A 142318-nucleotide genomic window follows, 5' to 3' on the forward strand; every position below is an offset into this window, starting at 1 on the left:
ATCATAGTTTGGAGATATAAAACACCTTTCTTTCAGAAATGGACAGATCCAATAGGCAGAAACCAGTAACTAAAAGATCCTTGGAAAAATTCCCCAATATTTGGGAACTAAATAATACACTTCTAAATAACCCATGGATCAAAGAGAAATCAAGAGGAAAATTTTTTAAATCTTAGAATTTGTGGTATACTGCAAAAGCAGTATTTAGGAGGAAATACCTATATTAGGAAAGAAGAAAGATCTCAATTCGATGAGCTTAGCTTCCACATTAAGCAACTAGAAAAAGAGGAGCAAATTAAACCCAAAGTAAGCAGAAGGAAGAAATTTGTAAAGATCAAAGGAGAACTCAAAGAAACAGAAAACTGAAAAATTAGGAAAAAAACCAATGAAATCAAAAGTTGTTTTTTTGAGATCAATAAACTTGATAAACCTCTAGATAGACTGAGAAAAAAAAGGCACCACTTACCAAAATCAGGAATGAAAGAGGTGACATGACTACAGATTCTACAGATATTAATAAAGATAATTATGGAATATTATGAATCATTTTATGGCAATAACTTTGACAACATGGGTGAAATGGGTTAATTCCTCGAAAGACATAAACTACCAAGGCTCACTCCAGAAGATAACCTGAGTAGCCTTAAAGAAATCGAAACTGTAGTTAAAATGTTTCTATAGAAAAATGAAAATCTCCAGGCCATGACTTTACCGGTGAATCGACTAAATATTAAGGAAGAAATAACGATTTTACACAAACTCTTCCAAAAAATTGAAGAGGTGGCAATACCTCCCAACTCATCCTATCAGGTCAGCATTATCTTCATTCCAAAATCAGACAATGACATTACCAGAAAAGAAAACTACACACTAATATCCCTCAGTAATATAGACACAAAATTTGTAAACAAAATTTTGGCAAATAAAATTCCATAATATGTTAAAATTCTATTACATTGTGGCCAAGTGGGATTTAGCCCAGGAATGGAGAATTGGTTTAACACTTGAAAAGCAATTAATGTGATTCAAAATTACCACAATGACAAAGTAGAAAAGAAAACCATAATCATCTAAATAGATGCAGAAAAACATTTCACAAAATCTGATACTTATTTTGATAAAAACTCGAATAAAATTAGGATAACAGGAAACTTTATAGGGTATCTGGGAAAAGGAAAGGAAAGGGAAAGAAAGGAGCAGAGCTTCTGAAGGCCACAGCACTGGCTAAGCAGGGTAATTGCAGGCCACCAGGACTGCTAAAACATCTGTCAGTGCCTCTGAAATGAAACCAGCCTTCATCCTGGATTCTTGGAGATATTTAATTTATTGTAATCCTGTCAGAATCCTTGAACTTGGATCATACATCAAGTTCTGCCAAGGGACAAAGATCTTTGCTTTGATATTTTATTAATATCGGCAGTGATGATAGTGATAATAGGAATAGCTAACAATTACTGCACAGTCACTATGCACCAGGCACTTGATATAGTTTGATATAGATTAGTTCACAGAGTTTTACAACAATTCTATCACGGAAGTACTTTTTAAAAATATATTAAAGATAAGGAAACCGAGACATAGAGAAAGGAAATAATTCATCCAAGGTCACACTGTTACATACCAGGACATGGAGATACTCACACACTCCAATTAGGCAAAAGATCAACTCCTAAGGCATTCTGGGTAACTTCAGAATTGATTTTCTCATACCACATGATGTGACACAACATTTTTATGGGCGGCACAAAAACTATGAGGAATTTTTATATACACGTGTGTGCTAAATAGTTTCAGTCATGTCTGACGTTTTGCAATCCTATGGGTTGTAGCCCTCCAGGCTCCTTGGTCCACAGGATTTCCCAGGTAAGGGTAATGGAATGGGTAGCCTTTCCCTTCTCCAGGGGATCTTCCCCACCCAGGGATCGAACCTGAGTCTCCTGCATTGCAGGTGGATTCTTTAGTCTGCGACACCAGGGAAGCCACCCCCTTTTATATATACAAATGATTAAATATAATACATATGTCAAGAATGATATAGCAAAGACCACATGTTGGTCATTTATGCAGAAATAATGAAAATTTATTTGGAGCATATTTATCTGAAATCTAATTTACAATGATTTTACAAATTGAATAAAAATTTATTGAATAACTGTGAGGTAAACCTACAGATATTAAACTCTTTTTTTTAACCCTTGATGGGCCTGTGGATCAGCGTACATGTGTTTGGAATAAATATGCTAACCTTGAGAATGTTGTTTTACCAAATGTGTTTCTGATCAAAACCAAAAGCAGACATTTCAGGACCACTTCCTTTGGGGAAATTGCTTTTTGTTTGTTAAATTAATTGATTAAAATAAAAAAAATAATTGCTGACCATATTGAATTGCAGTCCTTACTGAGGGAGCTACCATGGAGAATCAGAGGTATGTGTCACTGTTCATGGCACCTCAAAGATGGCTCCACTGATCAGTTTGTAGATTTATATTGATCCCTTTGCTCAACTATTAAATATTTTCATATTTGAGTTTTGCTTTATTTCTGAGAAATAAACATACCCACCAAAGGATTTCCTTATCAGAGTAAACTTAAATTACAGGGCTGTTATTTGGTTTATTATTTTTTTACCAAGCTTTATTGAGAAATAATTGATCTTTTTAAAACTCATCTGATCCTTGGGTTTGGAAATTGAAATTATATAAAACTGCATGTTTGATTTTACAAAAGCACAGAAGTATATATATATATATAAGGAGCTTTAAAAAATTTTAAGAACCCTCTCTGTTGGTTTAATAGTGTGGTTTCCATCAATTTGGTTCACAGAGATACCAAATTAAAATTACCACCCATTGCATTTTAATAAGGGATATTAATGTTACCAGTAGCATTTCGGTTCACTTGTAAATTTCCCACACCTCTGACCCCGAGGTTGTACATTAAAAAAATCTCTTCAAGGAATATTCAGAAGTGGAAATTTCCATACTCTGCTGTAGATGGAACAACTACAATTGCATTGGCACTCATTTAAAAGCAACATTAAATTGCTGGTTGGTAGCAAGTCTCAGTCCAGCACCACCTCCTATTGGTTGGGACCGCCCAAAACCCACCTCCTATGCCTAACTACTGGTCTGTCAGTGGCTCCTAGGTCTGGATGGCTCTCTCTTTTCACTCCTAAACGCTGGCGGTGAGGTAGGGCCTATCAATGGCCCCTGGCATCCCAAAGCCCGCCCTCCACCCCATTGTCATTAGTTGATCTCGCTGCCTGTCGGAGGCTTGGAGCTCAAAGTGACTTCCTTCAGAAGAGCCAACAGTTGAGGGCGCTGAGTCAGGGCTTTGGGACCCCTAGCAAAGTCTTGAACTGTCGCTCAGCAAAATGTGTATGCAGTCACATGTGAGGTACATGACTGAAGTCGTGTTAGTTTGGGATGGGTTTTGAGTGAGCCTATGACTCTTTGGAGAGAAAGGATTACCCTTGAGTGAGCCTCACCTCCCCTCCCACCCCCCCACAGCACCTGTGCAGTGACCTTACCCTGGAATTTTGTTCATCTTTTTGTAAACGTTGAGCAACAGAGTCAGAAATCTGTGTTCAAATACTGCCTAGAAAGTAAAGTTTTTAAACAAATTAAATAATATTTAGATGAACTGAAATTTAAAATACACTCTCCCCATCCATGAAATTATTCTTTCTTCTGGTAAGCATTTTGGAGCCCTTCACTGAGCTCCAACTGAAGTTGTTTCTGACCCTATGTGGTGCTGAGGTTGCCACCAGGGCTCCTGCACTGGGAAGTGGGGTACCTGGTCCAGGTATTCAATTTCAGAATAGAGAATTAAAAAAAATCCTGTAACCAATTAGAATTTATAAGAAATCAAACGTTTAGAATTATGTTTGAAGCCATTTTTTTGCCATGAATTTTTAAAAATCAAGGTATATTTTACATACAACAAAATATACCCATTTTCAGGGAATTCCCTGGTGGTCCAGTGGTTAAGAATCCCTCTTCCAATGCAGGAGATGTGGGTTCTGTCCCTGGTCAGGGAACTAAGATGCCACATGTGAGGGTCAATGAAGCCCACATGGCCACAACTACTGAGCCTGCAAGCCACAACTAGGGACCCTGTGCGTCTCAACTACTGAGCCTGCATGCCCCAACAAAGTTCCCATGTGCAGCAACTAAGACCTGATGAAGCCAAAAATAAAACTAAAATATAATAAATAAACATGCCCATTTTCAGTACAGATTTCAATGAGTTTTGACAAATGCATACTGAACAGCCCAATCACCTCCAAAAGCTCCTTCATGCTCATTCCAATAATTCTTCCCCAAGACAACAACGATTTAGATTTCCTTCACTACAGATTACTTTTCCTGGCTTAGAATTTCATACAAATGGAATAATAACAGCATTTCTCTTTTGTCTGTGGCTTCTTTCACTCAACCTTATGTTTATGAGCTTCATAGACATATGAAGTAGTTTGTCTCTTTCATTTGGTAAATAGTATTCTATGATCCCCTTGTTGTGTTTGTCAGTTCTTTAGTTGTTGGACTTCTGAGATGTTTCCAGTTTTTCGCTATCATGAAGAAAGCTAATGTGGGATTTCCCTGATGGTCCAATGGCAAAGACTACACTCCCAATGCATGGGGCTGGGGTTCCATCCCTGGCTGGGTGGGGAACTAGATCCCACATGCCACAACTGAGAGTCCAAACACTGCAACTAAAGATCTCGCCTGCCACAACGAAGATAGAAGAACTCACGTGCTGCAACTAAGACCTGGCACAAAACGAAGATAGAAGAACTCACGTGCTGCAACTAAGACTTGGCACAATCAAATAAATATATAAATTTTTTTAAAAAAGAAAGCCAATATGAACATTTGAGCACAAGTTTTTTTGTGCGTGAACATATTGCGGTAGTATGCTGTGGCTGGCTCACCAGAATCAATTTTGCCAATCTCTTCTCAACTCTGGTTCTGTGATGTCATATTAGTACACAGTTTGAAATAAGCCACGATGGGAGTATTTATACCATAGTTGGCAATTGCTACAAATTAGAGCTTTATTCCCCTGGGGAGCTGGTTGGTAAACATTTACCAGCACACCATTGGACATATTTGTTTTCATTGTTTTTTTCCTTTTTTAGAGTAAATACCTAGGAGTGAAATTGCTGGACTGCATGATGTATCTATGTTTGACTTTATATGAAGCTGCCAAACTGTTTTCAAAGTGGTGTAACATTTTATACTCTCAAAAGCAACATATGAAAGTTCCAGTTGCTCCACATTCTCATCAGTGCGTGGCATTGTCAGTCTTAATTTTAGCCATTGAATGAAGATCTGAATAGAAGAGGGGTGATGGGAAATGGAAGTTATATGGCAGCCCAGTAAGCCATACATTTGTTTTCTCTCCTTACAAATGGAGAAAGCCCTCAAATACAAGTAGAAGCATGTTGAGATCCCCTCACATAACACCCTTTCTCTGATGTTCCCATTTCACTGCAGAGGAATGTTGATGCTACCAAGGAGAGAAAGCAGTCACTTCAAACATAACAGGCCATGTTCATGATGTTGGGGAATAATTAAAAATAAAATCTCGTGCCAACTCAATGAATTCTCAACACAAATGTAGAAAAGAATGAACTGGTTTTATTATCGAGTAAGCATTAAAACAGACAGTGAAGTGTATCACAAACAATTCACTAAAGTGATTTAGGAGAAAGTAACCTCATCCTTTTATATAACCAGGCAGATAGAACCCATTTCATACGTGTTCTTAGGACATGATAACTTGCCTTCAAGAGAACTTGACAGCACTATTTGCTACACACAGTTCATCTCAAATTTACCTGGTAATTGGTGTAGCCATCTGCCTTTAGGCAAAGGAAAAACAAAGCACATATCTCTCTGACAAACAGCGACTTGGAGCCAGCCACCTAGGTCAAATTCCTAGAGACCAGAAGATAGGGCGCTATCTTCGCTGACATTTACATTTCAAAGAGATGGCTCCCAGGGCCTCAAGAACAACATTCCTGAGTTGTAAAACTGGCAGGAGGCCTATTTAGCTTTTATTAAAAGGAGTTACATACATATTGAAGGGAGGGAGAAAAAATTTACAATTGAAAGTTTTCTAAGGGAACTACACTATGAAAAGGGAAGATGGAAAGTCTCATTTGTTGACACCAATTCGACTTTTAAAACCTTTGTGTTTACCCTACAATACCTCCACACGCTTCCCAGCGTTATGCACCATTCCAGGTCCACAATTCCCCTACACGTCTAGGATTAGTCTTTCAAAACCCTTATCAACTCCATTCCTAAAGGAAGGAAGCCTCCTCTAACAGCAGACCGCCACTCCTAGGGTAAGACCTCCAGTCCCAGCCGCACTAGAGACTCGCTGTTTTCAAAAGTTATGACTACAGGCTCTCAGAATTGGAAAACGTTGCAAATGTTTGGTCTGATTCCAACCCATTTCAAAGACGGTAAAACTGAGACACAGGAATGGTACTTAGGGCGCTGGGTCACTGGAGCAAAAAGAGCGCTTAAGGATCCCCCACCCAGTTTCGGGAACCCCTAAAGTCAGCCCCAAGTGACCAAAAAAATAAAAGCCCTGCCTTATTCCATTATGGCAAGATTGGGGTTAAAACCCTTGGCACGCAGGTCTTTTCCCGACTGCGCCTGCGCGAATCCGGACGAGCGAATTTGCCCTAGACCCTGACGTTTCAGGCAGCCTCTCCTAATCCGGAACACGACCCACATTCCGACGGCCCCTGCTTTGACAGGCGTGTACCTAACCCAATAAGGATGGAGGGCTGAGTCCTCCGGAGCCAATGGCCAAAGTCCGAGAGGCGGTGGAGGCGGACTCTGTAAGGAAACAAGAAGACAGGCCCAAGATGGAGGCGGCGGCGGCTGTAGCGGCGTGACAGGTGAGGGCGGGCCCGGTAGGGTTAGGTTTCTGGAGTTACTGTCGGGCACGGGTAGGGAGCCGGGAACGAAAGCTCAGCTCCAGGATGACTGCGCCTGGGCCCTAACGCCCCCCCACCCGGAACCGGAGGAGTGGTTTGACCCGGGGCGAAACCATTGTCGACAGCGCGGGGGGGGGTGCGGAATTGGAATGGGTGCAAGGCTGCGGGGGATGGTTTAGCCCGTCGCGTGTGGCAGCGCGCCTGCGCAAAGCTGGAAGGCCCTCGGTGGGCGGAGCCGGGCCGAATGTGGCTTGGATTGTGGTATCTCATCTTGTGGAGTCCTTCTTAACCTCTTTAAGGTATCTGATGCCCCTTCCTTACCAACAACGGGGAATGCGTGAAGACACGGATCATTCCTCGCTTTCCTTATTCTAGATCAATGTCTAACCCAATAGGAGAATGTTTGAGGATTCTCACATTCCTCCTCTTTAACCCTCTCCAGCCTCCATCCATTATCACTAGTAATATGTCTGCGACCCTTTCATTAGCTGTCGAGGAGAATTTTGGAGCACCCTCTGCCTCATCTACGCTTTACCCCTACTTATCTCGCCTCAGCCACATCTGGTGATGCTCCATAACCCTCATTTCCCCCATTACAATGTCTGGTGATACCCATTGTCCACTCTTCTTCCCATTACAGTCTCAGTTCAGTTCAGTCGCTCAGTCGTGTCCAACTCTTTGCGACCCTATGGACTGCAGCACGCCAGGCCTCCCTGTCCATCACCAACTCCCGGAGTTTACCCAAACTCATGTCCATTTTGTCGGTGATGCCATCCAACCATCTCATACTCTGTCGTCCCCTTCTCCACCTGCCTTAAATCTTTCCCAGCATCAGGGTCTTTTCAAATGAGTCAGCTCTTTGCATCAGGTGGCCAAAGTATTGGAGTTTCAGCTTCAACATCAGTCCTTCCAATGAACACTCAGGACTGATTTCCTTTGGAATGGACTGGTTGGATTTCCTTGCAGTCCAAGGGACTCCTTACAGACTCCTTACAGTCTCTAGTGACGACTATTACATCTCCCCTCAGCATAGTGTTTCTGAGCCTTTATGAACTCCCCATCACAGTCTGGTGACTCCTATTAGGCACCTAGCACAGTACCCGTGAACCTACTGTCATTACAGTCCAGGGCTTCAGGGTGCCCACAATGCCCTTACAAACACTGGTGCAATTCCCATTTCCCCCAAGCTAAGGGCAGTGTCTGATGATCCTCAGTTAGTTCCCCATCACCCCGTCTGTGACTCCTCCCACACCACAGTATCTGGTAACCCCCTTCTCCATTCGAAAGCCAGGACAGCCTGTTCATGTCCATTATGTACTTGACACGCCCCAGTGTAGTGCGTGCTGACTTCCCTGTTAGTCCCCAGCACAGAGACTTATGTACTTCTATGCCCTGCGGGACAGTGTGTGCTGCCTCTCACTATGTCCTACCCCCACCCCACCCCACCCCGCCCTGTGCAGTGAATCTGAGACCTTGGCACTTAAGCGTGAGACAAACAACTGGAGGGGCTGAGCAGAGGAGGAACTGGATCCCTTGAGCAGTGTGGAAATTAGGCTACAGGGGGTGACGTGAAGTCTGGAGATTGAATTTTTTGTCCTCTGCAACTTTACTTCCATACTATCATTATAAGACCTCTGAATTCTTCCTCTGTCTTTTAGGAGCCCCATGGCACCTGCCCAGCCCCACCTTAGCCCATCTTGACAAAGTCCTAGGCTCCATGGAGCCACCACGGGGCCCCCCTGCCAACGGGGCCGAGCCATCCCGGTCAGTGGGCACTGTCAAAGTGTACCTGCCCAACAAGCAGCGCACGGTGGTGAGTCTGATGGGAGCAAAACTGGCTGGGGGTGGGCATGGATCTAGTTGTAAATCTGGGATCAGAAAAGTGACAAGGGCTGGGAGAGTCCACTGCGGACCCCTCTGGGTGCTGACTCCTTACATGTGTGCACACACACACAGGTGACTGTCCGGGATGGCATGAGTGTCTATGACTCTCTAGACAAGGCCCTCAAGGTGCGGGGTCTCAATCAAGATTGCTGTGTGGTTTACCGGCTCATCAAGGGGTAAGTGTGGCTCTCCCACCCCCAACTGGGTGCCCAGCCTTCCACCCCCTTCTCAGAGTCATCCAACTCCTCCACTCTGCTGTGCAGTCTCTGTTAGTCTTCGCTTCACTTAGTGAATCCAGCTTTTGTCTTATTGCTTCACTAGTTCATTGACCTATAAAGTCAGTAATTCATTTTCTTCTTAGATCTGGAGTCCTCACCGTGCTCCATCGTCTCCTCCCGGAATTCATCTGTTTCATTCTTTCACTGTTGTATCAACTTCTCAACTCCCTCCTTCTTCTGTCTCCTTATTCTCTGTCTGCTGTGTGGGCCTTGCTGACCTTCAATTTATTCCTCTGTTTTAGAGTTCCTTAACTCTTGTATTCAGTTCACACATTGCTTTTTTTTTTTTCACGCATTGCTTTTTATTTGTTATTTCAGTGCCTCGCCAGCTGCTTTGTCAGGGGCTTGCTTAGCACCTCTGAGATTTAGTTGTTTCTTCACTGTCTCATTTCCTCCTCCTCTTGTAGCTAAGAACATGGGCTCTTCACACTGTCCTTCCACTCATAGTCCCTTGTGGCTCTGGGCAAGTCATTTCATCCCTCTTTGCCTCAGTTTCCCCATACATAAACAGGGGTAAGGACAGTACTAGTTCCTAGAGTTGCCATACTAAAAATGCAACATATCATCTTTTATTTCATGGAAGGCAGGCTTGGAAGGACTTTTGGTGGGTTCCCTTCCTCCTTGTGGCCCCTGGCCACCCTCCTGCTCACTCCCTTCCATGCCTTTTGCAGGCGAAAGACAGTCACCGCCTGGGACACAGCCATTGCCCCCCTGGATGGCGAGGAGCTCATTGTGGAGGTCCTTGAAGATGTCCCCCTGACCATGCACAATTTTGTGAGTGGAGAGTGGGGGCAGACCGTGGGCATGGCGGGAGGGTCCATGACCAGGCTTCAACCTTTTCTACTCTGTGGCAGCAGGTACGGAAGACGTTCTTCAGCCTGGCCTTTTGTGACTTCTGCCTTAAGTTTCTGTTCCATGGCTTCCGCTGCCAAACCTGTGGATACAAGTTCCACCAGCATTGTTCCTCCAAGGTCCCCACAGTCTGTGTCGACATGAGTACCAACCGCCGACAGTGAGCCTGGCCTGGGGTGGGTGGGGAGATGGGGAGGACAGAGGCCCAGCCACAAGGCTTTTACAGACAGCTGACCCATGTTCCCTTGCTTTATACCCCAAATGCCCTCAAGGTTCTACCACAGTGTCCAGGATTTGTCCGGAAGCTCCAGACAGCACGAAGTTCCCTCAAACCGCCCCCTGAATGAGCCACTCACCCCTCAGAGTCCCAGGTAGGGGATGCCTTAGCTAAAGGGCTACTGTCAGAAGAAAAATATCTGGAGGCCTCGGTAGAGATCAAGCCATACTTAATTCTTTTGTCTACTCAATGGACATTTAGTGAGCACCTACAAGTGTAAGTAAGGGCATGGAGCTGTGGGGCCTCAGGCAAGTTCCCTAGTCTCTCTGGACCTTAGTTTTCTTATTTGTAAGGAAAGGATAATGATACTTTTACCACATAGGGTTCTGGTGTGGATTAAGTGAGTTACGGTGGGTCCAATGTTTAGAACATGATCCAGCACAGGATAAGTTCTTCTTATTAATTATAATATATATCTATGTATATATTATCTAACTACTTTGTTAATTCTTCCAGTATAACCATGCTCAAGCCTTTCCACTTTGGAATACATATTATTTTCTCATAAATTCACTTTTACTTCTCCTTTAAGTATAATAATACTATATTTCAATATTGAAATGTATTATCACTGTAATATATCATGTTTATATGATATGCATTTTGTATGTATATGTATTTTATAATGTCAATATTTATATGATTTTATGCTATTGTATAATGGTTATATTGATAATATTTTCATACAATGTAGAATATTAAATATTTTTATGTAATATATAAAATAGTAAAGTTAGGGCATTATGTTATTTTTAATTATGGGCACATGTGAATTACCTATGAATTGCATTTCAGGATAGTGAAGGAAACATTAAGAAATATTTTTATAACATAATATATTTAATATATATCATGTATAACACATGTATATTTGTAACATTAACATTATATGTACATGTAAAGCATTGCCATTTTAATATAGATAACATTGTATATTACATAATGCATAATATATTTGAGTACTGCATATAGTTATACAATATTACATATTGCTCTTCCCCCACTATCTGTGTGGCTTTGCTGTCCTTCCTTTAAGTCTTTGCTCAAATGTCGCTTGCTCAGAGAAGCCTTTCCTGACAAGATCAGGGACACTTCTTGTCTTCTTACGTTGCTTTATTTTTTGCTTTACTGCTTCTATCACCATTGAACGTATGAAATATTCTGTTTTTTATTTCTCTCTCTCCCTACTACAGTTAGTCCCATGAAGGCAAGAACCTTTGTTTTTCATTTATTTTTTTTAATTTAAAAATTTTAGTACAGTTCAAATCTGCATGTGTGTAGAACCTTTATTTGTTTTGTCCACAGTTTTATTTCCACTGTCTAGAACGGTATCTGGCACACAGCAAGCAGTTAGTCAGTGTTTCTTAAACAAATGCATAATAGTAATGACAGTGGACATTTACTCTATGTGAGCTAAACACATACCTAGAAAGGGGCAGTGGGTTGGGGGGATGTTCTGCTGGTTCTCTCATTCACTCAACAGTGATTTCACAGCCTTTCCCCTACCAGCTCCTGCACCCAGCACTGCGACCCCGAGCACTTCTCCTTCCCTGCCCAGGCCAACACCCCTCTCCAGCGCATCCGCTCCACATCCACCCCCAATGTCCACATGGTCAGCACCACAGCCCCCATGGACTCCGGCCTCATCCAGGTTGGTGTTGAGGCAGGCGGTCACCAGGGAGCATGAGGCAGAGGGGAGGGCCATTCCTGTTGTCCTACATGTCCTCTCTCTGACTCCCAGCCCTCTTCTTCCAGCTCACTGGCCAGAATTTCAACACTGATGGTGAGCCCCCCGCTGCCTGTGCCCTGAGCCCCCCATCCCACCCCACCCAGCTCCACTCACACCCTCTCTGTAACTGCAGCTGCTGGGAATAGAGGTGGTGGTGATGGAGCCCCCCGGGGGAGCCCCAACCCAGCCAGCGTGTCCTCGGGAAGGAAGTCCCCACATTCCAAGTCCCCATCAGAGCAGCGGGAACGGAAGTCCTTGGCTGATGACAAGAAGAAAGTGGTGAGCTCCAGGGGACACCTTTGGTGGGGGCACCACAGGCTGAGTGATGAGGGGTGTGGACAGGCCCCTGAGATGCCGCCCGTGTGGCCCACAGAAGAATTTGGGGTACCGGGACTCGGGCTATTACTGGGAGGTGCCACCCAGTGAGGTGCAGTTGCTGAAGAGGATCGGGACGGGCTCGTTTGGCACCGTGTTTCGCGGGCGGTGGCATGGTGATGTGGCCGTGAAGGTGCTCAAGGTGGCCCAACCCACAGCTGAGCAGGCCCAGGCCTTCAAGAACGAGATGCAGGTGCTCAGGTGAGATTGCTCGTGTGTGTGGATGGGGCGGGGGCGGCAGACATGGCCTCTGTGCCTCTCTGGGGAAAGGCCCTGCTAAGGGTGCTTCCTCACATCCCCCATATTTATGTTGTGTTATAACCATAATAGTAAGTTGTTTGTTTATCAGAGAAGTGCCTTTCCCCTCTGGGAAATGGGTATGTTTAAAGGATCTCTGATGAGGCTGTTGTTTGTGTAAATATTGATATTAATTAATGGCCCTGCCTCCAAAATGTGACTCTTTTTGCTTGCTTGTTGTGAAATGAGTATCACTGCAGTGTTATTGTATTTACTGACATCAATAGCATAATGTTAGTTAGCTGCATCGCCCGGTAGGCTGGTTGCCTTTCTTCACTGCTTGTTCTGCACCATTAGTATGTATTTACTGTGTTACATTCTTGTTATTAATTACAATAATACCATTCTTTAAAGAACAGTATTAAAACTATAATCAGAAGCATAATTTAATCATTGTTCGGTTAATGATTGTGATTGCTCTACTTAATATATCATCCTACTATATTAATTCATTCACACTGAGAAACCCTGGTGCTCCCTTTTGTCACCCTAGTTACTACCACTCTTGGGGTTGCTGGTGTGGGCTTTCCCCTCATGACAAGTGGGCACAATTATGTTGCAGAGTTGACGTTTTCAGTCTCTGCTCCTCTCTGTCAAATGACAGTGATTTGAACAGGCTGTGAATTTGTATTGTGTTTGTACTGAAACCATAACCTAACTGCTATGAAGAACTCATGTGCTGTTATCCACTCTGATGTGTGCAAAACTGTGGACTGTCATTGATGTTCTTTGCATGTATGTTATCCTTCTATAAGGAATGAAAGTTTTCTTCTAAATGAGGGTGCCTGTTCATACAGGACAGAGTTTCTATAAGGTAGATCCAGGTACCCAGTAGTGATGACAGCAGGGACAGTGGTATTTTTAGGGTGCTTGCTTGTGTTTGGCCATTCAGAGCACCTTACAGGTTATTATGTAGTCCTTCCAACACCCATGCCAGGTATCTCATAGAATAATCACAGTTTTTCAGTTAAGGAAAATGAGGCACAGAGAGCTTAAGTGTCCTCCCTGAGATTGCACAGTGAGTACCTGAGGAAGCCCGGATTAGAACATAATTTTAGTCCATACCCCAAACTCTTTACCTCTAAGCCTCTCATGGTTAACAGGACATAGTCATACATCACTGATGTTTTTACCCAGCAGTTATCAATGTTATGTTGATATATCACTGATGAAGGTTGGCATTCCACTTTCTCATCTCATCTCAAATGGTCACAGGCTCAGGTCATGGTCATGGTCAGAGGTGTGGCAAGTCTGATGATTAAGATGCTCCTGGTCAGTAGGGAGAGAAGGGTTATCCGTCCCTCCTGCTTTTGTTGGGAGATTTGGATCAGGAAGTTCAGGACATAAGTGCTCAGCCCAGTAAACATATCTCACAAATTCACTGAATCTGGCCATAGTCTGGTCCTGAGCCTCCTGAAAGACAGGGTGGAAATGATGGCAGAAGGCAGCAGTGAATAGCACCCTTCCAAAGGCTCAGAAAGTTGCTGTTTGCCCTCCCTGCCCTGATACCGCCTGCCCCACCTGCAGGAAGACACGTCACGTCAACATCTTGCTGTTCATGGGCTTCATGACCCGGCCAGGATTTGCCATCATCACACAGTGGTGTGAGGGCTCCAGTCTCTACCACCACCTTCATGTGGCTGACACACGCTTCGACATGGTCCAGCTCATTGATGTGGCCCGCCAGACTGCTCAGGGCATGGAGTGAGTGTTCTGGCTCAGGGACTAGGGGGTTGGGGGTAGGGAGATGAGGTAGCCCCCCAGACAGTCTGACACCTGCTTGTACCCCTACAGCTACCTCCATGCCAAGAACATCATTCACCGAGATCTGAAGTCTAACAGTATCTACCTATCCCTCTCGGGCTGGGCTGGGACAGGCAGCATCAAACAGGATGAGGACTTAGAGGAATGGCTTTTGTGGGGGGCCCTTCTGGGGGCAAACAAGGAGGGGCACCTGTTGCATTTCCCTTTGCTAGGTGCCAGAGTTGTGGCTAGTTCAGGTGGTGTTCTTTGGGACTCTGGTCAGGGTCTGAGGAGTGACAGTGGTGGAAGGCATTATGGGGGTTCCTGATCAGTGTCATAGGCATGGTGAGTGTGGGTACCATGAGAGGAGCTTCCTAGTCAGAATTCACAGGGGAGCCAAGTATAGGGAGTGTTAATTAGAGCTCCCCTCCAAGTCAAGATTGTACCTAGTTTGTGTGACACTGGGGGGCTTCCGGTCAGGGTTAGAGGCAATGACTGGTGTGGAGGCGTCGATGAGAGCCTCCCAGTCAGGGCAAGAAGCATGGCTATTGGGAGACCCTGTAGTGGCCCTTAACCCTGGCGGACATCTTCCTGCACGAGGGGCTCACGGTGAAGATTGGGGACTTCGGCCTGGCCACAGTAAAGACGCGCTGGAGTGGGGCCCAGCCCTTGGAGCAACCCTCAGGCTCTGTGCTATGGATGGTGAGTTGGACCAGGCTAGACTGGGGGTGTATAGGGACATGGGCTGCTGGGCTAAGATGTGGAAGGAGGAGTGGGGTCGGGGTTTCCTGCACCAGGTGTGGGTGTCTGGACCACTTAACGCTTCACCTCGTGGGGGCGGCTCTGAAGTCACTTGCTGACCTGCACATTCCTCCTGCCCGGTCCCGTCTGCTGAAGGCAGCTGAAGTGATCCGTATGCAGGACCCGAACCCCTACAGCTTCCAGTCAGATGTCTACGCCTATGGGGTTGTGCTCTATGAGCTCATGACCGGCTCACTGCCTTACAGCCACATTGGCAGCCGAGACCAGGTGAGCCCCATACCTTACCCGCCTTATCTCAGGCCAAGGGATCCCCTTAGACTCCAAACCTCAGATCTTCTCCTTTGCACAGACCATGAACACCACTCTGCCCCCAGGAACCCCAAATTTTCAGAGCTGAGGACTCCCAGACTCCTCTGGGTCTTCTGTACCCAGAATTCTTTCCTTCACTCATATCCACTTCTCTGGGTCCTCAAAGTCCAGAATCTCCTGAGTCCCCTATACCCAGAATCCCCCAGGTCCCCAAAAGTCCCCCTAGACACATACAGTCCTCTGACCTGGGTACTCAAAACTCCCCAAAGCCCAGAATCCCATTTCTCCCAGAAACAATCCCTTTGTGCTTCTGGAATCCCCACAGATGCCCACAACCACTCAGGCCTTGGGTATCTGTCAAGCTCCAGGACCCTTGAATCCACAATACTCTAGGCCCCAGACTCTCACATTTCTCCAGGTTCAAAGACTAGAATCTCCCAGGCCCTCAGAAACCCAAGATCCTCTAGGCTCCAGGTACCAATAGTCTTTGGGTCTTAAGCACTCACTGTCCTACAGGCCACTTGGACCCATAGTCCTCTCAGCCCTAGACTGCTACAGAAATACAAGTTCCTGAGGACTACCAGCCTTTAACTCCCTCCAGACCCAGAAATTCATGTTTCCCCCAGACTCAGTTCTTTCCAGGCCCCTAAGCCCCCTAGAAACCTGTGGACGCATAATCCTTTGGGCCCCAGACACTTAACCATTTTTGATTCCCCCAAGCTTAAATCCTTCTGTACCATTAAGCAGAGAATCCTTCCAAGTTTTCAGGGACCCAGAATCTCTAGATCCACCAGATACCCACAGTCCTCTGGGCCCCAATACCCAGAATACCCCAGTTCTCCCAAAAGGAGTCCCTGAGGTCCCTCAAGACCCAGAATTCCCTGTGCTTCCCAGCCCAGATCATCCCATTCTTGTCCCCTCTCCCAGATTATCTTTATGGTGGGCCGTGGCTATCTGTCCCCGGACCTCAGCAAAATCTCCAGCAATTGCCCCAAGGCCATGAGGCGCCTGCTGTCTGACTGCCTGAAGTTCCAGCGAGAGGAGCGGCCCCTTTTTCCCCAGGTGGGCTGAGGAGGAGGGCTGGACACCCTGGGGAGGGAGCCTCTGAGGAGGAAGACTCTGAGGTGCGAATGTGAACTGTGTGTGTTCAAGGCTCCGAAGTGTACAATGTGTGTGAGTGTGTGTTTCCCCTTTAGGCTGGGGTTTGGGGGTGTTTGGATGCCCACACGGCTCTGGACATCCCCTCCTCACCCGCCCCTGCCCCCAGATCCTGGCCACGATTGAGCTGCTGCAGCGGTCACTCCCCAAGATTGAGCGGAGTGCCTCCGAACCCTCCTTGCACCGTACCCAGGCTGATGAGTTGCCTGCCTGCCTACTCAGCGCAGCCCGCCTTGTGCCTTAGGCCCCAGCCCCAGCCACCAGGGAGCCAATCTCAGCCTCCCACGCCAAGGAGCCCTTCCCACCAATCAATGTTCTGTCTCTGCCCTGATACTGCCTCAGGATCCCCCATCCCTGCCCTGGGAGATGAGGGGGTACCCATGTACTTTTCCAGTTCCTCTGGAACTGGGGGACCCTTGAAGACCGAGACCCCCATAATTTGGTTTCCTCTTGGCTTTGGGGATACTTTTAAATTCGGGAGCTCCTCCATCTCCAATGGCTGGGATTTGTGGCAGGAATTCCACTCAGCACCTCTCTGTAATTTGTGCCTGATGTGCCTGATGTAATTTGTGATGATGTGCCTTCCACTGGATTTTGGGGTCCCAGCACCCCATGTGGATTTGGGGGTCCCATCTGTCTCTTTTCCACCATTCAAGGACTCCCCTCTTTCTTCACCAAGAAGCACAGAATTCTGCTGGGCCTTTGCTTGTTTATTTTGCTTCCCGACTCTTCTCATGGGGTTCAGAGCCGCTGAGGGGTGAGGGTGAGTCCAGGCAAGGGGTGGAGTTTGGGGGGAGGTGCGGATCACACAAACAGTGCCACTGCACGCATCACCACAGGCGGCACGATGAACGAGGACCACATATGCCAAGCACAGGCACGAGAGGAGGCCACGTCAGTCACAGACACAGACATCACGGCAAAGGTGGGGAAGTGGGAGACCACTGGCCTTCTGTGTGCACAGGATTCTGGGAGGATGGGTGGAGTTTGCATATTTAAAGACAGCTGTCAGAGGCAGGAAAGTGAGGCAGGGGTCCCTGGGGAAATGAGGGGTCCTAGCAGTGGGAGGAGCTCTCAAGTGTGTTGAGTGGGGTTGGTGGGGGGAGGACTGAAGGGAAAACCTTGGGGGGCTGGGTGGGGACAGGTGAACAGGTGGATCCCCAGAGATGGGAAATCCAAAGAAAGGGTATCAAAGGGAGGGGTTTCTTAAGGATTGGGTAAATTTTGCTGGGGAACAAGGTGCACTGGAGAGATCTGGGGCCAGGAAGGCGTTTTCCAGGAATTTAAGGGCTCCAGGAGTGGTTGCCTGGTGTTTGGGAGCTTCCAGGAAGGAAAATGCACTCAGAGGGCACCATGGGTTGAGGTCTTCAGGGATCTGGAGGTTCTAAAACTGAGAAGTAGTTCTTGAGATGACTGAGAGTGGGTTTTTCAAAGGATGTGGGAATTCCAAACATGAGGACTGGATTTAGGACCAGGAGTGAGGTTTCCCCAGGGACTTGAGCATTCTGAGGAGTGAGAAGAGGGATCTTGACGATCCAGGAGAGGACTTCTCAAGGGATGAGATTTCCAAAAGTGAGAAATAGATTCAAGGCCCAGACAGGGGTTGCCCAGGGATTTGGGGGTTCTCAGGGTAGGGTGTCAGTCGGAGAAGAGGCTCGCGAAAGACTTCCTCAGGCTGCGGATGGTCTCAGCTTTCACCTCGTCCTGGCTAAGGCTGGGCCTGGGCGGGGCTGGCTCTGGAAGGTTGAAGGCATTGGTCAGAGACTGGGATTTGCTAGAGAGAAACAAGGTGGAGGCGTGGGAGGAAGGGGGAAGAGGAAGGGAGGAGGGGGAGAGAAACACAACGTTACCCCAGGCCCGGCCCCAGCCCTGCCCCTCTGGTCCTGGGGCTGTGCCTGTTACCCTCCCACCCAGCAGCACAGGCCTGGACTCTGAGGGATTCTCAGGAGGAGTGGGGAGTCCTGGGCTGGGTGGGAGGATTTGGATCCAAGGTGAGGAGGCCTGGGATGGATGGGAAGAGCTCTGGGCTGAATCTTCTCAGAATTCTAGACCAGATTGGGAGGAGTTTGATATAAGGTGATGATGGGCAGGAAGGTTTCTTTCTAGTCCAAGGGTGAGGAGTCCAGAAAAGGGGTGGGGTAGGGCTTGGACCAAGGACAGGCTGGAAGGGGAAGATCTAAGGGGGGAGCACTTGGGTGGGGCAGGGAGGGCTTTTGAGGTAGTGAAGGAGGTCTGGAATGGACCAGAAGAGGCAGAGAGGATAGTGTGATAGTGAGAGGAGACTCAGATGGACCAGAAGGGAGCCTAGACTCTGGAGAAAGTAGGAGGATGACTGGAAAGTGAAGTAACTTAGGATTGTGGATTGGGCTGGGAGGAGTTTGGGGGTTCGGTTGCAGGGAGTCAGGTTGGGCAGGAGGAGAATGAGTTGGGCAGGGAAGTACTGAAGAAGGGTTAGCAAGGCGCCTGGGGTAGGCCAAGAGGAGCTGGGCTGGGGGGCTTTCCCAGGGCCTACAGGGAGGATTCTGAACTGAAAGGGGGGATTCTCTGGAATGGAGGGTAGAAGCCTCTGTGAACCGGGAAGGGTCTGGCTCAGACTGGAACCGGAGAGAGAGCTGTTAGGACCCCGTGCAGGACTGGGGTCTGAGGAGCCAGGGAGCCCAGGGCTGCCCTCCACGTGCAGGAGCCCATTTTGTGAGCAGCAAGGTGAGGGCTGCTGTGGGGTCCTCTTACTTGAGCTGGGGGTGTGGGGGTCCCCCGGCAGCAGCAGTGGCAGGTGGTGGCACATCCTGGCTGGGTTTCTGGGCCAGTTGTGGCTTGGTGGGACGTCCAGCGGGGCCCGGGCCACTGGGTCGCGGCTGCTGCGTAGTGGGTGGCCCAGTGCGCGGCATGGGACCCGCCTGGCTGGCCTGGCGTGTGGGGCCAGCAGGGCCTGGGGGTTTCTGGGGTGGGCCCTGGCGCTGCTGACCACCCGGTGGAACCCCTGAGGCCTTTGGCGGAGCCTGACCAGAGACTGATGTCTGACGAGTAGCCTGTGGGGGGCCCGCCTGGCGCTGGGGAGATGGGGAGGCAGGTGGGCGGGCGGCTGGAGGTGCCCCAGGTCCTCCAGCCACTGGCCGGGATTGGCGGCCTTGACCCTGGGTCAGCGGTGTGGCCTGGGATGCAGGCTGCTGGGGCACTGATGTGGGACTTGGTAGACGCTGGGGCAGGGGGCTGCCAGCTGGGGGTCCAAGGCCCGAAAGGTGCTGCTGGCCCTGTGGGGTCGGGCGCTGCTGCAACGGGGGTCCCTGGCGTTGGGGGCCCGGGCCCGGCTGTGGAGGGCCGCCTGAGGGACAGAGAGAAAGTGCACATGTGAGAGTGAGCCAGTGAGAGGTAGGAGGCTGCCAGGCAGAGTTGGGGCCCAGGAAGCTGGCCCCTCACTTACCCTGTGGCGGGGGTCGTTGCTGAGCTGGGGGCCCCGCGGGCTGCTGGGAGATCTGGCGGCCCAAGGGCAGGGCCCCTGGGGACGGAGTCTGCGGCAGAGGAGTGGAGCAGGAGAGGTTAAAAATAGTTACCAGCCAGTGGGGCATCAGCCAATCAGAATGTCACGGGTTCCCTGTATGCTGGGTGTTGCCGCATTTGTGGCTGAGCTGAGGGAAGGCAGGTTGTGGGGTAGGGGGGGATTTATTCCCAGGGGAGGGGTCAGGAGGTACTCAGAGAAGTCAGGGTAGCAACTATTTATCAATTTTTAAAATATTGGACAATTTTTAAAAGTTGGTCATTGCCGTGACACATGTGTGTCCCTGTGTTACTCTTAGCCTGCTGGTTATTAGCTCTATGACACAGCATGACCAAGGGCTAGCCTGCCCGCCACTAGCCCCTGAGAGCCAGAGCCAGGGGCCTGACCTGGCTGTGGGAGCCCCTGCCGGGGGAGGCATCCCGCTGCCGCTGCCGGGGCAGGGCCTGGGCCATCTTGTTGACCACAAGCTCTACGATGAGCTGCTTGTCTTCATCCTGGTGGTCACCAATGAGCGGCATGGAGGAGCCCACCACCTGGGGGAGGAGAGGGGATCCGGTGAGGAGAGAAGCAGGAAGTGCATGGGAGGGCAAGGATGACAAAGTGCTTGAAAAATTGGAAAAGGGCATGACTGGCAGCTGCCCAGGAAACAAACTTTGGTTTGACATGCACCGATTACCCAGTGTGGGAAGGCTTGTCTTTTAAGAGATAGCTTACAGCTTAGGACATTCGAACAGGGGTGAACAAATGAGGGCTTACCTACCAGCCAAATCTGGCCCAGCACCTGTTTCTGTACAGTCCCCTCCGCCTCCCTGCCTCCTGAGCTAAGGGTGGGTTTTATATTTTTTAATGGTTGAGGAAAAAAAAAAAAACAAAAGATTTCATGTCCTGAGAAAACTACATGAAATTTAAATTTTGGTGTCCATAAACCAAGTTTCATGGGAACACAACCCTCTTTACTTTCTTGCTATATTGTCTGTGGCTGCTCTTGTAGAATTGAGGAGCTGCAACAGACATTATATGACCCACAAAGCCAAAAATACACACTGTCTGGCCTTGATAGAAAAAGTTTGCCAATCCCTGCTTTATAGTTTGCTAGGTGCTTTGTCCTTTACAAAGAACTTTGTGGTTTATGTCGTACTTTACAGTATACAAAGCTCCTTGCCCTTTACAAAGGACTGTTGCATATATGGTGTGTTTAGGCTTTAGAAAGTACTTTGCAAAGGGCACCACTGTTTACAAGATGCTTACCATTTATAAAGCGCTACCATTTATCGTGCATGCTGAATTTTCAAGGTATTTTACAGTTTACGAATTGCTTTACTGTTTACTGGGGACACTGCTGCTTACAAAGAGCTTTAGAATTTTGAAAGCACTTTGCTTCAAGAATGAGGACTTCCAGTTTACAGAGCTCCTTTTTTATTTTCAGAGCTCCTTTAAAACTAATTTTATAAAGCACTTTGCTATTCATGAAGCAGTACCTTCTTAAGGTACTTTACAGTTTACAGAATGCTTTAGTATCAGCCACCACTCTCTGTGAAGTTCTTTGTAGCTTACAAAGTTCTTTGCTGTCAGCCAAGTACAAGTTCACAGAATACTTTAAAGATTACTAAGTTCTTGGTCATTCACCATGGTGTCTCAGTTCACAGAGAACATTATAATTGAACAAGTGTTTTGCTATTCACTAAAGATGTCCAAGTTTCACAGAGCAGTTTAGAATTTACTAAGAATTTTGCCACTTGCCAGGGAAATCCCAGTTCGCAAGGCACTTTACAGTTTTACATATTGCCATTCATTCAGGGCTTTCTGGACCCTGGCATGTTTCACAGAGTGTTGCTGCCTGCACCTGCTAGTGTGTCTGTGCCATCACCAAATTCTGGGGTGCTCCCACCTCAATGATGTGATCTCGTCCATCCTTGCCATGCAGCGCTTCCACTGCACAAATGTCCAGTCCCCCAAAAATCTCTGAGCACGTGTCCACCCACAGCTTGTACCTGCCAAAATGCAAGGCAAGGAAGTCTGTCAGTACCTGGTATGGGCAGCCACGCTTCCACTCTTCCCCCCATCAGCCCCCACCAAGGTCAGGCCACCCACCTGTCAGACATAGCAATCTGCTCAAGCATCGCAGAGCCAGTGTTGGTCTTCCAGTTTCCTGACACTGATGTCCTCCTGGAGAACAAAAGGAGACAGGAGAGAGGCTCAGGGGGCCTGGGCTGCACAAGGCAGGGCAGGGGGACCCCTCCCCAGGCCTTGGTCTTTCCACTCACATATAGGCCTTGTAGTTCTGCCCAATCTTCTGGATGCGTACATCGTATTTAGCATCAATGAAGGGCTCAGTGGTGGCATATGTCTTGGTCAGTGCCACGACACTCGCGATGTCCTGGAAGTCATGCTGGTTGTCCACCTTGACCTGTGGGAGTGGGGTGGGAGTCAGGGCCCAGTTAGGATGGGGCGGTAGTGGGCAGTGGGGGTGCCTTGGGGCAAATGACACAGGTGAGATGAGTGCACAGAAATCAGTGGACACCCCCAAGGCACTCAAGCATGTATTAATTCTGGGCCTCCTGGTTTTTACATGTGCATGTAGATACCTCATGGGGTGTGAGTACATACAACCCGAGTTTTAGACTCGTTTACTCTAAATGGGTCAGTTTATAGTATGTGCATTATATCTCAATAAAGCTGTGAGAAAATTGTGTGTATATACAGTATATGCATATGGGCACCCAGACACAAAATCCATTGTATATACAATATATAAACAGAGAAGCATGGACACAAACATAGAGAAGCGTGGACACAAACATTGCAAATTACAAGTCTGCTTTCTATGGACACACAGACAAAATCAGATGGGTGGACAGCACACAGGACCCCGAGACCCTTGAATATAAGAGATGACATAGTATGTGTTCAACAAAGAGGCCTGCCTACATACAAACACAGTGCTGGAAACACTAACAAATAACAGGACACACAAAACTGGCTGAGTGCAGGATAGAAAATTGGGCCAACAAATGTAAGCATATGTGGAAAAATACAAATAGATAAAAGGACACACATACAGAATTATTTTATTCACTGAATACACAATATACTTCTACAGGCATACCTTCTTGGAGATACTGTGGATTTAGTTTTAGACCACCGCGATAAAGCGAAGGTCACAATAAAGCAAGTCACAAATTTTTTTGGTTTCCCAGTGCATATAAAAGTTGTCTTTAGACTGTATTCTGTTAAGTGCAATACATATCTAAAAAAACAATGTACATACCTTAACTTTAAAATACTTTATTGCTAAAAGATGCTAGCCATCATCTGACAATGCAGGGTTGCCAGGAATCTTCAATTTGTAAAAAAAAAAAAAAAAAAAGAAGAAAAAAGGTATCTGTGAAGTGCAATAAAGGGAAGTGCAATAGAACGAGGTATGCCTGTACTTACACCTGCACAGTGCCAGGAACATGCATCATTTACAAGCACACAGGTCCAAACCCCACCTGGGGACTTACCTTGCCCATCCCAGAGTGTGCGTGCCCCATCTTCACAACCACAGGGTATGTTGTGCTGCTCAGCTGGTAGGGTGGAAAGGCAGAGTGTGGTCAGTGGTCAGGGCAGGAGGGCTGACAGCTTGGGGCAGGGGTGAGGGGAGCCCATCCAGTGGGAGCCACACTGAGAGCCATTTTCCCACAAGAGGTGGGTCAGAGATAGCCAGCTAGCAGCTGGGGGTCACACAGCACTTGGGAGCTCAGAATCCAACCCAGAGCCCTGCCTGCCTGTCCCTCCCTCCACCACCCCCGTCCCAGACTTCCCGCCTCTGCTTTCCCGGGCAGAGGCATGGGTAAGGGGTGGGGGACTTTTCCGGAAAAGGGAAAGTTTATTTTTACAGTGAATGGATGGATGATAGAGAAGTGAGTGTGTGCATGTGTGTGTGTAGGGGTGTGGTGGTGAGCATGTAGCAACTGGACCCCTCAGCTAGGCCTTGTGTGTGCATCTCCTCCACACACATATACAACTCAGAGACACACAAAGCCTCAGATCTACACTGCCACACCCAGAGGTTCCCACACATGCTGAGACCGAAGCAATGGAAAGACCCACCGCCAACACAAGCTCCTGAACACGCCTTGTTCTCTGGCCACACAGCCAGCCAGCCAGCCAGCCCAGCAGTATACACTCAACACTTGTAGACATGCAGTCCATACTTTTGGGCACAGACATACACCCAGCCCTCCTCTCACCCAAAGCCATGTAACAGAGGGACACACAACACGAAGATTACCTGTGCAACACTGAGACACAACCCTCAGAGGCACACGCAAGTGTGACAGGCACATACAACAGAACTGGGTACATATTCAACACTCACATACACATGCAATATTCCTAGGCATATGCACACCAAACAGAAAGACCCACTCTACATCCAGAGGTGCACACACTTCTGGGTATTCACAGAAGCACTGAGACCCACAACACAGAGACACACCACCCTCCTGGACACATATAAAGTGTATCTAGGGACACACACATACAAAACATGCCTTGCCATATATGCAAACAGGCATGTACACAACCAGGGACACCCACAACCTCTTAAGTACATGAACAACACTCTGGGGTGTGTATGTGCACACACACACACACACATTCAGGTGTGGGGATACCTCAAGTTTCCCCCAACCCTGGGCAGGGTAGAGGGAACTGAGTTGGCTGACCCCAGCCTCACCACACATGGATGCACGCGCAGGGTTGTGCCCTCCCTCTGCCTTGTCGAAGGGCCACAGGGTAGAGAGCAGCATTCCCGGAGGGGCTGCTGGGGTGGTGGCGGTTCTCAGTTCCCGACACAGGCACAGGAAGCCCGCAAGGTCAGGATGACCGATTGACCTTCAGGCCTCACCCTCCCTCCACCACCCCCCACCTTCCTCATTTCCCAAATGAGTGGTGTTACGATGGGGTGCTGAGAAGCACCAAGTCGTTACCTTGTTGCCAGGATGCTTTAGATAGCGTTCCAGGCAAACCAGGCAGAAATGGCAGGTGATGTAACACAGGCGCACACCCAGCTTACAGAGGTGACAGCACACCCTTAATTCCATGCGCAACCCAGACCTGCCTTACAGAGGCAGATACAAATCCAGGAGTAGTAGGCTATCCAAAACATTCAGGTACACACCGCACACACACCACACACATACTACACACCACACAGAGGAGCACACACCACCTAAAGCCACACACATAACCCTCAGAGGCAGAGACACAACAGGATGCTGTGTGTAAGCGCACATGCACACTCTTCCCTGCAGTCTTTAGGCCCCTTTTATAAGCCACCTTTTGTTTTCTCTGAACCTGAGCCTGAACACAACACTGTGTGTATATGTGTGTGTGCCCACACATGCTGTGCCTGTAAGGATCTCTGAACACTGGGATCCCCGAGCCAGCCCTAGGTTTGAATCTTGGCCTCTCCTCTTCCTAAGGCCATGTTTAAGCCCAAGCAGGTCACTTAACCCCCTCCAGGCCTCAGTTTCCTGATCTGTACATAGGGCACAATCAGGCCCAAGCACTCGGTGTGTGGGAGGACTATCAGGTGTCTGCACACCCAACTGAACCCCACACCCCCCACACCCACCTCACCAGGTGGCCACACCAGCTGGACTACCCCTCCAGGAAACCCCACCAGTTTCGAGATCTGTACAACAACCCGCATCCACACAACCCCTCATGTGTAGACAGTGGGCAAAACTCTGTGCTGACTCAGGTTTCAGACTCACAGAGCTGGCGTCAGAAGCAGGGTCAGCAAGGGGCTGCAGCAGGACTTTCCCTGCCCTCACTTCTCCCTTTGCCCCACCACCGACTTACTCAGCCCCCCTCTCATTCACTCTCACTCCCCACTTTCACAATCAGCTTCTCCAAATTCCTGGTTTATGTCTCTTCCCCCTTATCTAGTACCCCCCCCCAACCACCACCCCCGCCCCAACCCAGAGAGTCATTTCTTCACTCTCATTCCTGGGCAGATCACTCGACCCCTTTGTCTGTTTCCTCATCAGGATAATGAGAACATGAACAGTCTCTAACTCACAGATTTTGTGAGGAATGCAACAACTATTTCAGACAAAACATTTAGCACTGGCATGCTAAAGCCTGTGCTGGCTTTAGTATCTGGCACACAGGAAACCTCCATCCTCAAAAAGTGTCGAGCACTATTATTATTATTGGTTTTAACATCCCTAGGTTAGTCAATATTAATTGACAAGGAGGTAATCAGGATTGATGACAGAGTAGTTACAAAGATTTTCAGAGCAGTGTTTGATGTGTAGTAATAGTAAGAACTCCGTAGTGCTGGCAGTAGTTTCTGTTGTGGTGGTATTGGTGATGGTGATGGTTGTGCTAACCTTGCTGAGTTAATCAAGCTTAATTAGCAAGGAGGTAACAGAGATCTGATGACAGAATTACACGAAGGCTTCAGGGCACAGTATATAGTAAGTGCTCCGGAAGAGGCTGCTATCATCACTACCATTATCATCATTATTATTGGCCTGTCCTCCCTGAACTAACCAAGGATGTTAATTGGCCCTCAGAGCCCTTTCCCAGGACCCCAGGGAAGATCCAGGCAGCATGTGGAAGCCGGTGGACAGATTGTCTCACCCCACCCCCCACCAGGGGCATGGGAAGGTTGGTGAGGAAGGGGGAGGGCAGGATGGGAGGGGATTTGTTTTCTACTGACTCACTGGCCTCTTTCGCCACCTTTCAGCTCCCCCCACCCCAATGCTCATTCATTCACTGGCAGCTTCCCTGCTTGCCAGAACTGTGCCCAGCCTAGGTTAAGATCCTGGCACCAGTTAGCCTAGGTTCAAATCCCAGCCATGCCCTGTGGTCCTGGGAAAGTTCTTCAGTTCCTCTGTGCCTCCTCTGGGAAATAGGAATAACATCAATAACCATCTCAGAGGCTTACCATGAGCTTGAAGTGGTTGTGTTAGTTGCTCAGTTGTGTCTGATTCTTTGTGGCCCCATGGACTGTAGCCTGCCAGGCTCCTCTGTCCATGGGATTCTCCAGGCAAGAATATTGGAGTGGGTTGCCATTTCCTTCTCCATGAAGTGAGCTGGTGCTATATAAATGCTGATTGTTTGCCTGTTTTTGTTTTTGTTTTTTTTCTGAGAGGGGTGAAGACCCAGGCTTTGGCTCTACGACCTGAGTTCAAATCCCATTTCTGCCACTTATTAACTGTGAGCTTGAATAAATCATTTAACTGCTCTGTGCCTCAGTTTCCCCACTGTATCCTTCCTCCATTCACCCGCCCTATCTCCCTCCACTGTTTCTACTTGTTTGCTCTCTGCCTCCTCCCACGGTAGGTGCACACCAAAGTGTTTATTGAAGGAAGGAACCATTTGGGCTTCACCCATGAGGGGTTGGGGGAGATGTGGGTGATCAGTTAGAGACTTTAGGGAATTGCATTGGGCGGAATCCTGCCTGTAACCCTCCGCTGAGACCGCCTGGAGGGATGGTGCCTGACGTGGAGACGGGGGAGGGGGGTGGTCAGGGCGAGGCTCTGGGGGAGGGAGAGGAGAAGGATGCATCGCCTTTTCGGCAGCCCAGGGACCGCCCCTTGGCCTCCGCGGATGGTGGGCGGATGAGTAATGCATCCAGGAAGCCTGGAGGCCTGTGGTTTCCTACCGCTGCTGCTACCCCGCCCTCGCGTGGATATTTATCCTCCGCGGCTCCGGCCCTGCCGCCATCGCCGCGGACCCAGCGCCCAGAGAGGCTACACCAGAGGTAGGCAGGGGCTTGGGCGGCCCGCGGGGCCTGGAACTGGGCTGGAGCTTTCCTGCCTGATACTCGGCTGCTCAGCCCGGCCTGCTGGTACCAGGACCCTGGGCTGGAGCAGGGGAAAAGGGTGGGGGCGGGGGAGGGGGGCTGGAATCGCTTTTTCAATCCCAACACTCCCAACTCCTTTGAACCCCTGACATCCATCCCCAGCTCCCCGAAGCCATGAGCCCCTAAAGCCACAGCTGCCTCCCAAGCTGCCAACTCCCCTAAATTCCCTCTTTGTCCCCCAGCAACCCTAACCCCGAAGCTCCCTCAGCCCCCACAATCCCCAGCCTCCCAAATTCCCAACTCCCTAAACTCAGAGCTTTCTCTGCACCCTAATTCCTCAGGCACCCCACCCCCTTAAGCCCTCAAACTCTGTCAACTCCTTAAATCCCCAGGCTCCTCCAAATTCCTCAACTTCTTTCAACTGCCCCACCTCCTCTACCACTCAATATGCACAACCCCCAAACTCCCAACCTCCCCGCAAACTCCTCCAGCTCCCCAACCCCAAATTCTTCAACCCCAACTCTTCAACCTTCTCACCACTTTAACACCCTGAAATTCTCCAACTCCCCCAGCCCCCTAAACACTGCAGCCCCATAACTCGCCCACTTACCTAGTGCTCAAAGTTTAAATTGCTCAAACTCCATGACTCCTAAACTCTCCTCACTCCCTATCCCCCTAAACTCTCCAGGGTTCTCAAATCCCCAAGCCCCTTAAAAATTCCGTGTGTGTGTGTGTGTGTGTGTGTTTGTGTGTGTAGGGGTGTGGTGTAGAGTGGAGTGGGAAGTGTGTGTGTGTGTGTGTAGGGGTGTGGTGTAGAGTGGAGTGGGAAGCCTTCCCAGGTACGTGGATCAGCTGGGCTGGGGGCCCTCTGAACCCTCCTCCCCACCCCCTACAGAACGCACCATGGCCCCCTTTGCACCCATGGCCTCTGGCATCCTGTTGCTGCTGTGGCTCACGGCCCCCAGCCGAGCCTGTACCTGCGTCCCACCCCACCCACAGACGGCCTTCTGCAACTCCGAAGTCGGTGAGTGTGCCTACCTCGCCCACACACTCCTGGCTTTGGTTTCCCTCTCAGTCCAGTGGGGTGCACGAGGGTGCCTACCTCTAGAACAATTCCACTCAGCACACTGACTCTGCTTTAGCTGCTCTGCATCCTCACACTTTCTTGATTACTCAAGGCCCAGACCAACCTCAGAGCCCTGGTACTGGCTGCTGCTTCTGCCTGGTATACCCATCCCCCCAGGTATCCACATAAGTGGCTGCCTTAAATGTCACCTTTTCAGGATGACCTTCCCTGACCACCCTATTCAAAACTTGAACCCCTGATCCCCCTCACCCAGCTCTGAAGTTCCCTATCATACTTACTACCTTCTAACTTCCCATATACTTATTTCGCGTGTGTTTAGTTGCTCTTCTCCTAGCTAGACTGTGAGCTCCACAAAGGGAGAGATTACTGTGTTTTGTTCCCTGCTGTGTCCCTGACACCCAGAACAGTGCCTGGCACTGAGCAGATGCTCTAAAATATTTGTTGTGTGAACGAACAGGATGAATATAGGAAAAAAGCTTGAAGCAGTGCTTGGCCAAGAATAGGCATTCAACATACAGATGAAACAATTAACAAATGTATAAATCTCTAGGGTGCTGTCTGGCATCCAGCAATCCCTATTTAAGTATGTGCTTTGCTAGTATTATTGTGATTATTTGTATTGACCCCTTGCAGTCCCTTTGACTTGTTTTTATTTCCCCTCTTCTTTTGCAGTCATCAGGGCCAAGTTCGTGGGGACAGCAGAAGTCAACGAGACTGCCTTATACCAGCGTTATGAGATCAAGATGACTAAGGTAACCCTTCAGTTCTTGCCCCAGCAGTTCCTAACATCTTCGTCCTCATCAGAATAAAAGCCTCTGGCCACCGGTTTGGCGGGAAAGTTAGCTGTGATCTCAGGATGCTATCTGACTTCAGGGAAGAATGTGGAGTGGGAGGACTGTGTCAGTAAAAGACTCTTCCCCTCATCCACTGACAGATGTTCAAAGGGTTCAGTGCCTTGAGGGATGCCCCTGACATCCGGTTCATCTACACCCCCGCCATGGAGAGCGTCTGTGGATACTTCCACAGGTCCCAGAACCGCAGTGAGGAGTTTCTCATAGCTGGTAAGGTCCCACCCTATCGCCCTGTGCCACGCCAACCCTCCGCTGCTGCCTGGCAACTGTGCAAGTGCAAGGGAAGGGAGGCTCTAAAAGAATGGTCCCCGTTGAAATGAGGAATGCCCCAAATTTCAGCCTATCAGAAGGCTGGGGCTTTGCCCAGCGGGTGTTGGTAGTCCTGGGACACCAATCTGGTGCCACTCTGTCCCTGGCTCAGCCAATCAGAAGCTGCCTGTTGACCACCCCTCCCCCCCACCCCACCCCGGCCACAGGACAATTGTCAAATGGGCACCTGCACATCACCGCCTGCAGTTTTGTGGCTCCCTGGAACAGTATGAGTTCTGCTCAGCGCCGGGGATTCACCAAGACCTATGCTGCTGGTTGTGAGGAATGCACAGTGAGTGCCTGGAGCCTGCCCCACCTCCTGGAGAGCAGGCCTTTGGCTTGTCCCCAAACCATGGCTTGTTTCTTGCTCCCTCTAGCTATTCCTTGTCCCCATGGCTGCTCCCCAAACCCTAGGGATATTCCTGATCTCTCTTGCTGTTCTCTCAAATCTGAGACTGTTCCTCCAGGCATTCTGCTTGTTCCTTTACCTTGTGTCTGATACCTGGGGATTCACAGTTCCCTAGACTATCTGCCTGCTTTCTGTCCCTGTCACTCCCCCTGTGACTGCTCTGCCACTCTGAGGGTTCCAGGATTGCTCCCTGATGGCCCTGGAAGTCCTCTGACCCCAGTAACTGTTTCTGAGCCCCATGTCTCTTTCTTAGGCTTAAGTTGCCTGCCTGCCAGTTGTTCCCTGCTACTGCCAGCTATTCCCCGTCCAATGGGACGGGTACCCCCCAGGTGACCTGCCTGACTGCTCCCCCACCACCATTCCAGGAAACTGATCCTTCACATGGATTGCTGTCATCTCACCAAGCCCAATGACTGTTCCCCACAATGGGAGGGACTGTTTTTGAGTCTGTACCCATGTGGGGTGACACCAGGTCTCCCTAGCAGCTCTATGTTAACAGCTGAGGAGTGGAAAGTTCTCTGGAGGGGCAGTAGGGGCAGGAGGAGAAGCCCTCAGAGCTGTTCCTCCCTCCCCTCCTCCAGGTGTTTCCCTGCTCATCCATCCCCTGCAAACTGCTGAGCGACACTCATTGCTTGTGGACGGACCAGTTGCTCACAGGCTCTGACAAGGGCTTCCAGAGCCGCCACCTGGCCTGCCTGCCCCGGGAGCCAGGGATGTGCACCTGGCAGTCCTTGCGGCCCCGGATGGCCTGAATCCTGCCCCCAGCAGAAGCTGAAGCCTGCACAGTGTTCACCCCTGTTTCCATTCCCACCTTTCTTTCTTTAAGAGGATGAAATAAAGAACTACCACCCAGCAGGCAGTCTCCTTGTGTAGTGTCTGGGAGCAAACCCATGTCACTTGATGACCTGGTGGGGGTACCCTGGGACCAATGCTGAGGGAGTGAGGGGTGTCCAGTGCTTTTTATATTTATATACAGTTTGAGGTATTGGTATTATTGGTATTGGTATTATTCTCTACATTGGCATTAGCACTGCTGTCATGTAACCTGCTTTACCAACCATGACTTACTGGATCATCTCTCTATCAGACTAATTTGTAGTTCCTACTGCATTGAGCTTTCTAGTTCAGAAATTATCCTACTGCTGCCACATGGCGGGGGCTTCCCAGGTGGTGCTAGTGGTAGAGAACCTGCCTGCTAATGCAGGAGATGTAAGAGACGCAGGTTCCATCCCTGGGTCGGGAAGATCCCCTGGAAGAGGAAATGGCAACCCACTCCAGTATTCTTGCTGGAGAATCCCATGGACAGAGGAGCCTGGCGGGCTACAGTCCATAGGGTCATGGAGTTGGGCATGACTGAAGTGACTTGGCACGCATGCATGCATACCAAATGGTGACCTCACTGGCAAATTCCCCTATTCACAAATCCCTCCAGTGGACCAGCTCATTGACAAATGCCCTGTCAATCATTTGTAAACAGCTCTCCTAGTTTCAGGCGCTGTCCTGATGTCATCCAGAGAGGACGTTTTACCCCATCCAAACCTGTGGGTGTCACTGTTGCAACCTTAGGTTTTGTACTGTGAGTCTGACTTGAGTGAACAGGGAGACTTCCAGTAGGCCCAGAGGTCTCCCCCATCAACATAGCCCAGCCAGGGACTCTGGAAGAAAGGGCATCCCTGGCCCCCCACCCACGGCCTATGGGAGATTCCTTGGAAGTGTTCATTTGGGGACAAGGAGGGAAGGGGAGAATGTGTGATCTGAAAAACCCCAAGTTCTGCCCTTCTGCCCTCCCCTTTACTTCTGCTCCCCTCACTCTTTTGATCAACTGAAGCAGTGAAGTGCAGCTAGGGTTCAAAATCAGGACCAACCAGGTGCATCAGCCCACCTCCACCTCCACCTTCCCCTACACAGCTGTCCATTCACCAAAACTTAGGCCTCTAGACTCAAGCCTCACCTTTCTGGTTCATCTTCCTCCCAAAAACCTGAGTGAGAGACCTTCCAAACACTCCCTTCCTCATGACTTCTTGCTCACACAGCTCGACCCAGGCCCTTCTGGGCCCTTCCCAGTCCCTAGAACTTGCCCCTTATACTCCAAAGATCCAACTGAAGTGAGGCCCCTGGGAACTGGGCTTTCAGACTAGCGCAGACATTCAGTAGAACACTCAAATGTTCTGTTGACTGGAATCTGCTTTACATAGAACTTTGTTGAAGGAAGGGCTTCCCAGGTGGCTCAGTGGTAAAGAATCTGCCTGCAATGCAGGAGACCCAGGTTCAATCCCTGAGTCGTGAAGATCCCCTGGAGGAGGAAATGGCAATCCACTCCAGTATTCTTGCCTGTAGAATCCCATGGACAGAGGACCCTGACAGGCTGTATAGTCCATGGGGTTGCAAAGTTGGACACAACTAAGTGACTAACACTTTTACTTTGTCGAAGGAAAAGACTTCCAAATTCCCTCCTATCAGACTACCTACTGGTGCTACCAGTAAGAACCCAGGTCTCCTTCAGGACATTCTGGGTCATCAAGTATGGCCCCCTTGGTCCATGTATGGACCCCTTGGTCCAAGTATGGATCCTTTTGGTCCATGTCCTTTTGTACTCCTGGAAGGTTCTGCCAGGGCTCAAGGTATGTCCCAGGGATGGGTGGATTTTGAGCACCCAATGGGTACCTGTGCAGATATGTCCAGCAACAATCTGTGTCTTAATATTTACATGTTGGTTATGCCCTGGGAGGATTGAACCCTGTCCACCAAAAGGGGCAAATGGCAGCCTCTGCTGATGGGTACAAAGAAAGGACCTGGGCTCTGGTGGCTTTTCTCTATTGACTCAGCTGCCTGCAAGAGTCTGGCAGCTTCTGACAGTTCATCAAACCCTAGTACCAGCTCCCTGCACTCTTACACTGTTTCCTGACCCCAGGACCTGTTCTCTGCATGTGTGCATGTGTTTTCAGTCGTGTCCAACTCTTCGCAACCCCATGGACTACCGCCTGCCAGGCTCCTCTGTCCATAGGATTATCCAGGCAAGAATACTGCAGTGGGTAGCCATGTCCTTCTCCCAGGATCTTCCCGACCCAGGGATCAAACCCACATCTCCTGCATTGGCAGGCAGATTCTTTACCGAGACACACCTGGGAAGTGTCTTGAGCTCTCTATTATTTTACCCCTGGGAGGAAGGTGAAATAGAAAGTGGCAGTAGAAGGATGGAGCCTATTGTGGAAATGGTTCTCCTGCCAACCTGCCCACCTACAGGTAGTGCCCTGGATCAGGACTCAGTACTTCATGGGATAACCACCAGACCCTACTGAAGCCCTTTTCACAGAGGCTTAGCATACAAGATCACCTTCCCCAGACCCCAGCAGGAGCTCCAGGCAAGATACGTGTAGTCCTGGGGTCATTACACATTCCATCACTCTTCTAGAAAATCAACTAAAGGACTTCTCTGGTGGTCCAGTGGTTAAGACTCCACATTCCCCATGCAGGGGCCCACAGGTTCAATCTCTGGTTGGGGAACTAAGAACCCACATGCTGCACTGCAGCCAAAAAAGAAAATCCACTAAAGTGAGTAAACTGAGTTGCCCTTCACCCCTAGCATTCCACATGTCTGTGTGTGAATCTCTGATTGGAAGAGACTCTGATGGCTGAGAAGAAGCAAGTGGGGGGTGGCAGTCCTGTGAGGTGTGCAGCATGGGGTCCAGCACCATGGGTAGCCTGGGGGCTGGCCCTTCTCACCCAAGCCTCAGTTGTTGTTGTTCAATCGCCCAGTTGTGTCCAACTCTTTGCAACCCCATGGACTGCAGCATCTGTTCCTCACCATCTCCGGAAGTTTGCCCAAGTTCATGTCCATTGCATTGGTGATATCATCCAACCATCTCATCCTCTGATGCCCTCTTCTCCTTCTGCCCTCAACCTTTCCCAGCATCTCCCTGAAAGATGGGCCTTGCAGTCCCTACCCAGAATCCTTCTGAAGTCTGTGCTAGCATTGGAGGATGATTAATGGGTGCATTCACATTCACCCACTGGGTATTTTGGGGGTGTCAAAACACATGAAACTCTTAATAACAATGACTTCCTGTATAATGTTACAGTAATTTAAATTTCTAGACCGGTAGTGTAGTGTAGTGATTAAGAACCTAAACACTCAAGCCAGGTCATTTGCATTCAAATCCTGCCGTTCCATGTACTAGCTCTGTTACCTTGGTGAAATTACATTACCTCTTTATACCTCAGTTTCCACCTCTGTAAGATTGGTATAAAATGAATGCCTAACTCATAGGCATGTAACTTTACGTGTAAAGTGCCTGGAACCGTGCTAGGTACATAGCACTTGTAAGTATTAATTAGGAGTAGTATGATAAATGCAATTTAACATTTAATAGTGATCATCTGTATCACTAATGATTATTTACAATATTGAAAATCATGTTTAATGTCGGGAATGATAATGTACAATATTAGAAATAATGTATAATATCAGTAGTAATAATTGAATGCACCCTAGAAATCTTAGTTTAACTCATCATCCTGATAACCTTCTCCAGAGATGTAACAAATATTTAATATGCTCATGTGTTATTTTTTCTTATTATATGAGACTTTTACACTGCTTCCCAGTGTGCAAATCACCCCACTTAAAAATACTGACATTTTCAAAGACTTCTGAGGACAAGTCCTCCCCTCAGTGATAACGTTCCCCACTATAAAGTCCTCACTGTGGACAAATCATCACATTTATAAATCTCTAAACAGGTGACAAATCTCTAAGCCCTTGGCATATCTTTCCTTTGAAATGTTCCCTCTCTTCACTGCACAAATTCCCTTTTCCACAAATATCCCAGTAACAAATACCTCTGTTGAGCTACCTTCTTTATTCATAAACATCTGATTGACTTATCTCCATTGATGACCTCCCACTGACAAATCTCCCCATTCACAAATACCCAGGAGCAATCTATCATCAACTGATGGACTCTAGTAACAAATATCTCTCTTGATGATTACCCAATCCGTTGGCATATATCCTATGACCACTCAGTTGACACATCTCTCTATTCATGAATACCTTTCTATGACATAATTCTCATTCACAACCTCTATCAACAAATCTTCCCAAGAGTACATTCTATTGGCATATCTCCCCATTCAGGCATGCCTATCAAAATGCTCTCATTGTCAAATCTTACCATTCAGAACCATTCAGAAATACCCACCATTGATATCTACCTCATTGCTAAACTCTTTCCATTCATAAAACCTCATCCATCCATATAGCCCCTACTGATTGGCCACCCTTCCCCACTGACACATTTCCCCATCCTTAGATATCTCTAGTTGGAAAATCTCCCTGCTGGAACAGCTCTCAATATATTACCCTATATGTTGAAACATCTCTCCATACTCCCAATGACAGATGAAGAGGTAGAACAATTCTTCCTTTTCATCAATACTGACTGACACTTAAGTCTCATTGTCTAGCCTGGGACACCTCCTATGCCAGTAGTGATGAAATCTGAGGACCAACCCCAGTTATACCATAGAGCACCCACCAAAGGAAATGATTAGGGCACACATTCTCTCTGGATGTAGAGGTGAAGGTGGAGCTTGAAAAAAGAGCTTAGCTGAAAGTCTGCATAAGAAGTTGTTAGAACCCCAGACACTCCCCAAATACCAGTCCCCACTGCAATAAAAGGCTGAGGATATGAGCTCTTAAAAAAGCAAAATAGAGAGTTCATGTGGGCAGGAACACCCAGGCTGCACCTCTTTGTCGTTAACTATTTATCCACCACTGAGCCTGGGCCTCCTGCTGAACCTTTGTGAAGAGTTACAGCTCTGATGGGTGGAGGTGGGGCCACTGGTACCAGAGGGCAAGTCTCAGTGTCCTTTCCCTCCATCACATCACGAGGGCCTCCTCTGACTCCAGGCCCCTGGAAAGCAGTAGTATTAATTAAATGTTCCCTGAATCCTCTCCTGATTGAGAGTGAGCTGGGCCAGGAAAAGCTCATGCTTCAACTCCGCTCACCCTCACTGTGTCTCCAGGTCCCTGCCATGAGTCCCAGCTTCCTTCTGGTCCCCCCTTTGTTCCTGGCTCTGTCCCTGACCAGCCTCAGGCTGGCCCTCAGGTGCTACCAACCACACCCCCACACTATTTATTGTAACTCAGATGTGGGTAAGTCTGGGCAGACCTCAGGAAGGCCTCTAATGCAGGGACTCACAGTGAGGTTCCAGAAGAGTGGATAAAGCCCTGTGAGGTGGTTGAACCTAAACGGCAGTTGCTCTGCAAACTTTTTTTTTTCCCCCAAGAGTCTTGGGACAGGGAAAATCTTTAATGTTTGAAACCCAAGGGATCCCTTGACACATTTCTCCCACCGTTAATCCCTGTGGCTTAATTCCTGGGTCTTCTTACTGAGACCATGAAGCATTATGAGTTCAAAACATCAAGGTACCCTGCCCACCTCCTTCCCCATATCCATCTCCTCACCAAAATACAAGCCCCTGACCTTGCTCTGGCTGAGGGAATAGGGTGGCTCTTTGAGGCCCCAAAACTAGGGATGTGATACTAAGACCCAGCCCCTCAGCCATTAAATATTCTTCAATCCCAGGGTCCCTCTCCCCTTTCCCCTCCTCACAGACAATCAATGTTCTAAAAAACCCAGAATCAACGTTTCTGGTCATGAAAGTACTCAAATATAAAGAGCAATGTGGTTATATCTATCTATCTACACACCACAGCGGTGGTGACATCCCTGGGGAGAAGTTTTCTTCTAGGAATTCCTTATCTCAGGCCAGCCTGCATGTCCCTACCCTGCATGGATACCTCATCTTCAGGCCTCTCTCTGTCCCAGCCCTAGAACAAAGTGTCCCCTCCCTGGAGCATTTTCCACCAAGTACTCCTAATCCCAGCATGTTTTGCTCCTGATTTCAGCCATCCACAGCAAATTCTGTCCCCAACCCATAGTGTTCTGGATCTTTGGGACTGAGCACTTGGGGATCACAATCTGTCCCAGCCAAGGGACATCTGGTCACACTTTACTGACCATCGGGAATAGCATTCACCCCCTTTAGGCTCTTTGATGGATGAGAATGTGCACTGACTTGTGTAGTCTTGAAAGGGGCTCAGGGAGGAGTATATATCAGGGAGGGGTCCTGATTATCTACAGGTATGCCTGCAGGAATTCCAGCAGAGCTATTTAAAATTCTAAAAGGTTATGCTATTAAAGTGCTGCACTCAATATGTCAGCAAATTTGGAAAACTCAGCAGTGGCCACAGGACTGGAAAAGGTCAATCCTCATCCAAATTCCCAAGAAGGGCAGTACTAAAGAATGTTTAAACCACCGGACAATTGTACTCATCTCCATGCTAGTAAGGTTATGCTCAAAATCCTTCAAGCTAGGCTTCAGCATTATGTGAACTGAAAACTTCCAGATGCTTAAGCTGGGTTTAGGAAAGGCAGAGTAACCAGAGATCAAATTGCCAACATTCGGTGGATCACAGAGAAAGCAAGGGGATTCCAGAAAAAACATCTACCTCTGTTTCATTGACTACGCTAAAGCCTTTGGCTGTGTGGATCATAACAATCTGTGGAAAACTCTTAAAGAGATGGGAATACCAGACCATCTTACCTGTCTCCTGAGAAACCTGTATGCAGGTCAAGAAGCAACAGTTAAGAACCTCGTATGGAATAACTGATTGGTGCAGGATTGGGAAAGGGGTACAATAAGACTGTTTATTGTCACCCTGTTTATTTAACTCATATGCAGAGTACATCATTAGAAGTGTTGAGTTGGATGAGTTACAAGCTAGAATCAAGATTCTGGGACAAAAAAAAAGATTCTGCGACAAATATCAACAACCTCAGATATGCAGATGATACCACTCTAATGGCAGAAAGCGAAGAGGGACTAAAGAACCTCTTGACGAGGGTGAAGGAGGAGAGTGAAAAAGCCAGCTTAAAACTCAATATTAAAAAAACTAAGATCATGGCATTGGGTCCCATCACTTCATGGCAAATAGAAGGGGAAAAGGTGGAAGCAGTGACAGATTTCCTCTTCTTGGGCTCTAAAATCACCGTGGATGGTGACTGCAGTCATGAAATTAGAAGATTGCTTCTTGGCAGGAAAGTCATGACAAACTTAGACAATATGTTAAAAAGCAAAGACATTACTTTGCCGACAAAGGTATGTATAGTCAAGGCTATGGTTTTTCCAGTAGTCATGTACAGATGTGAGAGCACTGTACATAAAGAAGGCAGAGCATAAAATAATTGATACTTTTGAACTGTGGTGCTGGAGAAGACTCTTGAGAGTCCCTGGGACAACAAGGACATCAAACCAGTCAATCTTAAAGGAAATTAACCCTGAATATTCATTGGAAGGACTGATACTGAAGATGAAGCTCCAATACTTTGGCCACCTGATGGGAAGAGCTAACTCATTAGAAAAGACTGATGCTGAGAAAGATTGAAGGCAGAAGGAGAAGAGGGTGATAGAGGATGAGATGGTTGGATGGCATCACCAATTAAGTGGACATGAACTTGGGCAAACTCTGGGAAACAGTGAGGGGCAGGGAAGCCTGGGGTGCTGCAGTCCATGAGGTCACAGAGAGTCAGACATGACTTGGCGACTGAGCCACAAAATGCCTGCAGACACAGATCCAGCTCTTCCCTGTTCTTTCTGTTCCTTGCTCTTGTTTGCTGGTCCCTTCTTCCTCTCCTGATCCCCTGCTCCTTCTCCATGTTCTATCCTTTTTTTCACTCCTCCACCTTCTCCTCACTCTCTTCCTTCCTTCCTGATCCACACTCCTCCTTGTTTCACTGCTGTTTGCTATTTCCTTTCAGAGGTCCCTGGCTTCCGGGCCCATCCTTCATCCTTGTGGCCATTCTCTTCCAAAAGCAGAAGCTATGTAGAGAAGCACATGGAGCAGTGTTCTGCCCAGTCACCCCCAGGTGCCTCCCTGCCACCCCTGCAAAGGCACATACCTGAGTATCAGCTTTGCACAATCCCTGTGGAGGAACCCTGAGTGCAAGAATATGAAGGCATAAACTTTGCTGTCTTCCTTGGTGACCTGATATCTGCTATTGAATCTTCATGTACAATAGCCTCTGGCCTTGGACCCAGACTTCTACTCAGCCACCGTGGGCTGGGGATGCTTCACCTTCTTCAACATCATAAACCAATCTAAGCCCTTCAACCTCCCATCACCACCTCCTCAAGCCTCCAAAAGACTCCCAGCTTCTAACTGTGCTGGGGATCTACCTGGTTCACGTTCTGTTTCTTGATCTGGATGCAGAAGAGAGGACTATGTTCACTGTGTGAAAATTCAGTGAAAATTCACTTATGATATGTTCCCTTTTCTGAACTTGTTACACTTCAATGAAATTGGCCCCTCAAAAGAAAACCCCGTAAACTACAAGGATATACTGTGCAGCACAGAGAATATAGCCATATTTTATTATTACTATAAATGGAATATAATCAAGAAAAATTGTGAATCACTATGCTGTACACCTATAACTAATACAATACTGTAAATAACTTATACTTCAATTTAAAAAAAAGTTAAAAGAAAGGGAATAAATGAAGTGCCCCACCCTCTTAATATATCTTCCATGCTTTTTCCTTCAATTGCTCCCTCACTCCTGCACTCTCTCTTTCACACAATCCCAAAGTCACTTACCCTGTTGATTCTCACCCTCTCTTTCCTTATAGCACAGGGACCATGAATCCTGGGCCCAGAGAAGGGACTGGATCCAGAGAGGCCTTGGGGTTGGTCTATGCCTGTCACATCATGAACCCTCTACAAACATTTGCTGAGCCATAAATCACCTGGAGTGCAGGTAGCAAGGCAAGAGAAGTCCCTATTCCCATAGCAACCCACCCTCTAGGTCTACATAACCAAGTCGATGCAAGTAGATCACCAGGCTAGGGAAGTTGGGGTGAAGTGAAGTCAAACTGTACCCCACACTTGACTGGCAAATATTTAGACGCACTGAGCTGAGCATACTAGAGGATTCCTGGTGGTCTGCCAACTGGATAGGAGTAGATAGGGTAGTGGGGCCAGAGTCCTGATGTGTCTGCCATCTCAGCTTCCAAGTATGGGGTTGGGCAAGGCTGCTCCCACAAATCCAGGGCTACCTTTTACCCCTCCATGTTGTACAGTGTTGGTGAGGACAAAAGAGGAAATAGGGGAGGCAAGCTGGCTGGCAAAAAGTCTAATGCTTCTGCCATCACCTGCCACCATTACCCACCATTAACTGTCTTCCTCTGAAGGCCCGTTCTTTCTGTCCCTGACAAAAATAGCCTTTGAATAGCTACAAAACAGCCCGGAGGTACTATCAGGAATTAATGAGAAAATATAGCTATTAAGATAGCACTGAATTGGAACAGGTATAAAGAAAGTGACCAGTGGACTAGAACAGAGTCCTGAACTTGCCCATACATACATAGGAATTTAGGATATGATGGAGGTGGCATACCAGATCAGTGGGGAAAAAAGGGTTATCTATAAAGGAAAAGATGAAACTGGGTCCCTACCTATCTCATACTGTATTTGAAAATAAATTTTAAAGAACACATGTAATAAATATGTTTGGAAGACTGCTAGGATTGCTATATTGAGAACAGCATTATGTAAGTGAATGGATGCAACAGCCATTCTGTAATGCACGTAGAGAAGTGTTAAAGAAATGTAATAAAGATGTTTGTAAGAATGCTAAAAAGAGAAAGGAAATCAGTTTAAGATGGATGAAGAATTTAAATGTCAAAAACAAAGCTTGCTACTTGTATCATCTACTAAATCTCCATTGTACATGGGTCTAAATCTGGACTTTGAATTTTTCTTCCTTTAGTCTGTTAGTCTGTCTATCCATGTGTGTCATATTTTTAAATTAGAAAAGCTTCATAAAATGTTTGCTTGCAAAAGCATTAAACTCCTTGTAGACTGGAAAGGCTAGTCCTCCCTCAAACCTCTTTTTCAGGATTTTCCTGGTTATTCTTGCATGTTTGCTTTTTCATATGAACTTTACAATCAACTTATCCAGCTCCAGATAACGGCTTATTAGGTTATCTGGGGAGATCATATTATATTTATAATTTAAAAATAGAAACCTAAGAAGGGAAACTGATATCTTTATGATCTTAATTTATCCTATCCACAAATAAGGAATGCCTTCCCTCCCATTTGTGTAAGTCTACCTTTGAGTCTTTCAGGAGTGTTTTAAATTTTTCCTCATATGAGTTTGCACATCTCTTGTTAAACTTATTCTGAAGCATTTTATCTTTTTTGTTGTTACCTTAAATGGGGTTTTCTCTTCTGTCTGGTTAGTTGTATATATGGAAACTACTGATTTATGTATGCTGATTTTATATTCTGCTGTTACTATTATTGTTTGAATTTGTTATTGAATCTCTGGGGAATTTCTAGGTATACTATCATGCAATCTATAAATAGAGATATTTTTACATCCCCTTTACCCATTTTTACATCTGTAATTGTTTTCCTAGTCTAATTGCATTGGTCTAATACCTCTAAATGCAAAAAGGCAAAATGGTTGTCTGAGGAGGCCTTACAAATAGCTGAGAAAAGAAGAGAAGCTAAAGGCAAAGGAGAAAAGGAAAGATATACCCATCTGAATGGAGAGTTCCAAAGAATAGGAAGGAGAGATAAGAAAGCCTTCCTAAGTGATCAATGCAAAGAAATAGAGGAAAAGAATAGAATGGGAAAGATGAGAGATCTCTTAAAGAAAATTAGAGATACCAAGGGAACATTTCCTGGGAAGATGGGCACAATAAAGGACTGAAATGGTATGGACCTAACTGAAGCAGAAGATATTAAGAAGAGGTGGCAAGAATACACAGAAAAACTATACAAAAAAGATCTTCATGACCCAGATAACCATGATGGTGTGATCACTCACCTAGAGCCAGACATCCTGGAAAGTGAAGTCAAGCGGGCCATAGAAAGCATTACTACAAACAAAGCTAGGGGAGGTGATGGGATTCCAACTGACCTATTTCAAATCCTTAAAGATGATGCTGTTAAAGTGCTGCACTCAATATGCCAGCAAATTTGGAAAACTCAGCAGTGGCCACAGGACTGGAAAAGGTCAGTTTTCATTCCAATCCCAAAGAATGTTCAAACTACTGCACAATGGTACTAATTTCACACGCTAGCAAAGCAATGCTCAAAATTCTCCAAGCTAGGCTTCAACAGTATGTAAGCCAAGAAATTCCAGATGTTCAAGCTGGATTTAGGAAAGGCAGAAGAACCAGAGATCAAATTGCCAACATCTGTTGGATCACAGAAAAAGCAAGAGTTCCAGAGAAACATCTACTTCTGCTTCATTGACTACACTAAAGCCTTTGACTGTGTGGATCACAACAAACTGTGGAAAATTCTTAAAGTGATGGGGATATCAGACCACCTTACCTGCCTCCTGAGAAACCTCTATGCAAGACAAGAAGCAACAGTTAGAACCAGACATGGAACAATGGATTGGTTCCAAATTGGGAAAAGAGTATGTCAAAGCTGTATATTGTCACCCTGCTTATTTAACTTATATGCAGAGTACATCATGCGAAATGCCAGGCTGGATGAAACACAAGCTGGAGTCAAGATTGCCAGGGGAAATATCAATAATCTCAGATATGCAGATGACACCACCTTTATGGCAGAAAGCGAAGAGGAACTAAAGAGCCTCTTGATGAAGGTGAAAGAGGAGAGTGAAAAAGCTGGATTAAAACTCAATATTCAGAAAACAAAGATCATGGCATCTGGTCCCATCACTTCATGGCAAATAGATAGGGAAATAATGGAAACAGTGACAGACTTTATTTTCTTGAGCTCCAAAATCACTGCAGATGGTGACTGTAGCCATGAAATTAAAAGACGCTTGCTCCTTGGAAGAATAGCTATGACCAACCTAGACAGCATATTAAAAAGCAGAGCCATTAGTTTACTGACAAAGGTCCATATAGTCAAAGCAATGGTTTTTCCAGTAGTCATGTATGGATGTGAGAGTTGAACCATAAAGAAGGCTGAGTGCCAAAGAATTGATGCTTTCGAACTGTGGTGCTGGAGAAGACTCTTGAGAGTCCCTTGGACTACAAAGAGATCAAACCAGTCAATTCTAATGGATATCAATCCTGAATATTCATTGGAAGGACTGATGCTGAAGCTGGAGCTCCAATACTTTGGCTACTTGATGCGAAGAGCCCACTCATTAGTAAAGACCCTGATGCTGGGAAAGATTGAAGGCAGGAGGAGATGGGGACGACAGAGGATGAGATGGTTGGATGGTATCATTGACTCCATGGATATGAATTTCAGCAAGTTCCAGGAGATGGTGAAGGACAGGGAAGCCTGGCATTCTGGAGTCCAGTCCATGAGGTCGCAAAGAGTTGGACATGACTGAGTGACTGAACAACAATACCTCTAAACACAGTATTGAAAAGGAGTGGAAAGAGTGGGCACCTTGCTTTGTTCCTCACCTTAATGGAAATGCTTTCAATGTTGTCCTATTAAGTTGACAGTAACTTTTGGATTGAGGTATACAAATTTGATCATGTTAAGAAGGCATGAGGTGATTTCTATTTTTGAATGATTCTATCAGAATGGGTGCTAAACTCTGTTAAAGGCTTCAAAAATACCTATGGAAGTGATCATATAACTTTCTCCTCAGATCAATTAATACATTGCATTATATTGGGTTGGCCAAAAAGTTCATTCTGGGTTTTCCGTAAGATGGTACAGAAAAACCCAAATGATCTTTTTGGCCAGCCCAGTGTATTATCTATAACAAACCATTCTTTCATTCCAAGGGGGGAACTTACTACACAGTTATATTATATTATTTTCTTAATATAGTTTTGGATTTGTTTTCTAATATTTTCTTTAGGATTTTTGCATTGATATTCATGACTGAAAATTGCCTGTGCATTTCTTTTTTCTGTTGTCAAAGTTATAACTGCTTTAGAAAAGTAATGTGGAAATTTCTCTTCATTTTATGTTCTTTGGAATAATTTATGTGGCATTGGGATTAACTGGTCTCTAACAGTTTGGTAGAATTCCCCTTTGAAATCACTTGGGCCTGATGCTTTTTTAGGAGGTAGTTTCTTAGTAACTTTCTTCATTACTTCTATGGAAATTGGTGTGTTAAGCTCAAACGGGGTAAATTTCGTTAAACTGTGTTCCCCTAGAAAATTATCCATTTCCTGTAGGTTTAAATTTTTATCTGGGAATGCCTTTTTATATTTTGACTTTTGGAATCATGCTAACATATTACATTTAAATACATAAAATTAAGTCAGTATAGATAGTAAAAAACCCAAAATTTAATATAAAGGGAAACAAACTATATTTGAAATAAAATGAGTAACACAACTGTTTTGAATGACAAAATGAACTAAACCATGTAGCATTTGAATATAGTACTTTGTATATTCTCATCTAAAGACATAAAAAGGGCAAACAAATCTCAAGTTATACCTTACTGTGGTTGTTTTTCACAGTGGTAAGGATGTTGAAATTCTAAAAATATTTTCTGTGTATTGTAGGATTGAGCAAATGAGTAAATATGTTGATGATGTTGGAAGCTAGGGCTCTCAATGTTAGAGAGGAGAAATATAAATATGGAATGGGGAAAGGCTAGAAGGAACCTTATATTGTGTTGGATTAGAATTTAAAGTATCAGTGGAATTCCCTGGTGGTACAGTGGTTAGGACTTGGCACTTTCACTGTTGGGGGTCTGAGCTCGGTCTCTGGTTGGGGAACTAAGATCCCACAAGCTGTGTGGCATGGCAAAAAAAAGTATCAGTATGAGCACACTACATATGATTTTATACATGTGCATATATAAAATTTCATATGTATATATGTCATAAACCACTCTAATAATCTTGCCAGGAAAATCCCATGGACAGAGGAACCTGGTAGACTACAGTCCATGGGGTCACAAAGAGTTGGACACAATTGAGCAGCTAAACAGCAACAAAAATATATTTCCTAGCTCTGCACAATGAGACAATCTAGAAGCAAGGATGTTCCAGTAGCAACGATCTAGCTCCCAGATCCTGACTTTGAAATACCATTATCCTAGGGCAGGGAAAGAACAAGATATACCTGGAGGAGAAGTCAGCAGAAGTGCCAGAGTAAATGCCTATAAATGTCTTCTCTGTAAAAGCAATGAGAATACTGGCAAAAGTGGTCACAATGAACTTTGTCAGAACTCTGAAAATTGAGCATAGGTTTACAATAATTCAAGAAGTATTTATTCAAGAAAAAGGCTGAATCTCACTAAGAACAGTTAAGTTTTGTGACATTTGAACTTTTTCTGTTCTTATTCTCTTCTTTCCACCTCCCCAACAGATTTGAAAATCAACAGCCTTGCAATTCTGATGAAAACTAGCAGGCTAGCAGCCAATGGAAGAAGCAGAACAGGGTTGGAGTCCTCCAAAGCCCCATTCCCAAAGAACTACCTTTATTTGACCTGTCTGGGACTTCCCTAGAAAACTTCACACACAAGACTTGTCTATTTCACCTGATGTGAGGAGTTTTTTGGAGGGATGCTTTTCAAAAATAATCAGCAGCAATTATTTAACATAGCAGCTGCTTGAGGCAACAATTGCAGTTAAGACAAACAACAAGCTGACCAAAAGACTTAACAGAAAAATCTGAGGAATAAGACATCCATAGGAGTCTTTGAAAAGTTCTGACATATTCCTAGGAATCTAAAAAGCCATAAATATGTATAAGGCTGTGTGCATGAATAGGATCTCTGGCTGACCCTGAGGCTCTGCAGAGGCAGGAAGTGAAGGCTAAGCAAAGTTGTAAAAACGTGAAGAAATGAGCACCTGTAACAGTATGAATGCATACTGTCATGTCTTTTTTTTTGTTTCTGACACTTTCCCCCACCTATCTGATTTAAAACACAACTGCATCAAGCAATAATTCATAAGTCTATATTCATGGGCATATGATGTGTAAAGATGTAATTTGTATGACAACAATAGCACAACAATAGCACAAGAGTGAGTGAATAAAGCTATAAAGAGGCAAATTTTTTTTAATACTATTGAAATTAAACTGGCTTTAATTAAAATGAGAGTGGTATAAATTAAAATGTTAATTGTAATCCCCAGGGAAACTACAAAGAAAATATTTTTTAAAAAATATGGAAAAGAAATATCAAGAGAATTATAATGGCACACTGGAAAATATCTATTTAACACGAAGGTATGCATTAACAGAGAAATACAGGAACAAAAAAAGGCACAAGAAATATAGAAAACAAATAGCAAAATTATAAACATAAATTTTACCTTATTGGTAATTACATTAAATGTAAATTAATTAAACACTCCAATTAAAGGGCAGAGATAGGCAAAACAGATGAAAAACATGACCCAATATATGCTATCTACAGGAGATACACTTTAGAAACAAGTTGAACTACACTTTCAAATAAGTTGAAAGTAAATGAGTGGAAAAAGATTTACCATACAAACAGTAACCAAAAGAGGACTGGCATGGCTATACTAACATCAGATAAAATAGACTTTAGAACAAAAATTGTTACTAGAGATTAAAAAGGACATTTTATATTGATAAAAGAGTCAATCTATCAAGATTTAACAATTATAAACATATATGCATCTAACAACAGAGTCATATTGAAACAAAAAACCAGACAGAACTGAAAGGGAGAAATGGACAATTCAGCAATAATTGCTGGAGATTTTAATACCTCACATTAAATAATGCGTAAAACAACTAGACAGAGGATAAACAAGGAAAGAGAAGACCAGAACAGCATTATAAACCAACCAGACCTAACAGACGTCTATAGAACACTCCATCCTACAACAGTGGCATACATATTCTTCTCAAGTGTACATAGAACATTCTCTAAGACAAGCTATATGTTAAGCCACAAAACAAATTTCAATAATGTAAAAGGACTGAACCATACAAAATATGTTCTCTGACTACAACTGAATGAAATTAGAAACAAATAACAGAAAGAAATTTGGGAAATTCATAAATATGTGGAAAGTAAGCAACATACTCTCAAAAAAACAATGGGTCAAAGAAGTCATCATGAAAATTAGAAGATACTTTGAGATGAAAGAAAATGAAGACAACGCACAAAAATTGCTTATAGGGAAATTCATAGTTGTAAACTTCTATTTTTAAAAAGAAGAAAAAAAATAAAAAGAAGAAAAATATCAAATCAATAGCCAATAATCTTCCTAAGAAATTAGACAAAAACAAAAACAAACACCAGAGCAAGCAGAAGAAGAGAAGAAATAAAGATTAGGGTGGAAATAAATGAAGTTGAAAATAGAAGAAAAAAATAGAGAAAATTGGTGAAACCAAAATTGATTCTCTGAAAAGATCAACAAAATAGACAAACCTTTAGACTAAGATTTTAAAAAAGAGAAAACTAGCTACTAAAATTAGGAATGAAAGAGACATAATTACTAACCTTACGGAAATAAAAAGGATTATAAGTGAATACTATGAACAATTCTATGCTAATAAACTAGAAAACCTAGCTGAAATAGACAAATTCCTAGAAAGACACAAACTTCCGATACTAACTCAAGAAGAAATGAAAAATCTGAATAGACCTACAATAAATGAAGAGATTGAATTAGAAAATGAAAAAAAAAACCTTCTTCACTGGTGAAGTATACCAAAAATTTAAAATAAAATTAGTACCAATCTTTCATTAACTCTTCCTAAAAATAGAAGATGAGGGAACACTGTCTATTTCATTGTATGAGGTTATTATAAGCCTAATACCAAAACCAGACAAAGACATCGTAAGAAAACTACAGATCAAAAAAAAAAAAAAAAAAAACTACAGATCAATGGCCCTTATGATTACTGACAGCATCATTTTCAACAAAATACTAACAAACTGAATCCCACAGCATATAAAAAGGATTATATGCCAGATCAAGTGGGATCTGATCCAGGAATGCAAGTGTGGCTTAATTCAGATAAAAATGAATTAATGTAATACACCATATTCATAGAATAAAGGCCAGGAGCCATATCATATCAATAAACACAGAAAAAACATTTGACAGAGTTCGACATCCTTCCATGATAAAAACACTTCATATTCAGAAGGGACAACAAACAAGTGTTCATCAACACTTAGGTAGCAGTTAGTATATATGCCAAATGCACTGTTCTAACCACTTTATGTTTGTTAAATAATTTAATTCTCACATTAATTCTATGAGGCAGAAACTATTATTACCCACATTTTACAGATGGGAAGACTGAGGCACAGAGCATTTGACTAATGTTTCTTATGTTCAGAAGTTAGTAAGTTGTGGAGCTAGGATTACAACACAGAAATTCTGACATCAGGGTCCATGTTCTTAACCATAGTTTTTCAGTGAATATAAGATAATAATAATGATGAACAAATTTGGTTTCAAAGTAATGATTTGATTTTCATCTACAAGTAAGCTTAATTCATAACACTGCTGATTTGTATCAGTGACCATAATTAGTAATACTTGTAAGAATTTTTACTACTTTAATCAATGTTTATTTAAGTTGATAAAGCTGGGTCAATACTGATATTTTATTGTAATTTAATTCATAAAACTGGTGATGATAACTTACACAAGTAAACACAACTTATAAAATCATAAAAAACTTGTAAAATTAGTTATAAAATTTGATGGCACTAGGCACAGTGACTCAATTTCTATTTGGAACTAAAATTTGATTAATAACTGTTGTACTCATAACATATTAGTAATCATAACTTTAATCTTAGTAACTATTTATGATATCAGTAGGATTATTAACCATATTAATAGTGATTTCTATTAGTAACTGTAGGATAGCTTAAAATATAGATATTCATAATTTATATTAGTAATCTTAATTTATAACATTGGCAATAAATTGTAACAGTATGTTACAATGTTTGTACTAATAGCTTAATTTCTTTTAGTAATTATACCTTAATTAACAAAATAGGTTCTAATCACTTATATTGATAACCTTAATTTATAGCACTGGTAATAAATTGTAATTTAGTTATAATATTTGATGATATTAGTAATGATAATATAATTTTTATTACTAAGTATGATATAATTCAAAACAGGGACTTATAATTTGTATTAGAGCATAATTTATATATTGATAATAATTTAAATAATAGTTATAATCTTCAGTGGTACTAGAAACGATTACTCAACTTCTATTTGGAACTATAATTTATAACACTTGTACTCATAATTTACATCAATAAGAATAGTTTGAAAGAATGGGTATAATTTATAATGTTAGTGATTATATTTGTGATAATAGTAGCCAACAGTCAAATTTTCTATTTACATACAATTTAATTTATAACATTGCTACTGATAATCTTTACTGGCAATCCTAATTTGAAACACTGTTAACATTTCTATCAGGAGGAATATTTGATAATGTTAGTAACAATGCCTTGATTTGTATATGTAACGTAACCTGAATCATTACATTAATTCTGTTTACATTGGAAATCAGTTTCTTAATCCTGGTGAGAATAGATATTATAGCAGGATCAATGATTTAAATCATACTTGTAACTGCATACATAAATTTATGGTATTAACAAACCCTATCACAAAGCAACATCGCCCTCCATGTGCATGTGTCAGCTGTACTCTCTTGATGGCATTCCACCAGCAACACATCCATTGGCAATATTATTGCAATAGGCATGATGCTTTTCCCTCCTGCCCACTCCCTTCCCCTAGACTCACCATCTCTTTGTGATTGGGGTAGAAGGTCTGATCGATTAGAGGGAATTCCTCTGTCCCCAGTTTCTTGTGCAGTCGAACCATCTGGGCAAACTATGAGAGCCAGGAGAGACAGGTCAGCAAGTCCCTTCACCTAGAGGGAGTCTGTAAGCTGGGACTTCAAGGTTCTAAGCTTCCTCTGATCCCCCAAATCACAGTGCGTTCAAGCTCCCGCATGCATGTATGAGCTATTCCCTCTGCCAGTAGCACCCTTCCTGTCACTTACCACCCAGGGTTTGTCACAGAAGTTGTAGACAGAATGCAAAGAGTTAATGCTGGGGATTCCAGCATACTGCAGCCCAATAACCAAACTGCGGTAGTCTCCGTTCCGTGCCATGCTGAAGGCATGCTGGCGGATCAGCACGAAGTCTGGCTTCAGGGACCTGGGGTGGCAAGGGTAAGAGTGTTGAGGGTCCCCCCAGAAGCTCCCCACCACCTTTAGAATAAAAGTCAAGTTTTGAAATCTCCACGGCTCCTAGAAACGGCATAGTGGTTTCTTACCTCAGCCACATACACAAGCTATTCCCTCCACCACCTGCGCCCTTCCTAACCTCTCCTCATCTGGTGACTCCCTTTTAAGCCTTTCCTGCCTGTTCTTTTCCTCACCAAGGTAAGCTTGCAGCTTGCCTACTCAGCTCTCACAGTTTCCCCATCACAATCTCTCAGACTACCACTTTACACAAAGGATGCTGCCCAGAATAAATTCCAGCCTCAGAGCTCTACATGGGTTATTCCCTCAGCCTGAAATGTAGCCTCCCTAGATTTCTGCATGCACCACTCTTCCACCTCCTTCAGGTCTTTCCTAAAATATCTCTCACTCTTTTGGTCTACAGCAACCAAACTGCAGACTCTTCACCATCCAACAATCACTACAGCCCTTTGCTGATATGCATATATATATTTTTAGCACTGTGACATTTTCTTCTTTGTTTATTATGTGTATGCCACAGTAGGATGTAAGCTTCATGAGAGCAGAGATTTTTTTTTGGGTCTTTTTGGGATCTGTTTTGTTCACTTCCAGGACCTCAGCATGAAGAACAGCTCCTGGCACACACCAGATACTCAGTAAATACTTGTTGAATGTGAAATGCTGAGAGCAGCACCTGGTATGCAGTAGATGCTCAAGAAATGCTTGCTGAATTAGTCACTGAAAAATTCGGCTTGTTGACTTCTGAGATCCTTGGCTCTTCAGAAGAGAAGCTATCTCCTTTCATTCTGCTCCTGCTGCTGCTGCTAAGTCGCTTCAGTCATGTTCGACTCTGTGCGACCCCATAGACGGCAGTCCACCAGGCTCCCCTGTCCCTGGGATTTTCCAGGCAGGAACACTGGAGTGGGTTGCCATTTCCTCCTCCAATGCATGAAAGTGAAAAGTGAAAGTGAAGTCGCTCAGTCGTGACCGACTCCCCATGGACTGCAGCCTACCAGGCTCCTCCGTCCATGGGATTTTCCAGGCAAGAGTACTGGAGTGGGGTGCCATTGCCTTCTCTGCATTCTGTTCCTAAGTTCTTTTAAAAAACTGGAATATAATTGACATGTTATATGTCAATTATTATATAAGTGTAAGGTGTATTGTTGTTGTTTAGTTGCTAGGTTGTGTCCAACTCTTTTGCAACCCTTTTGTAGCCAGCCAGGCTCCTCTGTCCATGGGATTTCCCAGGCAAGAATACTGGAGTGGGTAGCCAATCCCTTCTCCAGAGGATCTTCTCGACCCAGGGATGGAACCCAGGTCTCCTGCATTGCAGGCAGGTTCTTTACCACTGAGCCACCAAGGAAGGTGTATAACATGTTATTTGATACATTTATATTAATATATTATAATATGATTGCCATTGTAGCATTAGTTAGTACCCTTACCATGTCACATAATTATCATTTCTTTTCTTCATGGTAGGAATAATTAAGATCTAGTCTTTTATAATAGGAGCTTTGCTGATTATGATACAGTATTATTGTTTATATCATGCATACTGAATTAGACCTCTAGGACTTATTTATCTACCAGTTGCAAACTTGTACTCTTAAACATCTCTCCTATTCTTACACATCCTCCCCCAGCCTCTGGCAATCACCTTTCTAGAAAGGTGATTTCTATTAGTTTGGGTCTTTTAGAATCCACATATAAGTGATAGCATACAGTATTTCTCTTTCTCTGTCTGATTTATCTCACTTAGCATAATGGCCTCAAGATCCATCCATGTTGTCACAAATGGCAGGATTTCTTTCCTTCTCATGGCTGAATAATATCCCTGTGTGTGTGTGTGTGTATGTGTACCACTTCTTCTTTATCCATTCATCCATTGATGGATACTTAGGTTGTCTCTATATCTTAGCTACTGTAATGTGCCTAAGTCTTGTTCACAGAAAGATAGGAGAGGAGGTGGGAACTCTCCCTCAGCTCTAAGGGAGCCCTTATGTCTCTCCCACAATACCAAGGTGACCTTTTTACACTCACCGCACAACCTTCACCCCATTCCGAAGAACTTCCATGTCCACAGAGAATCCACCATTGGCATGAGCCACGAGGTTGAGATCAGAGAATTCAGCCTGGGAAGAAAAAAAAAATCAGGGATTCACTCACATCACACACAAAAGACCACTCAGTTTTCAGTATGGACAGTTGACCCCACAGGTCCACCTGCCCCAACTAACCTGTTCTACTTTAATGTCAATTTCTCCATGGATCTTTTTCCCTTTGAAGTATTTCGCCCTGGAGAGGAAAAGCAGAGTACATTTATCAATGCTCAAATCTCAGGAAGACAAAACCCAGGCCGGTCCTTTGACCCCTTTGCTCCTTCAGTGCCACTACAGAAACTATAAAATGACTTATGATGGTTGAAATATTTTGAAAAAAAACCTAACAGTTGTTTGTGAACAATGAAGTCTGTTATAATCCTTGTGGAGGTATGTAAATGTCAAGGTACTAAATTGCTCAGTCGTGTCCGACTCTTTGCGATCCCATGGACTATATAGTCCATGGAATTCTCCAGGCCAGAATACTGGAGTGGGTAGCCTTTTCCTTCTCTAGGGGATCTTCCCAACCCAGGGATCGAATCCAGGTCTCCCACATTGCAGGCGAATTCTTTACCAGCTAAGCCACAAGGGAAGCCCTATAAATGTCAAAGGACACTGCAAATTATAAGTTCTTAAAACAGAGTGCAGGCATTTCCCAAAGTATGGTTTGCTTGTCACACTGCTATTTGAAAAACTTCTCAAAACAAGGAGTGCTTTGTATACTGTAACATACTTTGATATGGCATGGAGGTTTGTAAAATGGCAAAGATTCTTAGAGGACATATCTATATCTGTGTGTGTGTGTGTGTGTGTGTGTGTGTGTGTGTGTATGCACACACTCAGTCGTGTCCAACTCTTTTGCGACCCAATGGACTACAGCCCACCAGGCTCCTCTGTCCATGGGATTCTCCAGGCAAGAATACTGGAGTGGGTTGTCATTTCCTTCTCCAGAGGATCTTCCTAACCCAGGGACTGAACCTGCATCTCTTGCATCTCTGCATTGGCAGGCAGGTTCTTGACCAGCTGAGCCACCATATATATATATGTTCATATATATATATATACACACACACACGTATATATATATACATATGTATATATATACACATGTATGTGTATACATATATATGTGTGTGTATGTATGTGTGTGTGTGTATATATATGGAGTATGTCCAAGTATGTGTCAGTGCCTGTCTGTGTGAGCTGCAGCATCTCTTTGCTTGGGTCCTTTCCCAAGGAGGAACACATTTACCATATGTCGTTGTGCACCAAGAGGAACACAGCAGCCATGAGTGGGCAGCTGCATCAGAAAAGGAAGAGGAGACTAAGGGCCTCAGGCTAGTGAGGGATCAATAGAAGCTGGAGTCAACCATGATGAGGTTGGAGGAAAATGCCACTGAGGATAAGGGGAAACTACAGGAGGGAAGAGGGGTAGGAATGGCAGTAGGCATATCACTAATTGCTAAGTCACTGTCCCTGGGCCCATCCCCAGCTAGACTCCTCCACCAGGCCCAGGATTCCTATCCGACAGGCTTGTCCACAAACAGAAGTTCATCACCAATCAGGTTTTTCATAGACAGGGGTTGAGGGGAGGAGCCACTCCTGGGATTGCCTACATGCACACCATCAGGGTCTCTGATATACATGCAGCACAACTGGACTCTGGTGATGTCACTGACATACCCCAAAGACCACAAGCTATTTTCTTCTCTCTTTCATTCTTCCCTCCTACCTCCCACTTCATCTCTGACACTGTCCCCTCACAGATGTTGGAAGAGAGTCTCTTAGACCTGTGCATTTTTCATTTAGAAAATGATGAGTGTAAACTATATCACTACTTTCTTTTTCAAACTTTTTTGACCATAAATGTAGTGGATACTATGGTGCTCTGCTCAGGTCTCCTCTTCAGGGCCAATGCACCCTGAGTATCAGCTGTTGACAGATAGCAGTTGTGTCACTGGGGGAATTATCTTCTATCACAGAGAAATTTCCTGCCCAAGGTTATACCTATTTTGGACAGCCCATGGATTATATCTGGTCTGTGAGTGAGTATGAAGGCCAGCTTCTTCCCCTCAATTATAGCCTGACTCTGAAGGACCACCCTAGGATCTCCCTAGAAGCTCTCTAGGATCAGCCGAGGCCTCAGATGCAACTGCACTGGGGACCCACTTCTCCAACTGCTCAACTTTGCCTTCCTTACAGCTGTTGATCCCAATGCATGTGTGCTAAGTTGCTTTAGTTGTATCTGACTCTTTGCAAGCCCATGCACTATAGCCCACCAGGCTCCTCTGTCCATGGGATTTCCCAGGTAAGAATACTGGAGTGGGTTGCCATGCCCTCCTCCAGGGGATCTTCCTGATCCAGGGATCGAACCAGCATCTTACATTTCCTGCATTGGCAGGTGGGTTCTTTACCACTAGCACCATTTGTTGATCCCAAAGGCACTCCAAAATAAGCCTGTGCATGCAATTCTCTGCCTGAAAAATCTGTTTCAGAGATCCCAACCTAAAACAGAGGGTCAGAGAAGTCAAATTACAAAGAAAACCCTACTGCCTTTCTGGAGCTGGGCCACCCAGCAGCCCGAAGGCAAAAAGGAGCCATCATTTGTGCAGGTGGAGCATAGATGAGGGCTTCCCTGGTGGCTGAGTGGTAAAGAATCCGCCTGCAATGCAGGAGTCTCAGTAGACATGGGTTCGATCCCTGGGTTGGAAAGATCCCCTGGAGAACAGCATGGCAACCCACTCCAGTGTTCTTGCCTGGAGAATCCCATGGACAGAGGAGTCTGGTGGGCTACAGTCCATGGGGTCACAAAGAGTCGGACACGACTGAAGCGACTTAGCATGCACGCATGCAGCATAGATAGCTTCTGACATGCTGTAGTAACACAAAGTGCCCTGTGGCATGTCTGGGCTGTGGTACAAGCAGGATGCCACTTGCACCATAAGATGTAGCAAACCCTATGATACTGGAGATGTCTTTAGGGAGAAAAGATGCAGCATGGAGTGGATTCTCCTGAGTGGGAGAATTATAGTGCAGGACCATGGGGTTTGGAAGCAGCAGTAACTTAACTGATGGTGGACTGTAATGAGATACTAGTGGAAGGGAATGCACCAGCTGGTGAAATATTGCTGGTACTTGACAGGTGTGAGGAAAATGATAACCAGACTTGGGTGACTAAACACCACTGATTAGCTGAAGAAATATATGACATGCTCAGGGTGAATAATCACTAATTCAAAGCAAAATGTAGAGACTTCCCTGTGGTCTGGTGGCTAAGGGTCTGTGCTTCCAAGACAGGGGGCCCAGGTTCAAACTGTGCTCAGGGAACTAGATCCTACATGATGCAACTAAAGATCCTATGTGTTGCAACTAAAACCCGACACAGCCAAATAAATAAATAATTAAAAAAAAAAAAAAAGCAAAATGTAAAAGACAAAAGACCTCCTGGGGTGTATTTAGTTCAGTCCAGTCGCTCAGTCATGTCCGACTCTTCGAGACCCCATGCACTGCAGCACACCAGGCTTCCTTGTCCATCACCAACTCCTGGAGTTTACTAAAACTCATGGTCATTGAGTTGGTGATGCCATCCAACCATCTCATCCTCTGTTGTCCCCTTCTCCTCCCGCCTTCAACCTTTCCCAGCATCAGAGTCTTTTCAAATGAGTCAGCTCTTCGAATCAGGTGGCCGAAGTATCAGAGTTTCTGCTTCAACATCAGTCCTTCCAATGAATATTCAGGACTGATTTCCCTTAGGATGGACTGGTTGGATCTCCTTGCAGGCCAAGGGACTCTCAAGAGTCTTCTCCAACACCACAATTCAAAAGTGTCAATTCTTTGGCACTCAGCTTTCTTTATAGTCCAACTCTCACATCCATACATGACTACTAGAAAAACCTTAACTAGACGGGCCTTTGTTGGTAATGTCATTGCTTTTTAATATGATGTCTACGTTGGTCATAACTTTTCTTCCAAGGAGCAAGTGTCTTTTAATTTCATGGCTGCAGTCACCAACTGCAGTGATTTTGGAGCCCAAAAAATAAAGTCTGCCACTGTTTCCCCATCTATTTGCCATGAAGTGATGGGACTGGATGCCATGATCTTAGTTTTCTGAATGTTGAGGTTTAAGGCAACTTTTTCACTCTCCTCTTTCACTTTCATCAAGAGGCTCTTTAGTTCTTCTTCACTTTCTGCCATAAGGGTGGTATCATCTGCATATCTGAGGTTATTGATATTTCTCCCGGCAATCTTGATTCCAGCTTGTGCTTCTTCTAGCCCAGCGTTTCTCATGATGTACTCTGCATATAAGTTAAATAAGCATGGTGACAATATACAGCCTTGACGTCCTCCTTTTTCTATTTGGAACCAGTCTGTTGTTCCATGTCCAGTTCTAACTGTTGCTTCCTGACCCGCATACAGATTTCTCAAGAGGCAGGTCAGGTGGTCTGGTATTCCCATCTCTTTCAGAATTTTCTACAGTTTATTGTGATCCACATAGTCAAAGGCTTTAGCATAGTCAATAAAGCAGAAATAGATGTTTTTTCTGGAACTCTCTTGCTTCTTTGATGATCCAGCGGATGTTGGCAATTTGATCTCTGGTTTCTCTGCCTTTTCTAAAACCAGCTTGAATATCTGAAAGTTCACGGTTCATGTACTGTTGAAGCCTGGCTTGGAGAACTTTTAGCATTACTTTACTAGTGTGTGAGATGAGTGCAATTGTCTGGTAGTTTGAGCATTGTTTGGCATTATCTTTCTTTGGGATTGGAATAAAAACTGACCTTTTCCAGGTCATGGTGGAGAGTTCTGACAAAATGTGGTCCACTGGAGAAGGGAATGTCAAACCACTTCAGTATTCTTGCCTTGAGAACCCCATGAACAGTATGAAAAGGCAAAGAGATAGGACACTGAAAGATGAACTCCCCAGGTTGGTAGGTGCCCAATATGCTACTGGAGATCAGTGGAGAAATAACTCTAGAAAGAATGAAGACACGGAGCCAAAGCAAAAACAACACCCAGTTGTGGATGTGATTGGTGATGGAAGCAAGGTCTGATGCTGTAAAGAGCAATACTGCATAGGAACCTGGAATGTTAGGTCTATGAATCAAGGCAAATTGGAAGTGGTCAAACAGGAGATGGCAAGAGTGAACGTTGGCATTCTAGGAATCAGCGAACTAAAATGGACTGGAATGGGTGAATTTAACTCAGATGATCATTATATCTACACTGTGGGCAAGAATCACTTAGAAGTAGCCATCATAGTCAACAAAAGAGTTCGAAATGCAGTACTTGGATGCAATCTCAAAAATGACAGAATGATTTCTGTTCGTTTCCAAGGCAAACCATTCAATATCACAGTAATCCAAGTCTATGCCCTGACCAGTAACGCTGAAGAAGCTGAAGTTGAATGGTTCTATGAAGACCTACAAGACCTTCTAGAACTAACACCCAAAAAAGATGTCCTTTTCATTATATGGGACTGGAATGCAAAAGTAGGAAGTCAAGAATCACCTGGAGTAACAGGGAAATTTGGCCTTGGAGTACAGAATGAAGGAGGGCAAAGGCTGATAGAATTTTGCCAAGAGAATGCACTGGTCATAGCAAACACCCTCTTCCAACAACACAAGAGAAGACTCTACACATGGACATCACCAGATGGTCAACACTGAAATCAGATTGATTATATTCTTTGCAGCCAAAGATGGAGAAGCTCTATAAAGTCAGCAAAAACAAGACTGGGAGCTGACTGTGGCTCAGATCATGAACTCCTATTTGCCAAATTCAGACGTAAATTGAAGAAAGTAGGGAAAACCACTAGACCATTCAGGTATGACCTAAATCAAATCCCTAACGATTATACAGTGGAAGTGAGAAATAGATTTAAGGGACTAGATCTGATAGACAGAGTGCCTGATGAATTATGGACGGAGGTTCGTGACATTGTACAGGAGGCAGTGATCAAGACCATCCTCAAGAAAAAGAAATGCAAAAAAGCAAAATGGCTGTCTAAGGAGGACTTACAAATAGCTGAGAAAAGAAGAGAAGCAAAAAGCAAAGGAGAAAAGGAAAGATATACCCATTTGAATGCAGAGTTCCAAAGAATAGCCAGGAGAGATAAGAAAGCCTTCCTCAGTGCTCAATGCAAAGAAATAGAGGAAAACAATAGAATGGGAAAGACTAGAGATGTCTTCAAGAAAATTAGAGATACCAAGGGAACATTTCATGCAAAGATGGGCTCAATAAAGGACAGAAATGGTATGGACCTAACAGAAGCAGAAGATATTAAGAAGAGGTGGTGAGAATACACAGAAGAACTGTACAAAAAAGGTCTTCATGACCCAGATAATCACGATGGTGTGATCACTCACCTAGAGCCAGACATCCTGTAATGTGAAGTCAAGTGGGCCTTCAGAAGCATCACTATGAACAAAGCTAGTGGAGGTGATGGAATTCCAGTTGAGCTATTTCAAATCCTAAAAGATGATACTCTGAAAGTGCCGCACTCAATATGCCAGCAAATTTGGGTGTATTTAAGGAAACCTCAATCTTCTGTGACCAGAGGGCAGACTGAGGAGAAGATTAGACTTACGACTTAACTGTAAGGGTAGCAGAACTTCAGAGAAGGTTGAATTCTCAGGCCCAGTACATCCCCCATTCCATGCTCAGTGCCCTAATAGGACATGAGTGGAGCCCTGAGATTGGGATGGGGATATCTGGGAAGATGCATTTAACACCCTGACCTTACAGATTCACCTGAACCCACCGGGTCTGCAGAAGTAGCCCACTTCTCCTTGTTGGAATATAGATCTTCCCTTTGCTCGAAGATGATGCACAGGCCTTGATAAAGCATGTGCCTTATAAAACAATTCTTCCTCTCAGAATCAACTTCCCTTCCCCTCCTGGCAACCAGATCAATAAATAGGGTCAAATCCTAGCACATCCTGACTGGAGAGGTTCTCAGCTTGCAAAGGAAGGAAAGGAATGATATGTGGAAGCTGAAGAATCTGACTAACATGTATCGGCAGGAGTTGGGAAAGCATGTCTGAGACTGGATGCTGAGGACAATGGATCAAGGGAATGAAGCATAAACTTGGAGCACTCTCCCAGGATACGGAACTTAAAACCATGGTAAGGACTCTAGGAAATGTTTCTGATACAATATTTGGGTGACTTCTGGAAGCCTGGCAAGAACAGTGGCCCACACCAAGTGAAGTAGAAACACCAGACTTCAATGGCAGATTGTGGAGGAAAGGATCAAAGGGCTCAGAGGAGCTGATGTGTTAGATAAGATACACTGCTCCAGTCTGGAATACCAACTAGCTGACTATATTCTATGGGAGGGCCCAGAGCATATACCCAAATTACAAATGAGGAATACGTTGGTGAGAGTAGCACCAGACATGTTGAGAAGCACAGTAGAGGTAAGGTCATAAATGAAATCCCAGCCCAGGTCCTGCTCACAGTGGGTACACTGGGTCCACAGATCCACCTAGTGATCACTTTCCCAGCTCACAAACACCTAATTGGAATGGACATATCTGTAGTTTTCAGAACCCCAGCATGAGTTCCTTGGCCTGTGGGGGAAGAGCTATGGTAGTTGGGAAGTCCAAATGGATGCCTCAGAAACTATTCCTGCCTTCCCTGAGCAAACCTGTAAATCAAAGACAATACTGTATCTATCCTAAGGGTGATGGTAGAAATTAGTGTCCCTCTGAAAGATCCAAAGGATGCAGGGGTGTTAGTCCCATCATGTATATGTGCTTAGTCGCTCAGTCATGTCTGATTCTTTGTGACCCCATGGACTATAGCCCACCACGCTCCTCTGTCCATGGGGATTCTCCAGGCAAGAATACTGGAGTGGGTTTCCATGCCCTCCTCCAAGGGATCTTCCCAACCCAGGGATCAAACCCAGGTCTCCTGCATTGCAGGTGGATTCTTTACTATCAGAGCCACCAGGGAAGCCCAAGAATACTGGAGTGGGTAGCCTATCCCTTCTCCAAGGGAACTTCCTGATCCAGAAATCAAACAGGGGTGTCCTGCATTGCAGGCAGATTCTCCACCAGTTGAGCTACCCGGGAAACTCAGTCCCATCATATCTCTGCTGAATTAACCAATTTGGGCCCTGAGGAGGCTGGGTGGATCCTTGAGAATGTAGACTACTGCAAGCTCAACCAAATGGTAGCACTGATTGAAGCTGCAGTACTAGTCATGCTGACATTGCTGGAGCAAATGAAGAGATCTCAGGTATGGCAGGTGGCCACTGATGTAGTGAATGCCTTTTCTATTTTGATCAGAAGATCAGAGACATTTCACTTTCATCTGGGACTGGCCACAATATATATTGATGGTCTTGCCATAGGGCTAAGTTATCTTTCTCACCCTATGTTATCATATAATCGAAGGAGAAATGGACTATCTGGACATCCCAGGGACTATCACATTGGACTACTATATCAATTACATCATATTGATTAGGCAACGTGAACAAGAGTTGGTTAGCACACAGCCTTGATAAGACACATGCACTCCAGAGGGTGGGAGGTAAACCCTAAAAACACTCAGGGTCCTGCCATATTAGTACAGTTTCTAGGGATTTGGGGGTCCAAGGTATGCCAGAACAGCCCCTCCAAATCATAGGGCAAAGCATCGCATCACACGCCTCCCACTATGATGAATAAAAACACAACAGATGGGAAGAGTCCTCAGGTTCTGGAGGCAGCATATTCCACACCTGGAAATACTGTTCTGATCCATATTTCAGGTGACATCTAAGGCTGCTAGCCCTGAACAGGTCCAGGCTGTGGTGCAAGCAGTCCTGCCACTCAGGGTATATGATCCAGCAGATCCTATGATACTGCATAGTGGGGGAAAATGCAATGTGGAGCTTACAGGATGCCTGAGTGGGAGGCCCCTGGGGTTCTGGACCAAGGCCACGCCATCTGCAGCAGAGAATTACACAGCTTTTGAGAAACAAATCCTGGTACAGTACTGGACCCTGAGTGAGACAGAATGCTTGACCACAGGTACCAAGGAACCACGTATCCTGGTGCCTGTTATGAGCTACGTCATGCCAGGCCCACCAAGTAATGAAGTCAGATAAGCCCAGCAGCCAGGATTGATCCCAGACAGGACCAAGCAAGCTGTCTGAGCAAGTAACCCGGATGCCTGTGTCATCCACACTGTTGTGTTAGTGCCTCCCTCAGCTCACTAAGAGAACTCCTTAGAACCAGCAGATGAAGGGAGAAAAATCTTAAGCTTGGTTCACAAATGGGTTGGCTTGCTATGTGGCTGGAATGGACAAAAATGAACAGGGGTGATCCTATAGTCCCATTCAGAGTGACCTTGAAAAACAGTGGTAAAACTCCCAAGGGGCAGAGCTTTGAGCTATGCACCTGGTCATCTATTTTGTTGGGAAATAGAAGCAACCCAAGATTCGAATACATATTCACTGTTGGGCAGTGGTAAATGGCTTGGCTGATTAGGCAGAGGCCTTGAAGGAACAATATTGGAAGATCAGGAAAAGGAGGTCTGGGACAGCGAAATGTGGGTGGACAAATGGGATTGGAGATGAAACAGAGTGAAGATCTTTGTATTGTGTGTTAACACCCACCAGATAGCATCCACCCTGAAAGTGACACTAAGCAACCAGGTAGAATGACTCAGCCAAATGATGTCAGCCAGTTTCTAGAATCAGCCGCCCCAGTGCTGGCAGATGGGCACACATATGAAGTGGCAAGGGTAACAGAGATGGAGGCTGAGTGTGGGGCCTATAGCATCATTGCTGAATGTCCAACCTGTCAGCATCAGAGACCAATATTGGGTCCCCAACGCAGCACCATCCCTTAGGAAGGCAACCAGCCATTCTGTGGTGAGCTGACTACACTGGGCTCCTTCTACTCTGGAAAAAGTAATGATTCATTTTGACTGGAATATTCTATATATGAGTTTGCTTTTCCTGACTACAGGACCTTAGCCAGCATCACTGTCCAAGGGCTTACATAATATTTGATCCACCAGTATGGCATCCCACATAACAGTGAAATAAACTGAAGGACACACTTTACAGCAAAGGAGGTGTAAAGGTAAGCCCACAACCCTGAAATCAACTCACATTTTATACAGATGACATTCTATACCACACCATGCAGAAGCTGCTAGTCAGACAGAGTGATGGAACGAATTGGCATAGCCACAGCTAAGATTTCAGTTTGGAGGTGATACTGTGCAAGAATGGGGTACCATCCTCCAAAACACAGTATACACCCTAAATCAATGAACAGTGTTTGGGCTGTGTTCCTTACAGGTAGAATACACTGGTTTGGGAACTCAGAGGTGAAAGTAAGAGTGGCCTAGCTTACCATCAATCCCCCGGACCCACTTTTGGAATGTATGTTTCCTGTTCCCTCAGGGCTCTGCCAGGTTAAAGGTCCTGGTTTTCCAAGGGGGAACACTGCTACCAGGGGACACAGCAAGAACCCTATTACATTCTAAGCTTTAACTGTTACATGGACACTTCAGGTTTCACAAGGCAATGGGTAAGAAGATGAGTCTGTCTCAGCAGGGGCATGGACCCTGATCATCAGGAGGATATAGTTGCTGTTGTCTAGTTGCTAAGTCGTGCCTGACACTTTGCGACCCCATGGACTGTAGCCCGCCAGGTTCCTCTGTCCATGGGATTTCCCAGGCAAGAATACTGGTGTGGGTTGCCATTTCCTTCTCCAGGGGATCTTCCTGACCCAGGGATTGAACCTAAGTCTCCTGCATTAGCGGGTGGATTCTTTACCATTGAGCCACCAGGGAAGCCCAGGAGTAGATAGGGCTGCCATTAAACAATGGGGGCAAGGAGGAATATATTTGGCCCCAAGGCTATCTGCTTTGACATCTTGTTGGCATTTCTTGTTCAACATTGAAGGCAAATGGATAAGTACAGCAGTCATAGCCTGAGCAGATGGGGACCAGGAGTTCAGGGATCCCTTAAGGATAAGGGAATGGATCACTCACCAGGTAAGCCACTGTGACCAAGAGAGGTGCTAGCTGAGGGTGAGGGGAATCTAGATTGTATAGTACAGGAAGGAAACAATGTATCATTTATTTATGCCACATTTATCAAACTACAGTGGAGGCTGTAGTTTGTCCCACTAACTGGGCTCTTTCAAGTGCCCCCCAGAAAACAAGACCAATTAGAATCCTAGAAACGCTGTTCCCAGATGGAATGAACTTCTGAAAAGCAAGTCAATCTGAGAAGTCCTGGGGGTTGCCTATGTGCTCTACTCAGATCTTCAAGCCCCTCCTTCTGGTCATAACTGTCCTCCAGCTTCTGGGAATATCTGCTGCTGAGGGCTCACAGTGCTGTCCATCACTGGGAACTGCCCCCTACAGCAGGGACTCACCTTCTGCAAAATTATGCCTCCTCCCAGAGGGCAACTTGCAGTCACTGACTGACTAATGCAAGACTAGAAAAGCCTGGCCACCCCATCTCAATTGGGACAACTCTGAAGGGTCATCCCAGCTCCAGAGCTCCCCAGGTGATTGGCTGGAGCAATTGCTGCACAGCATCACAGCTGCTCAACCTTTCCATCTGCCAAGTCCTGCTTCCCCCACTACTCCTCTGCAACACACATTGTTCCCAAGAGCTCTCCCTGATCAATCTGCACACAAATCTCAGAGTCTGCATCCAGGGAAGTCTAAGAAAAGAAGCCACAATAAGAACGTTCTATATGTGCTCTTGCCTGGAAAATCCCATGGACGGAGGAGCCTGGTAGGCTGCGGTCCATGGGGTTGCTAAAAGTTGGACACGACTGAGTGACTTCACTTTCACTTTTCACTTTCATGCATTGGAGAAGGAAATGGCAACCCACTCCAGTGTTCTTGCCTGGAGAACCCCAGGGACGGGGAAGCCTGGTGGGCTGCTGTCTATGGGGTCACACAGAGTCGGATACGACTGAAGTGACTTAGCAGATATATTTAATATATATTATATAAGACACACATACAGAAAATTTAATATAGGATGTCTTATATAACATATTGCATGTTATGTATTATGTGTTGCAGTATCTAGAATGTATATAAATATGCATATAGTAGAATGAAAGTTTCAGTAAATAATTACCTTTAATATGTACAATGGGGTCATATTTCCTATTCTATTTCATTTCATGAAAAGAAACATATACATATATATGTATGTGATACTATAAACCCACTGTATAACAAATATATTACAGAATACATGTAATATGTATGGTACACATTAATGATTATATTTCTTATTGGAGTAACAGTTTCACTAAATAATAATTCCACTTACTATGTGCAATGTACTCTCATTTTTTATTTTCATGTATCAATATTATCATTTATCATAGTTTTATTTTCATTTCATGGAGAAAATGAAACACTGGTCACAAGCCAAGAGGTGACCTACAGCTGGAAAAACACTGGACTAAATGATCTGTAAAAAGAGGTGATGAGTCTCAACTCTGAGTTTGCAGCTTCAAAGCACACAGGACTCAAGACCCAGGAAAGAATGAGAGTGGTGAGGTTTGGTGGGGAAGGCACCAGACTGTACTTAGGTGTACAACCCCATTACAGAGTTTGCACGATTCCTTTTATTCCAGGCTGAGATCCCTAAGCTTGTGTGGTTCTGAATGTCTGCAAGTTGGTGATGCAGTCTCTGTTCCTCACACTAAACCTGATGTACACAGGCTCCCTCCCTTTGCCCATCCCACCCCATCTATACCAGACACTAAATAAATAGTTGCTAGGTTGACTGGAAGAAAAGACTGAAGCGACTGCTGGGATAAAGGAAGGTTTTCGGGATACAGAAGTGGGAGGGAAGAATAGTTCACAGAATTCAGCAGGTGCTCAGTAAGTGCTTGCTAGACAAATTAGAAGAAACAGTGTAAAATACAGGAGTTGTGATTATGGTAGGGGAAGGGTCTTGACAGTGGTCTGTAGATAATTAATAAATGCTTAATGGAATGAAGGAAAAGGCAGCAGCAAAGGACCTGCCTGGAGGGTTGGAGTGAAGAAGGGTAAGTCGAAAGGAGGGGGGTTACTAAAATATTCCAGTGGATCTTTCCAAACCAGGGATCAGAACCACATCTCTTGCGTCTCCTGCATTGGCTGCAGATTCTTTACCACTAGCGCCACCTGGGAAGCCCCCAAGGTACAGCAAGGACTTCAATAAGGTTTGTTGACTTCAATAGAGCAAATTTAGCCAGGAAGATGGCATCTGTGTGAGTGGGTGTTGGTGAAGGAATTAAAACACGTGTTCAATAAATGCTTTATGGATTGAAGGAGAAGAGAGTGGAGGAGTCTGCTGCAGGGATGGGAATGTTGTTGTTTGAACAGAACACAGCAAGAGAGTGATAAATCCTTTTTGGATTAATTGGGGGGAAAGAGCAGTGGGGAAGATGGCTACTATGTGGGAGAGGGTTCCTAGCCAGAATGCAGTAGGTACACATCGTGAGTTTTTGAGATTGTGTCATGTGAAAGGCAGGATGGAGATTGTTGAAGGAGGAATTAGGGCTACAGGAGGGGGAGAAAAGGCACTGACTATGGGTTCTCAGTAGTATAAAATAAGTGCTCATTAAAAGATTGTTGGGGTTGAGTGGAGGAGAAGGTATGAAAAACCCAAGGTGGTTGGGATTAGAAGGAAAAGGAACTGAAGGAGGCTTCTTCCTAGTGTATTGTAGTGCATAATAAATGCCTCCCATAGTTTAACACATGGAAAGTATGCAACAACTATCTGTAGAATGAATAAATGGCTCTGAATAGAGAGAAAGCCTGCTGGGTAAGGGCTCCTGGCAGAGGAGAGGTAATTAACCAGTAAAGAGCTGGTAATCAATATATTTAGGCTGAAGGGGACCCCTGGAGAGAGAGCTCTTGAGACAAGGGCAGGAACTTCCAAGCTTGGAAAGGGGAAGTTGAGAATGGCTCTTAAGTAGTAACTGCTCAGTTAAGTGTTTATTGGCTTAAATAGAAAAAAAATCCTTTTGGGGTCTTAAGATTGGGAGAGGGAATCCTAGGGAGACTGAAGAGAGTGAGAAAAGGTAACCCTTCTAAATTTGGTTCTAGATTTATCGAAGGAAAGGACTCTGTGGAGATGTTGTATGACTGGCATAGGTTATCCTAACAGTAAAGAAGGGGAATCTACTTCCTACACACAACAGGTACTGCAAATGTGCTCATGCACCCACTGGAAGAAAAGCACTTTGGGGAGGAGGTGTGAATATAGAGCACACAGGAAGCACTACACAAATGCTCACAGGAGCCGCTGGAGGAAAATGCCTTTGGGGGAAGGTGATCTAGAATCGAGCACCTGGCAGACAATGACCAAATGCTCACTTCATCTGTTAAAAGAAAAGGTCTTTGGGGAGGATGGGAGGGGGGAGGCTATGGAAGAGCATATCACCACTGGATCCACTGGAGGAAAAGTCTTTGGGGGAAGGGAAATGGGGATACAGTAACTTGATTTATGTAAGCTTGATTCTCCATCCTTGGGAAGAAAGGCTTTTATGAAGAAGGCACAGAATCAGCACACAGTGGGTACTCCACAAATGCTCCAAGAGTGATTTTTTAAAGAGGTATTTGGAAAGACAGATTGAGATGCTCCACACAGTAAGTGCAGATATATGATCACTGTATTAATTGGAGGCAAAGGTCTTTATGGACAAGATCTGAGGTTGAGTCATGCAGATGGTGCTCAATATATACAGACTGAAGCCACTGGAGGAAAAGGTCTGGGGTGACATAAACAGTGGGCACTCAATAAATGCTTGCTGAATACACTGAAGGAAAGAGCCTTTAGAGAAGGCTCACACCTTTAGATCAGGCAGTTGATAAAGACTAGCTGGGTCCACCAAAGGAAAGATCGTTGAAGAAGTAGTTGAGAATAGGCGGTAAGGGAGGCACTCAAATGAATGCCTTCTAGATCCGTCTGCTGTAGGAAAAGGATTTAGAGCAGAGTGTGAAGATAAGCCTCACACAGTAGGTTTAAAAATGCTCATAGAACTCATTTAAGGAAAATATGTTTGAGGAAAGGGCTTGGGGATGGGGCATACACCAGGCACTTAATAAATGCTTCTTAGATCCTTTGGAGAAATAAGCCCTTAGGGGGACTGAATTGGGGCACACAGAAGGCATTCAATAAAAACTCACAGGATCCATTAAAGGCAACGCTATTGGCAAGAAGCTGGGGTGGGATACACAGCAGGCATTCAATCAATGTTCAGTGAATAGTTTAAAAGGTTTTTGAGGTGAGGGCTGGGGTGGGGCACATAGTGCACTCTGGATACATGCTCACGAGATCAGAGAAGGCCTTAGGGCAAGGACTGAGGAGGACAAAACACATATCAAGCTCCCAACGAATGTTCACAAAATTCATGTAAGCCAAACGCCTTGAGGAAGGATTCCCCACTGAGGCACACTGCCGGTACTTGATAAATGCTCACAAGATCCATTAGAGGACAAGACCTTTGGGGCACGGGTTGCGGGGTGCAGGGCACATCAGACTCTTGAATGCTCACAGGATATACTGAAGTCAGGCTTGTGGGATGGAGGCAGACAGCAGGCGCCCCATAACTGCTCCCTGTATGGATCAAGAAGGCTTGGGTGAGGGCAGCGGGGAGGCAAGCGCGGGGCACACAGGAAGCACTTCGCATAATAATTTAAAGGAAGAGGGTTTGGGTGAGGCGGGCAGACAGAGGGCAAACAAGCGGCGCTCAATAATTGCTCATCATGGGATGATCTGGGGACCCAGAACCGCGGGGGTACGTCCGCAGCAGTGGCTTACCAGTCGGTGTGGGGCTCGTCGATTACCAGCAGCACCCTGGCGGCAGCGCCCCCACGGCCTGCGCCCCCAGAGCCGCCGCCCACCTGCTCGCTGAAGGTGGCGGCCGCCGCCGCCGTGGTCTGCTTGACCGCATTGGACAGCGATGAGAAGAAGCCACCGCCCCCCGAGGACCCGGGGCTAGGGGCAGCCGGAGAGGCCACGGGGGCGGCCGAAGAGGCCCTCTCGGCAGTGGCGGTCGCAGGACCGGTCGTGGCCCCGGGACTGGGGGCAGCGGGCGGCGGTGGGGGCGGCTGCGGGCGCTGCAGGTCTGTCATGTACCCATTTGGCAGATTGGCCATGAAGTTGCTGTCCGACAGGCGGCGCCGCAGGTAGTTCATGGCTGCGGCGCGGGGCAGGGGGTCTTAGGAGCAGTCTGGTCAGGAGCCGCGGGGGCGGACCGCGAGGGGCCCAGGAGCACCGCTGCGCTCTCAGGCACGACACGACTCTTCCGCTGCCCGCTGCAGACTGAGGCAGCGCTGAGTCGCCGCCGCCGCCGCAGCGCGGTTGGTCGCGCCCGTGACCCCCTATTTCGCGCCCCGTGTGGTGCAGCCCGGCTGGGCCGGCGGCGGCGCGGACGCGACCAAGGCGACTGCGAAGGGGAGTTTGCGGAGGAGCGGCGAGTGACGTCAGCGCGCCTTCAGTGCTGGGGCGGCGGTGGCGCGCGCCGGCAGGCGGGGGCGAAGGAGCTGTCCGCGGTGCTGAAGGCATAAGTGCGCAAGCGCCACGCCGCATCCTGTCTCCCCTCCCCCGCCTCCAATTGGGGGTGCGCAATTTGGGGATGGGGGCGGGGTGGGAGCCTGTCCGGAGGGTCGGGTGGGTGCATCAGGCAAACCTCCCACCCTGTCTGATCCTGGTCTTCACATGCACTCGCACCCACACCTAGGACCCTCTGCAGATACTAGGTTTCCAGTGTTGATATTCACCACAGGAGGCATTTGGGGGGTGGGAATGGAGTTATACTCGGAGACTCAAAAGTAGAGAAATAACCCCTTCACAGCGAGAGTTGAGGGTCACACGCAGTACTCTGCAAGATCAGTTTCCCACATCCACATAGGCTTAGCTAGGCAGAGAGATGGATGAGGGGGTGGTGTAGACAGCATCAGACAGGCGGAGGTGGACACTTGGGCAGAATGTACACCCTTGCCCAGGGTTGGGGGGCGTCCTGGAGGCACACTGGGAATGACACGTACGTGGAGATACATATAGAAATACACAAAAGTAGGGAAACATACGGAGGCATGTACAGAGGACACACCGATCTAAGTATCTATACTGACACAAACAAGCCCAGGGTAATACTCATGGGCATACATGCACATGAATATGCCTACACACACACACAGAAGCACCACACGGACACACAGAGACCTAGGCAGATTTGGAGTCTTTTCTGCCTGAAGGACTTTCAAATGAATCATCCACTTATTCATTTCTACATTCTCCATTTATTAAATCTTTGGCGTGTTCAAACAAGGTCATGGTGTGAGGTCTGGAGTCAGAGTGCCTGGGTTCAAACTGGGCCTCCACTATACTCTTGGGAAAGTGACTTAACATCTCTGAAACTCAGCTTCCTCACCTATAAAAACAATTACCTGACCAACTCTAAAAGATAGGGGTGGGGGAGTGCTGTGACTTCTGCCAGAAGTGTCCTTTCTTTCTCTCAAGGATCACTTTTGGCCAAGGTCTCCAGGAAGTCCCCTCTCCCCTTAGGCTCCTACTGTCCATCGTCTCTGCTCCCTCCTCCATACCAGCCGGCTTTAGTCCACCTGCAGGCTTTTGCTTTGGCCATTCCTTCTCTCTCTCTCTCATGGATGCCCTTTGGCATCCCACATTCCAGTGTTCCCCAGATGGGGAACTGCACACAAATTGGGTATTTCCCAACATTGCGAAGTATGTGCTCCCCAGTTTTTGCTCAGTAATGGAAGCAAACAAGTTCTGCTGGGTCTGTGGCGCCCTCTCTGAGGGACAGGAGCAGCTGCAGGTCTACAGACCTTTTTGGCTACTCTAGGAGTAAAAAGTCAGGCTCCTTAGGAGCCTGTATCTAGACTGCCCCTTCCCAGTGGCCCCGTTGCCAGGTTTATAGTACCATGCCCCTCAGTGTCATCCCCTTTCTCCAGGTGGCTCATTTCCCAGAAATTAATTTTTTGTAGAAGAATGAAGAGTTTCCCACCCCCACCCCCAAGGAGTATCTCAACTCCCTGTGCAGAGGTCTCAACTCCTTCTCTGCACTAGCTTCATCTTCTCCAGTAGGAAGGAACATACAGAAGGGGCTCCAAGAATGTTTTTCTTTGTTGTGCATTGGTGAGCAATGACTCTGAAACACACACCCTTGACATATGTTCGTAATCAGTATTGTACCCATGTTTATGGGCTTCCCAGGTGGTTCAGTGGTAAACAATCTGCCTGCCAATGCAGGAGCTGCAGGAGACACGGGTTTGGTCCCTGGGTCAGGAAGATCCCCTGGAGGAGGAAATGGCAACCCACTCCAGTATTCTTGCCAGGATAATCCCATGGACAGAAGAGCCTGGCGGGCAATAGTCCAAGGGGTCCCAAAGAGTCAGACACAACTGAGCACACATGCACCCATGTTTATAACTCACAATACATATCCATGCCACCTGTGTATGTGTGTATGAGTATGTGCACACATATACCCCCACACCCATATAACTCACACATTGTTATGGTGCACACAGTTGTAACTTCACATGCACTCCACACACACTCAATACATCCTTAATTCTTGCACAGACCCTATAGGTCTTCCTATCACACATACACAAAGATATGTGCCTCATAATATACACATACAGCCAAATTTCCACTTTCTTATAGACCTATAACTTTCTCATACCCTGCAGTAGCAACCAGACTCCCTCACTTAGGCTCATTCCTCTTAGGATAACTAATATGCATTGATTTCATCTTTACCCCTACCCATCAATTGATCCATTTTACACAAGAGAAAATTGACCCAGAGAAGTGAGCAGCCTGACAGACTCTTGAGTGTCACAAATCTCCCATCTAAAGCCTCCCACACAGAGGCGCCCCTCCACTCACAGGACAAACTCCTAAACTCTGCTCCTGGCATGGTGTTTCCCAAATGTCTAGCCCATTACCTTTCTATGCCTGTTCCCTCCTGGGTAAAATGCAGATAATAATATTGACCTCATATGTTCATTGTGGGTTAAATGAATTCATGCTATGGAAAGTCTTAAAACACTATCAGGCACACATCCTTCCTCCCTTCACTGGGGAAATACGTATCGCTCTGACTCTTCTACCCCATTTCCCATGATATCCAATGCTATTGTTAGTATTCAGTAAGCGTTGATAAATGTTAAATAAATGTTCGAATGAAAGGATCTCCCATTCTGGTCTGTTCCCTCACTCAGATGTCCTCTCTACCAGCCTTCCTTCACCCGAAGCCCAGACTTAGCTCTAGTATACAGTAGATGCTAATAAGTGTTGAATAAACGAACGAACGCTAAAGAAATGTGTCTGAGTATCTTGGGGGCTCCTCCTGGCAGATGCTGACTATAGCTTCTCTTTGCTCCTGTCCCAGTTACTTCCTCGGTCCCCCCCCCCCCCGCCCCCCGCCTCGCGGAACTATTTGTCGTCGTTAATTGTGGTGTTGGAGCTGGGCTGTTGGGAGTGGGTGAGTGCAGATGTTCGCTCTGCGGGGGCCCCAACCCCAGCCACGCCTCTTCGCCGGATTGACGTGGAATCTGACAGCTGAGGGAGCTTTAGGAGGAGAAGAAAAACAAGCACGCCAGCCAGTCAGAAAGTGCCTGCCAGGGCATATAGCCAATCGGAAAGCTCGTAATCAGAGCTCTGCAGAGGGACGTGCTGGGTGCCCTGGGGCACTGACAGAGAAGGGGACAGACATCGAGGCTACAGCAGGGATGGGTACTCGGATATGCGCCTTCACTTCTGTCACACCGTGGCCACAGTGGAAAATACTGTTTTCCACCACAGGCCACTGCGACTTTGCCTGTGCTGCGCTCTTTGGCCTAGAAGATGCTATGGTCCCACTCCTCGGGAAGAGGCTGGTTTATTGAAGTCTGAGAAGTCAGGGGGTCAGAGTGGAAGAGAGAGACGTAAGAATTCTCATCCTCAGGGTTCTTTGCAGGGAGGCACGTGTAGACATGGCCGTTTCTCCTCCACCATCATCTTCTGCCCCTGCAGCACATCGCACTGTACAAACGGTTTCCCCCAGAAGGTCACATTCTTCTCACCCTGACCTTCGACCATGGTAACGGTGGGCCTGGTGTGTTAGTGGGGGTGGGGATGAAGAGGGAAAGCTCAGGGAAGGCAAGAATACATTCAAAAAACTCTTACTGAGTGGATACTATATTTTTTTTTAGCTGGGAGATACTGGGCAATTTAGCTCCTCTGTGCCTCAGTTTTCCTCATCTGAAGAATGGGAATAATAATACTCCCCTCACTGGGCTGAGTGAGGATAAATGAGTTGATTCAGGTAAAGTGCTCAGAGTTATGTCTGGTACACAGTAAGTGCTCAATAAATGTTGGTAATTATCGATATGAGCTACCATCTCGTACCTTTAAAACCTTTTCTTTCTTTCCCCACTGCCCACTGGAAAGAACCCAAATGCCTTGCCTTGGCATTCAAAGCCTTGTTGTTGGGCCCAAATCTCTGCCCCCAGGTCAATCTCTAGTTCTTTCTTCCACTTTATTTAGACTAAGCCCCATGTTCAAAATGGTCTTTGCCTGGGTTATTTCTTCCACTAGGCAAACCCTCCATTCACTCCCATCCCAATTCTCTCAATCAGTCCTTTCTCCATTCATTCCCTCCCTCTGTCAAGTCCTTCATGCCTCCATTCAACACCCTAACTCTTCTTCCAGACCCACTCTAAACCCCACACCTGGTGCCCAGGTGGCAGACCTTCCACGAGTTGGGAAGAGGTCACTTAACCTAGTAGTTTGATGTTTGTGGAAATAAGGAAAGGATAAGTGTTTTAACCCTCTCCAACACCTGGGCCACCCTGGCCATCTGGAAACATTTCAGGCAGCTGATTACCTGTGTCCAGGACTCTGCTCACACAGTTTTGATGGTGGGAAAGTGTTTCCCAACCCCTTCCTGCCAGGGGAGGCCCAATCAGCTTCCTGGACCCAGACCCAACATGCCAACCATTCTCCAGATGTCTTCTGTCAGGGTGGAGTGGGCCTGGATCCCTTAGGGGAACCTATGGGACCTGGGTTCTGTGTGTTTGCAACTGTTGCCAAAAAGGCCTTAGAACGTCTTGGGGCACAGGTGACAGAGGGAATGAGAGGGTGAATGGAGGCATGAGTGACTGAATGGGCAAATCAAAGCTTGGGTAACTGAGGGAGCAGAGAATATGGACACAGGAAGGACAGAGTGAATGGGAGAATGGCTGAGTAACTGAAGCAGCGACTGAAGGGCACAGATGTTACTGATTCTCCCCTCAACATCCTCTTTCTCAGCTTCTTTAGTTTCTTCCCTCTTCCTACAACTGGGAGATGGCACTCAGCCAGGCAGGCACCTTGGACCCAGTGACAGAAGCCTGTTTATGGGCGACCAACCCTCCTGCCTTATCTGCTGACATATCACTATCATAACCCCCTCCAAGGCACAATGCCCCCTCACTCACGAGAACTTGGGGAGAGGGGCCTGGCAGAGGCGCTGGCGGGTGCGGATGGGGTTGGGTCCACATGGGGGTATGCACAGCCCCCAGGTACTCCACTCCGACCAGGAGCCTTTCCCTGCAAAGAGGGGAGAGGTTCCTGAGGTAGAATTAGAGGTCTTGGTTTGGGGGGGGGGGTTGTGAGAGAGAGGCTGCAGGGACATGGGGTCCGCAGCAGAGAGTCAGAAAGCCCCTGTCCCTGCACGGGCTGCCCCACCCTCGAAGCATGGTCCCTGGAGGCACTCACAGGGGCAGCGCTGGATGTTGTAGCAGTGCCGGATATCCTGCAGTTTCCCAACACATCGCTGTCCGTCAAATTTGCGGCCCTTGCAGACCCTGGAGCGTGTCTGCTGGCCTGGGATCTCCTGGCAGCTGATGTGTTTAATGTTTGGGCGGATGCAGTTGCTCCACTCCCCCCAGAGCCCCCACTGTCCATTCACTGCAGAGACAGGGGCAGCTGGGCTTGCACCAAAGAAGGGAGTCAGTGAGAGGGTTCAGAGGAAGGAATGGGGCTGAGGAAGAGAGTGGGAAGGATTGGATGTGGGAAAGGGGGATCAGACATGGAATCAAGGCGCTGGGGCCAGGAATGGAGGGATTAGAGGCAGGAACAAGGCATTAACAGCAGGAATTGGGCAGCAGAGGCAGGGGGGCCTTAGGCATGGAAATGGGGCATCTTGGGGTGCTGACCAGGGCAGTGCACGGCCGTGATGCAGACATGCGTCCGGGTGGCATCACCGACACAGAAGGGGCCCCCATGCTGGGGCAGAGGGTGATCACATGTCCGTTTTTCCTGGATCTGACCCAGGCCACAGGTCACAGGGCAGGGGCTCACAGCACCCCATGGCCCCCAACCACCAGCCACTGTTGGGAGGACAGAAGTGAGAAGAAAGGCCACCTCAATCTCCCTGACTCAGCCCCTAGACCCATGAGGCAGACTGCTCCCAAATGAAAAGCTCCATGGTCACATGGTCTCAGATCTCTGTCCCTTGAAATGTCAGAGCAATCTCCATCTAAGTTAAGAGCAGAGGTCTCATACCCCAATACCTGGGCAAGGTGGCAGGCCGGTGCAGGCCCGCTGCTCATAGGCTGACCCTGGGCAGGGATTCCCAGGAGGCTGTGTGGAGGGCTCAGGTGCAGAGCATGTGCGGCTTCGTCTCTCCACAGCTGCACTGGGTCCACTGTGGCAGGTGCCTGAGCACGGGCCCCAGGGGCCCCAAGCAGCCCAGGCCCCGTGTGCTGTGATGGGGTGGGGGTGAGGAGATACCAAGTGTGGTCATGCATGTTGAAGTCTTCACACCATGGAAGTTCCCTGCTGTAACCCCCAGACCCACCCTGGGTGCCTGCATCATTGCCCAGTGGTTGCCCTCACTCACTGGGGCAGACTTGTTTGGTGTCACAGGCCTCTGACTCCTGTGCCTCTCCTATGCAGTGGCCCCCACACTTGGGGGTGGGGCGATTACATGCTCGACGACGAATCTGGGCCCCTCTAGAGCAGGTGACAGAGCAAGCTGCCCAGGGTCCCCAATCGGACCAGCCACCCATCTCTGTGGAAGAGAAAAGAAGGGATAAGATGGAGGTGGTGGTATTATTCAGGGGTCCAGGCTTGCTCATGTACCCCACATCAGCTTATCCTATCCCCAGTTTCTGCCATACCTGGCCTACCATCATTGCTCATCTGGACTACTGCAGTAGCCTTCACACTGGTCCCTTTGCTTTGCTACTCAGCACATACAGTTTGTCTTCCTGACAGCAAAAGGGATCTGTCACAACCCAAATTAGATCACGTTTTTCTGCCGTCACTGCATCACTCAGAATAAAAGCTGACATCCTCACCATGACCTACAGGGGTCAGTCCCCCTCTGACCTCATCTCTCATCACTCTACTCCAACCACACTGGCCGCCTCCTTGACACCTCACAAATATCAAGCACAGTCCCACCCTCAGGGCTTTTGCCCTGACTGTTCCCAGTGCCAGGTAACTGACAGTGCTCGCCCGCCTTGCTGATCCTCCTCACCAGGACAGCATGGCTTGTCCTCACAGGCCTGTAGCTGCCACTGGAGAGTTCCAGGCTCCACCTTCTCGGGGGAGCATTGCTCACCCCAGCCTATGCAGTGCCGGTGCCGCAGCTGGGAGCCCTCAGTGCAGGTCACTGAGCAGGGGGACCATGCGGACCACGGTGACCATTGTGGCAGCCTGTAGGGAGAAGCACACATCCCACCCTGGCACACTCGGGCAAGGATGGTATATGGGACCACAGAGTGTGTGTAGGCACAGGCAGGAGTGTGGGATAAATGTATGCAGAACAGAATGATGGGAGTACCTACCTCTTAGTGATGTTGGGGGATTGAACGGGAAGAGGTGAACACACAGTAAACACTTATCATTTACCTTCATGATCAGGAATCTGGAGTTACCCTTTGAAGTCTCCCAAGGACAGTGCCAGGCACGCAGTAAACAAGGATAAGGACTAGGGGCCCAGAACTGCTGTCAAAAGCCCACCAGGCCACAACTATGCATGGTAGCAGGCAAACAGGAAGTGCTTAATAAATAGGAGCCATCATCCCAATGAGCTCAGAACCCCACCTCCACTATGGCATAATGCTAAACAGATAAGACCTGTTGACAACAGGGGGCCGAGAGCTGCCTTCAAAAATCCCCAAGCTACACACCCCTGTAGCTGTGTGTATTTGGTGTATACACAGTGTATCTGGGATATATAGTAAGCAGTTAGAAAATATGTCTGACATACAGAAAGGGCTCAATATATGTCAGCGGACATTACGATTAAGAGACTAGAGCTACCCTCAAAAATCCTCTAGCTACCCCCAACATCTGCAATGAATTGGGATGCTGGAAGTACTCAATGAATGTGAAGTGTCATTATAATTTGGGGTCTGGAGTTGCCCTCAAAATTGCCCAAACACTCCCCGTCCTGCAATGTGTCTATACAGTATAAACACTCCATATGAGATGTCATCACCATTTGAGGGCTTGAGCTACCCTCAGAAATAGTCAAGCAGCAACCCACCCACAATGCTTCTGGTATGCAAGAAGTGCTCAACATGTGTAAGCCATCTTGGTTCTCAACCAGGGGTGACTTTCACCTGTCTGGAGACATTTGAGTTGCTGCAGATTGCTACTGATAACTAGTGGGAGGCCAGTGATGTGATAACACATTCTGCCCTGCACAGGTCAGCCCCCCACAACAAATAATTTTCTGGCCCCTAAGTGTCAACAGAGCTGAGGCTGAGAGACCTGGAGCTACAGTTGTGATCAGGGCCTTGGAACCATGCTGGAGAATCTCAGAGAAGGCAAGAGCCCAAGTTCTGTGTTGCCCTGCGTACAGTCCTTTTTGCCTCCCGCAAACCCCAGGCTCCCTCTGACCTGCATGCCATACAGAGCTTGCTGCCAGGCTTCTGGAAGGCATAGGCAGCATTGAGACAGCAGTCTTCCACTCTGACCCCTCCCCCAAGGAAGTCCTTGCACTTGCCCGTAGATTCCTCATACTGGGCGAAGCACTGTACAGAGTCTGAGCCTGTAACAGAGTGGGGGAGCATGGTCAGGGTTGTGAGGGGCCCAGGCACCCCTGGGGGCCAACCAGGCCCCCACCCACTCACCTGTGGCTGGCAAGGTGAGCAGCAGCAGTGGCAGCAGCAGCAGTAGGGCCTGCGATTGGGCGGGCATGTTGAGCACTGTACCTCTGCAGCCCTGCCAGGGAGGAGGCCTGGCTTTATGTGGGCTGACCTGCTCCCAGAGTTAGTGGAAAAGAGGAACCAGGGCCAGGAGGAACTAGGAGGGCGAAGGGCAGTGTGGGAGGGGAGGCGTGGGGGGAGGAGAGGGTATTGTGCTGGTCTCTTCAGCTCCAAACTCTCCTGGCCACCTCTGGCCCTGAGCTTCCTCCTCTCCTCTCCCCTCCCTACTTCCTGCCTCACGCTTGTGAGGTCCTGTTGTGTTTGTCACCATATCCCCCAGCACCCCAGGCCCCGCCCAGCAACCCATGGGCACTCAATCAGTGCACCTTGGACAAGTTCTTACTGAGGGAGAAATTGAGCCTGGAAGTTGGAAGATAGAACTTCCTGTGTGACCTTGAGCAAGTCACTTGAACCCCTCTGAGCCTGCTTCCCCACCTATAAAAAGCATGCCCTCTACCACAATGACAGGGCCAACCCCATGGGGGTGCTGAACATTAGTAAAGTGAGTGCAGCATGCTCAGCGTGCCCTGCCTCATGGGGTGGAGCGGACATCGAGGTAATTGCTTCATCCTCCATCCTGCCTTCACCACCAACCTCCTCTTTCCTGAAAGTGAAGTTCTTCGTGGTCAGCAATGTGGAGGGGAGGTCAGCACAAAGGAAGTGAGAAGGGGAAGTGGCAAGAGTGCGGGGAGAATTCAGGACTGAATCGGTGCTATCCACTGCCCCAGAGGGCAGCTGGGGGTACCTTCAGGTCCCAAGGAGGGGGTGGGTGGCTTGGCCATGTTCCATTGACTATCTTGGATGGGTAATAAGTGCCCCCCTCCCCACCCCATACACAGCCTACATAATAGGGCATTTTGAGCAGATCTGGATCAACTAAAGTAATACCATTTAAGGTATTTAAAAGTCCTTAGCCTAGTGCCTGGCATACAGCAGGTAAGGTTTGTTAAATACATTGATTCGACATGTATTGAGCAACTACTGGGTGCCAAGTGCTGTTCTGGGCATTGGATGGAGCAGACAATAAGAAGCCCCAAATGCTAGCCCTTAAGGGACTTTTGTTCTAAGAGAGGCAGACAAGGTCACCTCCCTCACAGAAGGGTATCTGTCTCTCTCTAGCCCAGAGGCTCTCAAATCTAACTGGCATCAGAATCATCTGGAAGGTTGGTTAAATCCAGATTGCCAGGCCCCACCCTAGTTTCTGATCCTATAGGTTTGAGGTGGGGCTCAAGAAGGTGAATTTCTAATAAGCCCCAGCTGACACTGATGTTGCTGTTCGGGGGCCACACTTTAATTAAGAGTCATCATTCTAGTTCCTGACCCTTTTCTCCGTGGGTCTCATGTAGGAAAACTGTTCTTTGTAGCCCTTATTTTACTGTTAATAATTAATTCCAATTCAGCCTAAGCTCCACAGAGCCTTTTTTTTTTTTTAAATAAGCCTAATGAGTGAAACTCCAGAGCTTACTTTAAAAACAGATATCTTTTTAATTAACAAAAAGGAGTCTAAGAAAATTAGGAAGGCAATGTCTCATTTCTCCTGCATCCATGCAGGAGCACTATTCTGCAAATTAAAACAAGGTTGAAGGATTTGATTCAGTCAGGTGTGTTAAAACAAGAGCTTTCTCAAGAATATTGGTCTTACTTTACAGGTGATAAGGCATGTTGACAATTCATATCTGTTACAGATGTACTGTTTTCTGATAACATAAGCCTGTCTTTGAACAAAGCGGTCTTGTTAAGCTTCCAGGACTTCAATGCTATTATCCTATGAAAACAAACTCAAGAAACCTGTAATTCTGGTTGGTTGCTTTATCTAATCATCTGTTGCCCTGGTAATGATGTTATAATCGATACTTCATTTATTCCTAAACTCTGTACCTACTTGCTGGTTCCCCTGGGAAGAGGATTGTCGGAACTTTCATCTTCTCCCACACGTTTAGGCAATAAAATGACTGCAGATTTCTTATTTAAACAAAGACTGAGAGTCTTATCTCATGTAATCATTGCAACACCGCCACGACGCATTTGTTTCTTGTCTGTTGTCCCCACTACAATGCCAGCTCCATAAAGGCAGGGATTTGTGTCTGGTTTGTTAACCGCTGTGTCTGCAGGGCCTGGATGGGCACCAGCAAACAGTAGGTGCTCAATCAACATCTGCAGAATGAGTAAGTAAATGCAATAAACAGTGTTTTCAAGATTCTGAAATGCGCTTAGAGGAATAATCTGGATTGGAGGTAAAAATGTGATCATCATGGCGGGGAGAAGCAGTGTTTCAAGTGCTGGAACTGGACCAGATAATCTGGAGAGGGCTTGGCTTTGGAGAAGAGGGAAGGGAAGCCCAGGCTAAGCCCTGGGAAATTCCAGCATTTCACCTTTTGGAGAACTGGAGAGGCCAACCCAAGGGCCCGAGGAGGAAAAAGACAGACAGAAGAGAGCTTTCCCCTAAGCCTGGCACAATCCATCCACCAGCTCTCACCCACTAATTCAGTTTCAGTCATTCTCTCTCGAGATCTCTTTTCTCTTTTACATATTTACACACACACTTCAGAATTTACAGCTTCTACCATAGCCACATACAAACAAGATCACATACATACTCGAACACACAGCCTCTCTCAGCCACTCTTTGAGGGAGTCATTTGCTGTCATTGACATCAGCCTTACTGTGGTCTTTAAAGAACAGTTTCCCACACAGTCACGTCATCTAGCCTGTATCCTTCAGCCAAGGCCACAATGACTCTCACCAGTCAGTTTTGCACATACACACAGTCATGCCTTTTGATGTTTCAACTGCTCATTCGGGCCATCATTTTCTCATATACACAAATGTTTGGTGATTTATAGCCACCGCTAGTCCCTCCAGAAGTTCCTTGCACACACATGATCCCTCTCTCTCCCACCTCTCCATACTCATGCCCATTTCACACATCTAGAGTCCCTGACTATGCTGAATTTCACTCATGCACAATCAGTGTCTCAGATACTGTCTTAGTCACCTAGTCTCACATTTCTTTGCAAGCAGCTTCCAACATGCCCAGTCTTTGTTCTACAGTCTTTAAAGTCTCTTTTAGAGTTTTACACAGACCCTCAGCCTCTCAGACATTTTGTCACAGGTACAGTGTCACAGTCACTTGCCCTCATTCACCCTCTGACATCCTGTAGTCACTAATTCATAACTGCTACTAGGCTCTCTACAAGTCTCACAGTCTCTCACAGCTCATCTTAGTTGTTTACACCATCCAGCCAGAGTATCCTGTACACTCAAACACAAGTACAGCCTCCCCGGTTTCTTGCACAAACTGATCACATAGTCTCTCAGTGTCTCGTTTGCTCAGTTTCATCTTCTCAGTTTTTCACCATATGTAATCTCTGGTTTACTGTTTCTCATGAAATGCTTCACTCTCACACACTGCTCAGTCATCAGTTTTCTCTCATGTGGCGCTGACTTCCTTCTTTTTACTCTTCGCTTCTCACTCACAGTGAAGTGGTCTCTAGCACACTTCCACTCTTCCACTCACTCTGTCTCACCATCATCTTCTCTTATACTTTCACGGTCCCTGAACCTGTTGGCTAGATTGGAGTAGTAACTGCATCCATCTGCCACTAGGCTCAGGAACACGCGTGCGCACACTCACACACACACACGTGCGCACACACACACACACACACACATTACAGCTTCTCATGCTCTCCCAGCTGCAGCCACTTTTTCTGTTTCTCATGCAGTCTTTGCTAGTTTAATCTCACAGAAAGTTTTCATACATACAATCGTGCATTCTGGTATCTTAAATCTCAGGCACCCATCTGGCCTCACAGCCATTTTCTCTCATACAATCAACCTCTCAAACATACGCTGTCATTACTTTAGTTGATCCAACAGCCTTGCATGAATGGTTTCACACACAAGCCATCTCCTAAACACTGAGTCACCTGCTTACTTAAAATGAAGTTTCTCACCTATGCACTGTCCCTGACAATCTCCACTGCACTTTCATGCCCATACAGGCTCTCACATGTTGTTTTGGTTACTCTCCCTTGCTCACCGTCAGCTTGTCCAACAGTGACTGATGTGTAGTCCCCACTTCCTTCTCATAAACATTGTTGCACAAAAAGCACCAGTTTCTGGCATAGTATCTTACTCACTCATTCAGTCTTATTGTGTTTTTTTTGCCACCCAGCCGCAATCTCTCACATAGATACAATGTCAAGTTTGTGGTTAGGACTTCCACTCTCTCAATACATAGCTTCACAAATGTACATGTGCAATCACAGCTTGCCAGAGTTTTCTCTTTTTCACACACCAGGTTACCAATCTGCAGTCTTTACTGTTTCTGACACACACCATCATGCTCTCTCTCCCATGATCAATCTCACACCCTTATGGCCTTTCACACAGAGTCATGCCTTTGCACACAGTTATTCCCAACAGCTTCAGGGAAAAAAATGCTACCAGCCTCCAGCATCACCTTTAAAAATATATATTTACAGGAACAATTCCCCATTCTCTGGGACTCTTAGAAAAAAAATCCATTTGGGGGGGAAGTAAGATGAACAGTGGAGACAGGTGTAGCACCGTCCCCCAAATCACCAAGACCCAGGTCCCTAGGCCCGGGCTGGGACGGTGCTGATGGGAGGTGAACCCAGGAGTCCTCTGAACCCACACTTCTCCAGGAATTCAGACTGAGCAGGCTTTATGTCCCTCATTCCTCCCTCCCAACTCCAGGGACACATAAAGGGTCCTTTGTACCCGCCCGCAGGAAAATTGGGGGGCTGGGAGGGAGTTGAAAATACACATTTGGTATCAAAAATAAACACTTGGGGGTGGCAGGGAGATCCCCCAAATCCCTTCCTTCCCACCCACCCCATCTCAGATATAGGAAGAGATACCTCCCTCTCCCTTATTGAAAAGCCCTGTTTAAAAATAGATTATACTATCAAAATGGCAGGGGGTGGGGGACAGGGAGACCTGGAGTACTGGCTGGAGGGGCCCCCCAGACGGGGACCACTCCCCAAAAATCCCTCCATTGGGAGGTAACAGGCAGGACCCCAGGCATTTGGCAGACACAGGAATGGCTTCTCAGGGGGAGAACAAAAGGGGCATTCCTCCCTGGCCGAAAAGGTGGTTGAGAAAGGACAACCTGTCTGAGAGAAAGGCTGGGGAGGTGGAAATTCCCATCTCCAAGGGTGTGAGTCTTCCTTGGCCAAGACTCCCAAACCATTAAATGGCACAAATTCTTCCTGGACCCTTGGGGAGGGCCAGGAATAATAAACTACAACAAGCTAGCTCTTCTACCCATACCCCAAAGTGAAGACAGGGCTCCCTCAGCTCCCCAAGGGCAGGCTGAGAAATAAATAAAGAAAGGCCTGTCTCAAGCCAGACCCCGATTGTCTCATCTTGGGGAAAAAATGTGGAACATGGGGGAGATGCCCTTGCCACCCCCTCCAAAAGAGTTGGGCCAGGCTCCTCCCAGTGGCCTTCAAAAAATAAATAAATAAACCGTCCCCACCACTGCAGTAGGAGACGTATAAGAGCGGCCACTGGGGGACTGATCAAGAAGAGAGAAGTTGTATGTTTTTTTGTGGAAGGGTTATTGAGAGATCCTTCCTCCTAAGAATCCCTACCCAACCACAACTGGAGCACGAGTCTGTCAGCTGAACTATGTTTCTCCTTGAGACAGCTGGCTGGAGAGAAGTTCAGGGCATGGAAGGAGTAACCCCAGAAAGGGGTGGTGGTGGTTGTGGTGGTGGTGGTGATAGTCATGGCTTCTGGGGCCCTGGGGAGAGCACCACGGGGGTTGAGAGGCCATCCACGCTGATGGAAGGGATGTGCACCTGGGCGCTGCCACTGGATGGAAACTGAGGACAGAAATAGGGAGAGGTCATGGATGGGGACCGTGCTAGGGTCACTCACCCTTTCTGCGATGGGGGGAGCTGATCCTACCTGGAAGGAGAGCTTGGCCGGGCTACGGGGTGCAATGGGACTCAGGGTGCTCCAGAAGTGAATGCTGGGGGGCAGCGAGCTGGGCGTCAGCAGCACCGGGGTCTGTGGGGAAGGGGTGGTCAGAGCACAAGTGAGCAAGAGGGCAGCTGTGGGAAAACCAAAGGAACTTGGTTCTGGCCCCAACTGATTTCCCACTCATACTTCCAAAATCACTCCTCAAAAGTGCACAGGCCTAGACCATAACCACTGAGACCATGTCTGTGACAGCTCTCTGACTTCACACAGACAACTCCTCGTAACTCCGGAGGGCCCACCCCAGCCTCACTAGGGAAGACTACCTCCAAGAACCCACCGACATGCTGTTTTCAAAGCTTACCATCCCAGTAGCTCAGGATCAACTTCCAACTCTTATCCCCTACCTGCATACCTCACAGGAAACCCACTGAGAAAATCCCAGACCCAAGAGCCCCACTCAGGTTCCTCAAGCCATGCCTCAACCCAGAAACAGTTCCTGCAGAAAGCCTCTCAGCCCCTGCCCACAAAACTCCCCAGAACTGCCCTTCTTTGGGCACCTGATCCTTGGCATTGCAGACTCCTCCATCCAGTAGCAATCAAGCCTGTCCCTCCACGCAGCCAATCCCACTCGAAGGCTCCACCCTCCCACTCTTTCAGAGGTAATCGCATTGGCAGTAAGTCTATTTCTTCCCTCCCCTACCCCGCCCTAATCCCATTTGTTCCAGGTGCCAGTCCCGCCCCTTTGAAAGTTCTCACCAATGTGTGCGTAGGTAGCAGGGAAGGCGTCAGCGCTGGACCTGGCGCCTGTAGACCCGAACCAGTTCCCGATCCTGGAGTCCGTTCGGGTCCTGGTCCACCCAGCAGGCTCGGGCTGAGTGGAAGCTCCAGGTCCCGGGGCTTCCGGCCCTTCTGAGGCTGGGCGATCTCCGTGCTGGGTGTTGTGGAAGCCGTGAGGCCGCCCACCTGCGCCGCAGTTTCCATTACGACGGCGGACAGCCGGGCTGGCACGCCCTCTGCTGGAGGGACTTCTGGGTCGACTTTGGGCTCAAAGGGCTCGGCCTTGACGGCTTCCAGCACAAACCCCGCCTCCCCACTGGCTGCAGCTTCTAACTCTTCCTTGGGCTCTTCCACTTTGACTTCTGGGGGCAGTGGCCGGCCCAACCCAGGCTCCATATTTGGCTCTTCGGATTTAAGGTTTGGGGCCTCGGGTGGGGTCAGGATGACCTGGGAGAGGTACGAGTGCAGAGGGGATGCCTGAGGATTGCTGGGGTAGTGAAGCCAGTTAATTCCCATGGAAAGTGGGACCTGAGAGTAGGGGCAGGTCCTTTAACAAGATGTGGTACTTTGCCAAGAAAATGGGGCTTCTTCTGGTCGTCCTATCTGGAATGCCTTCAGGGGTGGGACTCCAGGAGATACTGCCCCCATTTATAAAAGCAGTGTTTCTCAAAAATTTGCTTTACGGACCAGCAGCATACACCTCATCTGGAAACTTGTTAAAAAATTAGACTCTTGGGCCCATCCCCAGACTCACATAAAGAAAAACTCTGGGGGTGTCCCCCAGCACCTCTGGCTTAAAAAGCCCTCCAAGTGCTTTCTGATGAGTGCTAAAAGTGTGAGAGCCAGTGCATTAAGCAAATACATTCAAGGGCACCTACTACATATTGGGTGTACTGCTAATTGTAGTGCACTCAATTTCCTTCTTCCTTCCCAGGGTTTGAATAGTTTCCCTCCCCATCTCTTTCTCCAAGGGGACTTCTGTGTCCCTCCTTCCACTATATCATCTTTAACAGGACATTTATGTCCCTCCTCCTCCCAGTCCCTCTCTATATTTGGGAATTGTACATCCCTCCTCTTGCTGAAATTCCATATTCCAGTCCTTACCTGCAGAGGCAGGCCAGCCTCCTCAGCCTCCAGGCAGGCCTCCAAGGGGTTTGGACTGGTGCTCCTGCTCCCCGAGGGAGGCACTGCTACTCCTGTAGGGCCGGTGCTGGGGAGCACTGTGGAAGGCCGAGGATGAGAGGGCGGTTGTGGCTGCAGGGACTGGATGGTGAAGGTGGAATAGAGGCCTGAGCGCATGTAATCGTTTCGGCTGCTGCGCGCCAAGCTGCCTGGGCCTGCCATTCCTGCACCCTTGAGTGTGCCTGGCTTCCCAGAGGCAGTGTCCCCGGGGATGGCGTGTACAGCTGTGGCACCTGCATTTGCCAGAGTGGAGGTGACAGACACCTCAGGCTGAGGTGGGCAGTCCTCAGTGGAGCACCCTGCGACCTCAGGGTAGGACACAAACTTGTAGACAAACTTCTGGCCGCTCACTTTGCGGATGATGTTCTGGTAAGGGGAAGAGACAGGATAGAGTGTCTTAGAAGAAAGGGCCAGAGAGAGTGGATGGTGAGGAGTGTCTCCTGGTGTTTTTTTCCTTCATGCCTCTCCTGTCCTTTTACATATACACTGTCCCGGCTCAGTGTCTGTGTCCCCATAGGGTCCTCTTCCCAGCTTCTTTCACATCTCACTCATCTCTCAATCTGGGGCCTCCTCCCTTCTCCCCTACTTTCTACTACTCTCCCCCAACACGATTTCCCTGTCTTCTCCCCCAGCTTCTTCCCCTTCTGTCTCCCCACTGCATAATCCTTCCTTTAGTCTACTGCCCTTATCCCTTCCACATCTCAGTCCCACCCATCCCCCTCCAAGTCTCCCTCTGTCATACTCTCATCTCCTTCTGTTCGATTCCCCCACCCCACCTTAGATACACATGGCCATGCCCACTGGCTCCTCTCCATACTGGGGCCGAACTAGGGAAGTGGATCTAGGAACAGGCTTTCCTCTTGGCTCCTGGAACCAGGGGTGTCTGTGGGCTAACAGGGCCAGGCCCTAGGGGTGGCTGCCAGGACACAGTTTTGGAGTCTAGCTAATGCAGTATGACACGGAAATGAAGTCACTGATATAAATGTTGGAAGAGACTAAATGAATGTGGAGGAATACCGTGATGAATTGTTAATAAATATGAATTATTAGAGGATGATTTAAAGCTCTTGACACAGCCGTGAAACAGGGCAAAGTCATCAGGGTGGACAGGATGAGGAGCCTTATTCTTAATACCACTGGGGAGGTTTAAGCCAAGACAATTGGAAAATGAAGTAGCTGATAGCAACTAACGAGAATTAAAATACTGGTATAAATACTGTGGGAATCTTAAGGCTGCCTTGGGTGGGTCACAGAGCATGTTTGGGGTATTTCAGGATAGCCCTGGAAGGTCTCAGGGATGTTCTGGTGGTTTCAGTGCATAGAGTGAGGCAGACTCATTATGACTAGTGTTCTGAAGGTTTGAGATAAAGGATTAAAATATAAAAATGAAATAAATGCTGTAAGTGAGTAAGGGTGGGCAGCAGCACAGGTCCAGGGCTGTTCTGGGGGACAAGAGGCATCTGGGGGCATTAGGGCACCTTGAGGACATCTTCATGTTGGCCATGAATGTCACAGGGTGGGTTTGTGTTTCTCAGAAAAGGAATGAAAAGGGAGACTCATTAATATTGAAGTTTCAGTGTGGGGTGAGAGGAACGGGAATTGGATGAAGGCAGTCAAAAGGCACAAACTTCCAGTTATAAGAAAAGTACTAGGGATGTAATGCACAACATGATAAATATGATTCACACTGCTATATGTTATATATGAAAGTTAAGAGTGTAAAGAATTTTTTTTCCTTTTTACTTTCTATCTGTATGAGCTGGTGGATGTTCACTAAACTTATTGTGATAATTATTTCTTGATGTATACAAGTCAAATCTTTATGCTATATGCCTTAAACTTATACAGTAATGTGTGTTAATCATATTGCAATAAAACTGGAAGAAGAAGAACATTGTTTTGGAAGTTTCAGGTAAAGAAATAAGAAAATGAAATAACTGGTATAAATGTGAGGGGGGGATATCTAGCACTGGTTTGGCAGTCTGAAAGGAAAAGATAAGGAAAATTTACAATTTTAGCTACAGGAATAAGATGATAAAATAAAATAACTGATATAAATATTGGAGAGGACTAGCATTGCTCTGGGAATACAAGAGGATGGGGTGTGGAGCAGACATTATACATGTTGTTTCAGAGGTCTTAGCTAACGAAATAAGATATGAAAATAATTGGTAAAAATGTTGAGGGTCTTGGAGGATGAGATAGGCAAAGGTTAGGATAATGCTATCATGGAGGCTTTGATTCTAAGAATAAGGCTATTCTAGAATTCTTATTCTTGGATAAGAGCAGACCATGAAATACCTGGGGGAGCCCAGGACTGTTCCAGGATGAGGAAGACTCATTATTAATAGTTATCAAAAGTTTTGGTCAGAGGAATAAGGAATAAGGCAAGAAAATGAAATGTGTGGGGCGTGGTTGGGACAGCAGGACTCTGGGGATCTCAGAAAGAATGGAGTGAGTAGGGGTCAGTATTAATGTTGCTTTGAAGGTTTTAGCCAAAGTTAAAATACAAGAAAATAAAATAAATGGAATAAAAGCTTGGGGGCCCCAACATTGGTCTGAGAGTACCAGAGGACGGGGTAAGAAATGGTAAATTTTAATACTGTTTTCAAAATTAGAGTTAGATCAAATTAAGACAAGAAAATGAAATAACTGGTATAAATGTTTGGTGGTGTGGGGGTGGGGGGAGTGGGTTCCCAGCCCCGGTCTCAAACACCTTACCTTGTCATAATAGTACCGCAGGGCCCGGCTGAGCTTATCATAATTCATGTTGGTCTTATTCTTGCGCAGCCCCCACAGCCGGGCCACCTCCTCAGCGTCCACCAGCTTGAACTCACCGCCATCCCGAGAGGTCCAGGAGATGATGTGGCCATTGCCTTGCTCTCTCAGCAGCTGCAGCAGAAACTGCCACAGCGTCACAGAAGGGTCCATCGCTGGGGAAGTACTCACGCCATCCCAGGGGTACCTGGAGGGCAGACAGCTCAGAGCTGAGAGGCTGTGAATACATAAAGGGGAAGAGGTCAGCAGGAGAAAGATTCCTTTCTTTCCACCTTGCCTCCACCTCTGTCCTCAGCAACCACCATCATTCCCTGAGCACCCTCAGCCTGGTTTTGGATGATGGAGGGATGGGATGAGAATTTTGGAAATGATAGGATAGTGTGAATGCATTCTGCCTGTGGGACAAATGTGAACCTCTGGGGGCCAAAGGGCAGACTGTGCTAGGCAGAATAATGCCCCCCACCCAAAGATGTCCACATTCTAATTTCTGGAACCTGTGAATATGTTACATGGCAAAAGGAACTTTGCAGATGGATTTAAGGTTATGGACCTTAAGCTAGAGAGATGTTTGGGTGACCTCAATCTGATCACATGAAGCTTCCAGAAAGGAAAGTAGTCCTGCTAACACCTGGATTTTATCCTGGTGAGACCTGTGCTGACCTTCTGACCTCCAGAGCTCTTAAGAGAATAATTTGTGTTGTTTTAAGCAGTTAAACACAAGCTGGAATCAAGACTGCCGGGAGAAATATCAATAACCTCAAATATGCAGATGACACCACCCTTATGGCAGAAAGTGAAGAAGAACTAAAGAGCCTCTTGATGAAAGCGAAAAGGAGAGTGAAAACCCTGTCCTAAAACTCAACATTCAGAAAACTAAGATCATGGCATCTAGTCCCATCACTTCATGGCAAATAGATGGGGAAACAGTGGAAACAGTGACAGACTTTATTTTGGGGGGTTCCAAAATCACTGTAGATGGTAACTGCAGCCATGAAATTAAAAGATGCTTGCTCCTTGGAAGAAAAGTTATGACAAACCTAGACAGCATATTAAAAAGCAGAGACATTACTTTGCCAACAAAGGTCCATCTTGTCAAAGCTATGGTTTTTCCAGTAGTCATGTGCGGATATGAGAGTTGGACTATAAAGAAAGCTGAGAGCCGAAGAATTGATGATTTGAACTGTGGTGTTGGAGAAGACTCTTCAGAGTCCCCTGGACAGCAAGGAGATCCAACCAGTCCATCCTAAAGGAAATTGGTCCTGAATATTCATTGGAAGGACTGATGCTGAAGCTGAAACTCCAATACTTTGGCCACCTGATGGGAAGAACTGACTCACTTGAAAAGACCCTGATACTGGGAAAGATTGAAGTTGGGAGGAGAAGGGGATGACAGAGGATGAGATGGTTGGATGGCATCACCGACTCAATGGACATGAGTTTGAGTAAACTCTGGGAGTTGGTGATGGACAGGGAGGCCTGGTGTGCTGCAGTCCATGGGGTTGCAAAGAGTTGGACACAACTGAGTGACTGAACTGAACTGAAAGCAGTTAAAAGTTTGTGATAATTTGTTACAGCATGACTAGAAAACCAGAATAATGCCCCTCACCTGAACATTTTCATTTGCACCTTCTACCATATCAAATACCAAGTTTCCCAGGAGGTTCCTTCGGTCAGCTTCTCATAAAGGCTGTTCACTCCATGCTGGGTTCCCTTCCTCTGCTTTCAAGTCTTCTCCATCGTTCAAGTCTCAGCCCCAAGGAGCCTTGACTTTATGAAAATTCCTGACACTGAAATGTCTGCTCTCTTCTGTCTGTCTATCCCATGCTCCTCTGACCTATTCCTTTCCTTCTGGTTCTCCTTCTTGACAGCAGCAATAATGAACATCTACTGAGTGCTAATATGTGCCAGGCATTGTACCAATTAGAGGCAATATGGCCTATTGGACGATCATCCAGGCTCCAGAGCCAGACTGCCAGGGATGGAATCCTCATTCTGATACTTATTAGCAGTGTGACCCTGGGCGTGTTCTTTAACCTCTTTGTGCCTCATTTTTTCCATCTCTAAAATAGATGGTAAAAAAAACTACCTAGCTCACAGGGTTATTGTACAGATTAAATATGCTATGCCTGAGGTATGATAAGCTCTTACAAAATATCCATTTCTAATTTGCTCCTAATTCCTTATCCACTATACAAAATATCCATTTCTAATTTGTTTCTTATTCTTTATCTGCTACTCTAAGACCTGATCGGAAACAAAGTAAGGCCTTTTGTGGTCTTTATGATCTTCACTTGGTGTGATTTTTCATACATCTTGCTACAGAAATCTGAATGTAGCTGATTACAGAGCCCACTAAGAGTATTATGTAACATCTTGTATGTGTACCTTGTTACTTTTCTAAAATCTGAAAAATTCAAAATTGTGAAACACATCTGGCCCCAAGGGTTTTAGATAAGGGCATGTAGACCTGGATTGCTATTTTTACAGCTACTGACTCATTTTCTCTCATCACAATGTTGGGAAATAGGTACTCTTATTATCTCTAATTTATAAAGGAGGAAGCTGAGGCACAAAATGTCTAAATGACATTTACATACCACACAGCTCTAAGTGGCAGAGTCAAGATTTGGACCCAGGCAGCCAAGTTCCAGTTGTCTGAGCTTTTCAACCATTAGACTAAACTGCCCCTCATACTGACCACTCCCTCAGCCTGTCATGCACAGAACAGGACCTTCCCTGGCCTTCTCCCCACAACCCGTAACTGCTCCTTTTGCTGAGTGTGAGTTGGAAATAAACATGAGCTTCCTAATCCTTAAGGAAAGAGTTTTCATCAATCACCCAGCTGGGATTGCTGGGTTAAGAAAGAACTTCTCTCTATTATTTATAGCTTTGAGTCTTTAATCTGTAATGAAATACAGTCTGATCCTCTTATGTCTGAGCTGTTTCTAAGTTCATTCGGCAGACACAATTTTAGGCAATTATGTAAGTCACAAGGCCATGAAGTATCCAGATCACAGTCCCATCATCAGACACCTTGCTGGGTTTATTTGGAAGGCCTGTTTGTTTCAGAGGCACAGAGTCCACTGTGACTCCTGGTGGTGACAACAGGCAATTTTACCAGTTCCCCTTTCAGCAGCCACAGAATCTATCACTTAAGGTGAAACCTGACAGTTGGCTTCAAGCCTCAGCAGCACACGGGGTTTTGTATTTTGTTTATTATCACATCTCCCAAATGACCCCTAACAAGAGTTCTAGTCATATGCCTCTCTCAGATGCATTTACTTCTCTTTATTTCATTCATTTAGCAAGCATTTATGGAGGGCCTACTGTGGGCCAGGTGCTGGGGAAGCAGCAGTGGATACAACAAAAATCCCTGCTCTGGCATAACTTACGTTTTAGTGGGGAAGACACAAGAAGCAAGATAAACAAGAATTCTTCAGATGGCGATAAGAGCTCTGGAAAAAAACAAAGAAGCAGGGGAGAAGTTATTTTCTGAAAAGGTAGTTGCTGTGGAGGTGATATTTGAGCAAAGACCTAAGAGAGGTGAAGGTGTCAGGTTTGTGACAACCTGGAAAGCAGTCATCCAGGCAGAGGAAATAGCTAGGGTGAAAGACCCTGAGGCTGGAGAGCCTGGCCTGGTCAGGGGAAGGGAAAGGAGTCTGGCACAGTCCAAGAGAAAACAGTGAGGGGAAAGTATCAACAGTAGGAACTGAGAACAGAGAGGCAATGGAGGCCGGACTGTGTGAGGCTCTTTTAGGCCAGGAAGGGCTTTGACTTGACTGAATGAGATAGGAGCCATGAGATGGCTGTGAGCAGAGGAGTGACAGGCTGTGACTTGGATTTTAACAGAATCCCTCAGGCTGTTGTGAGGAGAACCAGCTGTAGGGACTGAAGAGGCTACTGCAATAGTCCATGTAAGAGATGGTGGTGTTAGCAGTGGAACTGGTGAGAAGCAGCTGAGTTCTGGATAAAACCTGAAGACAGAACGAATGGAATTTGTTGACAGATAGGATTGGGGGTGGGGTGGGGTGAGAGGTGACTCTAGGTTTGTGGCCTGATCACCTGAGATAGGAGCCCTGCAGGAAAGCAGGTTTTGAAGGGAGAACATGATTTGGAGATGGTCAGTCTCAGAGGCCTGTGAGACACCTACATGTATGCCAGGAATAATATTACCAATTTAAAAAACAGGAACCAGCCACATAACCCTTACCATTTTAGTCATTTAACTGATTCAATCCTCAAACCAACACCATGGGTGGGCACTCTTATTACCCTCCCATGTTCCAAATGAGGAAATGGAGGCACAGAGAAGTAATGTAACTTGCCTAAGGTCACAGAGAGACAGGGATCAAACTCTGGCAGTTTGGCTCTAGGCAGTGATCCTAGCCACTTTGTTCCACCAGCTCTCCACAGAGTGAAACTGAACGGTAAGATCCTAGAGGGGGACAGGGATGCTATTTTATACAGGGTGTTCCCTGAGGAAGTGACATATGAGTAGAAATCTGAAGGAGGGGAGGTAGCAAGCCATACTGACATCTGTGGGAAGGGTCTTTCAAGCATAGGGAACAGAATGTACAAAGGCTCTGAGGTGGACCAAAGCTTGGCATGTTACATCGTGGGCACCCTGAGTTCATCCAGTTCCCATTTCTAAGGATATGCATGTGCTGATCTCCCTGCCAGGAGTGTCCTTCCCTCTTCTCAACACACGATGAACCATTTATTACACACATCATCAAGTTCTAGGATCTCCCAGGCAGAATTAATTCTTCCTCTGTGTGCCGAATAACCTGTCTACCCTAGCAGATCTGTTCCTCTCTGGCTTGCCAGCCTCATACTCCTCTGTCCTGTTCTAGCTCTGTAATCATGAGCAAGTTACTCAACCTCTCTGGGTCTGTTCCCGTACCTATAAAATGGGGGATATTCCACTCTCAAAGTTAAGTATCTTCAAGATACACCTACTCTGAAAGGTTTCTGGGAGGATTAAATGTCAGTATATGCCAACATCCGCTGGATCATCGAAAAAGCAAGAGAGTTCTAGAAAAACATTTATTTCTGTTTACTGACTATGTCAAAGCCTTCGACTGTGTGGATCACAATAAACTATGGCAAATTCTGAAAGAGATGGGAATACCAGACCACCTGACCTGCCTCTTGAGAAACCTGTATGCAGGTCAGGAAGCAACAGTTAGAATTGGACAGGGAACAACAGACTGGTTCCAAATAGGAAAGGGAGTACATCAAGGATATATATTGTCACCCTGCTTATTTAACTTATATGCAGAGTACATCATGAGAAACACTGGACTGGATGAAGCACAAGCTGGAATCAAGACTGCCGGGAGAAATATCAATAACCTCAAATATGCAGATGACACCACCCTTATGGCAGAAAGTGAAGAAGAACTAAAGAGCCTCTTGATGAAAGTGAAAGAGGAGAGTGGAAAAGTTGGCTTAAAGCTCAACATTCAGAAAACTAAGATCATGGCATCCGGTCCCATCACTTCATGGCAAATAGATGGGGAAACAGTGGCTGACTTTACTTTTTTTTGGCTCCAACATCACTGCAGATGGTGATTGCAGCCATGAAATTAAAAGATGCTTACTCCTTGGAAAGAAAGTTGTGACCAACCTAGACAGCATATTAAAAAGCAGAGACATTTCTTTGTCAACAAAGGTCCGTCTAGTCAAGGCTATGGTTTTTTCAGTAGTCACGTATGGATGTGAGAATTGGACTATAAAGAAAGCTGAGTGCTGAAGAATTGATGCTTCTGGACTGTGGTGTTGGAGAAGACTCTTGAGAGTCCCTTGGACTGCAAGGAGATCCAACCAGTCCATGCTAAAGGAGATCAATCCTGAGTGTTCATTGGAAGGACTGATATTGAAGCTGAAACTCCAATACTTTGGCCACCTGATGTGAAGAGCTGATTCATTTGAAAAGACCCTGATGCTGGGAAAGACAAGGCAGGAGGAGAAGGGGATGACAGAGGATGAGATGGTTGGATGACACCACCCACTCAATGGACATGAGTTTGGGTAAACTCTGGGAGTTGGTGATGGACAGGGAGGCCTGGCGTGCTGCAGTTCATGGGGTCACAAAGAGTTGGACACGACTGATCGACTGAACTGATATGTAAAGGACTTTTGTTCCAGCCACACTGGCCTCCTTCATGGCCCTTGAACACGCCAGACACAATCCCTCTTCAGGGCCTTTGCACTGGCTGTTCCTTCTGCCTGGTACACTCTTCCCTTACACATCATGGGTCCCTTCCTGAACTCCTTCAAGCCTTAATTCAAGTGTCACCTTCTAAATGAGGCCTGCCCTGTGCCTAAGATTTCAACCACCCTGATACTCTATTCCTACCTTCCCTTCTTCACTTTTCCTCCTTAGCACTTGTCTAACATACTAATTAGACTGACTTATTTATATAGTTTGCACTCTTAGTAAATGTCTGCTCCACAAAGGCAGGAATTTCTGCTTGTTTTGTTCCCTTTCATATCCCCAGCACCTAGAAGAATGTCTGGTGCTCAGTAAGTGTTTGTTGAATAAACAGTCCTGATTGACTAGTCTCTTAACTCACTCTCTTATGCCCTCTTCATCTCCATCTGTCCCTAACTCTGATTTGTCTGAAACTGTTATTTTCCCCATTCATTTGTGCAATAAATTCTTATCAAGTACTAGATAAGAATTTTAGGTGTTGGAGACCTAGTGGTGAATACGCAGACAGAAAGAGTTCCTCATGGGACTCCCATTTTAACAGGGAAAGACAATAAATAAGATAAACTGTAAACAGAGTGCCTGACAGTGATAAAGGGCAAAAACACAAATAAAGCAGAAAAGGGGCCTGAGTCCTGCTAGGTATGCAGGTACAGATGGTCGGGGACAGGTGACATTTGAACAGAGTCCTGAAAGGAACCTCACAGAGATGGGGGTAGACTGTTCCAGGCAGAAAAAATAGCCAAGGCAAAGACCCCAAGGCTGGATTTCTCCTGGTGTTTCTGAGGATGAGTGAGGTCACTGTGGCTGGAACAGAGTTAGGGGTGGGTAGGAGGTAAGGCCAGAGAAGTTACTTGTTTTATTAATTCACAAGGCAACTCACTCCAGTATTCTTGCCTGGAAAATTCCACCGACAGTGGAGCCTGGAAGGCTACAGTCCATGGGGTCACAAGAGAATAGGACATGACAGAGAAACTGCACACACACATTCTTTATTTACCCTGGAGGGGATTCTAGTTCTGATTCCCCCATTTTACCAATGAGGAAACATGAGAAGAGAGAAAGTGGCTAAATCACTAAGGTCACATAGCTGCTGGGATCGGGTGTGTATGTGTCCTGAGACAAGGTGTGGAATGGAGACAGCTGAGGGAACAGCAAAAACCAAAGCGTGGAGATGGGAACTAATTTGGTTTTTAAGGAATGGGGCCTCAAGTGGGGTGAGATGAAGTGAGAGAGGAAAGCGTCAAAAATCATCCTATGTTCTGAGGAGCAATCTAATCTGATACCTACTGCATCACCTTTGAGTAAGGTATCCCTATGCTGAACTTCCCTCAGTACCTATCTTAAAGGTTGGATTAAATGAGCTCATTAACATAAAGCATTTTGCCTGGTACAAGGAGGTGCTCAATAAATGTTAGCTTCTATTGGCAATATCACTATCACTAATGTATTCATTTACTGGAGTGAGGTAGGATGTCTCAGTGGTTAAAAGTGTGTATGAGAAAGTGTGTTCTAGGGTAAAAAAGACCTAAGTTCAACAAGCACACAGGCTGATCCACAATTAAGAAGGAAGGAGGGTGGCAGGAAGGCCATGGACTGATCCACCACCACGAAAGGAGGGGGAAAATAAAAGCACACAGGTTGACCCTCCTGGAGGGATTACAAGGCTCACAGGATGTTATACCAAAAGGGAAGGGTGTGAACGCAAGCACATGGGTGGCAGGAAGGCCAATGAACAGATCCACAGTAAAGGTGTGTATGTGTGTAAAGGCTCACCTTATTTACTAGGAGCAAGGAGATAAGAAAGCACACTGACTCCTGCACAATAGTGGAGAGTCATCCCACAGACTGATTAAAAGGAAAAGGGGACAAGGCCATTTACTGGGCTACTGAAAATGGGGAGATAAAACGCAATAAACTGATCCACTCTTAAGGAAGAAGCCCAAGGACTGGAGTGACAGTCTACAAAAAAGGGAGAACAGGGCAACAGGCTAATAAGCAGGGGCACGTGAAAAAAAAGCATGTAGATGGATCCACTGTAAAGTGGTGTGTGTGTGATAAAAGCCATGAACTGATGCACTGGAGGTAGGAATACAAGTTCACAGATTAACTCACTGTTTGGGGGGGTGGATACAACGCTACGGATTAACTAGCACAGGAACAGTAAGGGTGGAAAAACAAGGCCACAGAAGGGGCCCCTGAAAGTTGAGGACAGGAGAAATACAAACACTCAGATGCACCTACGGTCAAGGAGTTGGACACTGCCGGAAACTGGTTCCCTATAAGCGTGGGGCGGGGGGCAAGACCACAGACCAGTTTACTGTAAGGTGGGGTGGGGAAAAACACAAACACGGAGACTGATCCATTATAAAACAGAAAGGGGGGTTAGGCCACGGTCAGATCCACTACAAGGGGCGATGGGAGGGGACAATGCCACAGGCAAGTCCACCAGCCGTAGTGGCGGTGGTGGGGAGCCGAGCACTAGCAGGGCTTGGGCCAAGCCACATCTCCCCCGCCCCCTCCCGCGGGGGCGGGAAGGATACTTGGGGTCATGGACCGGGCCCTCCAAACCTCCAGGCCCCGGACTCACCTGTGCGTAGAGCAGCGGCGGTGTTGGCAGCTCCGGGGGGCGGGGGCTCCATGCGCTGCCCCACCGCCCCCCAGGCCCGGGGTCCGAGGCGGCGGCGGCGACGACGGTGGCGGCGGCGGCAGCACCTAGAAGCCGCCCCTGCGTTTCTTCACCGCTCACGTGGGCCCGTGAAGGAGGAGCCGAGCGTCCTGCCGCTCGCTGATTGGCCAAAGTACCGTGGATCGACCGCGCGGCTTCCAGGGTTGGGCGGGCGGGCACTGCTCCACAGACCTATGCTGTGATTGGCCCGAGGGGAACTGATGGAACGCGGATGGCCGCCTGGGTTCTGAAGAGGAGAGCTCGGCCCTGCGGTGCTTCACGCTGATTGGTTCAAGACAGACTGATAGGCCGGGGGCGATTGACAAGGTTTTGGGGGCGCCTGCCTCGCACGGATTGGCCTATATGGGGTTGATGGAAGATATCCAGCCTCCGAGGATACGGGTGATTAGGTCCTGCTTTCTGCTGATTGGCTGCCGAGCGACTTCTAGACGGCTGCCAAAACCCCAACGGGGTGGTGCCGAACTCCACGCAGCTCAGCGGAAGCAAGACTTGTATAGAAGTACACAGGCATACCAGCCCGCAGGGAGGAGGTCTGGATACTGCGTAGGCGGGCAGGGTAACTGTGTAGTGATTGGCTGGAAAAGACGAATTTAGAACGGAGCAGCTGCCAGACTTACGAAAGTGTGTGCTGAGTGGCGGAAGCTAAATACCTACGGGGGCGGGGTCGAGCTGCAATCAGTTACAAACAGGCGGAACCTGGCTTTGCATGGATTGGCGGAAGCTGGACTCAACCTAGAATAGAGACCAGACCAGGGAAGGCGGGATCAGCCCTACACCCATTGCTGGAAGCTGGAACTGCTTAGCGTCTGGGGCAAGGCCAAGGTTGAGCCTAGATGGACGTGAGTGTAATTTAAAGTACCTGAGGAACAATTGGGGTGTTGGGAGAAAGGTAAACCTTTTGGTCAGGAGTGAAAGGCTGAATTGCTTTGAGAACAAACCTCCACCATGAATCGGCCCATTCTCTGGTAATTCAGAGTACTGTACAGGAAAAGAAATGGAAGGGTCAGGTGGGGGCCCAGGTTGCCAAGGCAACGGTAGAGAGGGCACAGAAGTCAAAAGGCAGGACTTCAGTGGTGCATTAATGGTCCCACACAGACCGGATCTCTGGGCTTCTTTAGTACTTTGTGCTTTAGAAACAGGGCACTTTAGGAAACAGTAGGGGTTAAGGGGGGAAAGAAGGGCCGTGTGACTCAAAGACATTCAGGCTCTTTAATGTCAGGGGAGGTAGGAAGAAGTCAGTGCTGAGTCTCTGGGAAATTCTGCAGACCTTGTAGCTCTCTAAGCCCCTGAAAAAGAGAACATAAGAGGCTGAACAGAGACTGGGTCCAGGCCCCATCCCAGGCTTGCGCGGAACTCTCTTCCCTCTGAGCCAGCCTGGCTCCAGTTTGACTCCAGTTTAAAGGAAAATGTGGTCCTTCCCATCTCTGGCTCTCTCTCCTTCTCAGGTCCCCACCCTAAACATTTGGAGATAGAGTCTAAGAATGGAGTGAGCTGCTCTCACCTCTAGCAACATGTGGATATGGGCCTTGATATTCATGGAGTCCTTGGTGAGGTTGTCGCTGAGCCTGGAGAAAAGAAACAAGAAAGGTGAAGTGGGCCCCACTTATGGTCAGGAGGATGATGCTTCTTCATCACTTCAGGAACTAACTACATTCTGTATGACTTCCACATGGTAGGTGGTAGAACATCCTACTACCTGAGCTGCTCCTATGCAGAGATGCCTGGCTGCCATCTGGACTGCACTGATTCAGAGACATTTACTGAGTGCCTACTCTACACCAGGTCGTTTTAGGTACTGGGAGATAGCAGCAAACACAGCAAACAAAAATCTTGGCCTTGTGGAACTCAAATTCTCATTATGGGGGACAAATGATGGGAATAAAATATGGAATATGTCAGATGGTTATAAGTACAATGAAAAAATTAGATGTTAAGAGAGGATAACGAGTGCAGGAGTGGGGGCTGTAATTCTAATTAGAGTGCTTAGGGATCGCTTCACGGAGAAGCACGTTTGAGTAAAGACTTAAAATGAAGAAGCGAATTGTGTGGCTAGATGGAGGATGAGTGTTCAATACACAAGGGGCAGCAAATGCAGAGGCTCTGAGGTGGGAGTGCACCTGCCATGTCTGAGGTACAGCAGAGAGGCCAGCAGGACTGGAGAAGGATCAGTGAAGGGGGGGTTGTAGAAGGTGAGGTCACAGAGGTAAGCAGGGGAGAAAGATCATGTAAGACCTACCAGGCCATGGTAAGGACTCTGGCTTTTATTCTAAGTGAGATGGGAGCCAGAGGAGGATGGTGATCAGAGAAGGGATGTGAAATGACTAGGGTTTAAGAGGATCCATCTGGCTGCTGTGTGGAGAACTGACTGGGGATAAGGACAGCTAGTGTGGAAGAGGAAGTCCAGTGAGGAGGCAGTCCAGGTGAGAAAGGCAGACTCAGACCACAGTGGCAGTAGTTGAGGTGATGAGAAATGACTAGATTTGGGATATATTTTGAAGGTAAAGTCAACAGGATTTACCAAAGGAGGGTGTTGGGTGTGAGAGAGAGAACTCAAGGAAGACACCAAGGCCTAAGTGACTGGGAAGCTGGAGTTGCCTGAAACCATGCCAGCTCTGGGCTGTTGAGTTACATGAAAGAAAAAAAAGTGGAAGTATCAGTTGCTCAGTCATGTCCGACTCTTTGCAACCACATGGACTGGGGCTCACCAGGCGCCTCTGTCCATGGAATTCTCCAGGCAAGAATCCTGGAGTGGGTTGCCATTTACATGAACCAGTCACTTTTTTCTCTCTATGCCAACTGGGACCAGTCTCACTCAAAGAATCCTAATTCACCCAAAGGATCAAGGAAGGCCTTTGAAGAATGAGTAAGACAGTAGGATAGTCTTTTCCACAAAAAGTCCAAAAGGCAGGAAAGAGCTTTTTAAGGAGGAGTCAGGAGGCCAGAGTGTTAGAAACTAAGTGAATGGTGGAAGAAAAGTGGCACAAGTTAGGATCCAAGAGGTAGGTAGGGGACAGATCATGTAATCTTGATATTATGAGAGGAATATGGATTTTATTGTGTTGAGCTATCTGTCAATGTAAGAGTCAGTTTCAGGGAAATGAAATACTGTTAAGAAAAGCAGAAGGCAACAACAAAGGATATTAAATTGGGGAAAAATAGTATGAACCCATTTATATATCACTATCTCTCAAAGTTGTGTTTTCTTTTTTTTTTTCAAAGTTGTATTTTCATCTAGCCCTCTCTCCTGAATTCCAGCCTTGGGAGTTTTAACTACATCTTCAGAAAACTTCCTTCAATTTTTAATGATCACCTCACACTTAACAGGTCCCAGACTGAAATCCTGATTTTCCCCTCCAAATCTGCTCTCCCCTTATCTTCTCCATCTCATAAAAGGGCAATTCCATCCTTTGCTCAGCCGAAAACCTGGACTCCTTTTTCTCACACCCCACTTCCAGTCAAGCATCCTATTTATAATTGCAACTGCTCCATCCCAGGCAATGTTTCTAGCCTCCAATCCTTGCTGCTTTCTGCACCACTGTCAACCTGTGACATACTACATCCTTTACTTATTTGTTTATTATTTGTCTCCCCTGAATAGAATGTAAGCTGCGTGGGCAGAGATTTGGTCAGCTTTGCCCCCCCCACTGTATTCACAGGAACCAAAAAGTACGTGGCACATAGTATATACTCAGTGTATAAGCTTAGTCTATGAAAGGTTTCAGCACTTAAAAAAAAGGAGAAAAGTATAAAGTTCACCAAATGCTAGTTGTAACAAAAGGGATATGTTTAATTTATTGCTACTGATTTAATATGTAAGGCTGTGTTAATAGTCAAATAGTTATTCTGTTTTTTCTGTAATCATGTCTACTTATGGGTGTGGATGTGTACTCCTTTCTGTGTTATCAGAAAGAATATATACAGAGACCTGATCTTTCTACTCCCCAAACAGAGAAATAGACTAAAAACAGGAAGTACTGATAGGCCATTTTGGTTACATAAAATAACCTGAAGGAAAGTTATTTAAAGTGTTTCTCAAATAACCACACATTTTAAAGAAGAGAATGAGCTCCACAGACTCAAATCTTCATCTCCTAGAAAGATTCAATTACTAGGGAGTCCTACTAATTATAATAAAGTAATAAGAGATTCATGGGCTTCCCAGGTAGTGCTAGTGGTAAAGAACCCGCCTGCCAATGTAGGAGATGTAAGAGATGTGGGTTCAATCCCTGGGTCGGGACGATCACCTGGAGGAGGGCATGGCAACCCACTCTGGTATTCTTGCCTGGAGAATTCCATGAATAGAGGAGCCTGGCAGGCTACAGTCTATGGGGTTGCAGAGTCGGACACAACTGAAGCGACTTAGCACAGTAAGGAATTCACATTTCTCATCACACTAATAGACCAAATCAATAAATCAGAAAGACCAAACAGGGGGCAAAGACACATACCTCATTCTGGGGAAAGACATCAAGTCTCAAAAAATTAAAATCTATTTGAAAGGCTCAGGAATCCGGTGACATAACAAGGAAGGCTTTATCATTAAGAAAAAAAAAACTGACTTGTTCTAAATGGCTACTGGTTCAGAATTATACTGGCCTATTAAAGCAGGCCCCTCAACCAAACTATTTACCAAATCTTATCACTAAGATTTAGAAATCTCCACAGGTCTGAGGCTCATTTGAGTTTATGAACACTGAAACCTCGAAAAGGTCTGAAAAGAGAAGAATTACTGAAACCTAAGGTAGCCAGCTCTGGAAGAAAGGAATAAGACATAAAGGGAAATATAACCTAGAATTTTAGATCAGTAGTATTCACACTTGTGAGATGTTGTTAATCTAAGTGTATTTGCTCAGCGTCCCCTCACTCACTCCATCTGAGTGACTGAACGCTCACCATTCTCAGCAGTTCCTGTAACATGGCAGGCACACTGGTCCCCTTGCCAGGAATGCTCTTCCCTAGAGAGCCCTATGGTGTGTTTACTCAACCAAGTAACTCAAATGTTGCTTCCTCTCGAAGGCCTTCCTTAGCCACATTTCAGAAGTCTCTCCACAATCACAATTCCCCTTCCCTACATAGAACCTTACACTCAGAGTTCATCCTTTATCCCCACGCTACCTCCATCACCAACAGAGATCTACCAATACTTCAATCCCCACTTAAATCTATTTCCAGCATATGCTTTGAAATTCATTCAACAAACACAGGGTGCCTCCTATATGCTATGTGCTATTCTAGTGACTTGAGATGTAGAGAAAATCTCTCCCTTTGCAAAGCTTATATCCTAATGGGAGCAGGCAATGAACATTATAAAAAAGTAAATCACACAGTAAACATTAGGTGGTCATAAGTGCTAGGGAAAAAAGAAAAAGTAGAACAAGGGAGGGGAATCAGGAGTGCCAAGGGTTGCAATTTTCAAGTTAGGTTATAGGAAGTGACATTTAAGCAAGACTTCAAGTGAATAAGGAGAAAGGAAGCCATGCAGGTATCAGGGGGGAAAGTGCTGTAGGCAGACAGAGAACAGTTATTGCAATTGTGCTGAGGCGTGATCACTCTGTGGGCATTTAAAGAGCCTGCGAAGGTTAGTGTTATGAGAGCACAGTGAATGAGCAGGAAAATTAGCAAGAGGTGAAGTCAGAGATAACTTGTTTTACGTTACTGATTTACAGGCTGAGACCTCCAGGATCTGGTCAAAACTGTGCTGATGTGTAACAGTTATAGCCCTTCTAGAATGCAAGCTTTCAAGGAATCCTTCTGTCTTGTTCATGCTGCCTCCCCAACATCAAGCACAGAGCCTGGCATACAGCAAATGCCCAATAAATTTTTGTGTGAGTGAACAATACAGAGACCATTTATTGAGTACTTATTATGTGATACACCTGGGGCTAAGCTTTGCATTACCCCTAGAGAGAGGGGTAAGTGGTTCCTAGGTACCATCCCAGGTAGCCAGGGTGAAAGGGGGAAGAAGGATGTTACAAATGGTGGTGTTTTAGACAGTATCCTCATGCAATGGACTTACTCTGTGAGGAGACTGCTCTTACGATCAATGAACTTGAGAGCTTCTGCCAGTGTCAACTCCAGGAAAAAACCATATCCAAGGGCCACATAGATTCGTGAAGTGTCTGGGCTAAGGAAACAGTGGTGATAGGAAGTGGAGAAGTCCTTATCACTGTTTAGCATACCACACAGTTTAATATTTTTTTTTTACTCCCCACCCCCCACCTTCCCCAAACTGAAGGTCAGGGTGGGCAGAGAATTTGTCCTGTTTTATTTACTGTCACATATTCAGCACCAAGCAGTGTCTGGTTCATAGCAAATACTAACAAAAATATTTGTTGAATGAAGGAAAAGGGAAGCTGAACCCTTTGGGCTCAGAGGGGCAGGTAGACACTCACACCACTGTGTCAACGAAGAAGTTACAGCCCAAATCCACCTGCATATATAACTCCGAGTGATTAGCTTCCTGTGGGGCCAGGGAAAAAGAGGTAGGGATCAGTGGTCAACTTTTAGGTCAGGTGACAGGTTTTGGTCTTGGGTATCTCTTCTCTTCCCCCTGCTTTGCTCACAAAAAGACAGTACCTAACCCTGGTATCTTTACCTGGAGTCGCTCAATGACATTTCTCAGTTGAAGGTATTTGGCCAGCTGCTCATATACCTTGTCACGATGGTCCAGGACCTTTCTGATGGGACATGACAGGACAAGAGCAAAATGGTGACCAAGAGGAAACCCTGTCCCTCTTGGAATATCTCACATCATGACCCCCTGAGACTCTCCTGTCACCAGGGTCTAAACAGGAATTTTAGTGCTGAAGACAAGGTTTGGACTCTGGGTCAGATTGCTTCGGTTTGAATCCAGGCTTTCCATTTTACTAGCTGTGTGACTTTGGCAAGTGAGTAACCTCTTTAGAATTCAATTTCCCCATCTTTAAAATAGGAATGAGGAGTATTACTTCATAGAGTCATTAGGAGGATTAAATGAGTATTTACTATAAGGCATTTAGAATAGTGCCCACCAAACAAAGTTCTCTATATGCGTTAGCTCTTATTTATGAGTATTATTATTACACTCTACTCCCAATGCCTCCCTCCAATCAGAATATGCCATTCTCACCCTAGATAAAAATCCTCCATCTCTTTTAGGATGCTTGTAATCCTAGACCTGAACACTCTCCTTCCTGCTCAGATTAATAATGATAGTAATAATTTTTTATACTCACTGAGCCTCTAGTATCCAAGTTAAACCCTTTACAAAGACTGAATACACTGAAAACCCAAACCCACCGCCGTGAGGAAGGTTGCATTAACTTCCCCATTTCACAGATGAGGTAACTGAGGCACAGAAAGTGGAGGCGAAGTACGTGTTCACACGGAAAGCAAAATGCTCAAGCCAGGATTTGAACCTGAAAACTACAGCTTCAGAACTCTTAACCCTTTAGGGGCATCGGAAGCCGCGCATGCGCGGACACAGGCTCCATTAAACCACCATGTCGCCCTCCTCACCCCACGTTGCACCCCGGATATCGCCCCTCCTTCCTCCTCGAATGGCGCACGGGGCCGGGCTCTGAACGCCTCACCCACCAATCAGAAGGCTAGGCCCTGACTTCGAACGCCCCGCTCACCACGTGGACCGCTCCAAGCGCTCCGCCCCCCCCGTTCTGTCACTTACTGCAAGTCCCGCTGCAGCACGTCAGAGATGAAAGCCTCATAGCGCAGCACTTTCTCCGCCGTTGCCTCCACCGCCCGCCGTTTAGGGGGCGTCGCCATGATGGGCTCCTGAGGAATGGGTAGGGAGAAGACCACGTTGAAGACCACTTGTCTCAGTTTGGTCTCAAGCACAGTACAACTGCACCTTTTCAGCGTTGGGAGTTGGGTCGTCCGGCTTATGCCGAGGGTTCAGCCTTCCGCCCCTCCCAGCTCTGGGACCCCATCACACAGGGACACCCAAGTACGGCCGTTACCTGAGAGCCGCCGGCAAAAAGAACTGTTAGTAAGAACCGTGGCTTCCGGGTGGCGCGGGTAAATGACGTACGACGGGGGCGCTGGCCAACCAAATAATCAGGTGGGGTGAGGCGGTCCTGAACTGAAAAAAACGCCGGAGAGAAGGAAAGGGCGGGGCTTTACGAAATCAGCTGATTACGGAAGGCTGCAGAGCGTGCGAACCTGGACGGCGCAACAAGCCTATGGGGATAGTGCACTGTTGCTGGGGGTGGGGTTTATGGGATTTGGCGGGTTCCGGAGGAGGCGGGACACACAGAGCGAGTAGAGAATTTGGTATTTAAAAGTCCAGCGCTTCAGAAGCAGTCGGGCAAGAAAAGATTTTGAATCTGGTCTGTAAAAAGGAAAGTACATCCTTGCATCGCCCTGGATTTTGATTTTTCACAAGGGAAGCTTGGGTTTGACTTCCAATAATGGAAATAAATGTGAGCATTAAAAAAAAAACGTTTTGAAAAGGAGACAAATTTTCTGACTTGCACCTTTGACGACTCCAGCTCTGTAGCCCGCAGTCCATGACTGGGGTTCAAGCAGAGGTTGATAACGCACCATGTCTAATCACGTCATTTAATTGGGGCGTCAAATGGAGGGTTGCTGAAGTCCTCTGCCCAAGATAGGTTATCTTGTAGTTAGAAAGAGTTCCTATGTTTTTATTTAAATGTGTAAACTTTATTTATTTTTATGCGCTCAAATTACCGAATGGATTTATTTCCTATGTTAGATTTTCAAATAATAGCATCTAATTCAGTTAAGTCCAGGCCTGCCGGGCCAGCCGGAAGATTTCAGCGAGCAACACGACGCGTTCCTTTAGGCTAAGAAAAAAGGAGACAGAACAGATGGGGTCGAGAGGATCGCTGCAGTCAACGATGATTCTTTATTTCTCAGGGTTACATATATACTAAACCAAGAAGAGAGGCATCCCAAAGAAAATTCTTCCCCATGTACATCATCTTTAAGATAACAATCACCAGAGCTCTCTCCTGGCGCCAAAGGCATCCTACTTATCTTAAGGGCAGTCGTGCAAAGCCATCTATCTGCACCTTGTGTGCATTCAAGGCTCACTAATGGTCTGTTAGGAGTTAACTTGGATAGTAAATTTCAGAGGGGTGGCGGGACAGAGAGCTATGTCTGCGAACAGACCCTCGACAATCAATCAAGGCAGCTCCCAGAGTCAGCTCTTTCAAGCCGCTCCCCGCAGCTCCCCCTCTTTTATTTAATAAAATGGCACGCCTGATTCTTTTGGCGTAAATAATTACTGTGTAGGACAGCCTTGATGTCCCACAGCTCTTTGACAAATTTCTTTATGATACAAGGAGTAATGCACACAAAAAGCGCTAATACCAGAAGCATGGCCACGACCCCTGAAAAAAGATGCCAAAGTGAGGTTATTGAAGGAAAATTGGAAAACAAACTGTTAACAAACTCTTCAGCATTTTCTGCCAAATCCATACTAGCCCGAGGAGCATTTTCTATATCAAGAATTTCCTGATGAAGTTGTAATAGATCTAAGGAAATGTTTTCATTACGCCAAATACCATCTAAATGTGATTTCACTCTGTCCCAAGGAGTTTCAGTATCATTATAAATTTTTGGTGTAACACAAATCCAACGATAGTTAGCATGACATCTAATTTTTGTTCTTAGCTTTAACCCTTGCACTTCTTCTCCCAAAAATCTTACTGCATCATAAAGCGCATTTAGTCTATCCTCTAATTTTCTATCTATATCTTCTTGAATCCCTAAAGCTTTGGAAGTGTTTTTTGCCAAATCGTCTACAATGCTAGCAGTATGCACAGATTGAGCTAAAGATACAGAAGCAGTAACAGCAGAAGCAATTAAAGTTATAAGCGTTACTACTCCTAGAATTATTAATCCTATCCCCCTTCGTGGCCTAGCAAGGGCTGTGCACACTCTTTCCCATAGTTCAAGCCCAGACTCTTCATACCAGGGCTCAGTAAGATTTACAGGCAACATAACAAAAGGTGGTTGTTTAACTATCAAGACTCCAGAATTATTTCTTATTCCTCGAATGCAATTGGTTAGGGTACAATTAAAACAATGAATATAATATTGACTATTATTCTTAGTAAGATTTACAGAACCAGCAATAATCATAAATGGATAAGGCACACAAGCCCGAGGATATCTCCAGGTTGCATTCCAAAAAAGTCCACCTTTAACCTTTTCTCCAGTCTGCATGAAGGATCCGCTTGTTTCAAAAGCGGCCAGCAACTTCCAGACCTCAGTTTGATAAACAAGGGTGCCGCCAAGATTCCAAATTCTCGCTGCAAACTGTCTGTTACTTTCCTTTCCGGGGTTTCTCTCTGAGTCTGGCGACCAGTCCCACAGTGAGTGCGTGTCATTAGTAATAGAATATACAGTAGCAGTCTCATCTCTACAAAGTTTCCATGGCACCGCTATATGTTTCCCTTTATGCCCCAGGCCACAGAATGGGATATCCTGGGGTCCCGTCCCGTTGCGTCGCTGTGCATGCCCTGTGAGCCTGGTCACACCAGGAGTATCCACACTCCAGCCAGTGCTGTAACCAGAACACCCGACATCCGTAACAGTGAGACAACCTGAAACATTCTGATGTCGGAAAAAGCACATTGGTAATTGTGAAGAGGATCCCGTATAAGAAATACTGGCATTCTGTGGAAAAATATGCTTATCAGAAAACCCCCCCAAAAGTATTGTGTCATTCACATACACAGGAACAGAACTCATTTCCCATCCAACGGGCTGTAAAAGAGGGGGATCAGGAACATACGCCCAGAAGATACTGGCTTCCATGGAACTTATCTGGTTTAAAAGAAGTAATAATGAAATTAATATACTAGTAGGAGAGGCAGGGGAAGGGTTGGAAGCATTCTCACACACCATCTGTAACAGTGCCTGTATCTGCTGAGTTGTCGGCAGCAGGACCGTCTCCTGGATTGTGAGCTGTCTCATTCGCTCCTCCAGTGCTCTCCTCTGCCGTGCGTACCAACCTTTCTGGGAGCCAGCGCGGCGCTTCGGCATTCTGCGGGAAAACACAAACATGACCTCTCCCCCATATTAGAACTGGATCCGGCCCATGCCATCTGCCTTCTAGCGGGTCTTTCCACCTGACTAATGGCCGTGCCTTTTTATTATCATAGTGCCAAAAACGTTGAGCTGCTGATTTTCCATTTTTATCAAGGCTCAGAAAATTTAAAACAAACAAAGCATGACTAAGAAGATTGTTAGGCGTAATAGCATACAAACTCCCCCTTTTTAATTTTTTCAGTTGGTGCTGAAGGGTTTGATGTGCCCGCTCAACAATTCCTTGGCCCTGTGGGTTATATGGGATTCCAGTCTTGTGTACGATGCGCAGCTGGGCACAAAAGGTTTGAAAATTGCGGCCAACATATCCAGGGCCATTGTCTGTTTTGATGCATTTAGGTAGGCCCATAGCAGAAAAACTCCGTAAGCAATGCTGCTGCAACAAACTTCTGGCACAAGGTGGGGCTATTGGCCATACCCTGTGGCAAAACTTTCTAATGATACCTGCGCATTGGTTGGGAAAAATTAACAGATGGAACACTAAAAGCAAATCGAGGGCAATCTTGAGGTGCTAAAGGAATAGTATAAAAGCAGTCTTTTAAATCTAAGATTATTATGTGGGCATTTCTAGGAATAGCCATGGGAGAAGGCAATCCTGGTTGTAATGCTCCCATGACTTCCATAGTTTCATTAACCTTTCGCAGATCCTGCAAAAGCCTCCATTTCCCAGATTTTTTCTTAATAACAAAAATGGGCGAATTCCAAGGTGAATTAGACTGTTCAATATGTCCCAATTCTAACTGTTCCTGCACCAGTTGTTGGGCAGCGTCAATTTTCTCTTTGGAAAGGGGCCACTGATCAACCCACACAGGCTCCTCAGACTTCCAAGTAATAGGATCTGCGTGAATTACAGGAGGATCAGAGGTCCCTTCTAAAAATACCCAAGTCCACTTCTTTTTGGTAACCTTTTTGTCTGAACAGGCGCAACAGTTCCCTGATTATTTCTTCCAAGTCCCGAGGTGGGAAGAAGCCCTTGATCTAAAAGCTGATTGCTAACCTGATCACTGGGGCTGTATAAATATACTCCCATATGAGTCATAACATCTCGTCCCCACAAATTTACAGGGAGGTTTGGGAGGACATAAGGTCTAATGTCTCCTTCGTGACCCTCATGGTCAGTCCAATGTAACAGCTCTGTACTTTGTTCAGGGTTATTAGTTTGACCAATTCCTTGCAATGTTGATATAGCTATCTGTTTAGGCCATTCTCGGGGCCAGTGTCTCTCAGCAATAACAGAAACATCAGCTCCTGTGTCCAGAATGCCTGTAAAGAACTTTCCATTTATTCTTAATGTGAACTCAGGACGATTATTAGTTATTGCCTGGACCCAGTAGGCGTCAGAGGATCCAAAGGCACCTTCCCCTCTCCTGGAAGCCAATGCTTTTCCTGTTTGCACTGCAGGGACCAATATCAATTGAGCTATACGCTGTCCACTAGCTATGGTGGTAATGCATTGTGGGGAATGGGCCATAATTTTGATTTCTCCTGTATAATCAGCATCAATTACTCCAGGAGCTATGAACAGTCCTTTTATGGTGGAGCTACTACGTCCGAGCAAAAGTCCAACGGTTCCATCAGGCAAAGGGCCGTATACCCCAGTGGGCAGAGCCTGCATTCCCATTTCGGGAGTCAGTACTGTGTAGGAGGAGGAACAGAGGTCCAAGCCTGCACTCCCTGAGGTGGCTCTGAACAAATCTGTAACTCGCCTTCTACCATCTGATTTCCCTGCATTGCCCCATAACATTGTTTCGGGGCCAGGGGCTGGCCCCTCACCCAGTTTCCCGACTGCGAGGGAAGTGGGTGGCCCTGGACATCAATTTTAGATTTACAATCTTTTGCCCAATGTCTTCCTTTTTTACACCTAGGGCATAAATTAGGAGTTTTTATATTCCCTGAATTGGCTCGTTGGGGGCAAAAGGCAGCACGATGTCCAGGCTGGCCACAAACAAAACAGCCAGCATTTCCCCTACTAGGTAATCCTCGTTTATTTTTCATTTGCTGTTGATATAATACTTCTTTTATACTTTTACCTTGTAAAGCTGCAGCCAGGGTAATACCCTGCATATAGGAAGGTCCGATATCAGCACATATACGAATGTAATCTGATAGACCTCCCTTTTTTCTGTACGGTCTAAGTGCAGCCTGACAGGCAGAATTTGCATTTTCATAGGCTAATTGTTTAGTAAGCACTATTCCAGCCTGCTCATCAGCTATAATCTTACCTACTGCTTCAAGAAGACGAGCCACAAAATCTTGATATGGTTCATCAGGCCCCTGACGAATTTTTGAAAGTTCCTCAGTCTTATTACTAGAGCAAGGGAGCTTTTTCCAAGCCTGCCGAGCAGCATTAGAAATTTGAGCATATGCTCCAGGCAAATAGTTCAATTGAGCATTGGTATTCTGGTAGGCCCCTTCCCCTACCAACATTTCATATGTAGTATTGATCCCTTGTCGCTGGTTTAGTTCAGCTATATGGCCACATTGTTCTGTAAATTCTGATTTCCATAATAAATAGTCCCCTCCTGATAAGCAAGCTCTTGCAATTTGTTTCCAATCACTAGGTGGCAAATTTTGACCTCCTAGACTCTCTATCATGGTCTGGGTAAAAGGAGCCGTAGGTCCATATTGACCACAGGCAATTTTTAATTCCTTTAGTTGTTTGAAAGGTAAAGCTTCATAATACCTTTGGTTTTCATGCTCGAATACCGGGAAAGTAGCGGAGAATCCCTGAACAGTTTCTCCAGCTCTTTGGGCCTGTTGCATAGCCTTTTGCAAGGGGGACAAACTGTGTGATTCACGAGTTATATTCAACAAATTTTCAGGTTTGGAAATAGGTGGAGGATCTAATCCAGCAATAGTTGAGGGTGCATAAGCAGGAGGCGCAGTAGAGATTGCACCAGCGCCTTCATCCCTACCTTCCCTTTTTATTTCTTCCTTTATTGTTATTAATAATTTCTGCATGAGTGCCTCCAGACCCTTTGTCGGAGGGGCAGCTGCTGCCTGCACATTCGAATTGTCAGTTACAAGTAATTCCCAATGATCATCCTTATGGTAAGCAGCTGCCTGTTCCTCTAAACTTTCCTCATCCTCTGGAGTCAGCGTTCCCTCATTTTCCTTCAAAGGTTTTGCAGATTCTAATTCAAAGTTTGTGGGTCCTTTCCCTTTAGGAGTAGCATAAACTTTAGGAGTAGCATAAATTGGTTCTTTGGGTTGGAGCATGTGTTTTAATTTACTCCCTTCCTCATGTTCAAAATCAAGGCAGTCTCTTATTAAAGACCATAATGAAAATGTTTCCACAGGAACCTTATTAGGTCCGTGGAGAGTATAATATGTTTGAATCTGTTTCCCTATCTTTTTCCATATCTCTAAACTCATAGTCCCTTCCTGTGGAAACCAGGGACATACTTCCTCAACAAAACTAAGAAAAGTCTGCAATTTCATTTTAGTAACCTGCATTCCCCGATCCTTCAACATTATCTGTAACATATGCACAAACATATGACGACTATTATCTTGTCCCATGGTTTATACTCTCGACAATATTCCTTCCTGCCCCTCAATATACAAATACACACACTCTTACTTACCTTAATAGTTTCAATGGGCAGCGGCCGCAAGGAACTTTCGTCGAGCCCCACGCTGTTGGGCGCCACTTGCCGGGCCAGCCGGAAGATTTCAGCGAGCAACACGACGCGTTCCTTTAGGCTAAGAAAAAAGGAGACAGAACAGATGGGGTCGAGAGGATCGCTGCAGTCAACGATGATTCTTTATTTCTCAGGGTTACATATATACTAAACCAAGAAGAGAGGCATCCCAAAGAAAATTCTTCCCCATGTACATCATCTTTAAGATAACAATCACCAGAGCTCTCTCCTGGCGCCAAAGGCATCCTACTTATCTTAAGGGCAGTCGTGCAAAGCCATCTATCTGCACCTTGTGTGCATTCAAGGCTCACTAATGGTCTGTTAGGAGTTAACTTGGATAGTAAATTTCAGAGGGGTGGCGGGACAGAGAGCTATGTCTGCGAACAGACCCTCGACAATCAATCAAGGCAGCTCCCAGAGTCAGCTCTTTCAAGCCGCTCCCCGCACAGGCCTGAAGGAGAACTCCAGTGCTGGATCCCCCAAATGATACTCCCGCCTGCAGGCCCTAGAGCGCCCACCGTATCAGGGAAGTCTTCCCAGATAATTTGTGGGTTTGCTGTCTAAAACCAAGCATTGTTTCAAATGCTCAAAACCTGAGCAAGTCAAACTTTTCTTTACCCTTAGAACAATATGATTGCAAGGAAAACTTTGTGAGTTAAGAAAATTATTTTTGGTAAATCATCTCATGTTACATATAGTTATAATTATATTTAGTTTGATCAAAAGTGACAGTAGGTAGGTAGACAAATATCGAGTTAATCTATACAATTTTCCTGTGGAAAAAAGGGTGTTACATTTATTATCTTCATTTAACATGGAGAGCACAGAGTTCTGATGAGCTGGAGATGGGTTTGTGCAAGTTTATCAGCTTACATTTCACAAAAAAAATATGGAGTCCATGTAAGATTTCTTTTGTTAAAACTTTCTTTTTCAAAACGTTTTCAAAGTTGGCACTGAATGCCCATATAGCCTTTACTTAGATTCACCAAATGTTAATATTTGACAGCATTTGCTTTTTCTCATTTCAGACCATCCAATAATTGTTGATATGGCTGCATAGCATTCCATCTTTTGGATGACCTCAGATTTTTGAGCCAGCCTTCTGTTCCTCGATGTTTGGATCTGTCCAGTTTTTTTCATTGTTATAATCCAGAATAAGATAACAGTCTTTGTTTTCAAAATTTTGTGTGCAACCAGGTTTGTTTTCTTGTGACAAACTTCTAGAACTTAATTTATTGATCTAAGGGAGATCATTACATTGTAAAGCAAGTGTTAAGTGACAACTGTATATCTACTTCCAATAACAAACTTCCTCATCCAAGTTTTACATCAAGGTCAGCACACTGTGGCCCACTGTTTGCTGACCCTTGATTTACTACTGTCTGCAAGCTAAGAATACTATTTCCATCTTTTAGAGGCTTGAAAAACAGTAGAGTATTTTGTGACATATGTGAAGGAAAGTTACACAGCTCAAAATAGCCTGGAGTTAAAACTCCCCTCCGGGTCCTCCCCACCATTCTATGCAAAACAAAGAACTCTCTCACCTGAAAAACACAATGGACCTTAAGGTTGATTACACCCAGCTCCCAGCCGGTCCCAGCCCCTGGCCAATCTCTGGAATTCCTTGCCCCAGCCATTTAAGAGATAACCTAAGGAAGCTGGTGGAGTTACTTCCAGCTGGGGATTCCTGGGCCCCCCCCACCCCCATTCCAGCTAATTTATCCTCCCCACTTCCCTAGTTTTGGGAACCTGAGCCCTGAAGGGGCCCAAGAAGTCAAGAGCCTTGAGAAATGCACAGTGCAAATATATTGACTTTATTTGTCTCCGTTTGGGAGCCTCACAGACATATCTAGGTAAAAAAGATTGTTAAATAAATGCCATCAGCCATCGCAAAAAAAAAAAAAAAAAAAGAGAACTAATCCGAACAACCTTGGAGAAGAACAGGCCCCCTTAAAACAGTAGATTTCCACATATATGCCTATATATACTTACTCTTTTCTTGGGTTAGTTAGTGCAGCAGCTCACTAATCTGACTGCTGCCCCTTCTTGTCTCATTAAAGGTGATCTGTTCCTGTAAAGTGCTGGTCTTGTTCTTTCTCTGAACCTCACTTTCTCTAATCCCCTTACCCTACAATATAAAAATTATATGAAATTCAAATTTCAGTGTCCAATAATAAAATTTTAAACATAGCCACACTCATTCACTTACTCTGATGAAAGAAATTTTCACATATTGAGGTATGGGAAGTCATTCTGGCTAATACATGAGTTAACTTGAATTTTATGCTAACTAAAACAGCCTGTTTGTGGCCTATCAAATTTACATTGTACATCTGCTTTAATTATTAAAGAAAAGGACACACTGACCAGAAGTAAAGAAAATGCAAATAAGATAAATGTTAAATGCCTCCTTTTCTGGATGCCAATGCTGGTACTCCTTCAATGATAAGACTCCCTTCCCAGGTGCCAAGGCCATTACTGACTTGCTGTGTACATGCTGATCTGTTTTGTTTTTTTTTTAAACTTTGAAGGAATGTATCCCAGACTTGTTTGATGTTCTTTATTCTGACAAGATATAAAACTACCCTGAAAATCAAGCTTCTCCAGAGAAGTTCCTCACAGTTCTCTAAGAGGCTGTCTTCTGGGCTGCAGTGCTCAGTTTGGCTCAGTTTTACTTTTTCCTATTCCTATTCATGGGCTTCCCAGGTAGCTCTACTGGTAAAGAACCTGCCTACTAAAGCAGGAGACATAAGAGACTCAGGTTCTATCTCTAGGTTGGGAAGATCCCCTGGAGGAGGAAATGACAACCCACTCCAGTATACTTGCCTGGAGAATCCCATGGACAGAGGAGCCTGGCGGGCTACAGCCCATAGGGTCACAAAGAGTCAGACACAACTGAAGTGACTTGGCATACAAACTGTAATTATTCCATTATAATTTCAATTTGTCATCACTACAATGGCAGAGTTGAGTAGTTGCCAAAGAAACCATATGGCCTGAAAATTCTAAAGTATTTACTCTCTGGCCCATTCCAGAAAAAAATTTTCAACCCTAGCTTTACACAATCATATCAGTTATATCAATCATATCAATACATAGATTGGAGCTATAAGCAACGTGGGCCTCCTTGACTTTAACTTACAACCTGTTACCTAGCCTACGGGTGGGTGTTTTCAGGCTTATGGGAGATATGAAGCTCTCATATCTCTATTTTCTCTTCCTCCTATCCAACCTTCTATCCCGTAACCTCCCACAGGTCTGACTTAGAGATCTCTGCCTTTGCCTTTACCCAAGAAGAGCAAGAAGTGACTGAAACCCAGATGAGTTATAGTGCAGTTGTTCATTCACCATCTACTTTATTTTCCACTGGATAACCTGACAAAAATACATCCCATTAAATTGAAAAGTAAAGGTAGGGTCACAGAAAACATAAAGCAAGCAAAATATTAACATCAGAGAAGATTGGGATGGAGGTATGAAATTCACATCTATGTGTAGCTGTGAATTTGTCTCTGATTTTCTTACAGCTGTAGCAAAAAGGGTCAGTTATGTTGATGAAAGTAATCAATAAACAATCTATAACAGGAATAGAAAAGAGTTTTATTTGAGCCAAATTGAGAACGATAGCCTGGAAGGCAATCTCTCTCAGATAGCTCCGAGGAACTGCTCTGGAGCAGCATGGTTTTCAGCCCAGTTTTTTTTTTTTTTTTTTCCAATTTTAAATACAGTTTTATTTAAGACATTGCATTTTTCCACTTACAATACAGTGCTTGTAAAGTGCAATGTTTTTCCATGTGCACACACATTCCATGTTCAAGTATCAAGAATGCCCAGTTATTTACTATAGCAGCTCAACTTCATAACTGCCACGGGATTTGCTACAAATTTGGGTCCTTCCATGTTTTGTGTGGAACAATGCTAGATCTATGCTAGGCTTGCCTAATCAACCTCTTCAATAGTGGGCCCACGTGGTGTTCCTCAGATTGAAGTCAGCCCAGTTTTATATCTTGTCAGAACAAAGAACATCAAACAAGTCTGGGATACTTTCTTCAAAGTTTGTGAAAAATAAACAGATCAGCATGTATAGAGCAAGTCTGTATGTTCTGGGCACCTGGGAAGGGAGTCTTATCATTGAAGGAGTACCAGCACTGGCATCCCAGGAAGGGAGGCTTTATCTTATCTGGAGATTCTTTACTTCTGGTCAATGTGCCCTTTTCTTTAATAATTGAAGCAGATGTACAATGTAAGTTTTATAGGCCATAAACAAGCTGTGTTAGTTAGCATAAAATTCAAGTTAACTTATGTATAAACCAGAATGACTTCTCTATACCTCAGTATGTGAAAGTTTCTTTCATTGGTTGTATGATTTGTATTGTTTATGAGGGAAAATAATACCAATTTATCAGAAGGAAATATTTCATGGCACTCAGCAGGAAACTATAAAATGAGAACTCTCCTTCACTTCCTACACTAAGATGAATTCCAGACGGGTTAAAGATTTAAATGTAAAAATAAAACTATAAGCATGCTAGAAGAAAAAAATGAAATAATTTTTTTTATTATTTTCTTAGAGTGAAGTCCTTTTTAATCATAACAAAATTATCAGGTCATGAGAGAATATATTGGTACATTGTGTACATAAAATTAACATATGCAGTTCAGTTCAGTCCCTCAGTTGTGTCCAACTCTTTGCGACCCCATGAACCACAGCACTCCAGGCCTCCCTGTCCATCACCAACTCCCAGAGTTTACCCAAACTCATTTCCATTGAGTCGGTGATGGCATCCAACCATCTCATCCTCTGTCATCCCCTTCTCCTCCTGCCCTCAATCTTTCCCAGCATCAGGGTCTTTTCCAATGAGTCAGTCCTTCACATCAGGTGGCCAAAGTATTGGAGTTTCAGCTTCAACATCAGTCCTTCCGGTGAACACCCAGGACCGATCTCCTTTAGGATGGACTGGTTGGATCTCCTTGCAGTCCAAGGGAGTCTCAAGACTCTTCTCCAACACCACAGTTCAAAAGCATCAATTGTTCGGCGCTCAGCTTTCTTTACAGTCCAACTCTCACATCCATACATGACTACTGGAAAAACCATAGCCTTGACTAGACGGACCTTTGTTGACAAAGAAATGTCTCTTCTTTTTAATATGCTGTCTAGGTTGGTCATAACTTTCCTTCCAAGGAGTAAGCGTCTTTTAATTTCATGGCTGCAATCACCATCTGCAGTGATTTTGGAGCCCCAAAAATTAAAGTCTGTCACTGTTTCCCCATCTATTTGCCATGAAGTGATGGGAACGGATGCCATGATCTTAGTTTTCTGAATGTTGAGCTTTAAGCCAACTTTTTCAGTCTCCTCTTTCACTTTCATCAAGGGGCTCTTTAGTTCTTCTTCACTTTCTGCCATAAGGGTGGTGTCATCTGCATGTCCGAGGTTACTGATATTTCTCCCAGCAATCTTGATTCCAGCTTGCACTTCTTCCAGCCCAGGGTTTCTCATGATGTACTCTGCATATAAGTTAAACAAGCAGGGTGACAATATATATCCTTGATGTACTCCCTTTCCTATTTGGAACCAGTCTGTTGTTCCATGTCCAGTTCTATCTGTTGCTTCCTGACCTGCATACAGGTTTCTCAAGAGGCAGGTCATGATTAACTTAAAAAGCCATAAAGTCAAATGAGAAATGCAAAGAAAAAATTTCAAGAGATACAATCAATAGCTAGTTTACTCAATACATAAAGAGCTCTTATAGATCAATATAAAAGGCCAGTAATTTAAAAGAAACTAGACAGAAACAATTCATAGATATACAAATCACTTTCAAATACATGAAAACGTGTTCATTCTAAATCATAATAGAGAAATGCAAGATAAAGATATGAAATTCTCTTTCATCTATCAGGCTGGAAAAGACCAGAAATATTTGTAATGCAGTTGGCCCTTGAGCAACAGAGTTATGGTTTGATCTGCATAGGTCCTATAAATATCCAATATTGGAAGAATTTTTGGAGGTTTGCAACAACTTGAAAAAACTTGCAGATGGAACATGTAGACTAGAAATATTGAAAAAAAATAAGAAAAACATATATCATGAATGTGTAAAATGCATGTAGATATTAGTCTGTCCTTACATAGGCATAAGGTGATAATTAATATAAAATTAATAGTGTTAGTTTTCTTCTTGTTGTTGTTCAGTCGCTGTCATATCTGATTGTTTGCGACCCCATGGACTGCAGTACACCAGGCTTCCCTGTCTTTCACTGTCTCCCAGAGTTTGCCCAAACTCATATCCATTGAGTCAATGATGCCATCCATCCATCTCCTCCCCTGTCACCCTCTCCTACTCATGCCCTCAACCTTTTCCAGTATCAGGGTCTTTTCCAATGAGTCAGCTCTTCGCATCAGGTGGCCAAAGTATTGGAGCTTCAGCTTCAGCAACAGTCCTTCCAATGAATATTCAGGGTTAATTTCCTTTGGGATTAACTGGTTTGATCTTGCTGTTCAAGGGACTTTCAAGAGTCTTTCCCAGCACCACAGTTCGAAAGCATCAATTCTTATGTGCTCAGCTTTCTTTATGGTCCAACTCTTACATCCCTACATGACTACTGGAAAAACAATAGTTTTGACTATATGGACATTTGTCAGCAAAGTGATGGCTCTGCTTTTTAACATGCTGTCTAGGTTTGTCACAGATTTCCATCCAGGGAACAAGTGTCTTTTAATTTTATGGCTGCAGTCACCATCCACAGTGACTTTGCCCAAGAAAATAAAATCTGTCACTGTTTCCATTTTATAACAGGTGCTCACTAAATGCTTCTACACCTGAAGTCAGTCTACTAAAGAAGCATTTATTTCTATGCTTGGGTAAAGATTTCACCAGCTTTATCATAGAATCTGTGAGAAATCATGTTTGCCACAATGTTTCAGATGCAAGTAGATAAAGAAAGATGAGTTCTTCTTAGAAGTCTTTTGACAAAGGTGACTGGGTTGGAAAGATGCCCTCGAGAAGGAGATGGCAACCCACTCCAGTATTACTGCCTGTGAAATCCCATGGACAGAGGAGCCTGGCTGGCTACAGTCCATAGGATTGCAAAGAGTCAGACACGACTGAAGCCACTTAGCACGCACACACACACACACAAATATCCATATACATGTGTGTACACACACACACACATACACACTTTATTTTTGGCTGTGTTGGGCCTTTGTTGCTGAGTGGGTTTTTCTCTAGTTGTGTTGAGTGATGGCTACTCTCTAGCTGTGATGTGCAGGCTTCTCACTGCAGTGGCTTCTCTTCTTGTGGAGCATGGGCTTTTGGGCATGTGGGCTTCAATAGTTGCAGCACATGGCCTCAGTAGTTGTTGTGAACAGGCTTAGTTGTTCTGCGGCATGTGGGATCTTCCCCGACCAGGGATAGAATCCGTGTTTCCTGCATTGGCAGGCGAATTTTTTTTACCACTGAGCTACCAGGGAAGTCCAGGGATGGCTATATAAATGTTAACATTTTATTTTGTTTATTGAGGTAAAATATACATAAAATTTACCATTGTAACTATTTTTAAAGGTACTTCAGTGGCATTAAGTACATTCACATTGTTCTACAACCATCACCACTATCCATCTCCAGAACTTTTTCATTTAGAACATCTTTTACAACTTTAAAGCACATGTAACTCTTTGACCCAGCAATTCCAATTCTAGGAATTTATCCTACAGGTATATTAGCACTATTATGTATTGAAATATAATCAAAACATGCATAGCAGCATTGTGTGTATTAGAGAAATATTAGAAACAACCTAAATGTCCATCAGTGGAGGATGAGTCTAATTAAGGTATATCTATATAACAGAACATGAACAATTAACCAGAAAATTGTAATCCAGGGCCTGTATGTACTCAACAACATGGCCTCAAAATAATAAAGTATAAAAATAAAATTCTAAAACTTCTTTCATGATTTCTTGTAAGCCAGATCACCCAGCAAAGAATTCTCTTAGTCTCTGTTTCTCTAGAAATGTATTTTGTCTTTGTTAATTTTTTAAAATTTTAAAACAGTTGTAGATTTACTAGAATTTGCAAAAATAGCACAGAGAGGTCTTGTGCACTTTCACCCAGTTTCCTGCAATGGTTAAATCTTATGTAACTATAGTATGATATCAAACAGAGGAAACTGACATCAGTATGATGTGTGTATATAGCTCTATGCTATTTTATTACATATGCAGATTCAATAACCTCTACTACAATCAGGATATACAAATATCCTCTTGATGAAATTATCTGCCTCATGACACCCTTTCCCAGTCGCACCCACCTCTCTCCCTAGTACCTCTTAACTCCTGGCAACCACTAAACTGTTTTCCATTTCTATAATTTTTTTCATTTTGAGAATGTCTTATAAATGGAATTATATACTCAATGTAATGCCCTTGAGATCCATCCAAGTTTTTGCTGGTATCAATACTTCCTTCCTTTTGTTGTTGAGTAGTATTCTCTGGTCTGGATGTATTACAGTGTGTTAACCCTTCACTTTTTCAGAAAAAATGTTTTCAGAAAACTAAGATCATGGTATCCAGTCCCATCATTTCATGGCAAATAGAAGCGGAAAAAGTGGAAGCAGTGACAGATTTTATTTTCTTGGGCTCCAAAATCACTGCAGATGGTGACTGCAGCCATTAAATTAAAAGACACTTGCTCCTTGGAAGAAAAGCTATGACAAACCTAGACAGCATATTAAAAAGCAGAGACACCACTTTGTTGACAAAGGTCCGTCTAGTCAAGGCTATGGTTTTTCCAGTAGTCATGTATGAATGTGTGAGTTGGACCATAAAGAAGGCTCAGCACTGAAGAATTGATACTTTCAAACTGTGGTAATGGAGAAGACTCATAGAGTTCCTTGGACAACAAGGAGATCAAACCAGTCAATCCTAAAGGAAATTAACCCTGAATATTCATTGGAAGGACTGTTGCTGAAAATGAAGATCTAGTACTTTGGCCACCTGATGGGAAGAGTCAGCTCATTGGAAAAGACTCTGATGCTAGGAAAGATTGAAGGCAAAAGCAGAAGCGGGTGGCAAGAGGATGAGATGGTTAGATAGCATCACTGACTCAATGGACATGAATCTGAGCAAACTCAGGGAGATAGTGAGGACAGAGGAGCCTGGTGTGCTGCAGTCCATGGGGTAGCAAAGAGTCAGACACGACCTAGCAACTGAACAACAACAACAACACTCATTCACCTATTGAGGGACATTTAGATTGTTTCCTATTTTTGGCTATAACCAAAAAGGCTTCTATGAGCAGTTGCATACAGGTTTTTGTGTGGATTTAAGTTTTCATGACTAGGATAAATGTCCAGGGATACAATTGTTGGATTGCATGGTAGTATTATGTTCAACTTATTTAGGAAACTGCCAAACTGTGTTTCCAGAGTGGCTGTATCATTTTATAGTCCCACCAGCAATATATGAATGACCCAGTTTATCTGCACCCTCTCTAGCATTTGGTGTTGAAAGTGAAAGTGTTAGTTGCTCGGTCGTGTCTGACTCTTTGTGATCCCATGGACTGTAGCCCGCCAAGCCCGCCAGGCTCCTCTGTCCATCGGATTTTCCAAGCAAGAATACTGGAGTGGGTTGCCACTTCCTTCTCCAGGGGATCTTCCTGACCCAGGCATTGAACCTGGGCCTCCCGCATTGCAGGCAGACTCTTTACCATCTGAGCTACCAGGGAAGCCAGCATTTGGTATTGTCACTATTTAAAAAAATTTTTAGCCATTCTAATAGGTGTGTGTTAATATCTCATTGTGGCTTTAGTTTGCATTTTCCTGATAGCTGAAGATGTGGAACATTTTGTCCTGTGCTTGTTTGTCATTCGTATATCCTCTCTGGTGAAATGTCTTTTCACATTCTTTGCTCATTTTCTAATTAGATATTTTTTTTAAACTTTTCAGTTTTTAGAGTTCTTTAGACATTCTTGATACAAATCCTTTGTCATTTATATGGTTTGCAAATATTTTCTCCATCTCTCTTTTTGTCCTCTTAATGGAGTCTTCTACAGAGCAAAAGTTTTTAATTTTTGAAGTCCAAGTTATTGATTATTTTTCTTTTTGGATTATGCTTTTGGTGTTATGTCTTCACAAGCCTAGCTCCCAAAGAATTTTTCTTGTGTTTTATTCTAAAAGTTGTGTAGTGTTATGTTTTACACTTAAGTTTGCAATGTTTTTAAAAACAGCCTTTTTGAGATATAATTCACATGCCATAAAATCCATATATTTGAAGTGTACAATTCAATGGTTTTTAGTATATTCACAGAGTTGTGCAACATCACTACAATCTAATTTTAAAACATTTTCAACACTGCAAATTGAACTCTTGTAACCAGTCTTCAGTCCACTCCAGCCCTAAGCAAGCACAAATTTATTTCCTGTTTCTATAGAAATGCATGTTCTAGACAGTTCATATAAATGAAAACATGTGATATGTGACCTTTTGTATCTAGTTTCTTTCACTTATCATGTTTCCAAGGTTCATTCATCCATGTTTTAACATTTATTTGTATTTTATTCCTTTTTATGGCTAAATAATATTCCACCATGTGTCTGTACCATGCTTTTCCCCTACTTTGCCAGTAGAGTAAAATGTAAAGTCCTCATCTCCGTTTGTTTCTTTATACTCCTCCTTTTACAATATTAAGTATTTCCTCTACACATATTGAAAACCACATCAAACAATGTTATAATTTTTGCTTCAACCACCAAACATGATTTAGAAAACTCAAGAGATGTTGAATCTATTTTATTTATCCTGTTTTTACTCCTTCAATTGTTCTGACTTCCATTCCTGTGCTCCTAGATTTCTTTTTTTAAATCATTACTTTTGTGTTATAAGGATTTCCTTTAGCCATATTTTCAAAATAGGTCTGCTGGTGACAAATTTTCTTAGATTTTTTTCATCTGAGAATGTCTCGGTTTCCCTTTTATTCCTAAAGGATATTTTTGCTGGTTAAAGACTTGTTGGTTGACATTTCTTTTACTTCATCACATTAAAAACGCTATGCCAATTCTTTCTGGTCCCCATGTTTTCTGATGAGATTCACTGTCATCCAAATTGTTTCCCCATGTATATAAAGTATTATTTCTCTCTCTTTGCTTTCAAGAATTTTTGTGCTTAGTTTTTCAGACCTTCCCTCTTTCACCTCTCCTTCCAGGACTTTGATGACACAAATGTTGGAGTTCTATTAGTTCCTGAGGCTCCACTCATTGTTTTTAATCTATTTTTTCCCTCTTTTCAGATTGGGCATTTTCTATTGTTCTATTTTTGAGTTCACTGATTCTTTCTTCTGTCCTCTCCATTCTGTTTTTGACCCCATCCATTGCTTTTTTTTTTAAGCTGGAGAATTTACTTTTATTCTTGCAGTTTTACACTAAGAAGTCAACATTTAATATAATAATCCATTTTCACAGTTGATTTATGAAACTTTTTAATCCTTAAATTGTACATCAATATCCTATGACTCTAAATTTTATTTATCATTCTCCTTCAAGTCTGAAGAAAACAATCATGTAATTTAATAACTCCTACAGACAGCAAAGTCCCACTGATGTAACATATTATTTGAAATTCTCCAAATAATTTGTCTCATCTTTCCCATTTAACTAATTTATTTAATCATGTATTCATATCATTAAGGACTTATGGATATTTATATTTATTTTATGGGTTATAATCCAATACTATCATTGTTTATTTTGTTGCTCAAATTTCCAGTTTTTGTCATTAGGAGCTTCTCTGAGTTGGCTCCTGTATCTTTTTGACATGCCCTGAGGTATGTTTTTATTTTTATTTTTAATTGGAGGATAATTGCTTTACAATGTTGTATTAGTTTCTGCCATACAACAGCATGAATCAGCCATAAGTATACACATGTCCCTTCCCTCTTGAACCTCCCTCCCACCACCTACTCCAACCCACCACTCTAGGCTGTCACAGAGCACCGGGTTGAGCTCCCTGCATTATACAGTAAATTTCCACTAGCTATCTATTTTATATATGGTAATGTATGTTTCGATGCTACTCTCTCAATTCATCCCACCCTCTCCTTCCCCCTGCTGTGCCCACAAGTCGCCCTGTGTCTTTTGAGTATGTTTTTTAAAAACTATTTATTTATTATTTTTTGCTGCACTGGGTCTTCTTTGGTGCATGCTGGCTTTCTCTAGTTATGGCAAGTGGTGGCTACTCTGTAATTGTGGTGCGTGGGCTTCTCCTTTCAGTAGGTTATCTTGTTGCAGAACACAGACTCTAGGGCACGTGGGCTCAGTAGTTGCAGCTTGTGGGCTCTGGAGTGCAGGCTCAGTAGTTGTGGCACATGGGCTTAGTTGCTCCATGGCATATGGGATCTTCCCAGATCAGGGATCAAACCCTTGTCCTCTGCATTTGAGTATGTTCTTACTTTTTGGCACCACAAAATGTTTCAGGTTCATCTTGCAGTTTCCCTCTTCCAATCCGGGACTCAACCACTTCTCCAAAAAGCCTTAATTCCTTTTATTGGAGAATGGTATTGAGAAACCAGTTCTGGGCACTAAGTCTGTTTACTGAGAATCTTGTTTTCCTGTTTCCGATGTTACCTAATGTATTCTTAGAGCCCAATTAAGAGAAACCAGCAGTAGTTTGTAGAGAGCATACTTAATATAAGTAACTAACTATAATGGGGAATTGGAGTAATGGGAGATTGGCTAGTAAGACGTAAAGAGAACTTCAAAGAATAGCAACTATGGGTAATAGCTTTTGCCCTTAGTGCTGAGGTTAAGCACATGCAAAAGAGGCCATTCCACATCTCTCCACCCCGGCTTAGAAATCTGATCTCATTAGAAAGGGCATGACCATGACCCACTGGATGGCAGAGAAGTTTGCTGAACTGGTTGGCAGGGCTTGATGGAAATCTGCCCTCTGAGATGATGAGGGAAGATGTTTATGGAATGTGCCACATGCTCATGGCTGCTGCATGTTGCTGTCCACCTAGGGATGCTTTGCAGAAGCCATGGGTGCTACAAGAGCCTGGTGAGTGCAGCACACCAGAACCAGGTAGAGAAATCTATTCCTCCTTCAGTGTCTTTTTAGTGCCCTCTACTGATGCCTGGAATACTTAGACTAATTTCTTTTCTTTCCCATCCTCTTCAGTGTTATACTATTTTTTTTTTGGGGGGGGGATGTATTTTTAGATTACTTTTTAATATAAAGATATTTTATTTTCATACTATTCATTTTAAATATAGGTAGGCTCATTCGGTAGTTTGTATGCCATTTAAGATTCACCCCCACACTGTAGTTAATTTTTATTTGTTTGGGGTATGTGAAACAGTATGGTTCCATGAGTCAGAGCTACACAAAAAGGTATATTCAGAGAAAGATTATTCACCTCCTTGTTCCTACTATCCCTTTCCCATCCCCTATTGGTAAGTGAGCTCTTTAGTTTTTAGTTTATCCTCCAGTATTTCTTTTGCAAGAACATGTATGTCTTCCTATATTCTCTTCTTTCTATGAAGGGTAGCACACTCTAGATACTCTTTAGAGCTTTGTTTTTTTCATTTAACATTATGAAATCTCTCCATATCCATTCATAATCTTCCTTTTGTTGGAGATCTTCAGGGTAAATTTCTAGATGTGGGATTACTGATTCAAGAGGTAAGACTAAAGGTAGTTTAGTTAGACAATGCCCAATTCCTCGCCAGAAGGATCGAACCAGTTTGTATTCCCACCAGAAATATACTAGAATGCTTGTTTCCTCACAGCCTCACCAACTTCTGTCATATTTTTAATTGTTACCATTCTGACAAATGTGAAATGGCATCTCAGTATTATTTTAATGTGCATTTTTCTAATTATAAGTTTGAATTTTGAAAATATGTTTGGTCACCATCTTACACCTCCTTTTCTTTCTGTGAATTGTCTGTTCATGTTTTTCTTTCTTTTTTCAGATTTTGGCTGCTCTAGGTCTTCATTGTGGCATGTGGGCTTTCTCTAGCTGTGATATGTGGGTGCTTCTCTAGTTATGGTGAGTAGGCTTCTCTTGTTGTGGAGCATGGGCTCTAAGGTTATGGGCTCTTAGTAGTTGTGGCATGCAGGCTTAGTTACTTTGAAGCATGTGAGATCTTAGTTCCCCAACCAGGGATGAAACCCGTGTCCCTTACACTGGAAGACAGATTGTTAACCACTGGACCATCAAGGGAAGCCCCCCCACCCCCGCCACCACCACCAGTTTTTATAAATCAAGTTTTATTGAAACACAGCCATTTATTTACATTTTGTCTCTGCAGCTTTCACTCTGCAACTGCAGAGTTCATTGTTAAAGAGACCGAAATAAGAAATATTTACTACTGGGCTTTTTACAGAAAAAAACTTGCTGGTTTCTGCTTTATATCTTAAAGACTAGTCCTTGTCTGTGATATATGTTGCAAATATTTTCTACCAGTTTGTCTTTTGATTTTATAGTGTATTTTGCCATACACATTAACAAATTTTAAATCTAGTCAAATGTATCAATCTTTTCTCTTACTGTCTCTGGATTTTGGGTCATAGTTAGAAATTCTTTCCCATGATGACTTGAAATCCATTGGTTCTTCTAGTATTTGTACATTTTTTTTTACATTTAGGTTCTTAATTCATTTGGAGTTTATTCTTGTATGGTATGAGATATGAATCTAATTTTACCTTTTCCCAAATGGCCACCCAGTTTCCCCAAAACCAATTATAAAAAACTCTGTTCCTTTTTTCTCCATTTTTTTGTGAAAGTGATTTTTAAATTTGAAGTATAGTTGATTTAAAATATTGTGTTAGTCTTAGGTATATAGCATAGTGATTCAGTATTTTTTCAGATTATATTGCATTATAGGTTATATAGTAGCTTGTATCTCATAATGTAATTTGTCCATCCCCACTTCCCTTTCCCCTTTGGTAACCCAAATTTGTTGTCTCTAAGTATGTTCCTGTTTTGTACATACATTCATTTGTATTAATTTTATAGATTCCACATATAAGTGATATTTAGTACTTGCCTTTCTCTGACTTATTCCACTAAGCACAGTATTCTCTAGGCCTATCAACATTGCTTCAAATGGCAGTATTTCATTTTTATGGTTATACGTACCACATCTTCTTCATCCAGTCATCTGTTATTGGCACTTGAGTTGCTTCCATGTCTTGGATATTGTAAATAGTGCTGCTATGAACATTGGGGTATATGTATGATTGTACAGGAAGTGGTGACCAAAATTGTCCCCAGAATAACAAATGCAACAAGGCAAAATGGTTGTATGGGGAGGCATTACAAATAGTTGAGAAAAGAAGATAGGAGAAAAGACTAAGGAGAAAAGGAAAGATATACCCATCTGAATGCAGAGTTCCAAAGAATAGCAAGGAGAGATAAGAAAGCCTTCTTAAGTGAGCAATGCAAAGAAATAGAGGAAAACTATAGAATGAGAAAGACAAGAGATCTCTTCAAGAAAACTGAAAATATCAAGGGAATATTTCATGCAAAGATGGGCACAATAAAGGACAGAAACAGTATGCACCTAACAGAAGCAGAAGGGATTAAGATGAGGTGGCAAGAATACACAGAAGAATTGTACAAAAAGATCTTAATGGTCTGGATAACCACGATGGTGTGACCACTCACCTAGAGCCAGACAACCTGGAGTATGAAGTCAAGTGGGCATTGGGAAGCATTGCCATGAACAAAGCTAGTGGAGCTGATGGAATTCCAGCTGAGCTATTTCAGACTTTAAAAGATGATGCTGTTAAGTGTTGCACTCAACATGCCAGAAAATTTGGAAAACTCAGCAGTGGCCACAGGACTGGAAAAGGTCAGTTGTCATTCCAATCCCAAAGAAAGGAAACACTAAATAATGTTCAAACTGCTGCACAATCACACTTATTTCACATGCTAGCAAGGTCATGCTCAAAATCCTTCAAGCTAGGCTTCAGACAGTACGTGAACCGAGAACTTTCAGATATACAAGCTGGATTTATAAAAGGCAGAGGAACCAGAGAACAAATTGCCAACATCCACTGGATCATAGAAAAAGCAAGGAATTCCAGAAAAACATCTACTTCTGCTTCACTGACTATGCCAAAGCCTTTGACTGTGTGGATCACAACAAACTGTGGAAAATTCTTCAAGAGATGTGAATACCAGACCACCTTACTTGCCTCCTGAGAAACCTGTATGCAGGTCAGGAAGCCACAGTTAGAACTAGAGATGAAACAACAGACTGGTTCCAAACTGGGAAAGGAGTATGTCAAAGCTACATCTTGTCACCCTCCTTATTTAACTTATATGAAGAGTACATCATACAAAATGCCAGGCTGGATGAAGCACAAGCTGGAATCAAGATTGCCAGGAGTTAAAAAAAAAAAGATTGCCAGGAGAAATATCAATAACCTCAGATATGCAGATGATACCAGCCTAATGCCAGAAAGTGAAGAGGAACTATAGAGCCTCTTGCTGAAGGTGAAAGAGAAGAGTGGAAGACTGGAAAAGCTAGCTTAAAATTCAAGATTCAAAAAATGAAGATTATGGCATCCAGTCCCATCACTTCATGGCAAATAGATGGGGAAACAATGGAAACAGTGAGAGACTTTACTTTCTTGGGCTCCAAGATCACTGTAGGTGATGACTGCAGCCATGAAATTAAAAGATGCTTGCTGCTTGGAAGAAAACCTATGACAAATCTAGACAACGTATTAAAAAGCAGAGACATCACTTTCCTGACAAAGGTTCATCTAGTCAAAGCTATGGTTTTTCCAGTAGTCATGATGGATGTGAAAGTTGGACCATAAAGAGGACTGATCACTGTAGAATTGATGCTTTCGAACTGTGGTACTGAGAGTCCCTTGGACAGCAAGATGAAATCAATCAGTTCTAAAGGAAATCAACGCTGAATATTCATTGGAAGGGCTGATGCTGAAGCTGAAGTTCCAATACTTTCTCCATTTAATGCAAAGGGCCAACTCATTGGAAAAGTCCCCGATGCTGGGAAAGATTGAAGGCACGACAGAGGATGAGATAGTTGGATGGTATGGCCAACTCAATGGACATGAATTTGAGTAAACTTGGGGAGATAGTGAAGGACAGGGGAGCCTGGCGTGCTATAGTTCATGGGTTGCAAAGAGTTGGACCCGACTTAGAGACTGAACAATAACATCCATTCCCACTCACCTCTTTCTCTTGGTACACAGTCTGCTACTTGCTATGCAGAATGATGGCCTCAAGTTCATGGAAATAGCATTCCATGTCCTTCAGGCAGGCATGGGTGTCCTGCTGTTCATGGTGGATGCACTCAAGCATTTTCTTGCCATTCTCCTCAGCAAAGCAGGGGCTCTTCTGCCACTGCTGAACGAGCTGGGGCAGGATCTCATGGATGTGGCTGGAAGGAGAGACAGCAAGAAATGGAATGGGTATTTTGGAACATCAAAAGAAGAAATAGATGAGTGGCTTAACAGTGAATGTTTAAGATAATGAATGGCAGAGGAGTGAATGTTGTTGAATGGGTGATTGGGTGGTGGATGGTTGGGTGGATGGGTAGCTAGTTGGGTGGGTGACTGTAAGGGTAATTGTGTGGGTTGGTGAGTGGAATCTGGATGGGTGGGTATATGTAAGGGTGGATGGATAGGCAACTAAGTGGACAAATTATGGTAGGTAGGAGGGTGGATGGACTTACAGATAGCATAGATCATGCCCTATTCCATGCCCTGTTGCTTAACCTCCAGGTGTACTCACTCAGCTGCCAGCTTCATGCCACATTCGTCCAAGCAGGCTAGGTGGGATGCACACAGCCAGGTCCAAGGCACTGATGCAGCAAGGCTCAGTCCTTGACATCTGGCTGCTCTGGATCTTTTGACTTTTCCATGAGCTTCTGCTTCTGCTTCTCCTCCTGTGGGACCAGAGTGGTCAAGGTAGGTGAAGGGGAAGCAATGTCTGCCCCCTAATCCTGTACTCCTGTCTTGTATTCTGCCCCCAACCTCTGTCTCCATGCCCCTCTTTCCATAATTTCTGTCACCTTCCACTCCACTTTTTTCTTCAAATTCTTCATTTTCTTCATATCCACTGCCTGCTTCAGCAGTGCAGAATCTAGGAACAGAAACTCCTCAGTGTCACTCATCACCAGGAAAATGCTGAAAGGTCTTCCCCGCTTGTTCCTTAAATCGTCTCTGGACACTCCCTTCCTCCTTTCTCCTCCTTGCTGACCCTCCTTGCTTTCATTGTCTTCCTCCTTCCACTAAGGGGTCTTGTCATACACTTATCAGGCTTTGGTTGTCAAGTCTCCTATGTAAAAGTCCTGGTATAAGTTTTAGTACTGAGGCAGGTCGTTTTCAGACAACAGTTGGTGTATGGCTGTTGTCTGAAGTGCTTCCTTTACTGCCAATGGCATCACCACCACCTAGTACTTCTGAGACAGCTCAGACTTCTGCAACTGAGGAAGATGTGACTGAGTTGGCAGTTTCCAGGGGGGCCATGGCAAAGTCTCCAAGAGTATCACAGGTAAGAGCTGAGGGGCAGACCCTCATACAAGCTCCACTCCCCCATCCATCCTGCATCCTGGATTCACCAGAGACCAGGAATTACAAATAGAGTTCCTGTGCTAATAGGAGGAGGGTTCTGGATCAGCATAAAGTGGGTGGGGAGGGGTTCACCTTGCCCCAACACTCCTGACTCACCCTCTGGCCTCTATGGCTAGGACCCACTAGGTCTTGGCTGCCTGGGAATGACTGGCACCACTTGGCCCTGCTTGCCCACCTTATCCAGACACATTTGTCTGGTCCATCTGGCTCCACCTTGTCCACTTGAATGCTTAAGGTCCTGTATATCTGCCCAGAAATGCTAGATCCCACCTGCTTACACTTGCAGGGTTCATCCTGCCTTGCCCATCCTCCAGGACACAGCTGCTACCCTGCTTGCCCTACACCATGGACCCAGACAGCCACTTCTGCCCAGCCCGCCCAAACACTCATAGCCTAGCCCCTCAGACAAGCTCTGCCTACCTTTCTGCCCTGCCCAGTCTCCCTAGTCTCTCCAGGCTCCACATGCAGACTCCACCCTCTTGGATATACTCTGTCTCACCTTAAGGCTCCCAGCCCTATGGGTCCCATACACTGCACTAGGGCATACCCAACCCTGCCCTGTGCTAGGCCTTGCCCCCTTCCCAGACTCCCAGCCTCACTTGCTCATCCTGCTTTCTGCACCATACTCTGTCCTGCCTTACCTCCTATGTGCTGAGCCATGCCAAGCCCTGCCCCCAATACTTGCACATGCTACGCTATGCCCTGTCTGCCCTGATTCACTCACCTAAAATAATTTGACAGTCTTTATTCTGAAAACTACTCCTACCTGAACCCAGTAACATCTAATAAAATATATAAATATACAAATATTTTTAAATGTTCATGTGCATATGCACACACACGCAAATCATTACTCTCAAAGATTAAAAGCGCAAGCATGGAGAAAGAATATACACATTTTAAGACAATTATCAACCAGAGAACACATACTAGTTTCAATCTAGAAATGCAATATTAATAAAAAATGACCCTGAACTTAGTTTTAAAGGAAGTCTAAACACTTTCCAATGAATAATCATCACACAGGGCACAGATAAGTTACGTTAGAAGCAAAAGCCTTAACTTTTGAAAATTGAAAAGGCATTTCTAAACTCTTGATTTAAAGAAAAATAACTGAAATTAGAAAATACTTAGAACTTAACAAAAATGAAAACAGTACATACCCAACTGTGGTCTTAGATGAAATTCAAAGTTGACAATATAAAAAAGATGGAAATTAAAGAACTGAGCTCTCAACTCCAATTCGAACATGTGTTCATACTTACTCCAAAGATTGCCATTATTAACCCTTATACCCCTTCAATGAGCCCACATCACCCCCTCCAATCACAAAGCCCTCGCATGTACCTTAGAGCTGATCAGGAGCTATTCCATGAAGTGCCACATTGCAGGTGCTGGGGAAAGGCTAGTAGAGCTACTTCTGGCTCTGATACCAACCTTAGCTCCACCTCTTCTTGAACGTATTGAGTTTGCACTTGCTCCAGATGCACTTGCTATAGATGCTGTACAGCCAAAAGTTAAAAGCACATGGTTACAGAGAAACTATATACCTACGGGTACACCATTCTGCAGAGCACTGCCACAGACCTCAATAGATATACTTGTGTCTTCTGATGCCAGCACCTCACTGTTTCACATATTTCAGTGATTGATAATTCCATTATTGTATGTGGTGAGAAAACTGACCCCTTATCATTTCCAATTATTTGGAATAATTTCATATTATTACTATTTTACTATCTGCTCTTATTCTAATCATGAGGTAGACAATGAGAAAAACAAACAAAAAACACATAAGTCAATTTTAGAAGTTGAGAAAATAGAAAAAGGGCAAGACAGAAAGGGCAAGAAAAATAGAAAGCAAAATGTAAAAAGGTAGTAAGTTATATTTAAATTTTATATTTCATTACATGAACAGTATAAAAATTGTTACTGGGGTAAACTCTTCAGTTAATGATTGTCATTTGGATGAAGACTAACAAGTTCAGTCATACACTGTTTATGGCAAACCTAGCAAATCATAAGGATACAGAAACATTTGAAATAAAGGGATGGAAGAAAATTTGCCAGGCACATGTTAATCAAAATAAAACAAGGTCAATTGTATTAATATCAGACTAAAAATACTAAGACAAAAAGTACCTAATGTACTACCTATCTGGTACCATATCTCCTTTTTTATTCCTAGTATTGTTTTTTTTTAAAACTTGATCATATTTTCCAGGATCTAATCCCTATAAATAATTATAAGATTAGCTTTTAGTTTATTAAGTTTATATTTATGTAATCTTTCATTTTATTGCCACCTTGATTTTTTTGTTTTGCGTTTCATTTTCTTTGTGTTTGCTTCATTTTGTTCTTTTTATGACTTCTTGAATCGAATCCTTAACTTGATTATTTTTTGGTTTTCCAGTCTTTTATACTAGTAAAGGAATTGAAACTATACACTTTTTTCTCATAAATCCTAGTCTGAAAAGTGCAAGTTCAGAATTGATTTCTCACTCTGATTCTAGCTATTGAGGAATGTTTCTTAGTTTCTAATTGGTTACAGTAGTTTTGGCTATCTTTCCTTTCTATTTCTATAATTATGGTTTTACTGTGATCAGAGAACGTAGCTTGTTGAATCTGAACTCAAAATATTACTCAAGATTTTCTTTGTGGCCCAGATTACTCAAGTGAGTTTTGTAAAACTTTCATGGATGTAAGAAAATATATTTTTTGTTAGGTACAGATTACTCATTAGGACTTTTCAATCTAGTTTGATGGTTACCACTTCTTTGCTCTGACTTTTTGTATTTTTGTCTGCTCCAGCTGTTATCAAAAGATAGAATAAATGTTATAATACTTTAAAACAAATTTGTTCTTGTAGTTCTGTTTTTGCCTGGTAGAGGTGGGAAATCCTAAAGTATGTATCTTAAACTATTTTGCACAATGCCACTGTTTTTTTTTTTTTTTTTTTTGCTTGTTGAGTCCTTTTGACTTTGAATTTACTTTGCCAAGTACATCATCACTGCTTCTTTTATTTTGCAGCCACTAACCTTGTGTGTGGGTTTCCTAGGTGACTCAGTGTTAAAGAATCCACCCGAAATGCAGGAGAGATGGGTTCGATCCCTGGGTCGGGAAGATCCCCTGGAGTAGGGAAGATCGCCTGGAGTAGGAAATGGTACTCCAATCCAGTATTCTTACCTGAAAAATTTCATGGACAGAGGAGCCAGGTGGGCTACCATCCATGGACTCTCAAAGAGTCAGACACAACTGAGCAACTGAGGATGCACAACCTTGTGTACCTTTGCCTAAACCTTATTTTGTATTTTTTCTCTTTGTTTAAGATACACTTTTTTAAACTATATATAAGTATATATTTTTTTGCTCTCATCTTACACTATGTCTTGAGATTCAGTCCATTTAAATTTGTATAAATATGATAATCTTATCTTTTGTATTCTATTCTTCTTATCAATTTTACTGTTTCCTAAATGCAACATTTTTTTCTTTTCTTCTTCCTAATAACTTAATGATGTTTCTGTTCATTTTTGTCCCTCCCCCTTACCTAACTAATACTTTTTATGTTTACTAATTGTGCAATTAAATATCTTGTTATTTCTAACAGGTGTTATTTATGTTTTATCTATTATTTGATCAGAATATAATTAACCTTACTTTGTAGAGAAGGATACTCTATCCTCAATATTTGCATCAGAAAGATGAATAGTATTAATTTGGGGATTTTCTAGAAACATTTATTTTTTTTCATTTATTTTTATTAGTTGGAGGCTAATTACTTTACAATATTGTAGTGGTTTTTGCCATACATTGACATGAATCAGCCATGGATTTACATGTGTTCCCCATCCTGATCCCCCCTCCTGCCTCCCTCCCCATCCCATCCCTCTGGGTCATCCCAGTGCACCAGCCCTGAGCACTTGTCTCATGCATCCAACCTGGGCTGGTGATCTGTTTCACCCTTGATAGTATACTTGTTTCACTGCTATTCTCTCAGAACATTCCACCCTTGCCTTCTCCCACAGAGTCCAAAAGTCTGTTCTGTACATCTGTGTCTCTTTTTCTGCTTTGCATATAGGGTTAGCATTACAATCTTTCTAAATTCCATATATATGCGTTGTTAGTATACTGTATTGGTCTTTATCTTGCTGGCTTACTTCCCTCTGTATAATGGGCTCCAGTTTCATCCACCTCATTAGAACTGATTCAAATGAATTCTTTTTAATGGCTGAGTAATAGTCCATTTTGTATATGTACCACAGCTTCATTATCCATTTGTCTGCTGATGGGCATCTAGGTTGCCTCCCTGTCCTGGCTATTATAAACAGTGCTGCGATGAACATTGGGGTGCACGTGTCTCTTTCAGATCCGGTTTCCTCGGTGTGTATGCCCAGAAGTGGGACTGCTGGGTCGTATGGCAGTTCTGTTTCCAGTTTTTTAAGAAACTTCCACACTGTTCTCCATAGCGGCTGTACCAGTTTGCATTCCCACCAACAGTGTAAGAGGGTTCCCTTTTCTCCACACCCTCTCCAGCATTTATTGCTTGTAGACTTTTGGATAGCAGCCATTCTGACTGGTGTGTAATGGTACCTCATTGTGGTTTTGATTTGCATTTCTCTGATAATGAGTGATGTTGAGCATCTTTTCATGTGTTTGTTAGCCATCTGTATGTCTTCTTTGGAGAAATGTCTGTTTAGATCTTTGGCCCATTTTTTGATTGGGTCATTTATTTTTCTGGAATTGAGCTGCAGGAGTTGCTTGTATATTTTTGAGATTAATTCTTTGTCTGTTGCTTCATTTGCTATTATTTTTTCCCATTCTGAAGGCTGTCTTTTCACCTTGCTTATAGTTTCCTTTGTTGTGCAAAAGCTTTCAGGTCCCATTTGCTTATTTTTGCTTTTATTTCCAATATTCTGGGAGGTGGTTCATAGAGGATCCTGCTATGGTTTATGTCGGAGAGTGTTTTGCCTATGTTTTGCCTCTAGGAGTTTTATAGTTTCTGGTCTTACATTTAGATCTTTAATCCATTTTGAGTTTATTTTTGTGTATGGTGTTAGAAAGTGTTCTAGTTTCATTCTTTTACAAGTGGTTGACCAGTTTTCCCAGCACCACTTGTTAAAGAGGTTGTCTTTTTACCATTGTATATTCTTGCTTCCTTTGTCAAAGATAAGGTGTCCATAGGTGTGTGGATTTATCTCTGGGCTTTCTATTCTGTTCCATTGATCTATATTTCTGTCTTTGTGCCAGTACCATACTGTCTTGATGACTGTGGCTTTGTACTAGAGCCTGAAGTCAGGCAGGTTGATTCCTCCAGTTCCGTTCTTCTTTCTCAAGACTGCTTTGGCTATTCGAGGTTTTTTGTATTTCCATACAAATTTTGAAATTGTTTGTTCTAGTTCTGTGAAGAATACCATTGGTAGCTTGATAGGGATTGCATTGAATCTATAGATTGCTTTGGGTAGTATAGTCATTTTCACAGTATTGATTCTTCCAGTCAATGAATACGGTATATTTCTCCATCTATTTGTGTCCTCTTTGATTTCTTTCAGCAGTGTTTTATAGTTTTCTATGTATAGGTCTTTTGTTTCTTTAGGTAGATATAGTCCTAAGTATTTTATTCTTTTTGTTGCAATGGTGAATGGTATTGTTTCCTTAATCTAGAAACATTTAAACTGCTATTTGGAAGACTGTATTTTTCTTGGGTTAAGTCAATTCTACTTCAAGAAAACTTACTTAGTACTTGTATTCAAAGTTCCCAGTCACTTTAGGTATCATAACTTGACTCTAGCTATATGAATGTGCATTTGAGGGTGTGTGTTTTACCACAACAGTTATTGCTAACCATTGTTTCACTCTCCTATTTTGAGATTTATCTTCTGATTCAGTATTCATTTATTTAGAATAATTCCTTTAGTGTTTTCATCAAATAGAATAAATTGGTGGAATAGTCTTCAAATTATTTAATGTCTGAACCTGTTGTTCTTTTGCTCTAAGGAATGTTGTCTTAGGAGGGGGTATAGGATCTCTGCATTAGAGTCCTTCTTTTTAATTACACTTTTTTTTTTTCCTGAGCCTTTTATTACTTTTTTTCTTATTTATTTTTTCCATTTATTTTTATTAGTTAGAGGCTAATTACTTTACAATATTGTAGTGGTTTTTGCCATATATTGACATGAATCAGCCACAGATTTACATGTGTTTAATTACACTTTTTATTTTGTATTGGAGTATTGCTGATTAACAATGTTGTGATAGTTTCAGGTGGAAAACAAAGAGACTCAGCCATACATGTATATGTATCCAAGAGTCCTTCTTTATTGATGGCCTATGGGAAATAGCTTCTAAGATGGCTCCCAATGATCCTGGCCTCCTGGTATTCATGACTTTGTGTAATTCCCTCCATTTGAGTAACTCACTTCCAAATAGTAGCAGACCTTTAACAATGAGGAGCTGCCACCTTTGTGATTAGCTTACGAGAGATTGTAGGTTCTGTCTTGCTAACAGGCTCTCTTCCTTGTGGACTTAGTGAACCAACTTGCCGTGTTGGGGAGGCCTACATAACAGGGGACTCATGATGGCCTTTGACAAACAGTAAGAAACTGAGTCTCTCAGTCCAGCAGTCCAAATAAACTGAATCATGCAATCAACCACATAAATGAGCTTGGAAGAACATCCTTCCCCAGGTGAGCCTTCAGATGAAGCCCCAAGCCTAGCTGAGACCTTGATTGCAGCCTCATGAGGGACCATGAAACAGAGAACCAAGCAAAGCTGTGCCTAGGTTTCTGACCAACATAAGCTATCAGACAATCAGTGTGTGTTATTTTAGAGAACTAAGTTTATGGGGATGTGGAGACAGACCTGTAGGGACTAGAGGGTCAGTGATTTTGTGAAAGATACTAGGTTGGTTTCTGAAATGAAACCATAGCATCCATCAGGAAAGTTCAGTGTTTGGCTGCTCCATGAGTCAGTTTTAGAAACTATGTGAGTCATTAATTGGCAGTCTGGGAAGATGGATAATTGGAAACCTGTATGGGATGTGGCACTGCTGTAATTTTGTTAGTTATTATTCAATGTTTTCATAGTCATCATTGTGGATTAATAATATGAGGAGCCTGGCCATGCTAGTGACTAGGGGACTTTGAAGTGTCCTCTGGCAGTCCCTGTAGTCTAGCCATGGGTGGCTTCTGCTGGTCAGTGAATGGTTGGCAGCCAGAGGAATCAGGGGCATAGTCCCAGGGACCTGTGGTGAGCAGAGACCAACTTGTGTTGAGTTGGTCAGTCACTGGGAGACTTGGTGCACACCTGGTGGTTTCCAGTGTCTAAGAAAGGAGTGGGGAGGGTGAGTTTGAATTTTCACCTCTGTCAGAAGAGGGAAGGCAAGGCAGGTTGCTGTGGATGTGCACTGAAATATGCAGAAGCTCAATTTATGCCCATAAAATGTTGTCTTCCTTCAGCCTAAGCTTTTTGAAGATGATGGAAAATAGGAATATTGTTTACTGGGAGCTGACCCAGTATGGGGTTCAGAATCACAGACTGACTTTGGAGTCAGATGACTTAAGTATTTCCTGGTCCTTCTACTGGCTAGCAGTGTGACCTTGGGGTAACTGACTTAGCCTCATTGTGTTTCAACAGCTTCTGCTGTCAAATGGTCCTAATGATCATCATTGTCATGTAGCTGGGATGGAAGGGTGAGCCCCGCAGACTGGGTGATGGGGGAAGGTCCAGGGTATTTGCAGGCAGCAGTGTCCAGGTAGGGGTGACCACCAGCCCCAGCTGGGGAGACATTGTCCCCTGATGTCCAGCACTCCCTACTGGCTCTGTGCATGTGCTCAGCTGATTGCCACCAGAATTTCCTTTTTCCTGATCCTTGGGGATTTGCTGATTTCCCCTCTATCCTGATCTAGGCAGAAAAGTACCCCCCCCCCCCGCCGCCTTTTTTATAACTTAGAGAATGGCAGGTTAGTAGAGTGAGCACAGTCTCTAGGGTCTTTCTAGTTCTTATTCCTCCTCTAAAAGATGAATAAAGTGGCCTGAGAAGGTACGTGACTTGCCCAGGCTCCTGGGGTTCTGAGTGACAGCGGTAGCCTGGAGCCAGGTTTCTTGACTGTGTCCTCCACCCTCACAACACTCCAGCCAAGACCAGCTTTCCTACTAAAAATTCCCTGCAAATTCTGTAAACAAAGGAAGATGAGGTAGCCAGATGTTGTCCCACATTTCCCTCTTTCTGACTGTCCTGAATCTGCTTTCAACTCTGGAGACTGCCTGGTTGTCACAGCAGCTCAATATGACAGTATGTATTATAAAACTGCATTATTTTATTTTTGTTTATTATACAGATATGGAGTAGTTATCTGTATTTTATATATACATATATATTTTTATAATTAAATATGTAGAAAATATATATTTATATTTAAACATACAAAATAGTTTCATATTTGTAACAGGAAGTTATTCACTATAAGTAGAAAGAAGAAAATTGAAATGTCCTCTATTATCTTCTATAATCAATTCTACTGATTGATTATAACTCTATTATCTCTTAACTATCAATTGTATTAACATGTTGATGTTTTTGCTTTCAGACATTTTTTTCTGGGTATGTGCTTTAGTGTTTATGTTCATAAGTTTTCAATATATTAATATATGCACACTTAGTTTAAATGAAAACTAGAATTGTTTGGTTACCTTCTCTTTTTGCTTTGTACTCTAGCTTAAATATTTTTTCATGCTGGCAAATATTTTGTACATGATTTAGCAGTTTTGCAATATTGAGTCTTAGAATATATCATAATTTTTGTAAACAATATGATCACTGAAAAAACAAGAGAGTTTCATAAAAACATCTACTTCTGCTTTATTGACCACGCCAAAGCCTTTGACTGTGTGGAGCACAATAAACTGTGGAAAATTCTGAAAGAGATGGGAATACCAGACCACCTGACCTGCCTACTGAGAAATCTGCATGCAGGTCAAGAAGCAACAGTTAGAACTGGACATGGAACAACAGACTGGTTCCAAATCAGGAAAGGAGTACATCAAGGCTGTAGATTGTCACCCTGCTTTTTTAACTCATATGCAGAGTACATCATGTGATGCTGGGCTGGATGTAGCACAAGCTGGAATCAAGATTTCTGGGAGAAATATCAATAACCTCAGATATGCAGATGACACCACCCTTGTGGCAGAAAGTGAAGAAGAACCAAAGAGCCTTTTGATGAAAGTGAAAGAGGAGAGTGAAAAAGTTGGCTTAAACCTCAGCATTCAGAAAACTAAGACCATGGCATCCATCCAATCACTTCATGGCAAATAAATGGGGAAATAATGGAAACAGTGAGAGACTTTATTTTTCTGGGCTCCAAAATCACTACAGATGGTGACTGCAGCCATGAAATTCAAATACGCTTGCTCCTTGGAAGAAAAGATATGACCAACTTAGATAGCATATTAAAAAGGCAGAGGCATTACTTTGCAAACAAAGGTCCGTCTAGTCAAAGCTATGGATTTTCCAGTAGTCATGTATGGATGTGAGAGTTGGACTATAAAGAATGCTGAATGCTGAAGAAATGATGCTTTTGAACTGTGGTGTTGGAGAAGATTTTTGAGAGTCCCTTGGACTACAAGAAGATCCAACCAGTCAATCCTAAAAGAAATCAGTCCTGAATATTCATTGGACGGACTGATGCTGAAGCTGAAACTCCAATAATTTGGCCAGCTGATGTGAAGAACTGATGCATTGGAAAAGACCCTGATGCTGGGAAAGCTTGAAGGCAGGAGGAGAAGGCTACGACAGAGGATGAGGTGGTTGGATGGCATTGCCAACTCGATGAACATGAGTTTGAGTAAGCTCCGGGAGTTGGTGATGGACAGGGAAGCCTGGCATGCTGCAGTCCATGTCGTTGCAAAGAATCGGACATGACTGAGCGACTGAACTGAACCGAATAATGTTAGTAAATATGTTTGAGAGTTTTTATTTTGACAATTAACACCACTGTAGTGAAATTTCTGCATTTAAATCTTTGTGCATGTACATGACTGTTTTCTAGAAATTGAAATCTTGCATCAGGGTGTAAGGACAGATATTAAACAACTTAAGGAGGGAATAGTTCTACACTTGGTCCCAGTGAGAAACCTGCCTTTTCTAAGTGACAGAAAATCATATCAGTTACAGATACACAGCTGTGGCCACAGAAGTGTGATGCTCCTTGGGTCTCCCACAGGGTGGGAACCGCAGCTGAAGTGTGGGTCTTTCCAGGCTGGTGGATCTGATCTCTACAACGCTCCTGACTTCACAGACCCAAGCCCCTTCCCAATAAAAGCAGGAAGTAACCAAGTTTTTAATGAGTTATCATTAATTCATGTATTTGTTTTTTTGCACCCATTGCTTTTCCAGTGTCTTCCGGGATCATTTAAGAATCCCTGTAGCAAAATGTCAAGATATGCTCTATAAATTTAGGTCAGAGAACATACAGAGAGAATGAACAAAGTCAGTACCAGGATCTATTTTGACTGTAGACATTTGTGCCTGATAGTCCTGCAGAGTAATTAAAATCGAGCTATAAGTTTCTTTCTTACCTTCCTATCAGATGTAGTTGGAAAAGATATGCACTCATTTGCAAGATTTACATTGATCACAGGTAGAAAATATGCCAATTTTTCCAGGGTAAATGTTTCCTGATAATTGAATTTCAAAAACAAGTTTGATCTCCTTATGGAGTGTAGATGAATTAACCTTATACTTTATCATCTAAATCAGGACACTTTAGAATGGGAAAGGGGCATCATTAATAATTGTGCTGGGGGACTTCCTTCCTGGCGGTCCAGTAGTTAGGACTCTGTGGTCTCATTGCTGAGGATCTGGGTTCAATCCCTGGTCAGGGAACTAAGACCTTCCAAGCTGTGTAATGTAGCCATTAATAATAATAATATGGTTATACTGAACAACAGGTGTAAACTGGACAAGGGGTCAGCCTAATGAAAAAGACAGAGTGTTGTCTTTAGTAATCTTGTCATAAGTGTATTATGATGTGGTTTGCCACAGTCATCTTCTAGGACAGTGGTTCTCACAGTATGTTCCTTGGACTAGCAGCAGTAGCAGCATTTCAGAGATCAGCAGAAATGCAAATTCTCGGTCCTACACCAGACTTTTGAGTATGAAGTCCAGCAATATGTTTGCTGACAAGCCCTCTAGGTGTTCTGATACATGTTCAAGTTTGAGAACCGCTGGTTTAGAACCATCTAAAAGAAGTTGAGGGCATAGGGCCAAACCAGAACTCAGAGGATATGGTTCTTCATGTG

General features: G+C 44.8%; 6 protein-coding genes and 1 long non-coding RNA gene across 14 annotated transcripts; 3 read left to right on the top strand and 4 right to left on the bottom strand.

Moving 5' to 3' along the window:
- The first annotated feature begins 6762 nt into the window (after window positions 1-6762).
- Window positions 6763-17321, top strand: ARAF (A-Raf proto-oncogene, serine/threonine kinase). Of its 2 annotated transcripts, none has more exons than XM_043895640.1 (16): window positions 6763-6919; window positions 8617-8771; window positions 8915-9018; window positions 9792-9894; window positions 9978-10132; window positions 10245-10343; window positions 11759-11900; window positions 12005-12032; window positions 12112-12257; window positions 12352-12554; window positions 14178-14354; window positions 14445-14491; window positions 14977-15095; window positions 15291-15422; window positions 16392-16526; window positions 16732-17321. In XM_043895640.1, exons 2-16 carry the CDS (start codon window positions 8676-8678, stop codon window positions 16864-16866), a joined length of 1821 nt encoding a protein of 606 aa, XP_043751575.1. In that variant the 5' UTR covers window positions 6763-6919; window positions 8617-8675; the 3' UTR covers window positions 16867-17321. The 2 variants fall into 2 exon arrangements, with proteins under 2 accessions (XP_043751575.1, XP_043751574.1); XM_043895639.1 differs by having other exon boundaries at window positions 6765-6919; window positions 11744-11900.
- On the bottom strand, window positions 17315-69217 carry SYN1 (synapsin I). Of its 2 annotated transcripts, none has more exons than XM_043895638.1 (13): window positions 68689-69217; window positions 53034-53091; window positions 52837-52928; window positions 50611-50767; window positions 50349-50438; window positions 23622-23684; window positions 22383-22525; window positions 22210-22284; window positions 22007-22109; window positions 20505-20651; window positions 20044-20131; window positions 19353-19944; window positions 17315-18358 (listed from the first exon to the last, which is right to left on the bottom strand). In XM_043895638.1, exons 1-13 carry the CDS (start codon window positions 69063-69065, stop codon window positions 18331-18333), a joined length of 2013 nt encoding a protein of 670 aa, XP_043751573.1. In that variant the 5' UTR covers window positions 69066-69217; the 3' UTR covers window positions 17315-18330. The 2 variants fall into 2 exon arrangements, with proteins under 2 accessions (XP_043751573.1, XP_043751572.1); XM_043895637.1 differs by having other exon boundaries at window positions 17315-18396.
- On the top strand, window positions 27676-31433 carry TIMP1 (TIMP metallopeptidase inhibitor 1). Its single transcript, XM_043895641.1, has 6 exons — window positions 27676-27880; window positions 28818-28946; window positions 29682-29761; window positions 29944-30070; window positions 30337-30461; window positions 31160-31433. Exons 1-6 carry the CDS (start codon window positions 27745-27747, stop codon window positions 31328-31330), a joined length of 768 nt encoding a protein of 255 aa, XP_043751576.1. The 5' UTR covers window positions 27676-27744; the 3' UTR covers window positions 31331-31433.
- Window positions 69218-72765: 3548 nt separating the features above from the next.
- Window positions 72766-78495, bottom strand: LOC122690175 (complement factor properdin). The gene is made up of 9 exons (XM_043897202.1): window positions 78012-78495; window positions 77779-77929; window positions 76409-76587; window positions 75767-75937; window positions 75438-75629; window positions 75081-75254; window positions 74641-74832; window positions 74361-74472; window positions 72766-72994 (listed from the first exon to the last, which is right to left on the bottom strand). Exons 1-9 carry the CDS (start codon window positions 78076-78078, stop codon window positions 72844-72846), a joined length of 1389 nt encoding a protein of 462 aa, XP_043753137.1. The 5' UTR covers window positions 78079-78495; the 3' UTR covers window positions 72766-72843.
- A 4053-nt stretch (window positions 78496-82548) lies between these two features.
- ELK1 (ETS transcription factor ELK1) lies at window positions 82549-98165 on the bottom strand. 4 transcript variants are annotated; one of them, XM_043895926.1, is made up of 7 exons: window positions 97584-98165; window positions 92172-92234; window positions 88723-88966; window positions 85924-86367; window positions 84799-85266; window positions 84028-84129; window positions 82549-83942 (listed from the first exon to the last, which is right to left on the bottom strand). In XM_043895926.1, the coding sequence occupies exons 3-7, from the start codon at window positions 88930-88932 to the stop codon at window positions 83844-83846; spliced, it is 1323 nt and encodes a 440-aa protein (XP_043751861.1). In that variant the 5' UTR covers window positions 88933-88966; window positions 92172-92234; window positions 97584-98165; the 3' UTR covers window positions 82549-83843. The 4 variants fall into 4 exon arrangements, with proteins under 4 accessions (XP_043751861.1, XP_043751858.1, XP_043751859.1 ...); XM_043895923.1 differs by having other exon boundaries at window positions 88723-88996; XM_043895924.1 differs by lacking the exon at window positions 92172-92234.
- Window positions 98166-98181: 16 nt separating this feature from the next.
- Window positions 98182-103513, top strand: LOC122689479. Of its 3 annotated transcripts, none has more exons than XR_006339828.1 (3): window positions 98182-98521; window positions 99128-99474; window positions 103349-103513. It is a non-coding gene; the product is annotated as an uncharacterized LOC122689479 (long non-coding RNA). The 3 variants fall into 3 exon arrangements; XR_006339827.1 differs by having other exon boundaries at window positions 98187-98521; window positions 99128-99354; XR_006339826.1 differs by lacking the exon at window positions 103349-103513 and having other exon boundaries at window positions 98193-98521; window positions 99128-99580.
- UXT (ubiquitously expressed prefoldin like chaperone) lies at window positions 98873-105769 on the bottom strand. The gene is made up of 7 exons (XM_043895927.1): window positions 105638-105769; window positions 105346-105452; window positions 104278-104359; window positions 104075-104142; window positions 103699-103806; window positions 99184-99247; window positions 98873-98968 (listed from the first exon to the last, which is right to left on the bottom strand). The coding sequence occupies exons 2-7, from the start codon at window positions 105441-105443 to the stop codon at window positions 98918-98920; spliced, it is 471 nt and encodes a 156-aa protein (XP_043751862.1). The 5' UTR covers window positions 105444-105452; window positions 105638-105769; the 3' UTR covers window positions 98873-98917.
- Window positions 105770-142318: the final 36549 nt, after the last annotated feature.

The sequence above is a fragment of the Cervus elaphus genome, chromosome X (genome assembly GCF_910594005.1).
Source record: "Cervus elaphus chromosome X, mCerEla1.1, whole genome shotgun sequence".
Taxonomy (NCBI): domain Eukaryota; kingdom Metazoa; phylum Chordata; class Mammalia; order Artiodactyla; family Cervidae; genus Cervus; species Cervus elaphus.

Excerpts from the sequence above, each read along its gene's own strand:
- ARAF (XM_043895639.1), top strand. The coding sequence starts at position 8,676 with ATGGAGCCACCACGGGGCCCCCCTGCCAACGGGGCCGAGCCATCCCGG. Across the intron at positions 10,344-11,743 it reads CTCACCCCTCAGAGTCCCAG|CCTTTCCCCTACCAGCTCCT; the intron begins GTAGGGGATGCC and ends GTGATTTCACAG. Across the intron at positions 16,527-16,731 it reads AGCGGCCCCTTTTTCCCCAG|ATCCTGGCCACGATTGAGCT; the intron begins GTGGGCTGAGGA and ends CCCTGCCCCCAG.
- TIMP1 (XM_043895641.1), top strand. The coding sequence starts at position 27,745 with ATGCATCCAGGAAGCCTGGAGGCCTGTGGTTTCCTACCGCTGCTGCTA. Across the intron at positions 30,071-30,336 it reads TGAGGAGTTTCTCATAGCTG|GACAATTGTCAAATGGGCAC; the intron begins GTAAGGTCCCAC and ends CCCCGGCCACAG. Across the intron at positions 30,462-31,159 it reads CTGGTTGTGAGGAATGCACA|GTGTTTCCCTGCTCATCCAT; the intron begins GTGAGTGCCTGG and ends CCCCTCCTCCAG.
- SYN1 (XM_043895637.1), bottom strand. The coding sequence starts at position 69,065 with ATGAACTACCTGCGGCGCCGCCTGTCGGACAGCAACTTCATGGCCAAT. Across the intron at positions 23,685-50,348 it reads ACCCCAATCACAAAGAGATG|CTGAGCAGCACAACATACCC; the intron begins GTGAGTCTAGGG and ends CCACCCTACCAG. Across the intron at positions 22,285-22,382 it reads CAGAACTACAAGGCCTATAT|GAGGACATCAGTGTCAGGAA; the intron begins GTGAGTGGAAAG and ends TTTGTTCTCCAG.
- LOC122690175 (XM_043897202.1), bottom strand. The coding sequence starts at position 78,078 with ATGCCCGCCCAATCGCAGGCCCTACTGCTGCTGCTGCCACTGCTGCTG. Across the intron at positions 75,255-75,437 it reads CGGCCTGCCACCTTGCCCAG|TGGCTGGTGGTTGGGGGCCA; the intron begins GTATTGGGGTAT and ends TCCTCCCAACAG. Across the intron at positions 72,995-74,360 it reads GCCCCTCTCCCCAAGTTCTC|GCCCACCGTTACCATGGTCG; the intron begins GTGAGTGAGGGG and ends CTAACACACCAG.
- ELK1 (XM_043895924.1), bottom strand. The coding sequence starts at position 88,932 with ATGGACCCTTCTGTGACGCTGTGGCAGTTTCTGCTGCAGCTGCTGAGA. Across the intron at positions 85,267-85,923 it reads AGGCTGGCCTGCCTCTGCAG|GTCATCCTGACCCCACCCGA; the intron begins GTAAGGACTGGA and ends TACCTCTCCCAG. Across the intron at positions 84,130-84,798 it reads TGCTACCTACGCACACATTG|ACCCCGGTGCTGCTGACGCC; the intron begins GTGAGAACTTTC and ends CCTTCCCCACAG.
- UXT (XM_043895927.1), bottom strand. The coding sequence starts at position 105,443 with ATGGCGACGCCCCCTAAACGGCGGGCGGTGGAGGCAACGGCGGAGAAA. Across the intron at positions 104,360-105,345 it reads GTGCTGCAGCGGGACTTGCA|AAAGGTCCTGGACCATCGTG; the intron begins GTAAGTGACAGA and ends ATGTCCCATCAG. Across the intron at positions 98,969-99,183 it reads ATATCCACATGTTGCTAGAG|GGGCTTAGAGAGCTACAAGG; the intron begins GTGAGAGCAGCT and ends TCTCTTTTTCAG.